At 37.4% G+C, this 144,179-nt stretch overlaps 2 protein-coding genes across 12 annotated transcripts; one reads left to right on the forward strand and one right to left on the reverse strand.

Annotated features, from left to right (window-relative positions):
• Positions 1 to 3,965: 3,965 nt before the first annotated feature.
• Positions 3,966 to 29,623, forward strand: NCAPG (non-SMC condensin I complex subunit G). 2 transcript variants are annotated; one of them, XM_040064461.2, is made up of 21 exons: positions 3,966 to 4,091; positions 5,736 to 5,945; positions 6,824 to 7,052; positions 8,324 to 8,469; positions 9,344 to 9,428; positions 12,613 to 12,805; positions 14,309 to 14,458; positions 16,629 to 16,769; positions 17,747 to 17,870; positions 18,477 to 18,566; positions 18,716 to 18,895; positions 19,289 to 19,399; positions 19,925 to 20,044; positions 21,553 to 21,786; positions 22,113 to 22,294; positions 25,048 to 25,222; positions 25,663 to 25,824; positions 26,653 to 26,824; positions 27,850 to 27,936; positions 28,379 to 28,454; positions 29,280 to 29,621. In XM_040064461.2, the coding sequence occupies exons 2-21, from the start codon at positions 5,790 to 5,792 to the stop codon at positions 29,404 to 29,406; spliced, it is 2,940 nt and encodes a 979-aa protein (XP_039920395.1). In that variant the 5' UTR covers positions 3,966 to 4,091; positions 5,736 to 5,789; the 3' UTR covers positions 29,407 to 29,621. The 2 variants fall into 2 exon arrangements, with proteins under 2 accessions (XP_039920395.1, XP_039920394.1); XM_040064460.2 differs by lacking the exon at positions 3,966 to 4,091 and adding an exon at positions 4,913 to 5,131 and having other exon boundaries at positions 29,280 to 29,623.
• Positions 29,624 to 32,470: 2,847 nt separating this feature from the next.
• LCORL (ligand dependent nuclear receptor corepressor like) lies at positions 32,471 to 115,062 on the reverse strand. 10 transcript variants are annotated; one of them, XM_040064374.2, is made up of 8 exons: positions 114,896 to 115,043; positions 88,873 to 88,938; positions 82,077 to 82,156; positions 81,733 to 81,862; positions 72,385 to 72,639; positions 63,383 to 63,473; positions 49,483 to 54,359; positions 32,471 to 33,568 (listed from the first exon to the last, which is right to left on the reverse strand). In XM_040064374.2, the coding sequence occupies exons 1-8, from the start codon at positions 115,041 to 115,043 to the stop codon at positions 33,555 to 33,557; spliced, it is 5,661 nt and encodes a 1,886-aa protein (XP_039920308.1). In that variant the 3' UTR covers positions 32,471 to 33,554. The 10 variants fall into 10 exon arrangements, with proteins under 10 accessions (XP_039920308.1, XP_039920310.1, XP_039920306.1 ...); XM_040064372.2 differs by having other exon boundaries at positions 32,668 to 33,004; positions 49,487 to 54,359; positions 114,896 to 115,062; XM_040064373.2 differs by having other exon boundaries at positions 32,668 to 33,004.
• Between the last annotated feature and the right edge of the window lie 29,117 nt (positions 115,063 to 144,179).

Consider the following 144,179-nt stretch of genomic DNA (forward strand, 5'->3'; position numbering starts at 1 on the left):
AATGCAACAACAGAACATAAATTCACAGGTGACTCAAGTTCATTAGTTTCACTACTCAAAAAAACCCAACTTAGTTTCAATAACAGAATTTCAGCAGATAATGCCAGAATGTTTCAATGAGCATTTAGCTGTGGTTTGTTTTTTGTTTTTTTTTTTTTTTCTTTTTCCTTTGTAACAGATATAGGAATCATCTATAAATGTGACAAAACAAAGGTGTCACAAAGCATAATCTAAATGTGTACTATACAGGTACAGGTTTTGGGAGAATCACATGGAACACAAGTAGATTACAGAATCTGTCTGAACTTGGGGCAGTAGATAGCAAAATTTAAAATGAAAATCAGAAATCTAACCAGAAAACGCATACACTTCTGCTTGAATTATTATTCCTGCATTAGTTTTTGGTAAATTGTGAGAGAAGGTGGTCATGTTACTAGTTTTTATAAGCCTTTGATTAACTATACACAGGTTTGTAGCTTTGCTGTTCAGATATATTAACTAATTTCCTTTCCAGTTAAAAAAAAAAACCCCAAACCAAAAAAAAAAAAAACACCCAAAAAAAAAAAACAAAAAAAAAAAAAAAAAAAAAAAAAAAAAAAAAAAAAAAAAAAAAAAAAAAAAAAACATGAGCAAAAGTCTAAAAGCCTTCCATTCTGGATACCTCCTACTTATTGAACATGCAGACTATGTAACTTCTGCATTCTCCTGACTAGCTACTAGTTACTATTAAAAGAGCCCTACCCTCAAATTCCAAGACATAAAAAAATATATTGCCATTGCAAATGTTTAATACATAAATTTGCACCTTTATTTAACATATTACAAACAGTTTTCCTAAACCACGATTAATACAGCCCAATTCCTTCACACTTTGTCTGAATACCAGTGCTCAGTGAGATTTTTTTTTTAATATAGAACAGCAATGTTAAACTGATTCCCTGGATTACATTCTACTGTTTTGCAGTCCCATAAAGTTTGCCTTTGAACATGGTAGAAGGACAGTTAGTTATTATTTGTCGTGTTCTGTGAGAACTGATGGTATGGGGCTGTGGGCAAGCTGAGCTAGTGGGTGGCATCGCTGCCCACAGGGGACTGGAGTGGCAGTAGTAATGAGATGATCTTCAAGGTCCCTGACAACCCAGACCTTCCTGTGATTCTGTGTTTCAAATGAAAAAGCTGAAAAGTTACTAAAACTGACTTAAAACTTCTCAAGTTTGCGTGTCAATAAAGGAAGATACACCCCTAAGTGTGACATTCTAATTCAATGCCTAAATCACTACCCTCATTTTTTATCTCCACTTACATTCACTTTGGTCCTAGAGTAGCTTTTTGGGCCCAGAACAGAGAATAAGGGAAAAAAAAAGGAAATAAGAATAAAAATAACAGTCAGAAGACTCATAAAAGTTATGCTGCTCACCTAATTCACTATTCCATTTCCAATAAAACTTGTTTTGAGATTGAGTGCAAGAAAAATGACAAATATAAAGTGTTGCCACTGATACATCTTGGGTAATTACCCACATTATTACATATAAAAATATTATATATAACTACTTTCTATTTAAAATTTCTTCCTACCTCATAAAACAGACAGGATTCCAAAAACAGCAGAAGGGCTACAGATTTCCTCATTGACTGAAAACAGTAACTTCAAAAATGTATATACAATTTTATAGATGACTTACATATATACCAGTTTTGGAAGAATGTGGAGGACATAAGCTCAGATTCTATTGCATAATGATGGCTTGATTATGGATGAAACATTGTTTTAAATATGGAAATTGGAAGCAACCAGACACATCAGATATAAAAGCCCTTGAACACCTATCAGGATAGAATCAACTTCCATTTTTGCTACTTCAATTTTTTGCTACTTCCATTTTTTATTCACTGACCTACATCTTATATTACCACAAAGTAGCTGGCATGCAGTAAGTTTGGCCTGCCCTGTGGCACTGTATTTGCTCACACAACAGGACCAACAAAGGAAAGAGAAAGGAGCTAGAACAGTGAGTCAGAAGTAGATCATGGCAGATAAGGTCACTACTTTAAAGGACAAGGAAAAAAGCTAGAATTAATAGAGTGCATTACTCTCCAGGGCCTGGAGCACTATCCAAGGTTCAGAGTTTCATCATTCTTTTCCAGATAGAATTGTAAAATCCCACTGGCTATCTGGGCTTTCATTACATCCTTGCCCTCCTAGACAGTCATTATATCCATCCCTCAGGAAACAGCTGGTCCTCACTGAGACCCGAGAGTTAACTCAGCAAGGAACTGAAGGCACAGGATGAAGCTGAAATGCATTCCTGGGCCCATAGGCAAAAGCTGTGGCTCCAGGCCCCAGATGAGGCAGGTCAGGGCTCATTAAAACTGATTAGTGCTGTCAAGGCCCTGAAAAATAAGCTGTAAAAACTATGATAGCAAGGCTTCTATCAGTTGAACAAGGTATGTGGTATTGCAGAAACATGGCCAGCCTTTGTGAGCCTCCTTCAGCATGCTATTTACCTACACATGAAATATCAATTGTACTAAGAATTTTCTATTTCTACCTGTAAACACAAAGCCTAGCAGAAATATTTGAAGCAGTCTGGAAGAAATAAATCTCACATCCTAGATTAAATCCATAGTAAGGGACTATAAGGTATTCTCCAGGGAAGGTCTTCTAGTGTAGACCTGAGATGCAGGTGGGCACAACTGGGATGATAAACGTGTGAATCAAAAATCATTCAGTTTGCATTATGATTTCACTTAAAATAAATGTCCTGTGTTTTTAATGCCACAAGAATCACAAAGGTTTATCTGCTCATCTTCCTGTTTGGATCTTCTTGTCCACAGACAGGGGTTCTATTGCAGAAAAAAAATTCTATATGAAGGCAATTATCCAGTAAAAATACATTAAATAGAAAGATTGTTACACATTGTATTTCACCACAAAATTTAACCTTTAAGAAAGTTCAACTCATTGAAGATTTGAATAGCATGCAAGATTCTATATTACTATTGTATTTCTGCATATAGATCAATTTCCTATTCTCTAGGAGCAGGTGATTAGGCCTGATCCATATATTTTAGAAGTTAATGAAAAAAATATAAAACTCACCCTTAAAATTGATGTATCCTTTTTAAACATACATAAATGCATGGTAGAATAATATAATAATGGGGGGAAGCCCTCTGCCATATATTTAAATTATTTTAGAATTTAATTTTGTCTGTAAAAGAAAATACTTTGTCTCCAATTGCTGCCCTCCGTTCTTCACATACGGCTCATATATATATATATATATATATATATATACACATCCCATAATCCTTGACACAATTGTAAGGAGCAAATAATTCTAATTATTTGGTTGATTAAAATCTGCTTCTTAAATAAAACACTAGGAAGATTCAGATTTAGAACAAGACTGACCCCTAGCGTTTTTCTCTCGCTTTTTTTTTTTTTTTTTTTTTTTTTTTTTTTTTTTTTTCTTCCCCCCTTAGGCAAAAATAACCCTTTTTCAAGATAGGTCCTGCTTATCTGTCCTATTGTCATTTGATGGTTTGTCACCGGTCCTTACTCAATAGCTGACATCCCTTGAGGTCCATCAGGCACTTTTTTTTCTTAAAGCCCAAACACACATGGACATCAAACACCTTAGGTTCCTGCTGTCCACGGCTTGTGTTCACTTCTTTGAATGTTGTCTATAATTCTGTAATTGATACATGCTCAGAATGTTTCCCCTCGGCTCATCACCCTGGCCCTTGTTTCTCGTTAACCGTGCCATTAAATGCTCACCGTACGTTCCGTAACAGTAACGCAGCTCTGGGGTTTGAGCTTTGTTATCTTTCCCGTTTTTAATGAGACACTGAGATAATGAGATAATAGGGTTTATTACTTTTCTCAAGTAAAAGGTTTTCTGGGAAAGCATTAGGTTCACAACAAACGCTTGAAAACTTGGGGAAATTTCCACTAATAAGGGATTCAGTCTGGAAGGAGCGCAAATGGGCATTACATCCGCCTTGTCTGCCCCCTCGCAGCGGATACAGAGGAGCGGGAGTTTCAATGAACTTTTATTATTTAGATAGCGGCTGAGCTTTCTCAGGTTGGTGCCGCACTTGCTTCGGTTTCCGAAACCCGTCTGTACTTACTTTTCCCGGTGCTCACGTCCGGGGAGGACTTTGGGAGAGCGGCTCCGGGCGGGTTTGTCCGGCGCATTTAACTGTTTTGGCCAACATAATTCTGGAAGCCTTCGCCAGCGCCGCTTCCCCTCGGCCGCAGCAGGGCTGATACCGGGCGTGGATTTGGGAACAGCTGCAGGGCAATAGCAGCCCCGCACGGCTCCAGACCATCCCTTTCCCTCCCGGCCCGCCCTGAAGGGTTTGGAACACAAATCCCATGAGGAGTAGCTGAGGGAGTCGGGGCTGTAAAGCCTGGAGGAGGTTCTGGGGGACATTATCATTCAGCTACCTGAAAGGAGGTTATTAGCCAGCTGGGGATCGGCATCTGCTCACAGGCAGCATAGTCTTAAAATGCGCTGCCCTAAGGTTGGACATTAGTAAGACTTTCTTCACAGAAAGGATGATTAGGTTAGACAGGGCGAGTCTTCACAGAAAGGGTGAGTGGACTGTCCAGAGAGATGGTAAAATCACCATCCCGGGAAGCGTTCAAGAAATGATTGGACGTGGCCCTGGATGCCACGGTCTAGTTGACATGGCGGTATTCGATCACAACTTGGATTCGAACATCCCAGAGCTCGCTCCCAGCCCGTTTCCTTCTGTGATTGTGTAAAAATGGCGACGCTCCGCGCGCGTTCCCGGCCAACGGCCGCCATCGGCCGCCCCGGCCCGGCCCCGCCTCCAGCGCGCGGGCACGAGCGCGCGCCCTCCCGCCCGGGTCTCTCGCGAGATCGGGAGCGGCTCCCGCGCTCAGTTTGAAGCTGCGCGCGCGGACGCTTCAGCCGTTGCTGGCGCGCGCGCGGGGCTGTGAGGGGTCGGGGCTGTGTGGGGTCGGTCCCGCAGCCGCCCCTCGGCCATGGGAGCCAAGAAGAAACTGTTGCAGGTCCAGGAAGCCTTTCAGCTGGCCCAGAAACCTCACCAGAATCATGCGAAGCTTGTGGTGGCTCTGAAGAGCACTTATGCTCAGGTACGGCCGCCCTCGGACGGCCCGGCGCGGGGGGAGCTGAGGGCCGCAGCGGCTGCTCCGCTGGTCCCCCGGGGGGCAAGGGGCCGCCTCCGCAGCGGTTTCCCAAAAACGAACACCAGTGTGCCTAAGGAGAGCCCGCGACTTAAAAACAAACAAACAAAAAGAACCCCCAACCCTCCGCAAAACACCCCCCCAAATGCCTCAAAACCAGGCCGCTGAACTGTTCTGCACAGTGTCTCCTGCGAACACGGCGGCGAGAGCTGCCCGCGGTGTCGGTGATGCCGCGGGAAGGTGTTTAGATACCCGAGATGTGGGTGTGACACGGGAAGTAGTGGACGGGTTGTTGATTGTCGTCCTGAAATGTGTCAGCCGGGTGGAACCCCGCGCTCGTAATGGGCCAGCTGTGGAGTTACAGCAAAATACTCACTGGGGAGGGCACGACAGCGGGTGTGCCGCGACTGCTGGCTGTAGTCCTTTAAAAAATTAAATTCCGTTGGAGGCTGTCAATTGTAAGCCCACTTACTTTATTTTTCTGTGGTACAGCTTTGAAAGATGAACCGGATAGTTATCTTTTGTTGTGGTTTGATTTTTTTTTTTTTCCCAGTTGGATGATAAAGAAGGCTTTAATGAAAAATTCATTCACTTCCTCAAGTACGCTATGATAATCTACAGGCGGGAACCAGCAGTGGAACAAGTGATCAATTTTGCGGCTAAATTTGTTACTTCATTCTATCAGACTGAGAAAGAAGATAGTAGTGAGGAGAGAGAAGAAGATAATTTACTTCTGAATTATGTATTTAAATTTCTGCTTGAGGTACAGTTAACATTTCTTCTTAAATGTCTAACATAGAAAATGGAGACTTTTTGCAGTGGGGAAAACTAGCTGGTACTTGACAGTACTTACAAATTAGAACTTAAAAAGTGAAAGCAAAACAAAGCTAGTGCTTGACAAGTAACACCATCCCCATTCCCCCAGCACGAAAAGATCCACCACATCCCACACAATAATCCAACAGCTGGATTTCAAAATTTGGGCCTTTGAGAAAAAGTGAATGTTCTATATGGCTGTAAGATATTTCACTGTAGGCTTTGCTATAGGTGTATTTATAAGCGAGAAATTGTGGAAGTGTGGTGGAAATTAATTCATACTCTTCCTTTGATAACAAAAATATTAAAAGATCTTCTATACAACTGTGGTTGCCATATGTATTATTCCTTTCTCCATACTGCAAGTGTTAGATGGAAAGATGAACAGTTCCAATAGCATGAACACACAAATAGAATTACATTTTCCTAAATTATTGATTTGCCATGGAAAATTTACGGATCAGGCCTAAGATAGCTAATCATAATTGTTAATGTCCTTTTTTTCTTCTAATGTTTTATGGAGGGAGAGCAGTAACTTGGCTAATGCACTGCAGGCTGCATGCAGTGGTCAGCTTGCTGCTTCCTTTGTGCAGGCACTGGCGATTTTCTAGAGTCTCTGATCCAGGCAATGGGCTGTAATTGGTTTTCAGTTCTGTGACTTTTTAATCTGAAAAATAAAATTACATTGGAAAAGCTTTTGGAACATAGAAGTGCATATTTCATTTATTCTGTAGAATATTAGCCACGTAGATGTGCATGTTGATAGCCTTATGTTGGAAATGAGAAAAGTGTGATTATAAGAATACCTTTTTTTTTTTCCCTAAGTCTCACGATGCGAACAGCCATGCAGTTAGGTTTCGAACCTGTCAGCTTGTTAATAAGATTTTACGGAATATGCCTGATAATGCTGAGATCGATGATGACTTATTTGATAAAATTAATGAAGCCATGCTGATTAGACTTAAAGATAAATTTCCGAGTGTGAGAATTCAAGCTGTCTTGGCCCTGTCAAGACTTCAAGATCCTAAGGATGAAAACTGCCCTGTTGTTAATAGTAAGTAGTATTGGTCTTTCTCTTTTGTCTAAGACGTTTGTTAATTTACATTATATTAAGCATTTTAAAGCTTGGGGTTTTTTTCAGCCTTGAGTAAATGGATGTTAGAGAGTATTCTTGTAATAATTCGTAAAGTAAAACTCTTTGCTAGAGGAGATGGAATATGCAAGTGTTATGTATGTTCAAGGGGAAGAGACAGCTGTTAGGAGAGATCTGCTAGACCATCATACTGGGCTCAGGCTGCTCTGTGAACAGAATGTAGAAGTGGGCATATGAAAATGTGTTGTAAACTAGAGTGGAGGTGTAAGACATGTTCAGTTCTTGCCCTCTAAGGACCCTTGGGTACTATTATTTGAATTACTACAAAACTCTTAGAAGAGTAGAGATGATAGAGAAAAACTATTGTTGTCTCAAGTTATGATCACTTTTTTAGAACATATCAACATCTCTGCAACACAGGTATCTTGATGATATTTGTGGGTTTCTTTGTGTATTGTATGATTCTTGATTAAGCTTCTTCTTCCTTTGCCTTGAAGTACACAAAGTGTAGGTTTGTACCAGCACAGCTGATATGTAAATTGTGCCCTGATTAATCTCTACATATTGCCTTTTGTGAAGAATTACTTAGTTGGGGTTTTCTGTTGTTGAGGTGGCTTTGAAATTTGATTTTCTGAGTGTTGTTTATAGGTTACTTATTTAGGAGCACATAAATTTCACAGTTAATTATTTTCTCACAGAGCAAGATGAATTCATGTATACTCTGATTAAACTAATTTTATGGTTGCTTTGAATTTTGAATAAGGTTCAAGAATATAATAAAATGTGAGGGATTTACTCTAAGAGTTTTGGTAGGCTTAATGGAGATTGCAATTTTCCATTTATAGGAACATTTGAGGATTTACTTCAAAGATGATGAAGAGGAGGTACAACTAGTGGATAGAAGTCTTAAAGAGCCAATACTTGGAAATTTTTTTTTTACCTAGTAAATGACAAAGTGCTTATTTATGTGTGGGATCTAGAATAGCAATTTTTTGAGTTATTAACTAAAGATCTTACTTATGATTGTGAACATTTTTTCTTTTGACATCATAGTTCAGCATGTAGTTACCATAAAATCTTGGGGTTGTGACCCTGAACTGTTTCCTAAATTTTCAGCTCTGCAGGGACAGGAGAGGGGTTTTGGTAACAGCTGCTGAATGTTTTTTAAAGTATTTTCTGTTTTTCTAGGTTTCAAACTTGTATGAAAGCAGTATTATGACTTTTATTTTCAGTTTACAGCACGTTGCTTGAAAATGATTCAAACTCGGATGTGAGACGTGCTGTGCTATCATGTATCGCTCCATCCAAAAGGACTTTGCCAATAATTGTAGGCCGCACTATGGATGTGAAGGAGGCTGTCAGAAAGCTGGCATATGAGGTAAATTGGACCACTTACCATTAATTTCAAAGGCTGACTTAGGAAAAAGGCTTTAAATCTTTTATTATATTTCACTTAACATTAAGGACAGTTAAATAATTTATTTTCGTTTACCAAAATTTTGAGGGGGAGTGATTTAATACAAATTTTCCAGTTAAAACTGCTGAACTTGACTGGAATTTGCTTGATAGAAATTACTTATATGGTAGAATTTGTCTGTTGAAGATCAGGTAGTAACAGTATAAATTATGCATTCAGTCTGTTGTTTTTAATTTATGCATTTTGTGATGTTATTGAAGCAATTTTGCTTCTCTGTTATTACATAGTGGATGTTAGGACCACAGCAGTAGTAAAAAATTTCATGGTATTGGTGTTGCAGTTTTGAGAACCATTATCAACCATTGCTCATGTTTACATGCAGAGATAAGTAAGTATGCTAACATGTCTGTTTCTTATGCAGTCATCTTAGGCGAGATCTTGAAACAAAATGTTCAATTTTTTTCACACAGAGCTGTCATCTGCTTTTTTTTATCTTAGGTTAGATTTGTTTTTTCAATGGAATCTCTGTGTTAGTAGGCTTTTTAAGGAAGGTACTAACTTCTGTCATTTATTACCCCAGACACTTTAAAGAGAGAGGATAATTTTCATGTCCAGGTATTGCATACAAGCAGAGCTGATGAACTTCTAAGCTATGTGTTACAAGGATCTGCTTGTTAATGTGTTGGTACAATGCTGTTGGTATAGATATTGCAGGTTTATATCGATTTAGGATTTCTGTGGATAGTTTAAACTCAAAGTTGAAACCATAGGTAGGTATTGGGTTTGTTTGCTATCATATATGGAAATGTATTTTAATGTCTTGATTATTTTTAAGGTTTTGGCAGAAAAAGTTCACATGAGAGTTCTGACAATAGCAGAGAGAGTTAAATTGTTGCAACAAGGACTTAATGACAGATCTGGTAAGAGACCATAGGTTTCTTCACATCTTAATACTAATGTTTAAGAGAGAATACTTTCTAATATGTTGGGGTGATGTATGCAGAAGCTGTGATGACAGTAATAAGGAGCTTGAAGGGACTAATGAGGTACCAGGAAGTGTTTAGACACATGAAATCTGCTTGCTGCTTTGTTTTTCCAGGCCCCTTATAGTGAACAAACCAGAAAAGAATTGCACTTTCAAAAAACCTCAAAACCAATGAGCTTTAAAATAGGACCAAAATGCTATTAAAATAAAAAAACCCAATAATGTAGTTGAACACAGAAGTAGGAAAATGTAATTAATTTGGTGCATTTGGAAATGTTTCATTACAGATATTTTTGTAACTAATAAACGTATTTAATAATTTAAATGTGAACATTAATATCAGTTTGAAAATATTTCCTATGCGCTTTCAGAGAGAAATCTTCTCAGCTGGTTATTTTTTTGTTTAGCTGGAATTTTATTTAACGAATCTTTGTCCTTTATGCATTTCACCATCAGGTGAAATTTGTACACATTTGTACTGTGTCACTCTATAGAAAGAGCCATTCAGAATGCACCATAATTGTGTGTGGTGCTGTTGCCAAAAGATTGAAACATCACCTGCGTCTGAGAGAGACAATATTGGCCTGCCTATGTAGAACCCCATTTTGGTTTTTTTATTTCCCCAAATAGCAGCAATACTATGCATGAATTTCATGATAGAAGCTACTAGTTTGGCTGAGTGCTGGTGTGTAGTCCTCCTACTTTGTTTGGAAAGTCTGCACTAAGTTGAATTTTACTCTGAGAATTTCCCTTGCTGCTTGGGAATTGTGAGAATTATGATCTATGTGGGTATTCACTTAGAAAACAAGAATAAAGTACTGTGTTCACTGGGAACCAGAGCTCTTTAAGGTGTGTCATGCATGCATGTGTTTTTATTGATCTACTGTTCTTTTTGGCTAGCTGGGGTTTGTATTCTGTTCTTGACGGGCAAGGAGGCAGCTGAGTCCTTTTTTATGCTGTATAGAACTACAGTAAAAAAGACCACCTCCTTCTGTATAAGAAGCTTTAGTCACTTTGCCCCACCTATCCTGAACTGGTCTGTAGCAGCCATGTTCTGTTTCTGAAGTCCAGCACTGAAAAACCCGTGTTCTGAGTTACTGTTTTGTATTGATAGTCTGGTTTGCTGTTTTATCTAGCTAGTTGCTGCTTGTCTGCTGTCTGCCACCACTCTCCCAGTAATGCTTGGTCTTGAGAGAGGCTCTTCCTAGGGTGAATGCATTTCTCTTCATAATCTTTCCAAACTGGGGAGGAAACTACTTTCCCTAATTTTTCATGTGATTCTTCCATTGTCATGAACAATTACTTGGTGTATTCTCTTTAAGTACAGCCTTTCTATGTGGCCTGCTTTTCAGTGATGTTGATGTGTTCAACATAGAGAAGTGCCTTCTTTTATGATCCAGGACAGACGCTTAGTGTCTGTCTCTTCCTTAGGATGATTTTACACCCCAGTTGTTGAGGACTTTTTTTTTTTTCCTTGACATCTAGAATCACAGGGGAAAATATCTGCCAGGGTATGTAGTTCAACTGATATCATACATTCTTTTCCAGGTATGATAGGTTTGTATTCCAAATTGGCTCTGATACATTGCAAATAGTGCAAATCTTGTAACTCTGAATATATCTATCTTTATTGGATTTGCTTATCGAGGTAACTCCTGAGCTAACAAGCGAGGAACCTGCCTATTCACAAGGTATCTACATTGAAATTTTGGATGTTTTTCCGTATTGGCTTCAGAACAAGGGCTTATAATTAGACAAGGTCTAGAATACATAATCCACATTCTGCTTAGTTCTACTTTTCAGGGTGAGCTCGGCTCTCATTCTACTATATTCTACTAGTTTATGCTTTTCACCTTCTTGGAGAGGTTTCTTATTCTTAGGACCATAATTTAGCTTTTTCAAGGCCTTTTTACAGTTCTTTCTGAGCTCTTAACTATATTTAAGTGCTACATTTAGTATAATGAGTTACATATAAGAGGAAAGATGAATGTTGTCAGTGTGTGTAGACTTTGTTTCCCTTATACTGGATTTTGTTTTCTGAAAGAGCCTAAGAGCATAATTGTTTTTCTCCCTAGTTACTATGTTTTTGCCCTCACCACACTCCTAGCCTTTCAACTTTCCCTGCTTAAGTGTGGGTGAATGCTTTAAGGATGTATACATTCTGAATATTCCCATAAATACTTTTTTCATTGATTAAATAGTACTCTATTGATCCAGGAACTGTTTCTTGTGGCAGTGGTAAGAAGGGAGTTAAAGTATCATATGTAAACTTTATAATCCATTCACATAATTGAAATAGCATGAGAATTCTGTGCGTCAGTTCATATGTAGTATCCTGCCTCCGAAAGTGGCCCATTCCTGAAACTGAACAAGTATATAACAATGCTTACCCAGAATATTTGGGGCTGGAGCATCTCTGTTTCAGGACAGGCTGAGGGACCTGGGCCTGTTCAGCCTCGAGAAAGCTGAGAGGGGAGCTCATCACTGTCTGTCAGTATCTGCAGGGAGGGTGCCAGGAGGATGGAGCCAGGCTCTGCTCGGTGCTGCCAAGCAGTAGAAAAAGAGGCAGCAGGCAGAAACTGATGCACAGAATGTTCTGCCTGAATATGAGGAAGAACTTCTGTACTGTTCAGGTGACCAAACACTGGAACAGGTTGCCCAGAGAGGTGGTGGAGTCTCCCTCACTGGAGATATTCCAGAAATGTCAGGATGCAATCCAGTGCCATGTGCTCTGGGATGGCCCTGCTTGTGCAAGGAAGTTGGACCAGGTGACCCGCTATGCTTCCGCCCAGTCTTACCTATTCCGTGATTCCCATTTTGAATATTTCTTTGTCCTACAGGAGTTCGGTTTGTAGGTTTTCTGGGTTGAGGTGCTGTCCTTAGATGTAAAATTTTTTTGGATAGAGGGGAAAAATTACGTTGTCTCAAAAAAAGGATGTGCCCTAGGTAATTCTTGCTCAACTGGGTTTTTCTTTATTTAAGGTAATGTTAAGTTTAACTGTATAATAACTTTTTTTTTTGCAAAAAGACTTCTATGGAAAAATGTTTTGTGAAAGTATGTTTAAAATTTGATATTTTTTATACTTTGTTTTAAACTGTTTGAATTCCTTTATTATTAGATGCTGTTAAGGAGGTACTGAAGAAGAAGCTTCTTCAAGCCTGGTTACAATTCAGTGAAGGGAGTGTTTTAGAATTGCTTCATGGACTGGATGTAGAAGACTGCCCAGAAGTGGCCATCCCAGTACTAAATGCTATGTTTTCATTATCTCCACTTCATGACATTGTTCAGAACTGTAAAAACCTTGATAGCAGGTATGCAGAGCATTCTTCATTTCCAAAAGATGATTATTTTGTATGAGAATATAAAACTAAATTCCTTTTAACCTCTTCAGATACTGGCACAATTCCAGAGGCTGTAAGAAAGTTATTTCACTATATTGATGCTTTTTAAAGCCAGACAGGCCCATGCCTGTAGCTTTGGAGTGCTATGCATGTAGCATCTACTGATTTCAAAACATCTGCCGTGCTACTAACCAGAATGGAAGGCACTTGATTATGATACTGTGCATTTTCTCCCATAATAGAGAGTAAGGTTTTGCTATTACTTTTAAATGAGTGACAATTTGTCATTTGATTTTATCATCTGAGATTAGACTCCTACCACAGCTCAAAATCATTCCATTCTGATTAGTCTGACTTTGATCCTGAGCAAAATGAAGCTTCAATTCTGAAAAACTGGGCTGAGAATTTTTTAAGTAACAGATTTGTTAGACTAATGACATATTGAAACGTAGGTCAAATTACTCAGTTTGTAATGAAGCTTCAATTAATTTAATTTATGGAAAACACTAAGGTTGTTTTTGCATGAAGTTTCTGAGTACAGCTTGAATGATGGAGTATCAGACTGATAAATGGATAGATTTTTGAAGTCTGTGATTTGTTTTTAAAGTTTATATTTAAAGCAAGACTTGTCAGATTAATGAGAAGCTGTTAAATGATCAGTTTTCATCTATATGTTGTCTTGAGGGTTTTTGGCTGGGTTTTTTTGTTTGTTTTGTATGTGAGCAATCTAAAGCAAAACCAAAATTGTTGATAGTTTACAAGTAAAATGGGATTCAAGGGAGTAAAACGTACTACCGCAGAGATAATGTCTTTTCTGTTTCGAGGTGGAACTAATACACAGCTTAATGCTCTGCTTCTGAAAACAAAGATTAATTGCCATGGTTGGCATGAAAAATACTGTGAATCTAAAAAGGAGTGGGGTGGGGGTGTCGTGATGGATGATCTGCCTATGATGGCAGATGGATGATGAGCTTACAGAGTTGCCGAGAAGTTGTATTAGATTTTGTATTTGACAAACTATAATTGCTACTCCACTATTGTGTCAAGATCTTGTATTAGGAATGGAAGAAACAATTCATGGGAGCTGAAAAGTATTTTCATGCAGTTTTGCATTTCTGCGGATTAATGGTGTTCAGTTTTCCAGACCTGTGCAGTGATAACAGTGTTCCATAAAGTATCTGGGTGGTTGCTCTAGAAGGGTTGGGCAGAATGCTTCTACAAACTGGTGTGAACAGCCTTGAGTTAAAATACGAACATAACATAACATAAGGACAATGTAGTGAATGGCTTGTGGAGCTCTGTGTCCTCGAGAGAGGAAGTTATGTTTCTCAATCTGTAACTACTTCTGTGGGGTGTACCTTGGACAGCATTTTATTTGCATTTTAGGAGTTCTTATTTTCTATATACTTCTGTGCATTTATTATTTTACACTCTTTTATTCCTCTCTCATATTGCTTTGTTTGTTTTGTTTAGAAAGCTGATTCCACTGAAGGATTTGACAGTTGAGAATGTGTTATATTGGAGATGTCTTTGTGAATATCTAAAATCAAAAGGTGAAGAAGGTGAAGTTGTACTAGAACAAGTGTTGCCAGAACCAGCTATATATGCAGATTATTTGTTGAGGTACCTTGCATTTAAAAATCTCTTATCACTAAAGTAGAATTTTTTTTTCTTAAATTAGAGAATTTTTATTTTATTCAAGTGTATTTTATTCAAACCCAATATTGTGGTTTTAGCTTTTATTCACTTTTTAAAAAAGATTTTTGAGAGCTTGCAGGAACCGACACTTCTTTCATTGTTGTCATTTGTGAAAATAAAGTAAATTTTTGCTTCTGTCCCTAAGAGAAGCATTTTTGAATTGAAACTTCCCTTCTCTTTTGCCTGTTCATGGAGGCATGCTTCCTAAAATCTTATGTTTGAAGGCAGAGCTGCAAAATGAGCCAGTTACAGAACAGTTATTTAACTGGAGGGTGCAGGAGGGTGGAAATGAATGTTTTGTTAAGGCAATGTTTTTACCCAAGCAAAGAATGTGGTGGTTGGTTTTGTTTGTTTGTTTGTTTGTTGGTGGTTTGTTTGTTTGTTTGTTTGTTGTTTTTTGGGGGTTTTTTTGTTTGTTTTGTGTTTTTTTGGTGGCGTATTTGTTTGTTTTTGTTGTTGGTTGGGGTGGGTTGTTTGTTTGTTTGTTGTCTTCATGGGATTCTTTAGTCTTAACAGAAATTTTGAACAGGATTTGCTTCTGAGCATGGATAATGCTGGGAAATTTTAAATGAGGTGTTTTACCTGTAAAACAGAGTGAATCTTCCTGACATGATAATAAATCAGATCTGCTGAAAAATGCATTGTATTGATGGATGTTTCCAATTAAAAATATTCATATCCTTTTCTCACTTTACTGGGTGTAGTATACTGATAGTAATTATAGAAGTCATTGCTACTTCTCAATGTGGAATGTTTTAACATGTTTCATAAGCATTTAATAAATGGAGCATCTGTGCTTCCTCAGTTTTGAAATGTATAACCGGTCTGGTGGGTATACATTTATTCATTCATTTTTCATTTAACAATCCATGAAACTTTTATTTTCCAAAAAATCTGTTTTTCAAAAGAACATTTGTTCTCTTCACCTCCAATCTTATTCAGAGTGCTTTCAGTTACATGGCTCTTCAGGCTAAAATTAATCAAGTTTGTTAGTAATTGTTTGAGGTATTGGCTGTTAAACTCTTCATCATTGAGCTGTTGTTTCAGGTCTCAGTCCTCAGGTGTACAGTGTACAGTTGTGCAGGGCACTGTGAGGGTGTTTATTAGGAGGAGCAAGAAGATAAAAGTCATTGGCACTTCAGAACAAAGCAGGATTGTGAGCTGCATTTCGACTGTTACCTGGTGCAGGCGACATTATCGTTAAGCAATCAGAAATACTTAATTTTCATTTCAGATGTTCTTAAATAGTAGTTACTTGCAAAGTGTTTATTTGTCCGAAATTTGAAGAATTTGCTAAAAATAACAAGCTGTTACTGAAAAGTATCTACAAAGCTGGCGTAGAAGAAAGCATCTTTTTCACAGCTGATGTCAATATTTGAATTATATTTTGTGATATTAAAATTTTTATGTGATGTTTCACTTCAGATTTTCTGAACATGCACAACTTTCACTGATAGATAAAATTCTGATTAAAAAACAGTTGAGTCTAGAAAAATTAAGAAATTGAACAAACTGATTATACTTTCTGTGCTATATGACTGAATGTATCTGATAATAGATTATTAGTCTGTGATGACATATTGAATCAGGTTAAGTAGTCACCCTACACTTACATGATTTTCTTGTATTTTGACTTGTAAGCAATATAGCAATTCTGAACTTGTAAAAAATACATTGTACCTAAATATGCAGAAACTGCTAATGTCTATACATTTATTCCAAAAATGTTACCTTTATGCATTTTTACAGAACTGAAATTGCATGGAGTATTGCTTGACATTTTATGTTTCTTTTTGTATTACGTTCACAAAAGGGATTTTTTAAAATGCAGTGCATTATTTTGAAACTGTACATTATTTGGTATAAATAACTTCCTGAAAAATAATCTTTGAAAAGAACACAATCGTTATTTTTAAGGTTTGTACGTAACATAACCACTTGTTTATATAGGACAAGAAAGTGGTGGGATTTTTTTATTGGGGGTGGGGCAGGAATGGATGCTTGGATTTGTTTGGAGTGTATTTATTTACTTATTTACTTATTTATTACTGACTAACAGTGACTCTGTATTTATTTCTGTTCTGTTTGGATTCAGTTATCTTCAAAATATGCCAATTCTTAGTGAAGAACAAAAAGAAGACTTTAATTGTTTTGACAAACTGATGACAAAAGAATTTATAGGCCAGCAACTGATTCTAATCATAGGCTCCATGGATACCATGGAAGAGGGAGGAAGGTAAACTTAAATTTTTATTACTAAATTTAAGACACTCATGCCTGAGGACAGGCATAGAACCTCTGCTTGGAAAAGAGCCTGATCAAACAGACAAAATACAGTTCTAATGCTCACTGGAATAGAACGCAGTCTCCTTAATGGAATTGGTCCCAAAATTTTGCCAAACATTGTCTGCTTACTTTTATGGAAAAGTAAGTTTTAATGCAGATTCAACATTGTTAGGGGAAACAAATTCAGTTGTTTTCATAAAGTATTATTGAGATTATGAAATTACAAAACTCCTTATTTGGAGCATAGTAAGTAAAAAATAAAGAGAGAAAAACAGATTGCTTGACAACAAATGAATTGCAGCAAGTAGCTACAAGTTTTTTTTCTTGTGTTTTTAAGCTATAGTCTGCTAAGGCCTAAAAGGCTACAAGTATCTTAGATGCCAGGCTAAACTGAACTATGTTAACTGAGTCATTCTTATAATTTGAATAGCCTTTTGCTGTGAAGTAAGAAGAGCAAATGAATTTGCAAATTCATACCTTCTCAGGCGTTTTGTGAAAACTTGCAGTTATGATAGTATAAACACAGCAGTAATTTCAAACTTTCAGTGGAATGTGTAAATGTGTGCCAGACTGGCAGGATAGTTTAAGGTGAAATGTTTTTAGTTTTCAGTCAGATAATTTCCATGAAAGCATTCCACATTATTGATACTGACTGTTTCTGCTGGTATGACTTTTCTTTGGACAGTAGGGACGTTTAATTTAAGAATTCAGCATTTTCTAGCCAAGAAAAAACAGGTAAAATCAGTAAAAGACAACCATTGCATAAGTAAGATACATTTGGCAATTAATGTAGCTATGAAGAAAAGTTTTTCTCATACTGTATTATAAAGTCTTTACGCTGTCTCCAAGTTGGTAGGATATTAACTCTTAGGTCTTCCATTTTCTTAAATAAACAAACATTGTTTGTTTGTTTTTTCTCTAATCCAGAAAGCATCTGCTCGTTGTTTTACAAAAGATTCTCATTTTACCTTCAACTTCAGCAGCACTTATACCTCTGCTTGTTGAAAGATTGCTCAGTATTGTTAAGGATGAGGACAGAAGGATTCAAATTGTAAGTAACTGTAAAATCTTGTTTTCTAGTTTCTGTCTTCCCCTTAAATCTAACAGCCTTTATGAAGCATTGTAGAAGAAATATCAGTATTTAAATATTGTCTCCTTCCCCCTTGTTTTTTTTGGGGAGGGGTTGGTTTGTTTATATTTTGGTTTCTAGCATAGCTGCATTTTGTGGTTTTCTAGAGACCTTTATGTTTAGAGGTGTGACTGGTGTTGTAAATGCAGTCCTGAAACGAGGAACAAGCTGCACTTCAGTAGCCTGTTCCACAATACTTTATGGTATCAGATGCAAAGTGTTTTGATGAAAACATTCAAAGTGAGGATGATAGAGATTTCCAGATTTCATATTTCTCTTAGCTCAGATAGGTGCTTGATGTCTTCTTGTTCCTTGCTTACCTAGCTGAAAATGACATTGAAATGTGCTCCTGGTCACATTATATGTTCTCAATTTGAGGGTTATTTACAGGGAAAGAGCTGCTAAGAGAAACTGCACAGATGTGCAATACTTTCTCAGAAGGATAATGTTTTGAATTTGGAAAAGTTAAATGCTTTGTATATATCTGAACTGTAGTTAATGGCACTAATATACTGTTTGTAACAATAGATTGCAGAAATTATATCCGAAGTTCGTGAGCCAATTGTTGCAGTTGACCAGCCTGTTGATGCTGCTGAAATAAGAAAGCGTGAGCTTAAGGTGAGCAGATTTTAGTTAAGAAAAATTATTTTTTTAAGCTTAACCATCTAAAGTTTTGTATGGTAGGTTAATATTGGTTGATGCCAGTAGTGTATTGCTGGCTAATACCACAGAAGTTATGTTAATTTTCTTTTTACTTTGTATTTCAGCTGGCTGAAATAAAAGTGAAACTTTTTGAAGCAAAGCAAGCTTTGGAAGAATGCATTACTCTTCAGGATTTTAATAAAGCATCAGTATTAAAAGATAAAATAACTGAGTTGGAACACACAAAAAATGATCTGATAAAAGCAACAGAACAAGCTGAAATTAAAGAAATGCGTGTGGAGAAGGTCTCTTCCCTTCTTGAATTCTTAAGTGCTGGTTATGTTTTAAAATTTACTCTTTGTTTTAAATGAAAGCGTAGCTCCACCTTGTCTCAAATACATTGATAAATTGTATAGAAGCTGATGGTATGCTCTAGAAAAAACAAATTCCAGTTGAATTGTTCTTTTGTCTTTGAATAACTAAAGAATTCTAAAAGGGTCTAGTTAATATTTTAACTAGCTGAAAACATAAAAAGGAATTTATTTTGACCATAGCTTATAGACTAACACAACAAATGTGTAGTGGACAGAAAGTGTTTATTTGGGTAGGGACAAGTTATGATTAATGGCCTCATCCTTCTTATTGTACCCACCATTTGTTTTGATAAAGTTTTTCTCTCTTCTTTGGCCAACTTGAAGAATGATCCTGAAACACTGCTGAAGTGTCTGATCATGTGCTATGAGGTTCTGAAGATCATGTCACTTTCTAAAGGAATCAGTCCAACCATCAACGAAATAATTCAATCTCTGGTATGTAGGAATACAAAATAACTTGAACTCCTTAGTAAATGCAAAAATATTAAATTATGCCATGGCATTGTTCATACTGTATTTAGTATGTTTTTTCTTTTCTGTGGATTTTTATAATTCTCAAAACTATTTCAAGTACATCCAAGTGGCATCGGTATTTCACAACTTGAAACTGGGTATTGTTTCTCTGCAAGAATGTTAATGTCTTTTATGAAGAAATGTGTAGGCTTGTTGTTGTGTGTTGGTTTTTTCCTTTCCCAGAGTGATCATCTCCATTTTGTTTGAAAAAAGAATTATTAAAAACAAGCACAAACCAAAACATTCACTTAGCTTTTTGCCATTATTTGGTTGCTGATTTCAAACAACATATTCAATCTGCTTCTGTTCATACCTAGATAAACAGATCATTTGGTAGTTGCCATTTTCCAATCCTGTACCACAGTAAATTATTTTTTATTTTAGTAGCCAGAATTTTATTTTCAGTTTATGTATTTTGCCTATAAAGTTTAATATTATTGTTTTCAGATACTTCCAGGTGTAACTAATGTCCACCCAGCTGTGAGAAATATGGCAGTTCTATGTTTGGGTTGCTGTACCCTTCAGAACAAAGAATTTGCCCAACAACAGCTTCCATTGCTGTTACAGGTAAAATATCTGATGAGACATGAAGTGATGTTCTTTGTGACTTAGTAAATAAATCTAGTCTTGTATCTATAACAAGCTATTGTACATAGCAATGTTCTTTGGGAACAAGTAATTCCTGATTTTCTGAAGATCTGGAGAGTGTGGTTTCCTATAGATTTTTCTGATGTCTAAGAAGATTCAGTTTATCTTGGTAGGAGCATGTTTTTCCTTTGTAAGGCCACCTGTTGCCTTAAAATTTTCTAGGAATTCCTTATCTTTAAGGTCTCACTTTCTCTTCCAAATCTCTCATGTATTTGTTACTCAATACAGAAAAGAGAAGCGGTAGGATTCTCTAAGCTTTCCTTGGGAAACCGAATTAAAAATGTGTCTGATGGTTTTCACATTTCTGTTGCATACTGACCTGTGATATTGGGTATCTGATTTAAATTTGGAATAATTAATATGTTTATATTCAGGATTAAGGAAGAGTTGTTAACTAGAGGATAAAGGAATATTCAAACTAACAAACCATAGCATGGCCAAACATTTGTGGATATATGGCGCATGGTAGATGCTGTAATATCCACAATTCCCATCCCTTGGTGGGGTGGTGAATGTTCTGATACCAAGGTAGTCATACCAAATACAACACTTGTTAACCTCGGGTTTTGACCCTGGCTTTGAGGGAAGTGTGGGTGGCCCTTGTACTTTGTAAGAGTGTGTTCAGGAAGACACTGGAGAAATGACATCAGGAGCTGAGCTGATGTGCTTGGCTTAGCCAAGGTAGTAGAGTTGTCAGTCATAGTAGGAGAACTTTGGGTTCCTAAAAAAGTAATATTTACTATTGTTTTGAATTTGCCTTTGAGTATGTCACATTAAAAAAAAAAAGTTTGTTTGGTGTTTGTTTACTTCAGTAACTTGAATTTTTGAGTTAACTAATCTTTCTGCAGGTACTAAACCCCACAATCTCTGTGTAGGCTGTCAGAAGCAGGGTGTTGGGCTAAATAGATGTAGAATCTCTTGGCTAAGCCATGATGCATGGTTTTAATTGCATGTAATTTGAGCTATAATACATATAATAACCTATGTAACTTTGACTTTTATTACTCTCTTTTGTCTTTTTACATACTGTTGATTTTAATTAAGCTGTACTTTTATTTGGCTATATTTCTGTAATGTCTAACACTGGAGCTACCACGGGCGAACAGGCTTTGTTTGTCCAGTGTCTGTTTACAGGCTGAACAGTAAAATTGCATCTCACACATGGATGCTTACTCTATGAGTGAAATTAATTTGTTTTTTATGTAGTGCAAATTATATAGATGACTTGATAAATTATTTCCCAGATGGTATTATAAATGCAGGTTTAAATTTGTATCACACCTTCCTAAAGTTTGAAAATTGGTTCAAATATTATAAAATGTTTCCCAAAATAATCAGTCTTATTAAAGGAAAAATCTTACTATGCTTAATTTCAAGATGGGTGGTCTACTGGAAGTTGTTATATTTATTTTCCTTATTACACCTAGGTTTTACAAATAGATAACATAAAGATAAAGCTCAGTGCTTTAAAGGCAATCTTCGATCAACTAATGCTGTTTGGAATTGAGCCTTTTAAAACCAGAAGAGGCAATGACTCTCAAAGTGAAAGTGCACACATTGGAACTGAAAATGGTGATGACAAAAGTGAAACAATAGAGGAAGAGGAGTCTGCCACAGTTCACAGCCTTCTGAAGCTTCTTTCTGGTTTCCTAGACAGTGAGGTAAGGAATATTTTAACATTTGCCTTAGTTTTGTTTTTAAATTATTTTTGTAGGTGGCTTATCATCCCATTAGGTTGCCTGGGAATATTAGGTGATGCGAATTGAAATTAATGGTCTAATATTAAAATACCTGTCCTAGAAAATGTCTACAAGTTTGTCGCTGGTACAGGCTGATGTTACTCTTGAGCTGCTTTGCATTCTGGGCAGGTGGAAATCTGTGAAGGTAGAGAAGTGATTGGTAAGGTAGCCTATATCCTATTACAGTAAAGTATTAGTGAAAAACATTGTGGTTGGTGTATTGTGTATATGATGAGATTTTTCTTCAGTATTCAGAACTTAGGACAGAAGCTGCAGAAGGCCTTGCCAAACTGATGTTCTCTGGGAGGCTGATCAGTGCCAAGCTCCTTTCTCGTCTTGTTTTGTTGTGGTATAATCCCGTGACTGAAGAGGATACTCGGCTCCGACACTGTCTGGGAGTTTTCTTCCCTTTATTTGCTTATGCAAATAGGTAATGCTCTTTGTAATTCATTATATGGCAATATACATTGATCTAGCAGTTTTAGAAACCTTTCTTTTGGTCTTGCACAGGTAGAAATGGCACAAATTAAAATTGGATTTAGACATCTAATTCAGCCTCCTATGCCTGTTGCTTTTGAAAATACATAATCTCAACCTGTGACCATTCTGAAGAATTTCCATTAATTCCCTGTTATCCCTGTGGCTTTCCATGCTTTTGTTATTGTGGTGGGGGTTTTTTGTTGGTTTGGGTTTTTTTGGGTTGTGGTTTTTTTGTTTGTTGTTGGTTTTGGGTTCTTTTTGTTTGTTTGTTTTTTTCCCCTAAGCCTACAATTGAAACTGTTCTCAAAGATGTTGAATAAAATTAATTTAAAAAGATGTGCTTTACTTATTTATGCTGTTGAGAACTACAGGTAGGCTTTGAAGTGTCGCTAAAAAGTACCTAGCAGGAATGCTTCAAAAGAAAGTAATCAGTGCCCAGCAGTTATCAAAGCAGCAGGCTGCTGGGTTGTGGTTTGGGATTTGTTTTTGTTTTGTTTTTGACCCAAGGAATACTCCAATTTAAATTCACAGCATATTGAAATTTCCTGTTTATTTTGGTGGTGGACAAAAGAGTTGGAGAACTTAGGTAAGCGAGTAAGAGCTTAAATAGCAATTCTCATCTCTTACCTGCTGTTGAAAGCTTACTTTTCAGCAGCTGCTAGTGTTTTTATTGAGTTAGAACAAGCTAAGTATTTATCTGCTTTTTTTATATTTAAGTTTTGATTTAGGTGTATTATGTTACCTTATCTATTTTTCAAAGGAAATTGAATTAAATTTTTGTGGCATATACTTTGCCACATTAAGAGGAGTAGTACAAAGGGGAGTTGTCTTCAAGAGGTAAAAAACCCCTAAGCAATGTATTTTTGCTGTTGTCAGAAAAAAAGCCAAAGAAAAATACCCAGTTTCTTATAGAATGGAGTTTTCCTTACTTAAATTCTTACAAATGTAACACTGATTTCATATGTTTCCAATATCTTTGATAATGAGTAATGAATTTAAGCTTTTAATGTCGATAATTTTTTACTTGTGAATGTCATCTTCTGATGCTGTGAATTTGATTCTTTTTTATGAGTTCTAGTGATTGCCCACCTGAGTAATCCCATGTATTTCCAAGTATTTGCAAATGAGGAAATTTCTTGTGGCTCTTCATAGATGATCTTTTTCTTGTAAAAATAACATGGTGTATGTGTTAAACAAAAATCAGAAAAATCTGTGGAGAAAAATAATCCCACGTCTTAGACTGGCTCATTGATTGAGAATCTCTGTTTAGGTCGGAAATCTCCTGTATTTTCTGTCTGAAAACATTATCTGTGTCCTGGATCACAAATGGTCCATTTTAAGTTGAGTAATTTACTTTCTTCAGTGACAGATACTGCATTATTAGAAGTGGAATATTAAATACCGTGTGCGATTAGAACTTGTCTGCAAAGTTGCCATTCAGTAAAGGAGAATTTGGGTAATAAATGAGATTTGGCAGAGGCTCATACCTAAATTTCATACTGATCTCTCACTGAATTTTAAAATTCCATTTATTTTCTGGGTGCTGCTCTGGTTAATCTTTCAATCGGGTCACAGCAATAAGCAAGTGGCTTACTTTTTTAAATGAAATATTTGAAATCTGAGGAAAAAATGTTGATCCTGACTTTTTAAATTGTTTGTCATGTCAGAAGGGTGATATGAGATGCTAGAATAGGGACAAGGCCCTGTAACCAGTGAATAGTTCTTATTCATGGAACGTCTTCTATAGCGTATTAAGCTCCTAGGAAGCATAAGAGAAGCCTCTGCCTTGTGCCTGTGTGTTATTAGAGGTGGGTTTTTTTCCATTTACAGAGAATAATCTGAATGATACTTCAGTGATGCTTGAGCCAATATAAAGCCTTCAAGCTGCTGAAAGGGAGAATTCTTGATTTGGTTCTTTTGTAGCCAATTGTAGTGCTCAAAAGGGGTTTTTGTCAGCTGGTTTGGCTCTGTAATCCAGCAGCAAATAATCTGCTTTTTTAAAAATTACTTGCTTTCTTAGTTTTCTCCTGTAGTTATTTGGGTTCAAATAGGAAGTTAATATAAATATCAGCAAGAGTAAAGGCTTCACTTCAACTGTACCTTGTACTTTTTTGTACATCTTACTTGTTAAAATGTTTTGACAAGTCTTGGGGAAACACACTTTTCGACAAGCAAGTGAAACATGATTTTTAGGCTTGCTTGGCAGGTGTTATGAACTATTCTGAGAAAACATTCACAAGTATTTCTTCCAAAAATCCTGTTAACCACTGCATACTTTTTTGCAAGGTTTCCTTGCTTTCTTACACAATGCGAAGTAACCCCAAAGAAAAATGCTAACAGAAAGGAGGAATGATCAGAAAACAAGATTAATCTATGAAAATGAATTAGAGAAATGTATTTATGGAAATGTTTTCTCTTGTCCTTCAAGACAGAACATGTTATATATCAGTTGGGTTTTCAGTAGTAAGGAAGAATGTTCACATTCTTCAGAGGAAGGAATTGTTCCTCAAAACATGTTTGAAATACCATATGCTAAAATTCCAAATGGTACCAATAAACAGTTTTGATTTCTTGATTTTGCTGGCTGTTGCTACTAAGTTTGGCTGCTTCCACTTTGCTTTGATTGATGTATCAGGTCAGTGATCTTTCATCAGGGAAAACTCAATTTTTTAATGTTACTAATATTTGACTTCACTGAAACAGGTCGAACCAGGAGTGCTTTGAAGAAGCTTATCTTCCAACTCTGCAAACATTGTTAAATGCTCCTGAAACATCACCTTTGGATAAAGTAGATATCAGTAATGTTTCTGAACTGTTAGTGGACCTCACCAGACCAAGTGGATTGAAATGTCAGTCCAAGAAGTCTCAGGACTATCAGGTACAATGTGTTAAACTGTAGGATAATTGTGCTTGTGTCAGATTAAGAAGTACTCTTCCTTTGCTTACTGCTGCCTGTCTGGGCCTCTCTGGGATTCCCTGTGTCTGCAGTTGGATTAAATGAGAGCCTGTTCAGGTAGTGAAGTTTTTTAGCCTGACACTTTATTCCCCTTTTTCCTCCCCTTTTTTTTCCTCCCTATCCCCAATTCCCGCTCCCTCTAACAATTAAAAAATGCTAGTAGGAACTTAGACATGGCTTAATGCTTATATTGTGGAAGATATTTATAAAAATCAGTTGGTGAATGTACTGAAAATAGTGCATTTCAGGGAAATGTTTGCTGTGTAAAATTAGCCAGCTGTTTAAATCAGATTGTTCCCACTGCTGTCTCTTGTAAATAGTTCCCAGCAAAATTACTGATACCTAATTCCTTTCCTTTGCAGGAGTTAACAGTGCATGATTCTTTAGCCATGAAAATTTGCAATAAAATCCTGGCGAACCCAACTGCACCAGATGTCCGGATTTATGCAAAAGCTTTGAATTCACTAGAACTCAGTAGTTCCTCTACAGAGAATCTTCTGGTGTTGCTCAATGACATCCTAGAGGTAGTATAAAAATAGCATGGTTCTTACTTTTTAAATCATCAGTAGTCTAATATTCTAATATGCTTGAAAATGAAGAGCCTTTTGTTTACTATGACAATATGACTGGAATTTCTCTTCTAAACTGTTTTGAAAATTAATTTTTGAATAATTTACAATAATCTGAGCTGTTATCCCTGCATAAGCCATAGACACTACAACCAGCTCAAAACAGTGTGCCTGACTTGATACATTGCAGTACAGTAAGTTCTTTTGATAACGGTGGTGTACTTATTTTAAGTTAAAATAAAATTCAGTATTAAGTCTTGGCAGTTTTGCAGCTTATTTTTAGTTAATTATTAACAGCTGAAATTTTACACCTAAACTTGTGGTATAATGGGAAGATCATTAGGCAGCATGAAAAGGATGCTTGATTTAAGGTGAAGTGGGAAGGGATTACAAAACTTTTACTTTGGTGCTTTTACTAATATGGAAAAAAATTGAGATTTGGAAGTGTGGCACATGAACACAAAGGTATATAGAAATGTTGGTAAGAATGCTGAATCCCCTATGGGTATATCATCCAGAGGTAGCTGATGATGTGTCCAGTTGCTTTTAATTTTTTTTTCAGGTTTTCTTAAAAAAAAAAAAAAAAAGAAGAAAAAAAAAGGGATTTTAGTGCCTACTATTGAAGGAGAGTGTTTCTCCTTTCAGCTTGACTGGTGACTTTCATGTCACACATTGTATCCTTTGTGCAGTAATTTCAGTAAATCCTATTAGTAGGCCAATATAATAGATAAAAAAATAGTTGTAAATCTAGGTAACATTTAACATTAAATGTCGGTTCTCCAGAAAGTGGAAGATAAACCATGTCAAAGAGCTATTGAGAAGATCCAAATGAAATTGAGCAAGGATCCTAATGTGGGCAAAAACCACTCTGGAAGAACTGAGGAAACAGATCTGTCTGAAAAGACACAGGAAAGAGACATCACATTTTCTGAAAATACTGTTCACAATGAAGAAGGTAATTCAGGAGGGGTGTAGTACAGTAGCAGGTATACAATTCAATGAACTGTTTAGTTGTTAGGAAAATAAGAAGTCATAGGACTTGGGAGACAACCCCAGCTTCTTGAGCTACTTCCCACATCACTTGTGCTCCACACCCTTCTCCGGCTCCATTGCCCTTCTCCAGATTCACTCCAGCACCTCAATGTCTGTCTTGCAGCAAGGGGCCCAGAACTGACCGTGGCATTTGAGGTGTGACCTCATCAGTGCTGAGTACAGGGGAATGGTCACTGCCCTGGTCCTGCTGGCCAGGAAGTCTCTGCTACAAGCCAAGGTGCCACTGCTGGCTCATGCTCAGCTTACAGATATTCAGCTGTTAGAGCTGTCCTCAAATGGAAGATCACTGTTCCCACACTCATGGTCATCTGATTCAGGGAACTGGACAGCCTGATTCCATCAGTAATGTTAAAGAATCAAGCAAATAAAGCACTGAATGGCTCTGCTTTTTCTCTAGTCCTGTTAGTCAGGTGACTGACCATCTTCAGCAAGTGTTAGTCCAGTGTTTTGTTTGGACTTTTCCTGCATTTACCATACTTTCAAAACTCCTTTACTATCTCACAAAACACTGACCAGGTTCAACTGTAGTTGAACTTCGGCCTTTTGTGCCTTCTCCCCACACGTATGACCCACAGCTCTGATTCTTCCTGCAAAGCCTGACCTTGTTGTCAGAGATCTTGTGGTTCCTTTTTCCTCTGGAGCTCCAGGAGATCCCTGTTCAGACAAGCTGATCTTCTTTCCTGCTTGCTCAGCTTCCAACACAGTGGAAGGGGCTAAACAGTTGTCAGGAATAGTTTATTGACCTTTGCTGGGGTGGAGTTACAGCTCCAGTGGAGTGACATTTTAAACTTCCTGTTAGCCTTATTAGCTAGTGTCTGGAGTTCAGTTGTGTGGCTTTTTAATGCAACAGCCAAAATTTAAAATCCTGGTATTTAAGATAATCAGCTTTTAATTTATGACTTCTGCATGTGTTATTCTGTTTAACAGAAAATAATAAAGATGCTCTTAATACTCCAGTTAATGATTTTAAAGATACTGCAAAATTAAGATCTACAAGAAGCAAAACTGGAAAAGGTACAGTAGCTACAATATTAGTTGTTTTTAATAAAATAATTTCATACTAACTTTTTGTGAATGTATAGATGGGAAAACCATTACATACTCTGTTGGAGTTTTTATAATTGTATTTGTTAAAAGATTAAAGTAGTTTGTTCTGTGGAAATTGTTGTGCTGTTAGCCTCTCACAATAACACAGATTTCAAAAAAGAAAACAGGACTGACTACAGGATTGGAGATAACCCAGCCACAGCTGTTGACAGTAACATACAGGTGTTTCTGGGAGAAGTAGAAAATTGTGGGGTTTTAGTTGTTGGGTTTTTTTGACTGTATTCTATCAATGCTGACTGCATATTTCTGTTTCAATGCAATACCAAACACTGAACAAAGATAGATACAAAACTAGTTTAAGAAAATAAATGGTATCAAGATACGAACAAAGACTTTTGCTTATATTTAGGACAGCGGAAAGCAGCAGAAGTGAGGTCTGTGAGCAGAAGAAAAACCAGTGCAAGTGTAAAACGTCGTCTTGAAAGGTAAATCCTTGTCTCTTCACCATCAAAACCATGATGTCTGTTCTAGCAAGGAAATGTAATTCAAATGTTTTTCTTTCCTGAACCTGTATGCTTTGATATCCTTTGTTCCTAAAACACTGATAAATATTTAAGGAAAAAAATTTCCTTGAACTGGTACTTTTGGAACAGTGGCAGGTTCTGCCAAGGAGCCTGTAATATATTGTATACCTTTTGTGTGTTGAGTATACTCTAGCTGAAAAAAAAGGCAGATTTTTGGTTTACATTTTTGCTCTTCTTCCAATTAGTTTTTTCTACCTTTTTAAATCTGTTCTGTGGAAATATCAATTTTTTAAATTTAAATTCTTTTTCCCCCTTCACAATTTTGTTGCTTGTTGTCCAACATGTAGTTGACAAGCATCTAGAAATGACTAAGTGACTATAGACAATGGATTTCATCCCTTATGATCTTGCAGGCTATAAGCATTCAAACAACATTATAGTTGTTTTCAGCTGTGCTCAACTCTTTCTTAAACAAGTAATGCATTTATTGTAGACTTTATTGGGACCAGGGTCAGTCTCTGCCATTTGCCTCTTTGGTGTATATGCTTTGATTCCATCTAATTTTGGGGGAATTTTGCTTATTTTGCAACTGCTTATCAGTTGGTTATCTTTACTGATACTGCTGTATCACTTGGAAAACACCAGTATATTCTCAAAAAAGAAAAAGTTTGTAATTGTTAAGAAGCATTTTTCCTCATAAGACCATGTTTCAAGTTTGTTCCTATAAAAGCTCTTCAGTTTTTTTAGTCTTTTTTTTACCTAACTCTTAAATAATCTATGTTTCAGTTGTGATCAAATTCCAGAACCAGTCCCAGTGTCAAGTTCAAGGCCTCAAAGACGAGCAAAAACTTTGGCACTGGAGAAAACCCGAATGAATCTTTCAAAATTGTTGAATGAGGAAACAGATGAGTGAAAACAAAAGGAGAAAGTGCCTTTGTCAACTGGTAGTTAACATCAGACTTGAAAACAAGATATTTTTCTGGCTAGTCATATTTACTCCTTTTATATGAATAATTTATAATTCTACATTTCTGTATTAGTGTTTTTTAATAGATGCTTGTATTTCATGTATTTCCTGATATGAAGTCCCTCCTTCATGCAATAAAAATGAATTATAATATTACCTGTACAAAACTTGGCTTTTTTTCTTTTACTTAATAGGGAAGAATGCATCTTACATGCAAATAAAAATTGCTGTTGGTAGTAAGTATTCCATAAAGCTCTTTTGATATTTAACAGTAGCAGAGAGTAGCTGCTTATGATGGCAGCAATTTTGAATGTACCTACTTTTATGGCACCTGCTTTCTTCATTTTTATACGGTTTCATAATGGTAAAAACTGGTCAGTAGATGTGTGTATTTACTGTTCCTGTTCATGTAAAATGGAGTTGCTCTTAATTGGGAATTCTGCTTCCTGCAGGTGCGTGTCCACTTTATTGAACAACGTTGAAGTGGTAAAACTGAGTAACTGATTTTACAAACCATACTGGAAGTCTACTGATGCTGACTTTGTTATATAGAATCATTGATGTGCTTTTAGAAAAGCATAAAAATATTTGTGTTACAAAATAATATTTGGTAAGGAAAGGAGCATTTAAATACAAGGGGCAAGAAACTGAACTCCTCTAAGGGGTCAGCGTTGTGTCTTTTTAAAGTAGTATCCAGTTGTTATTTCTTTGTAGCTCAGACATTCCAAAGATGTAGGAATGGTGAGGAGTTTCACGGGACAGCAGGTGAAGCTGTGATCACACAGTAGTCACTGGAGGCTGGGCAGGTTCACCGGGAGCACCGGAGCAGTCATGTCCACGTCACAGTGGGCTCATTTCGGAGCACTTGGAACAAACTCACTCGATTCCTCCACATGCACATCTATTGATGCCAAATGCAGCTTTTGAAGGAACTTGCATTTTAAATTGTAAATATGCTATACATAATCTTTGGTAATTCTCAGAAACAGCTTAGGGACACAAGTGAAATTTAGCATTCCTAAAATATAATCCCCAAGCTATTATATTGTTTCCAAGCTTGCATATAGGAAACAGGGATGTGTTGCTTTTCAGCCTTTGCAGTCTGTTGGAAACTTGTCAAACTGCAGAATGCCATGACACACTTTTCTGCTGGTATTTGTTCTATTCAGAAGCCTCTGTAACTGTGATGAATTAGTTTTGTAATTTTAAGCACAATTTTGAGGTCCTGATCTCCCTCTTTTGGTAACTTTTTTGGTAAATCCCCAAATTGTGTTGCAGTATGAGTTTGTGTACCTGCAGCCACTTCAGCTCAGACATGCTCTCTGCCCCCTTCAATGCTGCCTGAACATAGTGGAAATGGGCAAAGTATATAGTTCAGTTTTCTCAGTTATAAGAGCTTTCTTGGGACTTTAGTGTTGGGGTTTTTTTAAATTTAAGTTCTCTCTCATCCTCCCTCTTGAGTGGTTTGTTCTTTAAGCACTACAGTCTGAACAACTGGTGCAAGTCCACTCATTTTTTCTCAAAAGAAATTTTGAGGCAAAGCAGAAAATAAAAATCTATAAAAGCCTCTGGGCATGCCTTCCTGAAGATTTTAGTTTTGCCTTCTTGCTGTTCTGTTGTGCCTTGCCACATACACAGGTTCTGTCTCTGGCATCTCTTGGGAATGCTGGACTGAAAAGATGGGGTTTCCTCCCAGTCTGTGGATGCCTCTGCTGTGGGTGTGGCTTCACTAGTGTGTGGTAATATAAAATAGACTTTGTCTAACTGGAGGCCCCTGGGGCTGGTGTGGGGCTGGAGTTCTGCTCTGTGGGAGAAGCCAAGGTAGCTGGGCTTGTCAAGCCTTTGAATGTTGGGAGGATCCCCAGTTACCTGCAAGGAGTCCAGTAAAAAAGATAAAATTGGGCTCTTTGTCATGTATGATGAGAGGATAAAAAAAATCAGTGGGTATAAATTGAAACTCAGGCCAGAAGGTGAACAAGGCAGTGGAACAGGATAAAAACTGCTGGAACTGGTTGCCTGGTTCTGTCCTAGGAGTTTTTAAGACAGGACTAGGTGTGAACTACTAACAGCTGGCTGCTTTTGAACAGGGTGTACAAGCATGGACCTTCCTGATGTCCTTTTATGCTGGACTTACCCTGTGATCCTTTCAGGCCAGAACCCTCAGCAGCAACTGGCACTGAACTTCCAGCCCCTCTGGACACATTGCCTGCCCAAGTCCCTTTAAAGGGAAGGGGTTTTCTGTGTAATACAAAATTTGATGTGTTCTTGTAAAATTACCTTTCCAGGAGGTGGCTGCATAATTGCAGCGTGGGACAATTAGATGTGTGCTGTCTCTCAAAGTTCACTATTACTGAGAATTCAATGTCTTTGAAATCAGAAAATCCATATAGCATCTCTTCCCACGGGCACACGATTCCAGGTGCATTGGCTCCAGTGCTTGTAAGATTCCTGTGTCCTGCCTGACTCCTTACTGATCCTTGTGCTTTGGTGGGACTACACAGAAGTCAACTTCACTTCCTCTCCCCTGGGAAGTTTGATTCTCCTTTTGGCTTTCTTGCCCCACAGAATCCACATGCATGTAACAGTTGATATACAACAGTTGATATTTAGAAGATATAAAGATCTTCTAAATAGCTCAAACCATGATGAATGTTTGTTCTTTTAATCACGTTCTGCACTTTTAATCATGTCTAATGCTTCAGTGACTCACCCTCATGGGATCTTGTGACACCAGAATTCGTAACAATCTTTGTGACACTAGAATTCATAACAATCTCTTATTTCAGGTACTGGATTGCACCTGCAAACCAACAAACCCCTGTAAAGAGGAAGTGCATCTTCAGTTTTGTAAGGTAAATCCTTAAAACCTTTGTTTTATAAAATACAGTGTCTTCCAAGGAAGTTTCCTTCTGGAAAATTAATTCTTATCAAGTAAAGGACAGACAACTCATCATGAATTAAGAAACCTCTACTCTAGCTACTGAATGTATGACTCCAGAAAAGAGAAGTATATTATATGCTTTTATTCTAACACTTTTGTTATAACTCTATTAATAATAAAGTTTTGATGAATGAAGTACATGAACCTTGCTAAGATCATTTAAGCATGGAATGTCTACAATGTAGTCAGCTACAACCATTTACTACTTCTTCGAGTAGAGATAAAATTTTGATTTTACATTGAATTTCCAAAGTACACGGAAGAAAATGAAATAGGAAGAGCATTTACATCCATTTTAATTGGTGGCAGGCATAAATTCATAAAACAAATTGGGAAGAAAGACCATTTAGCAGAAACCTCAAAAAGTGCAGATACAGATTTGTTGAATGACAATCTTTCATGAGATTCTCCAGCAGGCTTGGTCTCTCTTTTAGACATTAGGGTCATTAAACACTGTCACACAGAAGTCCTCAAGGTAAGTGAAGATGAAAGCACACTGCAGAAACAAACTGGTGCTTCCATACATTTCAATCCGTTGGTGAAGGAGATCTCCTCAGATAATTTACCTTTGTACTGCTTTGCTTCGAGGTAGTCGTTCTCCACCTGTTACAGATTGGTTTGAATTATTACCATAAATCTTTACATGGTGACCTATGCCACAAATTACATAATATATTAACTTTCGTGCACAAAAATAAAATTGGGAAACCATAGTTAAATTTAAAGAACATAGAAAAATCACAATACTATTAAAGGGGAACATCCGATTCTGATATAAATTTGTACTGCAAGAATTTCATGATGGTCAGATGTGAAACTTCATATTTAGAAAAGAAAAAGTACATCAAACTGAATAATGCTAGTAGTATATAAAGCCAAATCACACAAGATCATTTCAAGATCAATGTAATAAATGCTTATTATTTAGCAGAAAAAGAAATCAGGAACAATGTACAAAATAATAGTGCAAGAACAGCTGCAATCTATTTGTTCTCATCAGTTTTGAGATTTTGGTTAAAAACTTTACAGCTGGCGAGAGATGCTGCTGAAAAACTCAGATTCCACTCAGTGGGCTGATTAAGGCACATCTTTATGGACTTCAAATGTTCATTTTCTGTGTTCATGTCTATTGAATTCTGCGGCTCCGAGACTTTCACTTGTAGCGTGCTGTGAGAAAAGAAGTGGGGGTAGGAGAGGGAAAAAATGAGAAAAAGTTTAGTATACTTTCCTCTTGCTCTGCAAACAAGCTGATAAGAGGCAAGATGAGGTGGTGGCAGGGCCTGTATTCTGTTGGGGATTTTTGTTGTTTGAGTGCACTATGTTCTTGAAACACTGAGATTAGAACCTGACTGTGCTGTGCTGTAAAATAGATTGGGCCTGTCTGTGTGGGGATGGCTGAGGCCCTGTCCATTGGCAGCGCCTGTCCCAGGTCAGTCTCCTGTTCCTGCTATTCCTTTGCAGGAGGTGCAGTAGCAGCTGGCCTTGCTTAAATCACCTCCAGCTGACTACCGTAAAGCCACCGAGCAGGAACTGTGCAAGAGTTTGGGGCTTGTTTTTATTGCTGACAATATTAATTCAGTGCAGCCATGGAAGGACTTGCATGTAGACAGTATTTTGTTTTGAATCCAGGCGAAATAGTAATACAAGAACTCTGTGGTGGTCACTAAGCAGACTACGACATGGATTGTCGGACGTGTGGATTGAACCATCAAACAGCTTGGGTTGGAAGACAACTTTAAAGGTCATCTACCCCAACCCCCCTGCAATGAGCAGGGACAACTTCAACTAGATCAGGCTGCTCAGAGCCCCATCCATCCCAATCCTGAATGTTTCCAGGGATAGAAAATCCAGCATCTGTCTCGACAACCTCCTTCAGTGTTTCACCATCCTCATCATCAAAAATGTCTTTCTTAATATATAAAGCACTTTAAGATACAAAACACACTCAGAAGATAATTTCAATCTTAATTTCAAACCTCTTCATCCCTTTTATTTTGCTGTCTACCTCCTGCAGTGATTTATTCCCCGTGTGCAATACATTGCTTCTTACTATCCTTTTCAAAGTTTTTGAGAACTTCAAGAATGATACAAAGTTGAAAATATTTCTGAGGTACTAAAAATAATGTTCTAAGCACTGTAATTAAGGGTAGGAGGTAATCACCTTGATAAAACCTAGCCAAACACAGTTTCCTATCAAAGGGGTATTTAAGCAGCAAAAATGGCTTTTACTTGCTGCATCTGAGGAAAGCAGGTTCATCACAGAACTCAGGTGCACATTCTGAAGGATTGAATGTGCTGCAGTGTAGCGCTCACATGCATGAACAGAGTAGCTGAGGTCAGTCAGTGTAGGACAATCCCCTAAAACATTGGCTTGTGTTACTCAAATACCAATAACTGACTTTGATTAAAACATTTCCTGTGTCACAGCAAAAGGGAGAGCTTAGGCAACAGCTAAAATGACAATTCACTGTTGTTTGTCACATAAAGAGTTTTAATTCTTTCACATTTTATATAAGCTCTCCTCATCTGTGCGCCTTTTTGACACGGCTGTGAAACAGAAATTTCTCATTTACTAACACTAGATCCCAACCCTCCAAACTGGTGCACTGCATTTCCTTGTGTCATTATTCAGCCTCTATCTTCTGCCTTGTTTTTGCCTTGTCCTCTTTCCCTCTGGTTGCTCTGATCTTTTCCTTCCTGTGGGAAAAGGAAGGCAGGTGTAGATGATGGACAGGACTTCTCTCAGCAAGATTACTTTCATTAGTTTACAACCTCTTCAGAGCTGGATCTTTGCCCTCAGAAAGTCAAAATCTTTGCTTATGACTATGGGTTTAAGTGCATATGGGAGATGATGTTAAGGGTGACTTCTGCAGCTTTTCTCACCCCTACTGTTTTTGTGCTTTTCAGGCATGGCCAGGTAGCAAAACATAACTTTTAACAAATACCCAACACCTAAATGGAGGATAGGGTAGGAATATTTTGGTTTGGTCTTTCTAAGGGTTGGGGTGGCTTTGGGTTTTGGTTTTTTTGGTGGTGGTGGTTGCTATCTGAAAGGAAGATAAATGCCTTGGGAATCAAGAAATTGCAAACTATGAAGTAGCATATACCTGCAAAGTGCTGTAAACCCCAGCATTTCTACTGTTTGTAAAGCAGTAGACAAAGCAGTAGATAAACTGTGTTGATCGCTGGGCAAGTGCCAGACAGAAAAAGCCAAAGGTTCAGGCTCTTTGTATGGCTTGGCACGTTCTTTCTGTAGATCAACCAGGAATTGGACCGAGCTGGTAAGGGGCCATTTTCCAAACTGCACTGCTGGTGCTAACAGTGTATGCTAGGACTTGGTGTGACCATCATTCCTTCTCATTTGCTTGGACTACAAATGAAAATGCTGAGTGCTCTTATAGTACAAAACAGCCCTTTCCAAGGACTCAGCTCTGTCAGGGACTGTTCTACTCAGCATCTTTTAGGTTTGTACAGGTTTCTGTACAAGGTGCAGTAGGCTGGACTGAATTTGCAAAACTAGAACTGGAGTGTGTTGATAATTGTCATGTGGTGATCTATTTACCTCTCAGAGAAGAACTCTATGAAACTCAAGACTTTGATTTTTAAATGAATGCAAAAAAATAGGAACAGAAAAATGTTAATTTTTTTCCCCCAATTCCTTGGTACGGGTAACATCAACACAAAAAGTTTAAGTATTTTAGAATTTTTTTCCTTGATAAAGTGGTAAATAATATGCTTAGAGATACACTTTAATATATTTGTTAACCAGGAAGAATCTAGTCTTTCGTCTTGCTTTTCATTCTTTTACCTGTAGTGATTTTCCAGCTGTCGATGTAACAAGGTTGTTTTTTTTTTTTTTTTTTTTTAAATGGTGTATTTAAATATTTTTAAATCAGAGAATGTAATTAAATGGATAAAGTTAAACAGAAGCAGTTGAATTTTTCCAGTCAAATCCATCAATAGATTCTACTCTAAATTTTATTCCACTCTACTTGCACAAGCTCCACAGTGTTAAGCATTCTAGCTAAGGAAGACGTTGCACAGAGCAACTGTCCTGTCAGGAATTCCGATTACAGCCTGATGGACCCCGAAGCTGTGCAGCCTATTTCAGGAGAGCCTGGAAGAACATCCCCACTTTACAGCCCCCTGCAGCTCTGCACTACCAGCACTCACACCTGAAAGAAGATGGAGCTCCCTTCAATTTCCTACACAACAGCCATATATTGACCTTACATAATGGTCTCTAAAAAGGTTAGAATTTCCAATCCTGATGCCATGTGTTTACCATTCCAGCAATTATAATCTGTTTTGTTTTTATTCTCTTGGGTCTGACTCAGTTAATCAGCTTTTGTGCATGTGATTTGTGGAAGTCAGCTACAGGTGCTTCTGTGACATGGAGCATAAAGTCCATGACATATCCAATAGCTCTATTTTCACTAGGGAATTTGAAGACAGGACAACAGTGCTAAAATTTCAGAGAAAAAGATGAAAACCATCTTCATTTTTTTCACAACTGGTATGAAAAAATAGTGAGATTTCTTGAAAATTCAGTATTTTTTCTTAATCTTTATTACACTACCATTTCTTAGCCCTTTTCTCTAAATATTCTTGAAGTGCTGGTAACGTATTTACTGCTTAATTGAAAAAAAAATTTATTTCACCATGTATAATAACTGATCCATAAAATTGTTGTCCCTTCTTAAAGTAAAGAGCAAAAAAAGGGATATGGAAACGTGACTGTACTTTTTGATCTGAAACAAGAGCAATCTGAAAAAATGCCTTGGGGAGCCAAACTCAGCAGGTGCTCTGCCACACCTCTGTGCAAGGGGCCTGTTCAGTCTCAGAGAGATTTGACTCTTCCCCAGAGGCACGAGGAGCACAGAGGGGTGGCAGGCGTGGCACTGAGGACATGGGCACAGCACGCTGTGCATGGTGACAGGACACACTGCTGGGGCAGTGCAAGCTGGGAACGCCCTCACCTGCTCTGGGCTTTCTTTGGAAGCTGCTGCACGCCAAACCAGTGGGTCTGTGAGGACCAGTCAGTGAGGACTTCAGGATGGTTTTGTGTGTGTTGTAACCCTCAGTTGCCCTATCACCATCACTGAATCACCTCTGAATTTACCATCTTTCAACAGTGCTGCAGAAAGGATGGGTTGCCTGCATTTTTCTAACAAATCACCCTGGTGTTATTCCAGCTCATCTTAGCAGCCAGATCAGAGTAACACTGATGGACTCTCTGGTCTCCTTGGCTAAGCAGAGAACCCTGTGTGTAGTTAAGTTTCCAGACCTCCTGAGGCCTAAAGGGATCATCTCTCCCCAAAAATTTTCCTCCCATCATTAAATAAAAAGGAATAAATACAAAGGTTTGAATTCCTACTTCTACTGAAGTAAGAAATAAGTGGCCTCCCCATGCTCCTAAGTGCTAAAGAAAACCTTGTTCTTTTCCACACTTCCTGTTAAAACTGCCTGAATACAACTATCTTTTTGGGTTTTTTTGTTTTGTTTTGTTTAATTCACATTTCTTTCTTTAGTTTTACACAAATCATCATTATACTACTAGAAATACTGACTTTTAATAGCAGGATAGGAGAGCAAGACCAGAAAAGTTGAGGCTGCCAAGCAGAAAAGGAAAATAATGTTCTTTGAACTGCTTATTTTCTCTGCAGTTTGGAGCCACATTCTTCTGGAAAAACAGGATATTTGAAACCTGTTGTTGTATGAAAATGATAAAGTTTAAAAAATCTGGCTAGCTCAAGTCCATATATTTGCTGAGTTAACCTGTCACAATATGTTGAAAAAAAAAGTAGGGAAAATAAAAAGTTGGAACGGGCAAAAATGTCTCATTTGTTAGGTCAGTCCTCAACATTTCCCATCAGAGATTGTCATCAGCACTGTGTGCTCGTGTGCTGAAAAGAGCTACGAATGATCACTCTAGGGCTATGTTTCTCAAAGTCTTCTGCAACACCTACAGGTAAAAACATCTCCTTCCCCACTATGTGGGAGCAAGGTCAAACTGGCCCTTCCCCTCCTGTCTGACAGAAGTTCTGCAACCTGCACTTGTTAAACACTACCAGCAGTGACTGCAGACTGGTAGCTTGGAAAGCAGAAGAGCATCTGTGACACACAGCACTGACTGGAGGCTTTTACAGAAAGGTTTCAAAAACAATGAAACAGTAAAACTTAAGCAGAATTAAAAAGAAAAAAAAAGTTCTCTGTACAAATTCCACTCAAACAATTTCTCAAAAAAGGAATTAGTGGAGAACACAAGGTTAAAATCTACAATTACTACAGTAGCCTCAGTATGATTTCCAACAGAGACTGATTTGTTAATGTAATATATATCAAAAAGACAGTACACCAAGCATGCACAGTCTGACTGATTGTCTCTAAAATTTAAACTCATTTTTTCCACAATGCCAAAACCCAGCAGCAAAGAAATCTACAAAGAAAATTTTTAATGTCTCATTTCCATTTGCCAACCGGACTCTCATTGTAATACGAAATGACAGATTTCAACGGTGTGGATGGAATCTCATTTAGGAATCAGAGAGAGAAAGAAATGCCTTGGAAATCAGTCAAAGCAAGATGGGGAGAAAGGTTCAGGGTTCATTCTTAAAAGTTAGATATAAGAGTTGGGTTTAACACAGCTGGAGTGCTAAGACAAATAAAACAGTACAGAATACCAAGAGAGGAGGTGAACTGAAAAGAGACAAAAAGACAGGGTGAGAAGTCAGAACCATAATCCCAGACTGAAATTATGGTGGAAAGTTTATTCTGCTCTTCAGACTAACTCTGAGTTGTTTTCTTGGTTTGAGGGAAAAAAAAAAAAAAGGAAATATGAGTGAAATACATAGAAATTATCTGAGAAAGACAGCTAGAAGACACAACTGGTAGCTTTTTTCTGAATCTATATATTGAGATACCCAAACAATGTTCAAGCTTTAAGTTTAACTTGCACAGAGACAAAATTATGTAGCAGCACTAATCATTAGTACTTCATGTTCAAAGGCCACAGCACAGCAGTAACAATGAACAGCAGGTGGTTACGTACACAGGTAAACATTCGGCAAGTGGAATGGAGTGCAACAGTTTCAGAGTGCAGTTAGTAAAATAACATAACTTTCTCCCCAAACCCAGTCAGCCCCAGAAAATTACACACAACAGATCATAGGCAATATAAAAGGTCTAAATTACAATTTCATTGAAGAATTTGAGAACTAAAACTCTTTTTTTAAAAAAATAAATTAATCAGGCTTGCACAGCCATGGAAGTACAGGGCTCCATTCTAATGGCTCCCCAATATACAGGGCAGACTGGAATGTATGTTGACAAGTTTAAATAGCAACAACATTCCTCACCCCTTTGTAAGTTTTCATTATTTAAAGCAGCCTGACTGAGAAAATTATGTAGAACAGTGATCTTTTTGACAAGAATCACCATGTTTTATAGTATTACAGACTCTTTAGCAGTCCACAGAAGGCACAGGGTTCTTCAAGAACAAGGAAGTAGAATATTAATGTAAGCTGTCACTGAAGTGGGCATGAAGCAGCCATAAAATTTTAGAGCGTAATTTACTAGTGATGATAGTACATAACCTGTTAAAGAAAAAAAAAAGTCCTATGATCTCAAATTGTTCATAATATACTGTCTCAAAAGATCTTGGGAACAAAAAGCAGCTAAGACTGTAACAGGTGAAAGGCAGCATCATTAATTTGACAATGAACATAAATTAATTCCTGGCTTCTAGGCACCACCATGAAACAAGCCTTCCTCTGATCATCAGTTCCCTGAAAGAAAACTAATTCCTAGTTACTACTAGAAGTTAGCAGCATGCAAACAAATAAAACCCCTAAACACCTGTTGTGTGAGCACTGGTATCTGACTTACAAACATACTATAACACAAAAAAAACCTTTGCTATTTTTTCCTACCTAATCATAACAAGAGTGGTTTTAAACAAGGCACAATAAGGTGAAGGTTGGAGGTTCAGAACAATGTGTGCTGCTGGTTCGGGCTGTTCTGGGGAAGCACAATGCCTCCATCTCCATGCTGTGATGAATGCAGCTATGGAAGTCCTGTCATCTGAGCTCCAATCTTTAATCCATAATAGTCTTTTGACATTATAAATGCAATTATGTTACAGAGAGAGATCATCACAGAAATACGATGAGACAGTCCCTGGGTGGTTTAAAACCCACCAGGCTTCTGAATTAAGGAAGGTCAAACAGCAATTTGCAAATAAGTGATTTCCTTTTCTGAGCTTTCTACTACTTAAATGTAATTTAAAACCAGCTGTAAGTAGTAAACTGATAAATAGGAAATGTCAGCAACAAATATGGTACACAAGAGAATTCATTCAAACACACATCTCAGGAACTTTAAACTAGAAAGACAGGTAACAATCACCAAATTTTAAGAATTGATACCTCAAATATAGCTCTTAAATATTCACTTGCATTGTAAATAAATGTCTTAAATTTTAAAAATAAACTGTTGCTATTGAATGTTTTGAAAACTATGCTAAGTGCCACAATGAAAAACACTGAAGCCTAACTTTAAGTCATTTCCCCCCCCCCCCTTAAAATTTACCCTTATTCAAAATTAAAGACTTTACACATAGGAAAGAGAGCATAATTCAAGTGAGAATAAGAATTTATTTTTAAAGAAAAGTATTTTAAGTCATTATTACAGCTTCTAGACAAGATTTTTTAAGCTAGGTTTCCATTTCACATACAGGGAAATAATCCACTGTTTGGACCAACATTTCAATAGTCTGAAATAAGACAGCTTTGAGGACAGGCCTATGTCAGTAAAATATCAAGTATAATATCTGTATTTCTGAAATCCACAACTTAGATAACAGGAACCTGTGACAAGATCCATCTGAAGACTGACATCCCTGAACATCCTAATTTTCATGTATGCATGTATTTTAATATGAAATGTGAAAGTCTCATCATTCTGATACCTAGCAGAATTTAGAGATATTCCACTCTGAGATACAAAATGAAAACAAAGAGTAATAATACCTACATAAGACCTGCTCGGAAAAACTTGATTGTAGTTGCATTACTCACTGATAGCTTGACAAATGATATAAAACATTCCAAACCAAGCAGAAACTCAGACTTACACTTTTAAAAGTATTTTAAGTCCTAACTTAATTTTAAGGCCATTTCTACTGGTAAGAATGAAGTAAGAAAAGTAGGTCTAAAGTTGATCTTAAGTGAAGAGCGAGCTGTGGTCAACTTAAGATACCTGCCCCCCTTACAGATCAACCATCATAAAAGACAGAAGCAGATTCCTCTTATGGATGCCCAGAAGTGGGGGCAAAAAGGAGGATGTGGCAGTAAGTGGAAGATGGAGAGTAGGTGAGTGGCACAGCCACTGAAAGGAAGTGTGAAACTCCTGCCTAAATTTAATTTAGTAATTAGTGGTAAGGAATCAGTAAAGCTGAAAGCAGACATAAGTCAGGTGAGTTTCTGCTGTTGAAAAGACAAATCAAAAGGTAAAATCCAGTCAGATAGATGAAATCAAAGAAAAGGATATAGAAAAGGGCGCATTGCTTCCATAAATCATGAAGCTTCTTACTAAAAGTTTACATCCTCTTGACACAGCAAAAGATACCATTATTTGTACTCCAGAGACACTGAAGAATAATCTAAACAGCCTTTACTGATGTCTGGAACAGGAGAGGAATCGGCATCAGAAAATGGTTCCCTTTTAGTCATTAAAAAAATGTAAGAAACAAAACTTGCTTGACCTGTCCCACAAGAACAGAATGTGCAATTTGCCATGAATATGGCAGCAGAAACTGGAACCTCTCTAGAGTTACAAAGCATCCAGAGCTGTTGGCCCAAAAGCATGACGATAGGAAGATGAAATCTGTTTAAATATTTTGACCTTGGAAAAGACTTATCTTTACACTGTAGGAAAAAAATTACATTACCTGGTCTTCGATACAAAAAAAAAAAAAAAAAAAAAAAAAAAAAAAAAAAAAAAAAAGAGGATTAAAAATCTGGTATGGATTTTTACAAAATACTTTCCATAGCTGGGTTTGAAGAAATCTGTGACAAAAGCTGACATTTTGCTCATGGTATTAAAAATCCCTTGGGAGGTGTATGGACCAGCCAAAGTACACAATAAGAAACATACAGTAAAAAATCAAAATGGGAATAAAACTGGACTGCACTCATCTTGTGCAGAATATCCTTTGGCACTCACAAACATACAGATTGGGATAAAAAGGAAATCTGACGCATGATCTGAGAATCAGAGTTTGGTACTAAAGGAGAGCAAAGTATGAAGACAGGATGCAGAGAAACATGGATAGCCACAGTGTAATGGCCTGGCTGGTCTGAACTGTGGCTCAGACGAGGGTCTGAATAAACAAAAAGAGTAACAGCAACGCTGTGAAATGAACAACAGCTCAGCAGGACCCCGGTGCTGCACAGGGCAGGACAGGCACTTCTGGGGCAAAGGCACAGACAGCTCACGGAGCACAGATGAAGCACAGGTCAATGCTGCACTGGTGCAACACTACAAATAAGGGGCATGAGACACAAAAAGCAGCAGGACAGCCAACACAGGAAGAGACAGCTGATGGCAAAGGTGCAATTTTCACTACAGTCGCAGAGCTGATGTGCAATGCCTTGACATCCCAGTTGGGCTCATCACCCTCCTTGAAAAAGTGTGCACACCTTTCTACAAAAAGGTACAAATTGCAGGGAAAACACAGATCTTCTGATTTATTAAATGACTAATTAACAAAAACGGCTCATGAAAAATCACACACTGAGAATATAAAGTGAGCATTTAGATGAGAAAACAAGTCAGTCTGCTGAAAGCTAGCAATCCAACAACGGGAAAAAAGAAATAACTGATGGAGGAGATATGAAAACTGGTTTTCATAGATGGTTTTAAGACAATACCTGATGCATTGAAAGGAGACGATGGAGAGAGATGTGTCTCAAGAACAGCATTATTTCAACCAATCAAAACAGCATTATTTCAACCTAACCTGGTTAGAACTGTGGCGTATTACTCACTTACAATAAATTCAATCTTTTATTTGACTAGCAATGAAATAAGATTTACTTTTCCAGCTTTTTATAAAGCACTATTAAAAAAAAAAAAAAAAAAAACCAAAAAAAACCAACACACCTGTTAGCAACAAAGTAAAACATTTCAAATAACTTCCCAACTGGCATCTCAATTGAGATTCTATTTGTAGTTGTTCAAAGAAGTGATTTTCACTTAAAATCATACCTTAGAAAGGTTCACAGGTAGCACATATCCCTATACAAATACATTCAGGTACAGGTCTATGGATCACACATTTCTCTATAATTGTATTTGGTGAAACCCATAATTCTGATTTCCAAACATTTTCCTCTGATTTCTTTCAAAATACCTGATAAAACCTTTAAAAAACTATGAAGTAAAGATGGGTAATGAGGACTCCAGAAACTCTTTATCCAGATCACACACCCAAACCCACCATCATACTTGACATGACATTGAACACAGGAAGCATGACACTGCCACCTAGTGCAAACCCGCCAAGCTGTGATGCCACGGTGGGGTGTGCATGGTAATACGGGCAAAACGCTGCTCTTAAAATATTAGGCTTCTCATATACAGCAATTTCCTTTCAGATACATCCACTTAATTAGTTCTTGATCACTGTAAAAGCATCTGTCTTAATTAGAACTTGAAGGCTGTCAACAGCTTTCAGAAACACACAGGGCTCTCAGTGATACCCAAGATTCAAGGACGTTTTAGAGAGTCTTTTCAATGTTGACCACAGGAAACATTGGAGAGAAAAAGGCTTTTGATAAGGAATACTATCCTTAAATATGGCTAGAATACTATTTGTATTAAATTAATATCCAGTTACCAAGTAACAAAAACATTTCTATTAGTCTCAAAGGTTGTTTAAACAATATCTTCAAGGCACAGCAGTGCAATAATAGCAAAATTAAAGGACACTGCAAGCAAAAGGATGAACAGTGAATGAACATGGCATTATACTTGGCTTGAAAATCTGAAAAATATTTCAAACCATCAAGGGTCAGACTGAAACTATCCTTTGATGAGTGGAAGATGAACTAGGAAAGGAAAACCTACCCAACAATACATGCAAACAGCAACCCAGTCATCTTACACCATTTTGAATTTCGCCCCTTGATTCTGGAACCAGAACCTGCACTTTTTGAATGTAATTAACTGAAGATTTATTTATAAATAAAGTATAAAACACTTTACAAAGATGTGGTGAAAGTAAAAAAGCAGCACTAGTTTTAGCATATAGACAGTAGAGAAATTCAAACTAAGACACAGTACACAGGACTCCTATGATTTAAAGCATCTCTCTTGATCTATTTTTAACACCAAAATGTGGAACTGTCTCAGCAAAATTAACGTGCTCCGGTCATGGTCAGACTACATAAATACTTAATTTGCTGGTCACATCTTCACAGGCTCTGCTGCTTGACTTCCCTCCTTTTCTATCTAACAGCAACAGAAGCTCTGCTTTAAGGCCATAAACTCTCAACAGGAGAGGGTTTTAAAAAGGATATGTACTTGTCAGATTTTCAAAAGCTCTGGGCAGGCCTTGGAAAACTGCTATTTTCTCTTCTACAAAAAGGCTTACAAAGAAAGACAGAAGATTGTCTATTTAGTATTACTAGTTCCCTAAAGAAAGCTGAAAAATCTAACCATTTCCTCAGGACTGAGAACAAACAGGAAAACATGACTATGAGTGTCTTGGGTTTTGCAGAGGTAAAATTAAAAACAGACAGCAAAACAACACTGAATAAAATTATGAAAAAAAGCTTAGGCGTATATAAATCCTACACAAAAGCTTAATGATCATGGCACTAAACTACAGAAAACTACATATACTAGCAAGTAAAGAAATTTGAAGACTTCAGAGCCAAGTTCTTTCAAAAATTCAAAGAAGCAAGAGGAAAAATCCTTAGCTCAGAACCCTCAAAAGAAGATGAGTAACAGCATACTCTAGAGCAATATGCAAATAACTGCAGTTTAAAACTAAACAGCACCCAAAACCAGCACACCGCACACTAGATCACGTGATGTGAGAAAAACAAAAGGAAAGACGAGTATGTAATTTGGCAAGTAGAATTCCAGAGTGTAAAACAAAATGAAGCATTAGACTGTGGCATGGGAAATGCTGTTGCTGCACCACGGGGAATGAGGCAGAGACCATTAAGTTTATTAAATGAGTAAGGATTTATTACACATGTATAGTCAACTATATATCAAGTGTACCTTTCTGCTTTTACACTTCTGCATTAAAAATGGCCCACTTACTGAGAACAGTCATTCATTTCATATTCTTCTAATATTTCTATTAATGCTCTTATTTCAGTTTATGCCTGCCTGTGAAAAGGTAACTTCTTGTCTGGCAACTACAGGTATGAAAATTTCTATCTGCTTACTCTGCATCACAGATGAAACTTATTTTAGAGCCAAGTAACACTGATGAAAAGTCTTTGTGAAACGAGCCTTCTTAAAATTAACAGATTTATTGACTGTCACACTTTGTCTCCTCTGCATTTTTCCTAACCTAATATTTTAAATTTGTCGCCCATTAGGGGTGCAGAATCTGATTCTTCACGAAAGCTGAACGACTTGCTAAAACCAATCCTGTTTGTCAGTAGGCCATTCACAGTAATAGGGCAGTGATTCCCATTTGTAGCTTTATTATTACTGGATTGCACTACCATGAGACAAATAAGCAGCAATACTGGAATACTAAAGCCATACTAACACAGATGCGTTAAAAAAAAAAAAAATCACAACACTTTCCCTTCCAATTTTTAGCAAACTTATAGTAATGGAAATTAAGTTTAAGAAAATGTTTTTCTGTAATATTAATAAAGATGTTATTTTATGTGCAAAATGAATAGACCAATTAGACTCACAACACCAAAGTTTTCATAGTTACACTTCTTCACTCTTGCAGCCAACTTTGAAATTACCACAAAAATTAGAGAATTCTCTTTTCAAGTACTGCACTAACTTGATTTCATTAAGGTAGAATTTAAAAAACACATTCAAACACAATAAAAAATTAAAATTATAAAGTCATACTCTCTGCTGACAAATCCAACAGATCTGTTCTAAACCTCCAGACTACTTGAAGAAAAGCCAGAATGCAAGGACAAAATTAAAAAGTTCAGTTAGATGAAAATAGCCTAACTTTAAGTGATAGAAACTGATTTTTGAAAGCTTTTGTATACAAATTCCCATCCTGATACAAAGGGCAAGTGCACCAGTCTGTGATTTCAGCTCTGCCTGCTTCTGGAGAAGGTTCACAGTCTCCTTTCCATCTGTATGAAGACGACACCCCCTGAAGCAGATTTTTAAAATATTCAGTACCTTGTAAGATTGTAAAATGGAATATTTTACATGTCCCAGTTTTATCATTGGATTAACAGTTTTTTGTATTTTAGCTTGGCTTTCTTGAAACCTTCTGCCCAAGTCCAAAGCATGTGAACTTCTCTCGTGAAAACAAATGCTTTCCTCAAAACATGCTTACGTAATTTTCTTTGCACAATGGAGAATAATAGTGTTTCAGTGTTGCTAAAGAAATTAAAATTGCCAGAAGATGAATTTAGAGTGAAAGGGAACTGGCCCTCAACACATCAAATGCATTGTGGAAGCAATAGTTCAGAAGCAGCAACATCAAATCGACCCATGTATCTACCAGCCACCTTATCTTGAATAGAACAGGCAATGAGAAAAAACAATTAAGTCTTTTCTGTTGCTGCAATGAGTGCATGGCTAATTCTGGTTGCTGGACACTACCTTGAGCTGTGAGAGTTCAATTGTTTATTCCTGCTTGCACATGCTATTGAAAATCAAGTGTACATAAAAATTTGGTAAGAACATTCTGCCCACCCACCACAATGTTTCACAATAAAACAGCATCACAACATCCCCCTCTTTGAAGAACATTTGGTAAGACCCCAACATTCACAAAAGTTGAAGAAAAACTTCAAATACTGACCATAAATGTGTCTATAGCAACATTTCAAGCATGACAAGAACAATGATATAGTTCATGATACCACATAAACAAAAATACAATCCAAAGAACATATGAACAAAACATGATGTTTTCATGTGCATTAAACTTCCAGATGCAGGAATTATGTTTGAAGTCACATGCATGCACAGCTAGAAGTCATGTTGCTTCTTTTTAGGGAGTAGCTATATTAGACTAAAAATGTTTGTATGATTTCCTTGGCTGGTGCAGAGAGTACACAATATTGAATCAACACAGCAAAACAAGACATCTTTCCAAATATCAGACAATCCTCTGATAGTGCAACAGTACCCCTAAGAAAGATCTGGGGTTACAAGGGTGGAGACAATTCCAGAATCATCATTCTTTGTCTTTTAACATTTCCTTTATCAATGAACTTCCTATCACAGCCTTTCTAAAGACAATGACTGATATGAGAAATCATGAGTAAAAGGGAAAATAACAAAAAACTGTAAATGAAGTAATGTAAAATATCAAAATAGTTATCAGATTTCCTGAAGATCCAAAACTAAAGGATGAAAGTTATCAGGTAGATAAAATTGAGTCCCAATTAAAACTAACATGAGACCATATCACAGTAATAGGTCTTGCATTACCATAGAAACAAAACATTTACAGATAAATATAACTGGAATGTAACATTTTCTCAAAAGAGTTATGAGAGAGCTCTTTCTTCATTTGCAAGATAAAAATGGATATGTGCCCTAACCTTTCCTTTTCTAGTTCTTTATTTATTTTTTACAGCAATTTTGTGTCAAAGTTTGAACTTCTTAAAAACAAGTTATTTATGTTGAGCTTGGCCCCAGATCAATGAAATAAAATACAAAAGGGTAGTCTATAGATAAAAAAAGCTGTACTTTGGAAAAAGCAGAGTAACACTGAATGAGCTTAATATGAAGAATTCTATATATCACATGAAGTACAAAAGAAATACAGCATACATGAGTCATTATATTGTTTATATTACAACTTAAATTAACCTTTCCATTTATTATCAGAGATCCTTTTCTACAAGATAGAATACAAAGGAGGACCTAAGATTTTGTTCTGATATTTTGAATAAAGTTTTTTTTTATTTGGGCAGTATATCAGATTAACTAATACAATATCGTTTCTACAAAGGCAGTCATTTAAATCACATTGCAGGAGTTGTGTTTTACTTGGTGAGGATTTCACACCTTAGTAATTTCGTTGAAATGAGTTGAGACTTCTGTTTAAGGAGATCTCTTCACCCAACAGAAGAAATAATTACACAAATGTGCCATCTTTCTAAGCAATATGATGGCCTTCTGAGATCACAGTTCTATTACAATGTATTTATAAATACCTATCTTTAAAAAATGATTTAATTTCACACTAGCCTAAAAAGATTCCAAGCCAAAGTATTTAGCATAGTAACGGTATATTGTACTTGTCAAAAATAATTTTGCATTTTAAATTGTTGTGTAAGGATTCAATGTGCAAAACCCTTAGAGTCAGCAGATTTCATCTGGCATGGAAAGGATACTAAAATGGGTCTCTGACTGAATAATTTTTAGAAGTACAAAAAGCCATCTTTAACTGTAAAATTACAAAACTATTAGAGATTTGTAACAGAAATAATTCAATGAGAATTTTTTAAAACCAGCTGTATGTTAATGCACTGAATTTATGCTTCATTTTATAGCTTACCCCTCCTCACACTATAAGAAACTACACAATGGAATGCAATTCTGTTCCTTTTGAAGTCAATAGCCTGTTGTGACTGACTTCAGAAAGTCAGAACTTGACTTCTTGTCTGTCTGAACTATATTGGTTAGCTTATCAGAGCTGAAAGAATGGTGCAAAACATTTTACACATTTTAAAATTGCGCTTTCTGAATTATTCTGATGTTATGCAATGTTTAATAAATGACTTTTCTGAAATTAAAATGAGTAACATGCAATAAAAAAAGTGCTTAGTTGTTTGACTTCTCTCATTCTTTAGGATTTCAATTTTAAGATGAAGCGGGGAACAGGAACTTACCTACTTGGTACTTTGGGTAATAAGGTGCCATTTGTCCACTACTGCATGATTGTCTCTTATGCCTTTTTCTTAAATTTGTATCAGTGGTCTCCCATTGTGGACTTTTTCTTTTGTTTATTCTAGTAAGACCTTCAGAACTACTAGCAGGATTATCATCCTGGTTTACACCCCTACTTAATTTTCTGCCATGAAACTGGCCATCCAGCTTTTCAGTCACTTTAGAAGAATTAGATCCTTTAGATGTTTCCACTTCATTTTCTTGTTTCTTTAATGTATTTTGTTTAGTAGAATGGGATCTTAAAAGAGGATGTCTTTTTTCTTCCATATAGGCCTGAGTGCTTCTACTGTCAACAGCTTCAGGAGAAAAAATGACATTATTTAACTTAAATGAATTGTGCTGCTCAATATGGTTGATTTTTCTCAGAAATATCCTACAGTCTTTAAAGGTTTTGGCCTTCCAAGTATTTTGAAACAGTTTATCTTGGCTTTGCTCTTTTCTAACATTTTGCTGGCAACGAATTTTTCCATTTGCCTCTGAATGTGACTTAAGTATATTTGTTAAACCAGGATGTGGGTTAAAGTCAGAAGATCCCATCATCTGTTGAACAAATGCACCTCTGGCTTCATTTTCAGTTGGCAAGAGGCTATTCTGAGACTCTACCAAAGTCTGAGTGGGCTGGTTTTCTACTTTATTTTTCTCCTGGAGCTTGGGTGTTTCATCACTGGTTTCCTCACTTGTACTTTTAAACAACTGGCTTTGGCAAAATAACTGCAGGTTTTTCTTTTTTGATTTCCAGCCTCCTGGAGGCTGATTATAGAGCTTTTTTGTCTGTCCCCACCTATCATGCTGCAACTTCTTAAATTCATTTCTTCTTAATCTGGCTAAAGTGAAATTACTTTTCATGCTCAAAACTGGAGACCTCACCATGTTATGTAATATTTGCAATTTCCCTGCTGGTTTTGAAGGGGAGGATAGTGCAAACTTTTTAAAGTGCTTTCTGAAAGGGCAAGTACTAGGATCAGATTGTTTAGTTTCCACCTTTATATCTCTAGTACTAACTACTTCTAAGGGATTGCGAGCATTTGCCTTTCTCACGAGAGAGAGAGACTGTGTTTCTGTAGTTTGCATAAACCAGGTGCAGAGTTCATTCATATTACACTTTTTCTGGAAAAGCATTTTTATAGGTGATGTTTCAAGTTCTACAAGGCAGGAATCTAAAGGGTCTGACATTTCAGTATTACAGTCTTGCTCAATGGGATCCCTTTTTTCACATACACATTTGTCCAACTCACTTCCCCCCACTCTCAACCAGGTATTAGTCATCTGTTCAAATCTATTGTTTAGTTCTTCCAACAAGGTGTCACTTGAAGTGGAAGTAGGCCACCACCTGAGAGAGGGATTTGATGAAAAAATGGGATCCAATGATACTTCATTAATGGGCCCGAATTCACCATCCTTAAGATCCTTTATAGCATGTCCTGAACTTCTCAGCTCTGAGGTATCTTTGGATGCTGTGCTCTGATTTGATTTTGCAAGTTTTTCCTTTCGTTCTTTAGCTTTTTTCAAATGGAGTTTGTAAGATTTATGTAGTAAGGCACTTCTACAAGTAAATGCACTAGAAGATGCTAATGAATGCAAAAAATGCAGTGAAGGTTTTCTGTCTCTAGCAGAGTGTCTCGAAGGAATTTCACGTTTTCTTGACACTGTTGTAGTAACATCGTGTGATCCATCCTCTCTAGAATCTTTCTGCATGCTCTTTGCTTGACCCATATTATTGCACAGTGGGTTTTTTCTTTCCTGTGGTATGTTTTTTTCTAACACATTCTGCTGTAGTAAAGGAGGCAAACCATTGCTGATGCTCACTTTTCTTTCCTGAGGTGAAAGTCTACTAACAGTCACTGATATGCCAGAAATTTTTACTTTTGCTGGTCTGCCAGGTTTTCGAACGGTGGTTAATGGTTTTTTCATCTGCCGTATGACATTGCTGCAAGGATGTGGTGATGCCAGATTACTCTTGATAGGCCTGACATAGTCATAACCAGAGACTTCATTTTCAGTGGAAGGATTCTGGAAGGCTTTTACCATTTCAGTCAAAGCATTTCCAGCTTCTGCATTGTGTCTTGTTCTGCTGGGATCATTGGCAAAATTAGAATCAATGTGTTGTGTGGGCAGAATGCTCATGAGATTTAGATTACCTTCAGAAACATGTCTCTTAGTTCTTCTTGACCTTCCAAAAACAACTGTCACGGTAATATTTTTGTTGCTGCTAACTTCTTCCACTGCTGCTGCATCAGACTTGACACTTTTACCACCACAGCTAAGTTCAGGCCTAGGTTTTGTGCTTCCACTCACGTCTACTTTTGGTTTAGGAGGCCGTCCAATAGGTCTCTTAACCTGCTTAACTACTTGAGGACCTATTTTCTTTGGTCTACCAGGTTTTCTTTTGAAAACTGATTCACTGCTACTGCTTGATTTCTCCACAACTTCATCATTTTTTCTTGAGTCATTTATGTTAATTTGACCAACTGGACAAGAGCTTGTAACTGCTTCCGCATAAACATAGCTTGACCCCTCCTTAGTATCATTTTCACTGCAATCACAACCCTTGACACAGACTGCATGAGAAAGGTCACCTGTGGCCTGTTTATCTAACAAAGTGTTTGTGTGCCCCTGAAACAAAGAAAGATCTGTGCTTCCCTTAGAAGATGCAGCTGCAGATGTCAAAGTGTATTTGATGCCTTCATGACTGTTAACTTCTGAGACAAACATAAGCTTAATAGGACTAGAGTAGTTTAAGGGAGATGAGATCTCCCCGGCTTCAGATGATACATGCAAGTCCCCATCACTGGACGTTGAACTGCTAGAATTAAAGGTCAGAGATTTCAAAAGGTCGTCATTAATTTCTTGATCTATAACAGTTTCTTGCGTGTTTGATGCAACACAAATTGCTTTGATTTTACTGCTGCTTGGCACATGTGAATGTGGAAGGAAACTCTGTCCTGTGCATCCCATTTCATTCAGAGTGAAAGGTAAGCCCCTTCTAGGAGCTGGGTTTATAACCTGTTCATAAGCATTATCTTTTAATTTTTGGCTTATTTTGTAACTATCCAACAATGAGTTGCTAGTCTTTCTGGCTAAGTTTATTGTGTCTTCTAAACGCTCCACAACAACTTGCAGATTTGTGTCTCTCACAATTTTGCTTATATTTATGTCACTGCATCTTTCAGCATGAACATTTTTATTTATTTTCATTTTTTCCAAACTTTTCAAAGACTTTTTTGTACTGGATGACTTTCTAAACATGATATTGTTTGTTACATACACAGAGTACCACCCAGGAGGCACAATGTTACGTTTAGTTCTACCCAAGATCTCATTACTCTCACCCTTCAGAGGAATCTGACCAGTCTCTTTTAAGGTTGTGCAATCTCCTTGTGTATTTGGGAGTTTTGCCTGGCTAGCTGCAATAGCGCTGTTTTCTGAAAGAACTAAAAAACTGGAGCTGGTCTGAAAATTAGTAAGAGGTAGTTTGAAAGACTCTGTTTGGTGTACTGGAAAGCACATTGGTTTGGTTTGGCAATTCACACATGGATTACTTTCAAGATCTTGCAAAGTCTCATCTTCTATCACAGTAAAACTATGTCTTTTATTTGGATGTATTTTACCAATTTTTTTTGTAGATTTCTTTGCATTTTTCTCAGAAATTGACTTTTTTCTTACAATAGTTTCATCGAGGCTTGCAAGTTCCCTCTTGATTTGCAAAGACTGTCGCCGAATGACTGGTGAATCAGGAGAATTATACGTTGCAAACAGAGTTTCCTGACGTTTGCGAAATCTTGTCTGGATGATTTTATTTTCCACTTGTTTATCATGTTGGTGAAGTAATTCCATAAAGCTGTAATCACTTGCCTTAGCATTATGCAAAAGAGAAGTTATGAAGTCTCCTAATTTGACATCATTTTCTGGTGCCCTGTCACTGCTAGAAAGTTTTACAAGATTTGTTGCTAGATCTGTAGTGTCTATTGATTTCAACTTCTCATTAATGCGGTCCATTAAATCTTGAAAAATGGCAGAATGTTCACCTTTCTCAGCATTCATATAACCATCACTGCTTTCTTGGTCTGCTGATACCAGTGTTCCATCTGAACAATCAATCTCTTTTCCTTTGCATGTTTTACCCTCATACTCAAATTCTCCCTTGCTTCCTTCAGCTGGCAAGAGGGATGGAGGCTGGTTGATGGATATTTCAAGCTTGCTATTGTCTAAAGTTGGAAAATCCATAACCATTCCTTCTGACAATTCAAACTCTTTACTGTGCACAGGTGAGAGCGGAGGCGGCGATGGGCTGCGGGATCTGTTTGAATTTTTAATGCTGTTTAAGAGGTCACAGTCCTTAGCTGAATATGTACATGCTGCTGCTTTCACAGAATGCCTGTTACAATTTTGCAATTGGTCAGCAAAATACTTAGGAGAACTACAAGCTTTGTTCACCATTGTCTTAATACATCCAATTGCTACAGCTTGGCATGACAAAGAATGGAAATCTTTAATACAAACAGACAGAGGTGGTAAACAAGTGTTTGGCCTTTGATTTTGTAAACAGCACCTTTTTGTCAGCATGTGTCCATTGCAACTGCAAAATGGAATGTGAACATCCTCTTCAGTAAGGGAAGTGGGAGTTTCAGAGTGGACAAAATGTGTTTGCTTGCAATTGCAAACTATAGGAACATTTTCATCCTGTATTAGGAATTTTAACATAGCCAAAGTCTGTTGCCAGTGATATGAACAAAAAGACTCCAAAACTTTGTTTAATGTTGATTTTCCTTTTTCCAAATTAGCTGTTTCCTCTGAATTTGCATCAGCTGTTGAGCTTGAACTGAAAATGAAAACAAATCAAAACAAAATATAAATTACAGCAAAACACCACATCTAATGTTTGTTATAACGGTTAAAGGCAAGCCTAAAAACCTGACATTTACAAAATAGTTATGTTCTATTTGCAGTATTCAATTATACTTGCAAGTGTCAGTCACTAGCAATGATGTGCATCTTATCAGTGATAGCACTAATCTACCATTAAGAAAAATTATCATGAAGACATTAGAGGCAAAAAGAATAATTTGAAATACAGCTTCTTGAACCTAACTGTAATTACAACGTTAACTTTCTGATATTTCAAACTAACTTAACTATTACTGAAAGAAAATGTCACCAAGAACCCAGCAGGCCTCGTATTACCCCAATTTCACTAACTAGAGCACAGAGAAGGTAATTGACTAAGGTTCAAGACTGTGGCAGAGGAAAGAACGGATCCATCTCTCCTGAATCCCACTCTTAGATATTTAAATACTCAAGTGTATTGAGTGCTATTCAGGATACATTTAAAGGTATTTCTAAAGACATTTTTATTTTTATATTTATTTTTGAAGAACATTTAACAAGCTAACAGAAAGTGGAAAAAAATAGCCTAGTGCTCTTTGCAGGTAAGATATTTCCTTTCAGTTAAAAAAAAAAAAAAAATTGCAGTGGTGCATCACAAGCTCTTCATTGCAATATATTAAACACACATGTGTGCACACAGAGATTCCTTAAACACAAAGAGGTAATCACTACTGGAATAAGTAACTTCCAAGATAAAAGTTAATATCCTTTAAACAGGGTAGGCCTATATCTAAAGATTGCTGAGCAGTTGTTCTCCAATGTATTAACTAAAAAAAAAAAAAAAAAACAAACCCCAAAAAACTTATAAAATACTACTTTAACTATTTAATCAATTTCTTATAAATTATTAAAACTAATGTCACTACTTACCTAATCAATCATTTTTACTGAAAAGCTGAAAATTTTCCATGGTAGAAATTAATACAGGCATTTCTTCAATTAAATGCAAAATCCTTATGCTGAATAGCAACTACCAACAGATAGTTAACACCTAGTTCAAATGTTCTATTGAAACCAATTGCATGAGCAGAAAATGTTGGAAGAATTCTGTTTTAGAAAAGTATGTACAGTTTAAACATATCACCAAACTCTGAACATGACACTAACTTTTTTTCCCTACTATTATCCCCTGTAATTTTTTTTGTATTTAAGCCTATACTTCAAATTTTTTTCATTTTGATTTGTTTTACAACTGTACTAATCAATGAACAAACATCTTTAAAATTTAATGTGCTGTATTTAAATATAGTTGCCTATAGTTTTCCTTCTCCTGTAACATTCAGTATGAAATGGTATACTCAAAATCAGGCACCTAGATGATACTAACTTATAAAGGCATCAGATAATTGTGATGGTATTAGCTGAAGTTGCGATTATATTTAATCTGAAACAATTAAGTCTTAAAAAGAAAAAGAAACCTCTTTGCACTTTGCACTTGCAATCTAAAGTAAAACCCATGATTCAAAGGAATGTCAGTGTCAGGATTTGATTCTTTTTGAAATGCCATTACTGAGAAAAGCCTGACTGTTCCTCCAACGAATTCAAGAAGGTATCAAGATCACTACACTTGTAAAAAGAAAGCTTATTCTAATAATACAATTCCGGACAAAAGGTAATTGCCCTCCCCACCACCATGACTTTATTATTTTGAAAGGATTAAAAAAACCCAAAAACAACCAAAAAACCCCATGCCACTAGGCCTTCATCTTCCATATTCTGTTTGTAAATTATAGTGAATTTGTTAAGTGCTAATTTGCTAAAAAGATAGCTTTAGCAAAATCTTTTTTCAGACTCAATTTCTAAAGAGGTACCTAGACTTGCAAGGTGTGTCTATAGTTTCACTGGAGAACTTTAACTATAGAGGGCCTGTATCCATAACTGCTATTTAAAGTCTGTTCACTGGCGGAAGAAGCTTCTGGAGCCCTACAACCTTCTCAAAGTGAGCAACCAAATCATCCACAGGCCTCAAAACTGTTTGGAATTTGCTATGTGGAGATCAACTTGTTGTATAAAGCAATATTCTGATTATCACAGACATAATGGACATTCTTCTAAAACAATTTCTTTCCTGATTATCCACCCTTGTGTGACATCTATAATCTGCTTCCCCGTAACATGAGTTAGTTTCTAAAGCTGACAGACAACTTTCATCTATTCTACTGCAATAGTCCCACAGTCCAAATGATCTTCCCAGTTTGTAAAAACACATTGAGCTCTTACTCAGTCACCATTTGGGAACAGAGCTTACTACACAAACAAATTCAAGCATTAAAGCAACATATTTTTCTTGAAGTGTCTCCCTGATGAGATGTCAATATATTTAAACACTAATTTTTAGGAGCTTTTCAATAAAACTATGGAATAATATTTCAGTTTCCTGTTATTACCTTCCTGTATCTCTAGAAATTTGTGTTGTCATACTGTAGTTTAGACTATCCTCAGGATAAAAGGCTTAAGCAAAAATTTCATATAAGGAAAACCTACCACTTTGACAAACTGCATACTTCCTCCAAACCAAACACAAAAAGATGGCTGGAGAGAGAGGGCAGGAAACTGAGGGGTTAAGAGGTGAGAGGATCAATATGCACTGCTATCCTGGTACCCTTTGTATTGCTCAAGACAAAGGTCAAGCATGGAATGATATTTCCCTTCTGGCAGATAGGGGCAGTTAATAACATGGAGTGGGGATTGACTAGAGTCCAAAAATGGCACAAAGGCAGCAATAAGATACGCTTAATTACCAGATTTTCAGTGTATTAATTTACATATAAGGAAGTAAAACTTTGCCTCCTCCACAAAACTACCGGAGAAGAGCTCTACCACAGGACTCCCAAAAGAGGTCCTTCCCCTGTCGTCTCAGCCAGAGAGAAGATAGATCACTCCAGCAAGATCTTTACAGACCAGGAACAGAAACAAAACTGGAACAGAACATAGTTTCAAGTACTCATACAAACAGCATGGAACTACTATAGAAATATTAATCTGTCTTACGGAAATGTTTGTTTCCTGACTTTATTAAGTAAACAAATACCTCAAAAAAGCTATATATTATTTATGATTTTTAGCTGCTAACTAAAGGAGGTGTTAGAAAATTATTTTTCTGATTTTCATCTCATTAGTAATTCATCAGTTCTGAGAAAAGAAACCATCCTTCCTTAAAGCTACTATTTCTGATAAAAATTTCACAGCACATTAGTCATTATGAGCTTAATTTGTACAGTTCTTGGTCTTAGTCACTGCTAATCAACTTGTGCCTCAGGAATGAGTCAAATAAGTCAGTGTACAGGTTTTTGTTTCTTTCTTTTTTTTTTACTGAATGAGCAAATCAATCACACATCAGTGTTGTAAATTTATGTGCAAAAGCATTGAAGTGCTTTACTACAAATTACAACGTAGAAACACGTTAACTAAACAATTAAATTCATACAATCAGATTTAGGAATATAACAACACAAAGAAGAAACAGAATTACAGTACATTTACAACACAAGACAAATACATGGAATTCATTAGAAAATATTGTAATAAATAATTCATGAATTATAGTGCAATTGATTTATGCATAAATATAACTAATTGCCTAAAAATCAGTTGTTAACAAAAATCTGTCAAAAATCAAGGCAGCCACAGAGTTTTACTAAATTACTGCGACAATGGAAATACTGCAATTAAAAAACAAATACAAGTATTTGTACTGTAAACAACTAAAAAAATCAGTCTCACTAAAGTTAATATACAATTTAATATAAAATTGTCATTAGCTACCAGAAATGGTTTAAACAACTTTACTGAGCAGTAGTTCTAAAAACAGAGGCACTGTTTTTTAATATAAAATACTTGAGAAACATTCAAATAAGTAGAAAGCATGTAGGGCTTGCTTTCGCCTTCATTTAAAATTCTGCTGAAACAGGAATTCTCAGAAATTGTCAATTACTAAGTAGTGACTGGTAACTGAGTTTATAAAACAGTTCAAAATGTAGAATTTAAATGACATTAATGAAATACATAGGGGGTTGGGGGAAGAGAATTTACACATTTCCCTGCCTTTCCTTAGTTGTGTAATTAAACGTTAGCCTAATAATTAAAAACAAATAATTCTGTTCTTTAAACACTTACAGGTTGAGTATCATCTATAAACTATCAAAAAATATTTTAATTACTATTTCTGACCAAAAAATAAATACAAGTACTAAAATGTTGAAAATTAATTATAATATTACATACAAAATTACTGAGTAGTGTTAAGTCAATAGTAAAATGATCCCTGATTTTATGAATCCTGTTAAATTTTTGGTCAGGTCATCTTTTAAGTGATATAAAAAGAGTACTGTCACTTGCCTTCAGTATAAAGTTCTGACTCAAATTTCTAACAATGTCCGAGGAATAGAAAACATCAGTATGGTACAAATTAGGCAATATATTGAAGCCCCAGATTTTTGCAAGTAAAACTGTATAAAGACAGATGTTGAAACTTTTAAGGTTTTTTCAGCTGAAGTTTTCAGTGGGGATATATTAATAAATTAATCCTTCTGGCCCTCACAAAATATGGCTTAATTCTTTTAAAATGAAAGATGACCCTGACATCTGCTGTTCTGTGAACTCCTTATCAGGTACATTTCTGCTTAAAATCATAGAATCACAGATTAAGCTGAGTTGGAAGGGACCCACCAGGATCACTGGGTCCAACTCCTGACCCTGCACAAGACACCCCAAGAATCATCATGTGCCTGAGAGATTTATTCTGTAATATGCAAGTAAACCTTAATGACTGAAGAAGATTCAGTACAGATCTGAGAGACTAAAGAACTGAGATACTGGTTGTGCAGTTTCAAAGGATTATTCTGTTTTAAAGTGGAAGTTGTCATTTTTTTTGTAGTGTTAATAGATATGGGCTAGATTTTGCCACCAGTATTGTGGTATGGTCTCCACTGAAATTAATGGCAAGTTTATCTATAAGCTAAACTACCTTATGTGGCCCATATGTATCTAATGTTCAATTCGATTTCTGTAATTAACCCATACACATGCAAATTTAAGTGGCAAAAAAAAAAGTATGCATGTGTACCGTGTGTATAAAAGTTTGAGAGTCTTTTTTTATGCCAAATTAGATACATACAGAAAAAATTACATGTTGAGAGGAAAAGGGCATTGATGTTCAGTAGTGAACGTATGAAGCAAGCCCCCATTCATATGCAGACATATACTTCTGATATTACATAAAAAATTAAGTGTGATAAAAAGTCCAATGTGAATACTTTGAAATTCATGTAAAAACTGCAATATGAAGATAATTGGTCTCCCTTAAATTCTATTAAAAATTACATATTTAAAATGAACTGCCTAACTTCTAACTACCAAATTTATAAAGAATTTATATTATTGAAAGTTCAAAACAGCTTCACTGCTTCATATTTGTATTTCTATCAAGACCCTGAACTGCAAATTTGGTTATTAGCAAGATGATAATGTAACTTGGTGTTCATTTTGAAAAACGGAAAATGTTTTGAAATGTCACAGCAGCAAATACATTACAGTTACAGTGAGGTTTTTCGATAGGAGTGTGACACAATCCTTAAATAAGTTTTAAGTAGTCATAACATCAACTAACCAGCACGTTTAAACAAAAAAACAAACAAATCCAAACCATTCTCAAGCTCATTCTGTGCACATTATGAACATGCTCTAAGTTGCATTCCAACTTTCATTTTAAACCTTACAAGTTACCTTAATTGTCAAACTAAAAAGGAAAATTATGTTAAGCTTTAAATTATTTTATGTTCTTAGTATTTCATCTTATTTCATATTTAATTATTCTATAACTACAGTAATTTCTCAGATTTTGTAAGTGTACACTTTGTAAACACAGATTTCTTTCTAAAACAACAACAAAATTTTCTTAAAATGATAAAAAAATGCAGTTTATGCCTGCTAAACACACATTTTTGTAATGAAATGTTTTTCTTACTTGTATTGGGTATTTAAATAACGAACTTTCTTTCTTTCACAGAATGTACTATATCCTACTAATACTTCACAAATCCACTCCCTTGTGAGGAACTATCTTTTTTTTTTAATCCCTTGCTGTGTATAATCTGAGTTACTTACAATTTATTGCAAGTATTCTGTGAACTACATACGTCTGCTAACCCTTGGTTGTGTATTTCCCATATAAGATGGATAATTGAATGGGTAAAGTGGTTCTTCACCAATTAAAAATTATGCTTCACATGACAAATACTTGTTTTCCCGAAACATCTTTATGCTAGTGACTACTAAATAAAACCTGAATCTTTTCACCTATTTATACAAGGATTATATTAAATACACACTATCAGAATTATGTGAGGAACTCTATAATTCTGTCCACAGTGAAAACCCTGAATAAAACTATATTTCAAAAGGCATGTATGTGGTTTTTGAACTGTATAATTTCATGTCTTCTGTCAGAGTGAGCATATGTATTTCTCACATAGTGTGTGTATACAGACATACATACACACACACAAAACAATTTGCTAACAATTATTCTACACAGGCTTGCTACTATTTTTGCAGCTGCCAGTCCCTGAATCTGTCATATTAAATAAGCCAGTATCTGGTAATCGGAGTTTCTTCTTCGGTGGAGTCTTCAATGTTCCAGATCTTTCTTTTACTTTATATTCTAAAGTGCTGTGAGGTACCCCATAAATTCCTTGTGCTTTGGAAACACTCATTTTCCCACTCATTACCATTGCAATTGCTTCTTCCATTATTTCATGGTCATACTGCCGATAGCGGCCACGTTTTTTCCTTGGTTGCTTATTATCTTTACGATCCAAACTATCTTCTGTATTTTCTGAGGTTCCATCTACTGTCCCATTCTTAGCATTAAGACACAAAGGAGAGAGGTCCCCATGCAGAAAGTAGGAGTCAACACTTGAGTGAGTTACAGGTCCAGAACATTCAATTTTGTTCTGTTTAGGGAGGATATTTTTCAATTTTTGAAGAGCTGATCCTTCTAAGACTGAGGAGGTTTTAGAAACGTGGTACATAACATCCAGAAGACCAGCAGTATCAGACTGTGGTTTGGACACAGAACTTATTCTTAGCTGAGGAATTTTTAATTGTACAGTAGGACTTGAAGTTTCATATTGTAGATTTTCATTTTTTTCTTTAAACTGAGTGACCATTCTCTGTAGAGTTAACTGGTGGAGGTAACTGGAAGCTGTTGGGAATTTTAATTCTGAGGTTTCAAGTAGACTGAGTTTACCTTTTTCTGTGCGCTCTGCTTGAGCTCTTGCCCACAAGGCTACTTTTTGTAGGACTGCACAAGTTTCTTTACTGTCTTTAAATGAATAACTATCATTGAAATCTCGAGTTTTATTTTTAAAAGGTGCAGGCTTTCCTGCTGGTAAGGCTTCTAAGTGGAGAAGTAAAGTTTTTTGAGGTATGCCATAAAGTATGCCTGCTTTATTTATGTCCAGTGCTCCAGACTGAATGTCTTTCAAAGCTTTTGAGAGCAAACCATCTGCAAACTCAGCACTTCTTTCCACATAGTCCTCTCTGTTTCTGTGTAGTCTCCTGGATGGATGGAATGAAACGATGGTAAACTGATGTATGAGAGACTCTCACACAGCTATGGAAGGGAAGGGTCCACTCCTTTATTATACTCCTTGCTTCGGTAACATCACTGCTTCTGATACTTTTTAGCCTTTGAGATGTGGTAGTTAAATGATTATCCTAGCAAAATGTTACAGTTCTGGTAGGACAGTGTGTCAAAAATCATACTGTGGCTTCTACAGCAGCCCTTCCAAGAACTTTATATCCTAGCTCAGTATTTGGTAATAGTCTCATGTGCTTGCTATATTCCCTTGTTCACATGCTTGCAGAGCAACACTGTTATAATTTTAATTATACAATTAACGTTCCGTTAAATACCCAAATCCTGAAGGAGTTTTTGTTAGTAGAAACGTGACGTTACCGCTAAACAAGTAATAAAAGAGTCAACCCCCTCATAGAAAATTTGCAGCAGTAAGTACATAACTACACACAAACATCCCAGACTTCCACAAAACTACGCTTTCTACAACAAGAAGATAAAGTGCTGTAGTTAACAATCAAGTCCATTTTTCGCAAAATAAGACACACTTCTAAAAACTTCTACTCACTATTTACAGCTCACTAATTACAAAGCCATTCATTTTCAAACTTGGTCATATCAGTAAATTAATAAAATGCATTTTTACATCATTCAACAGATGCTGCTACTGTAATCCTATTTGTAATAAGTTATTTGTAAGACGTACAGGTGACAAAAAGGGTCCTGCTATGGCTAGCGGATGGAAGGATGCCAAGATCGTAAAATCCAACAAATTGACTAATTTTGTGGTAGCCTTCAGCAGATGCAATAACGTTTTCCTTGCTGAATAAAGAAATTTAACCATTTGCCACCACACACCATAGTCAGAACCATGATGCAAGTATAAGTATGATGATTAAGAGCTCTCTCTCACATGCTTGCTCTCTCTATTAAGGAATATTATAGATAATAGTCATTTAACTTGTTCATGTTAGTTGAAGAAGATTTTACATCTAATTATTAACATGGTCATTTTTGTCCAAAATTGAAGCTCCCTAAATAAATTCTAAAATAATTATTTGCATTTTCTTCTACCAGTCTCTTACTTTTAATGTGTTATGTAATCAATTTTAATGTAATTTTTAGTAACATGAACTAAAGTTTGGTGATTGTTCTGATAACTTTTCTTTAAACAGAAAAAAAAGGAAAAAGACAAATGAAACATATGATATATACATAGACACACACTTATGAGTGACAAAAATTCTTTTGAAAGCAAAATAGGAACCACATGTGTGTGCCAGTATATACAGGTATGTTATGAACATAAACCCTGGCCAGAAAAAAGAAACTTGGATTGTCTTTTTGATAAGCCAAAGAAAGTCCTAGACATTGCTTACCCAGACACTGAGTTTTCAGAACACAATGGATCATATTTTGGTTCTTCCAACCGTGCGCTTTTCTTTGTAGAGAGATCTAGCACTCCATCCCCTGCAAAGAATGAGTAGTGATGGTAACAGTGGTTTTAAGGAAGATCTCGGAGATTTTGTCAGCAAATGTATTTTCCCCTATGGCACAATTTTCAGCAGATACTTTGTCTCATAAAATTTCTGATGCCTTATTTCATTAACAGTATCAGCCATCAGCAAATGATTTTGTATATTTGATTTGTAACCAAACCTTTTTAAAATTGTTAAAAAAAAAAAGGAAAAAAAAATAGGTAAACCCATTCAGAAATAATAAAATTTTAAAGAACCCATATTAACCAAACATGACTGCTTTCCTAAAAATCACGTGTCTAATGCTGCACTTTTTATTTTCAAGGCACCTGAAACAATGCACATGATGTAACAATTATTATTCATATTTACATACTGTAAACAAACACACAATTCTGATGCTGAAGTAAGACTTGACATAACTAAATCCTAGGCTTACAGGATAATTCAAGCTAATAGGGATCTCAGGAGGCCTCCAGACCAACCTCCTGCTGAGAGCAGGGTCAGCAATGACACCAGACCAGGTTACTGGATGAGCAGGTACCAGTAACTGGGTATCTTCCCAGTAACTTCCCCATAACTGGGAAAAGAGCTTGAGCCCAATACAGGTTCCGATGCTTTAACTATACATATTCCTCCTGCTGCCTTCCACATACATGCAATAATATTATAGATTAGAAAAATGAAAGACCTAAAGTGGGGTGGGAGTCCATTCTGTCAAGTCACTGGTAAATGCTAAATTCAAGATTTATACTTGGCTGTTAAAGTCTAAGAAGTATGGAAATAAAAAAACATACTTTAAAAAAATCAATATTTAAAAACATTAACAGCTGAAATACTAATTTTATTTTTTTCTTTAAAAAAATCAATTACATTTAAATTATAATTAAATCCCCTAAATATATTTAATTTCATACCTTTCTTCCTTGGTTCTCTGTTTCAAACTTGAGCTGTTTTGTGTGCCTGAGCTCTGCGAATTCAATTTTGAGTTTCAACATGTAGCTCAACATTCAATTCTATAATCACTTATACTACCCCTTACTGCATTTACAATGTCATTTTCATGTTACTGCCTATTATTTCTAAAACATCAATCAATTGCACATATTCTCCCACAGCCTCAGATGCAGACAATATAGCATTGGTTGAAGGATCCAAATGCCAACAGTCAAATAAGAAGTCAAGAAAATTGTTTGGGTAGCTTTCCTTTATACCAATAATGCAAAGAAATAGAGTTCTGTGTAATAATAAAATCCAGATTTTTGGTTTTGGACTGCTTTTTGACTATTCTTCCACAACTATTTTATAGTATTTGAAGGAGGTCAAAGAGAGAAAAAGTAACATCATAACTCAGCATTAGGGGATGAATATATATATAAAATATGCCAACTTGGCAAGGGTGCTCCTTTTCACCCAAACACGTTCCTTTCAAAATCTTTCTTAAAAAAGTTAGAGGAAGGACTAATGCTAATCAGCCTTCCTGATGTATTGATATTACAGAAGAAAAAGCAGTTAAGAACACTACAGAAAAATTCTACAGGGACTTTTTGGCCTACCCAGGAATACCCAAGCTCAGCCCCAAGTCCCTGAGTCCTGTGCAATGGACAGATCTCATCTGTTGTGTTCTGTCAGTCACACAAAGGTTTATCTCCCTTTCTTAAGTGCTTTCATGTTCCCTTCTGCAACAGTTTCTCCATCTTCAGTTCATACTCACAGACATCACAAAAAAATTTAGAAGACATCACTGGAAAAAAAACTACTTCAAAGCTGAAAACTTGTCAAGCAATAAAATGCTAATTATCTCTTCACCAATTTATAAAAAAAAAAACAAACCCAGAAAACCTGCAAAGCTAGCTGGATTTTTAGTAAAAGAAAAAGCCCCAACAAATACACAAGATCCAAAGGCTGTTGTAAGATTCCATAATTAAAATAATTTTCACTCCCAATCTTTCAGAACTGGGAGTAGTGACCACAGCAGTGAAAATTCACAGTAGTGAAAATTCAGCCTCCTTAAACAAAAAAAACTAGATACATTTTCAGCCTCTATAGGATATGCAGAATTGAAGTAATCTGAGGTTCAAGACATTTGGTTCTTCCAACACAGCAAATGCAAATTCATTAAGTACATGACACCTCCCTGAAGACAATGCTTTATGGGAAGATGATACTCAGTAAAAAGAATCATACAAGAAATTTGATATATGCAAAATACCAGACAGAGTCACTGGACTACAGATTTTTTTTTTTTAGTAATTTCATTTGAATAAAAACAAATTAAAAAACCAAAACAGAAACCACAAAAAAACCCCACCCCAAAAAACCAACCAAACAAAAACCCCCCCAAAAACAAAAAGCAAAACAAAACAAAAAAAAAAAACAACAAAAACAAACAAACAAACAAAAATCAAAAAAATCAACCAATCAAAAAATCCAAACCACAAAACACAACACTCCATCAAAACCAACAAGAAACAACCCCCACAAAACCCCACTTCAGCCTGGTAGGAAAATGAGAGTATTTGCTGTAAAGCTCTAAGACAGTGAAATCCTACCTAATGGAATGAATTTATGTACATATCCACAGTCAAGAATGTTCACTTTGGAACATTAGGTACAGGACCAAAAAATTTGCAGAGAGGTAGCCTATACAGGTGGACTATGAATCTTGGAAGCTTGTTACTTGCAAGGTAGGAATAGTCTTCTCTCAACTGAGCCAGAGCTTTCTATTATTTCTTACAAATCAACCAGAACAGCAAGAGTTCTGGACAGCAAATGAATTGTATCAGGAAAAGAAAAACACTCTTGTAAGGTGGTTTTAATAAAAGACATGAAATTACTTCCACTCTTTAGGTGAAGCCATGATTACTAAGAAGTGAATCTCCATTAAAAAAAATATGTTACACTGGATAATATCGAAAAATATATTAGATGTTTTCCACGTTTGCTACTCATGATCTTCTAATGTAGCTATTTCTATGTAAATTTAATTATTCTTATCTTCAAAGAAATGGCTCAACCTCTGGCCTTTGATTCTCAGCACAAGATCATCAGGTGCACCAACACCAAGATGAAACTAAGTATGCTCAAAGTTCATTTTCAAAAGAATCTGGACCACAGTCACTTAGAACTCCTCCAGACTAGTGATGTTAGGGAAGCAGGGAAGCAACAGAAACCAGGTCAGGCTTGAGTCCCTATAACTGGTATTTCTACATTGATTTCTGAACTGAGTTTTTTCCTGGGTTTCAGGAAATCTCTCATTAGCTATTATGAACTGTCTTATTAGATCAGATAACCTACTCTTCTCAGTTCTCAGCCTCCAGGCAGGGGGAGCACTCCACTCCTAGTGTGGAAGAGCACATCAGCCTGGCTACTACCTGCAGCTCTTTACTCCCTTACTCTCCTAGTTGGTGCTATCATTGGCTTAGGAATCTCAGAGATTTATCTCTGCTTACTACAGCTCTAGTTTCTGGCCTTGGTTCTGTTAGCTGTGAAGTCCAAGGCCCTTTGTGAACCCAGTGACCCATGACCTACTTTCACAACAGTTCGATGTTTAAGAACTGTTGAGCAAAACCTGCCCATTACCTGTTTCTTTCTCTAAGAATTTCAGAGACCCCTACCTAGTTTTAATATAGTCAGATTTAGTAAATAACACTCCCTTTACCTTATCCATCCATGGGATAAGGGGTTTTGTAGCAACCAAACAACAGTCTTGTCTTCAGTACTTTTCCTGATGCTGCCTTGCTTTCTGCTGGCTATCTTCTGTGCTTTGGAACACAAAAAAAGAGTTTTCAAGAAACTGTCAGCAGGAACACCAAAGCCTTTTATTAATTCTTAACTACCACTTTGAGTAGCCCCTTTTGACTTGAAATGCTATTTTCTAACATGAAAAAATGCCAGATGAAAAGTCTGTGGCCATACACTGGGTGATCATGGCACAATCCCGGCAGTAAGTGTGAGGACAGGCCAGGGGCTGCCCTGTGCCGGACACCAATGGCTGGCTCCCAGACCTACGGCAGGCCACAGCTGAGTCCAGCAGCCACTTGGGCAAAAACTCTGGAAAACTGCATTAAAGAAAGGGGGTAAAGTTCCAGATGGACACAAAAAACGGGAACAAAAAGAATGAGAAAATGGCAGAGGTAAGTCCAGCAGCAGAGAGAAACCATTAGGTACACACTGTGGACAGCCCACGCCCAATTCCCTTGCACTGCAGTGGTGGTAGTAATCACAAGGAAACCTGGAGTGAACCTGTGAAAGGAGGGAGGAAAGGCAGTGTTTTAATAACTTTTTGTTTCCACTGCCTGAATTAATAATGAAATACATTAGTAAGCAATAATTAGAATTATTTTTCCCAAGCAAAGTCTGTTTAGCTCATGATGGCAAGTGGTAGTAAGCAATGAACATGTCCTCATCTCAACTCATAAGCTCTCCTCTCTGCTCTTCCCATTTTCTCCCTTGTGCCATTGTGAGAGAAGTAAGCAAGCTACTCATCTGACAAGGAGCTTGGCTGTTAGCCACCACAACAGCCAGGGAAGAAAAACACCTACTGCCCTCAAAAATGCAGCTTTTCAGGGTGACTTTCTCATACAAAAGTATTAAAGTGTTTCTTGAATACATTTATAGCTCATACAATTTATCTTGGGAACACTGCATGTATATCTTCAAAATGTACAGTATTTTCACCAATACATATAGCAAAAACAGGATCTTAAGAAAAATAAGTTTATTTTCAGTAATGTTTGGAATTCTTTCAATACACTGCCAGCTATCTTTTGATGTCTTCCAGTCTACAATGACTCAATAAAACACTGAACAATTTTCAATGAAAATTATGAAAATTTTCTTGCATACTTTGGCTATGTTTACACACTATCAGTGTGTGGTTCCAGCTATCTTGGTTCCAAAAGATCCAGGAACAAGAATAAGCTTGTGCAGCTAAACCTGCAGATTATATATTTGTGCTGCTTCTAATTCTGACTCTTAGTCACTTTGCCTAGAAGCTTGAGAACTATCAACCCTCCTGTATCTACCAAGTGAAAGAAGCCTCTGCATCAAACTTTGCTGCTGCTAGGAACATTCCTGAAAGAGCTCACCCCCAAGGAAATAAGTTGCTGCAAGATATTGCAACACTGTTCCTTACTCACCATTTCATTCTGCAAGGATGCTGCTTCTTCATTGGCTTAGTTTAGAGGAAAGCAATATTGCAAAAGCACACAGTAAAACACCCCGCTTTTGTCAGATGCAGTGCATGGAGAACAGATTTTGTTTCACTATACAAAGTATTAATTTTTAAGGCCTGAACAGTCTTAAAGAGTTACATGGATTAGAAAAAGGAGCAAGATACAGGTATTCTTGGAGACAGTTGCTGCTAATTGACTGACAGTGAAATGTGCCTGATTATCAGCAAGGTACACAGGAATTAAAGCACCCTGCTAAATTACCACACTTCTACCTGCAGAAGAAAGTAGAGCATGCTCTGAGACTCCACTACCAGTCAGGTGTCAGCTGGACATACCTGGATGCCATTGCCTGAAGTCATACTCTGTACTAAATGCTGCAGTTCCAGAGGTGCAATGGGTTTACCTCAGCCTGTAGCTAGACCCCAACATAGCCCCTCTACCACTCCTTGTCATCAATAGGGGGCAGGAAGAAATAAGATGAAGATTATAAAGATAAATACAGGGAAATCACTTGCCAATTACCATCACAGGCAAAACAGACTGGGGGAAAATCAATATAATGCAATTTAAAACAGATTTGGATAATGAGAAAAAGGTAAAAATTACAGCACTTCCCCATGTCTACCTTCTCCCAGGCTCTCAACTTCACTCCCAGCCCCTCTATTTTCCCCCATTTCTAGCTGGCATAAGCAAGATTGAGAATGGGGGCTAAAGTCAGTAAAATTCTTTACAGCTCCTTCTCAACAGGCCACAGATCCTTCAGGAAACACTCATGTTCCAATGTGGAGTCTTTCCATAGGCTGCAATGTGAATGAGCATGTGCTCCACAAGCTGCAGTTGTCCTCTCCATGTGCTCCATGAAAATACCTACTCTGGTGCCTGGAGCACCTCCCTTTCCCTTACCTCGTTCGCAGTGCTGTTTCCCACCCCCCTGCCTGTCCAGCATTTTTGCACTTTCTTAAACATGCTTTCACAGCAGCACCACGAGCCCAACTCCTGTGCTTCACTTCAGCCTGGTGCGGGTCTGTGGCAGAGCTGGCTGAGCCTTGCACAGGGAAGCCACACCAATTTCTCACAGATGCCACTCTACAGCCCTCCCCAACTACTAAAACCTTGCCATGTAAGCCCAAAAATCAGGGCTGTCAGGTCTGGAAGCGTCAGATCTGAGGATTTTTTGGCTTCAGAGATGGCTTCCAGATACTGGAGCAAAGTAAGAAGCTTTCTGTAATGGAGAATTTCAGCAGCAGAATCTCGTTTCAGTGCCGTGCTAGCACTTAGCTTGGATCTGCTCACCGCTTCCAGTAACCCGGAAAATAAAGTCTACTCCTGTCTCTCAAGCCCAAGAACCATTGTCATAGTAAAGGAGCAAGATTATTTACTTAACTAGTTAGATCTTTAATTTCAAAGATAACTGTTGTAAATACAAAGTAGCTGCTTAATAAAAAAGTGAGCCTAAAGAATTTATACTTCGATCATTATCTGCTTAACAGGGTTTGAATTAAAGATCTCAACCTTGAGGATCCATCAAAGCAGTGCACAAATTTGAACTTCCTCCTCTGTCACTGCCACTTCATTTGGAAATTGTAACAGGAATTACAAATAGCAAATACTAAAGAGAACTGCATGACAGTCAAAAAACATTACTAAGAACAGAACCATGGTACAGATTTTACAAGTGTCCAGACCAAAGAAGTATACTATGTTAGAGAATTATACATTTCAAAAAATAATCCAATTAAAAAACCTTCGTAATTCCCTACCATAAGCATATGACACTGTTATAACAAAGCTGTCTCTGGGAAAAACACAGAACTGAGAGATAGGTGCAGTAATAATACACAGTCCCTGACAAATGCTAATTGAAATAACTTTTTCATGAATCTTTGCACTTAGAACACAATGGAAATAAAATGACCAGGCTGACATTTTTCATCTTGAACTTATTTGCCTGTGTTGCCATCACTACCGTGAAAAGCTAAAATAGCTCAAAATTAACACATTCATGGAAAACAGAAAGCACAATACAATTTCCCTGGTAGGTAAGATGTTCAAGACAACTTTCTCCAACTACAGCCCTATTCCACTATTATTTCTCATTTCAGCATCTCTAAATTTCACAGCAAGATGTTATCTTTAACAGCTAAAAAGCACTCCAGCATACATGGCAGTCTAAGTCCTGAGACTCTGCAGTGTCTTACATAGTTTAATGTGTAACCTGTACATTGTGTGTGCTGGGCAACTATTTTAGATTTAGGTGTTTCACTGAAGGTCCACAATTCTAAACTTCGTTCTTTAACCTTACTGTAAGAAAAATCCAATGGCATAAAAAGATTATTTTAATAATTCAATTTCTTTACATTTTAGACTTTTCTTAGACAAAAGATCAATGGATTTTCAGAAAAGGGTGGCAGTATAATTTTTTCTTCCTGTCCCTGCCCACATTCTGCCTTCCCTTTCATTCCTCAAAGATTTATCTGGGCTCAGCAATGACCAGAACCTGCCTTTGGGGACTTTGCTCCTCCATGAACATTTAAGATTAGTTATTTATAGTTAGCTGTTGAAGTAAGCAATACACTATGGTGCTGATATCAGGAAAGTATTTTTTATTGCTCTTGCAAAAGAAATGTGCTTAAACCCGGCCAATTATAAACCTCTAAAATCTGTAGTTCATCCATAGAAAAATTACATCCAAGCACAGCAGGTATTTCCTCAGGATTTAAAACACTAAGTATTTACTAAACCCTGCCATGAACTGGTCTGACCATACAGAACAAAAGCAAGAATTCCAATATTTCTTGATGTTCTTTCTGTTAAAGGGAAAGGATGCCTGAAATTTAACCTAGAATAGGTCTATTTATCATGAGGAATCCATCTCCAATTAAAGACTGCATCATTAAGTACACAAATACCAAATCTGCTCACGTGTATTAAAATAAACAGACAAAAACCCCAAAAAACTTAGTTCTGGCTTCTTTCAACTTTTTAGTACAGTACATGACATACAGGTCAACTTTCCCCTTTGGTCTGCAGTATTACAGGATTAACACAGATCCATGTATCTGTAAAAGACAAAAGCTGCTTTTGCCACTGCTTTCAGTTGCACATGACAGTCACAACCCTTCCTGAAAACTGCTGCTAATCCAAATCTAGTTCAAAGTTCAAAACACTCTTGTGATTATACTGTTATCAGTTTTGGATAGCAATATTCCTTGCGGCAAAGAAATTATTTCCTTTTTGTAAATGATAGTGAGACAGACTTTATTTTTCTAGCTCTACTCTCAGTTAAGAAAGCTGCACTGATCTGTAATGATTAAGGTATGAAGTATGGAAATTTTCTCCCAGATTAATCTTCTTTTACCATCATTCTAACCAGCCTTTATTTAAAGACTCAAAATGTTCAAGAGCTGACAGAGACTGAGTGACATTTGCTCTCTGAAATCCCAGCATCTTTTTTCTCAGGCTTTAGGACAGCCATTTCTCCAGCAAAATTTTGAACCACTGTTATCTGTTGACAGCACAGATGAGAGAAGAGATTCATTATACCAAAGCTGAGAAATTCCAATGCCACTTATTTAATACAGGTACTCAAATCAGAATACTTATCTGTTAACACACAACATAAAAAATGTTTCTGTTTTACATGGACATTTGTTTTTTAAGGGACTTAAGACACCATAAAAGAAATAAATGACAGCAAAATAGAGATTATTAGATACAGAAATTTACCTTGCTGAGTATTCTGTTCTTGAGTTCGATTCACAGTGAGGTCTAGAGGGCTATCCTGTTCTTCCTGAAGGGAGTTTTCCGTTTGGTTCATTTGGATACTTTTACACATCAGACTTGGTTCAAATGATGAACCATTTCTGTTCTCTTGAATTTTGCTACTTTTTGAAATGTACTCAATCGCAAACTGACGGATCATTTTTTTCATTAATTCCTGAGCAACTAGGGGAATGTTAGGATCACAGTTCTGAGGAAGATCTAGAAATAAAAAACACAGGCAACAGATATACTGAGAACCAAACTTAATTACTTTTCTTATAATAAATACTTCCTGTAAGCGCACAAATGTGTTAAATAAATACATGTGTAAAGAACATATAAATTCAGATGTCTATCAAGTTTGTTTAACAAGCATTCCTAACTGGAAGTCACTTGGAAGAACATTTAGCACAGATCATTAATTTTTACCTTACTCCTCTATCATAGCATGCAAGTAAAGAGTATGTGGGGTTAGGTTACTTAGAGGACTCAGAGTCTGAATTGTTGGCAAATAAGTTGAATTTTCATTTGCAGACTGTTCATTTTCAGTTTTGAAAATAAAGAATTTTGAAACAAATCATTAAAGTAAAATAAGATATGGATTAATACAGAAAGAAGTTACTTTCAAAGACGAACCATAACAAATATAACTTTAAAGTACAGTTCTAAAGATTAGTCCCCTTCATAACATGGAACAGTTGGGACTTCAGAGGAACTGATCTTAAAAAGAAAAAAGAACAAAGACGTGCGTTCCACTCCGAGATTATAATCCCCATTGTAGGTTCTGGATTGAAATGTCAAAACTGGTATGATGCTACCTGAAATGTCCCATACAATTTGTAGTAATACAAGCAATTGAATACAAAGAAAGTTTTAAACATTTATTGTAAAATCTTACAGGATTTTCAGGACATTTTCAAAGCGCTAGCAATAAAAGCACTTGGAAGAAAAGCTTTATTTCCTATTTTAAAATGAGTATATCCTCTTCATTTTTTGTGTATGTAACATTTCATACTTCATTGGAAAAAAGTATCTCATTTTAGAAACAAACAAACAAAAAGGATCAAACGTGGTATATATGACTATTTTAATGTTATCTATCAGAAAAATGTTAAACCTCTTATTAAAAATCATAACTGATACTGCAACTGTGAATCACCAAAAAGAATGCCAATAGAAACAACAGGGAAAACAAATGTAAGTGTAGCTGAGCATAAGTAATGTAATTAAGAAACTCAGAGTAAGCTGTGCTACTGAACTGATGACTGCAACACACTGTTTCACAAGACAAGTACAATTGACCATACTCAGAGATGTGTTTTCCCTTAAACTGGCAGTAATACTACTTACTTCACTATCCCACTCTTCTTTCTTTCCTTCAATTCTACACCCCTCCCCACACAAATATCCTTTTCAATATTTTAACCACTGCCAATCCTTGAGTTCATAGGTAATGAGTGAAACAGATTTCAATCAAGAAGGGAGAGGGATTTAAAGCAAGTGTGAAAGAAATGAAGAAGAATTGGCTTTTATCAACCCTTTAATCAACCCTGATTGCCGGGAGGAAATACCAAAGGACATGGTTCTGTAGTTACTGGGATAATAAAGTTAATCTGAAACAGATAAGGCAGATGATAAACTAAGGGTTTTTTTCACGGAAATGAAGAAACTGAAAGCACTGAGTTGGGTAGATATTTGCATGGAAACATTTCCAAATAGGAAGTTTGGAGGATTGCACAGCATATTTGCTCCAGCATTTTATGCCTATGAAGCTTTATCCATCCACTGTCAAGAGAGTGACTGCCAGTACTGATCAAGGAAATGCTGCTCAGGTTTAGGATGAATGCATGGAAGATCATTTGCTTGTTTGTTTCAGGTTTATTTCAAACATGCTCCATTTTGAGAATTAATTTTCACCAACAGAGCACTGCAAGGAATTACAAACCTGCACCTATGAGGATCTGCTGTCTATAGCACACGAGAAGGCAGCTGACGCACTGCTCAGATGCTTCTTGTCAAGACCTTTTGGTCAGCCTCTCTGTAATGCTTGGTGAGGTATGGTGAAGCTCCAGCATTTTCAAGACATCTTGGCTTCAAGAGAACTTACCCAAGGCATGACAAAACAAATCTACTCATGGTTAAAGCTCTAACTTCCAACAATCTTTCAACCAGATCTCTACCAAAATACCTAAAATTGATAGGTGTTTCTTGAAGAGAGGTATCAGATAAAATTCTAAATGATGAGGATACCTACAAAGAGAAAGATCTCTCCCCACCATGTAACCTCCAGGCATAGCAATATAAACACAGCATATCTATTTCCTGATTCCTAAATAATGAACTCAATAAATGTTCAGCTGGAATTTTACCATCCCAAAGACACACGTAGAAGTAAAGAAAAAAACTCAACAACAGATACTGCAGCAGTAAGGCAATAGGTGTAAAGTACTGATGCATATACAAAATACAAGAAAAGAACATGGAAAGTTAAGAGATGAAATGAAATAACTGAATTATCTAGGAACAAAAGTGTTTGCATGACAGAGAAATGGTAGTTACAGACAATGAAATCTACTGATCAACAGCTTAGCTTAAAAACCCCAAAATTTGACTGCCTGTAATCAGAAACTCATACAAAATTAATTATACAAAACATTATCAAGACTGAGTAGGGTCTGGAATGACCTTCTTATACAGAGCAATTTGTTTGTTGCATGCACACAACAAAAACTTCTTTGACAACTTCTGGATAATAGTTGATCATCAGTGCAAATGGGAGAATCATTTTACATCCTGGTGTGACATGTACCTTTAAGAGTACAGGGGACCTACAATTAGCAGGAAAACACAACAGCCTGGAACAGATTTCTCCTTATTAATCACCATCCCATGCATCAATTACTAGAAAACTGGAAGACAAAACTAATTCAGAACTGTCAAGTTTTTATTGCCTTTCTGTTCCACTTCAGACTCTCCACACTGGTAATAGCCAAGCATATATTGCTTTTAAACACTTGCAGAAGTCAGCTTTTTCCTTAGAAGCAAAGCCATCTTTTACCTAGTTAGAATAATAAAGGATTTGGTTTTTGTTCTTATAATAATTTCTTTAGTATTAATTTGTTTTTTGTAATGATTTCCAAATACTCCCTATGAAGAATAAATGCAGCAGAATGTCTCATATATTCAACTGCTACAGCTATTGGCAGTTTACAGATTTTAAGTTAATTTACCGTAAAAAGGTAATATGATGAGGGGGTGATATGTGCATATCTAAGAGCATATACTCTAAAAGATGTGCTCCCGGGTTGCATCTGAAGTGCTCTTGCTGCTAAATGCACATTCATTCAACAGGGTTAGACTCAGGCAGTCTAAACTTATCTGCTGTAAATGCAAATAGTCTTGCTATCACACTGACTGTTCTGTAATGTAAATCATTAACTGGTAAATCATGGTGGAAGTACGGTGGGAGGTCTCTAGTAAAACTGCTTATTCAAAATAGTCATTTTTGAGGTCAAAGCAAGTTCCTCTGGATTCTACCTAGTTAGGTAAGGAATACTTTCATGAATGGAAGAATCTACAACCTCTGGCTGGCATGTTTTACTGCTTGCTTGTCCACGTTTTTCCACATTAAAAAGAACCTATCATTTCAACTTGTCTACAAGTTGCTATGCCCCACTGTAAAGGCTTTGACTCTGTCTTAAAATCATAGAATATCCTGAGATGAAAGGGACCCACAAGGATCATGAAAGTCCAGCTCCTGGCCCTGCACAGGCCAGCTCCAAGGGTCACACGTATGCCTGAGATTATTGTCCAAATGCTTTTTGAACTCCACCAGGCTTGGTGCTGTGACCACTTCCCTGGGGAGCCTGTTCCAGTGCCCAACCACCCTCTGGGTGAAGAATGTTTTCCTAATATCCAAACTAAACTTCCCCTGGCACAGCTTTGGGATTGAAGTTGACCTCAGGTCTTGCCATTGGTCACTAGGGAGAAGAGATCAGTGCCTACTCCTCCACTTTTCCTCAAGAGAAAGTTGGACCTGCAATGAGGTCTCCCTTCAGTCTCCTCCAGGCTGAAAAGGCAAGTGACTTCAGCCACTCTCTATGGCTTCCCTTAAAATCCTTCACCTTGTTGCTGTCCTTTGGACACTCTCTGATGTTTGATGTCTTTCTTATACTGTGGCACCCAGAACCGCCCCCAGCACTGGAGGTGAGGCTGCCCCAGCTCAGAGCAGAGCAGGACAATCCCCTCCCTCGCCTGGCTGGTGATGCTGTGCCTGATGCCCCCCAGGACAGGGTTGGCTCTCCTGGCTGCCAGGGCACTGCTGGCCCATCTTCAACTTTCCACTGACCAGGACCCCCAGGTCCCTTTCTGTAGTGCTGCTCTCCAGTATCTCATTGCCCAGTCTGTTCCACCCAACATGGGGAAGAACTTCATCCATCCTGTGATTCACAGTGGTAATTTTCCACTACACATGAGAAATTTGTAATTAGTCATATAAAATTTTTAAACACAATGAAACATATTTTGGGCAAGAAAGGTATTAGAACTCTGTATTTAATATCACTATCAAATATTTCTTAATTGTTATCAGCAGATGGCACCAGATATACTTGGTATGACCTGAAAAAGTTTTTTTTTTTTTTTTTCTAAAACATTTTATTAGGGGTTGTGACTATAGCTAAAACTTGCAAAGTTTTAAATTTACATGCCGACATCTGTTTAAACTCCCATTTTTAACAGTTGTTATAAAATACAAGGCAGCTATATTTAGTCTATTGATCATGTATGTACATATATCCTACTTCAAACCCAGCAGAACAGTCTCTAAAGGTTTAGAATAAAAGTTAGCCCTAATGTTCCTCTAATTTCTCTCAGATCACTGCAGACCTGATGTTATTAGGATGAAAGAAGACTGAAATTGTATGATGCAATCTGTTATTTTCTGCTTGTGATTGTCAAGGTAACAGTTTGAATTCAAGTAATAATTACATAATTCATGCAATTATGACTAATTGCAATGATTTATTTTAATTCAGAGCGCACGTTTAGGATTAATACTTCCTCAGTTTATGTGCTGCACGAGCTTGTAACTATTCAAATCTGTACTATTAACTATTGTGCACATTAACATTATGTGCGATCACTAGACTGCAATGTCTATGGTGACAGATTTGACTGGTTGGCAGGACAATGAACAACGACTTAAAAGCTCCCAAAATAGTGTTCCACAACAGTATTCCCATTATCAAAAACCAGTACTTTTTCATTTAAAAAGTCAACCTAATGACTTAATTTGTCTTCTGACACAATGCCAAAAGGCAGTGAAAAGCAGTAGGGAATCACAATCCCCCTTGTACCTGCAATCCAGTTGTGTGAGAAGCAGGACTAAGAACACGATTGATTCTCAGTGTGCTTCATAAATTCACTCCATCTCTCTTCACAAAAAGGCCACATTTTCTTTTAACAACTCCACCTCAAGAGCTACCAAACTGTTCCAGTGATGTTCTTAGTTCTACTTGTAAAATCGTTCAGGTCTCTGTCAAGTCATCAGCACGTTAAAACAGCAACACAACTATTTATTCTGAGCATGTATCATGATTAGTTAACTTGACCAATCAACAAATAGAAGAAGTAAGTTCACTCTTCTGCTCTCATAAACATTCCACTTTTCTTCTTCTATTCAGGTTGCAATTTTCACTACTCCATATTCAGTCATATTTCTATGAATCCTTGTAAATGTAATTGAAATAATCAAGAAATGCAGGGTCAGTGAAGAGAATAACACTGGCAGATACACAAAAAGTATGCTTTATCTCCTTAAGAAAGCAGTGAAACCCCACTAAACATTCCTTCCTGATGAAGTTTAAGAGGGACAGCGAAGCTGTCACAGAAGTTTACTGCGCAAAATTTGTCAGAGCTCTCAGTGATTACAGAAAACCTTCCACATTTTGAAAGGACAAATTAGATTTCTAAAGATTATTAATCAAAAGAAACTGCAGGTTTTGGATAAAGTAGTGTGTGCAACTCAAAACTACCCCACAGAAAGTAACACTTTTTTTAGTCTGAGATAATGTGTGCACGATCACACTGTCATAGGCTTGCTAAATTAAATATACATTGTCCAAGAAGCATGACCAGCTTGTGACAGCTATGCAACTGAAAGAAAACTACAAAAAGAACAGGAGAACTCAAAGTTAAATTCAGGTATATGGTATGGTGTAAGAAAGCCGTATTTATGACTGGAAATATTTTTGAACCTAACAGGGATACCTAGAAACAGTTAAGAGCTTTAAAAAGCTTACAGTAAAATTACTTTGGGATGGGAAACATGGCATTGAAGATACTTGACAGAGCAGCACAGATAATCTGGAAAGATTCAAGTAATCTCAAACATTCTCCCTACAGTTCTGTGCCTAAATTCCTTAACTTCTACAAGAGCTTCTCACGTCTCAGTCATCTCTTGGTGGATCATTTATCCTGAAGATAGAACCTGATTCACAACTGCTTTTCTTTGGTTTTGTTTAAGGAGGTCACATTAGTATTGCATGGAAAAGTGAACTTCTAAGAGCACGCAATGTGTATTAGTAGAAATACAGAAAATTAATAGTCCATGAACAAAATGTCTGATCAAGCTTTTAAACAACTGTGATTCTGCAATATAACTATGTTCACGTCACATTCTATAATACTCACAGTAAAGAAAGACTTAATATGTATTTTTTTAAGCGCACTGTTTTCCCCTTAACAGAACAGTTGAACTTCAGCATTATGTAAGTGGAAAAGCACCATGGTCTACTCTGCTTACACCACCGAAAGGGTAAAGAGATGTCATACTTGGGAAGAAAGCACTTGGGTTTCAGACACATTGTTTAATGGCAACAATCAGTGTTTGATGACAAGAAGGATTTTGGATTTGCTGATGTGTCTGCTGAGCACAGGACTTTCCCACAGTCAACTGACTACAAAACTGGTCTTTCACTAATACAAAGTGAAGTTGGGTTCCTAATGGGAAGACTTTAGTTGTTAACAGCATTTCAAGTGTTTACCCATTTTGCCAGGAGTTCTATCAACTTTTGTCCCAGATTCTACAGACAAACTGTCATACATTCATGTCTGAAGGCTGTCTGCTCCAGACAACAACATGGCTGCATGTTTTGAGATCCGAGGAAGTTTCCTGGGGGAAAAAAAAAAAACAAACGCAAACCAAATCCCCCTCAAACTAGTCTGCAAATTAAAAAAGGCCGATATTAATTTCTTCAAAATAAAAGATGAATGGGACCAAAAAATGAACTCTCTAATTTGCTCACTAGTCTTAGAAGTTGCTCTTAGAGGCCTAAATTAGCTACAATAGCAAGAGAGTAGATCATCTTGAGGAGTTTACAATCTGAAAGAAGTGTTACTCCATTTTGAAGACAGCCAGCTAAGAATTCTACAATTTTCTAACAATGAAAGAACGTCTGGTTTGGGACCAGGTATAAGAACTATTCCTTAGCTAAACAATTACTGGAAAGTTTTTTGATTCCTTTTTTTTCCTCAGTTGATACTTGAACTCAAAAACAAAATTCAGAAAGCAGACTTGGGATTTTCTTAGTAAAACTCTTCATCTTCCTCCTAAAATCCAAACCAGTTATTTGAATACCTCATAACTTGGATTCACATGCCCTTTACTATTTTTTTCCTTTCTACTTCCCATAATTTGAACAACTATAAAGACTTTGCTAAAGCCTGAACTGAGGCAATATTCTTAGTAAATTCTTATCCAAGAATACAGAAGTACTTCAGAGAATCACAAAAAATCCTGGTTGTTTTTCAATAGACAAAACCTCTTTAGTTTACCATTACTGATCTGGCAGATCAAACCTAAAGAAGGTGCTAAAAGCCAAATGTTCTTTGTGAAAAACTTCAGTTAAAAGTCATTCACTCCACTAAGGTAAGGTCATACCTAGTTTCACTTCTCCCATGATAGAAGTTCCTCTCAAGGAGTATCAAAAGAGACCATTCTGCAGCAGGAGCATAAAGCAGGCGAACACTGAAAAGCACTGTACACATCAAGACCAAGAAGAGATGGGACAAAGTAAAAATTTGAAGGAATTAAAATATCTGCCTAGGGAGTTGCCACATAATTGGGCCTGTGATGAGAATATAATAAGACTTTAAGAAGTAACGATGTGCCGACTTCATTGGACGTTTTATTTCAAATGGAAAATAACTGGTTTGAAAGAAAGCCAAGAGTCCAAAGGACGGACTCAAAATGCTGTTACACTTCATTTCAAGTTTTTTAAAATGCAAAAAAGAAAAATGTAGACTGAGTAGACACAAAGTCTGTACAGAAAAAGATTCTACATACTCTAGGTTCATGGGCATAATAATCTCTCCTGGTACAGCAATGTAAAAGGGAGAAAACTAACCTTGTTTTTTTATCCCACCTATGTGAAGAAGAGACAGTATCTAACTCTGCTAAAAGCAAGAGAGAGCTGTCACCCTAGCAAAAAAAAAAAAAAAAAAAAAAAAGAGGCAAGAATAGCAGTCACTCAGCAATTCTAACATCCATATCCACATACTAAATCCAAGAAAAATCTATGAAAATTGTAGTTACTGCATTCACAATAACTTTGTTCGCATTTCTTCATTCACATGAATTTAAGGAAGAAAATGAGTATTTCTGCTTCTGTTGGCAGTGAGCAACTGAGTAACTTTCATGAACTAAGCTGACTTATCATTCACTCATGTACTGCTCTATCTTGATAAGTGTCAAAAAAAAAGAAGTCAAAGATTAATGACCTACTAAATACTATATTTTGAAAAGAACTTTTAACCGCCAGCTTGGATGCATTTGAAGGAGCAGCCTTCATGCAAGACGATCCCAAATTCTATTTTGCAATCTGCAAAGCACATTCTCTCACCTAAAATGCTTTACCCACTGAAAACCAGAAGTGAGAATATAGGAATAGAAAATGTTTAAATACTTAGAATTACAGAGAATGACACCTGAGGTTGGCATGAAAACAAAGTAGCAGCTCATGGTAAAAAGAAAAATCCAATACAATTTATGAACAGTGATTCAAAAGAATAATACACATAATGTAAGAGGACGAAGAGAAATGGCAGGTAGGAAAGGCAGTACTTCATTTGGTGATTCAAGTACAAAAAAGATTAAGGAAAACCAAAGAAATATAAAAGAGAAACAGGAGAAACATCTATTTCAGTATATAAATTAAAAAAAATGCTTAGGAAACAAAATTATCCCTGAATAATTTGATTCTTCTAGCTTTTTTGTCATATTTCATAATAAAAAAGACATGCTTTTATTACCTTTCTTTCGAAAGAGTGCATTTAGATAGTTTTCTGCTTGGCATTCAATCTTATCAGTGTTGGACTGGCCCTGAGATGACAGTTCCTCTGTAGGCGTTGACTGTGAAGAACCGAAACCTGATGCACGATCCTAGAAAACATATAAAGATCATAACATCTTCCAGAAGTTAGTCTGCTGGTAGTAAAATACACAATTAAATTACTGAGCTATTGAATGGAATAGAACCACTAAAATCAAACTACCTTGAGTCAAAATGCAGAATTAACCTATTTGTAAAATTCAATTCTCTGACTCTTACTTTCATATCAAAAAATGATTGTTGGGGAATAATGCTCATACTTACACTGGCTGTTTCTTTGTGTAAATTACAAAAGGAACATTTCTCATCCATAGACCAGTCAGTCAGCTCTTCTGGTTCACAGTCTTAAAGGAAGGAAAGAAATCGAGATGTTTTAAACAAGCAAAAATTGATATTGAGAACAAAATACACTTCCTAAAATTCTATTTAATAAATCCCATCACTAATATGATACGTATTTATTGGTACGATGCATTCAGTCATATTCAATTCTTCAGATATTTTCCAATTCTTGTACAGCTGGCTTGTACAGCTCAACTTACAAATAACAGAGAGTGCCTTCCTTAAAAGAAAAGGTAAACTAGTGCAATTCATTTGATTATTTGTCATAATCAGTGGAGACATCTGAATGCTACAAAGAAAGCTCAGAATTGCAAACATCATTCTTTTTAACTGAAGTGTGCAAACTTGTAGAATTAGCATAAGGACTCTTCACCATGTAATCTACATGCATTATCCTTATATGACTTTAAATAAATATAGGTAAATCCAAGCCTTATATTCACTTGTAGCACTTGATTTATCTAGAAAAGTATCTTATATATGTTTTATCAGAAAATGTACTTTGGTCTAGAGGCAATGCAGGACTTAAATTTACATTGCCTATAGCAAGTCCAGTCTTCTACTGAATGGAGAAACAATCTACCTTCTTTAAACAAGTTACTAAGCTCCATTTCAAAAATTAAAGTTTTCAGCCAATACCCTTCTCTTCATGAACAACAGTTACTTTAAAACTTTTCCCAAACCAACTGTGCAAATAGTTAAAATTAAGCTTTGAATTTCTTGCTTAAAATTGCACATGGCAACTTATTCCAGTTCACTTTTGTGGCAATTTTATTCTTGTACCCATGAAAAATAGCTAGGTATTTAGCACCTTGATGCATTTAGAGAAGACTTTCATTATCCCCTTTACACTTCATTTTGTGGCTAATCTAGTCCACCTGGTTTTTCTCATGAGCTTCAACTCCATCTCTCCTGCTCATGTCTCATTTGAACATCTGTTTCCTGAACACGGGGACCAAGATCGCAAGATGATGTCTTACCTTTACACCAGACTTCCTTACACTGCAGGCAGCAGCTTTCCTACAGTATCCTAGTTATGCAACAGCCTTTGTAACAGCTGTAGTGTTTTGGCAGGTGAATCCCAACATGACTAACTACAACACCCAGGTCTCCTCCATCCTGTTCATTTCCACTTCATGTGCTTACAATCTAAACAACTTTTTCACTCCCATTATTAATTCCCAGGTATGTTTCCTCCTCTTCTACATACCACTAAATTACAGTGAGTTCTGTTTAGGGAGGTTCTTGAGATTACCTGCTTCCAATAGCACACGATGGTAGCCTGATCTTTGCTGGCTGCCAACCCCCCCAGTCCACTGATGCTCTCACTGCCTCTCTTCCATCGGGCAGCGATGAGGAAGAAAGGTGGTAGGGGAGAAAAGCAGGGGGAGAAACTTGTGGGTCAAGATAAAGACAGGGAGACCACTTACCAAGTACTGTCACAGGGAAGTCAGACTCAACTTGGGGAGAATCAATTTCATTTATAGCAAATAAAAACAGATTTGCATAAAAAGAAAGGGAAAGCACTAAACCACTTTACCACCCCTTCTTCCCAGGCTTCAGCTTCACTCCGTTCCTGACTCTTCTACCTCCTCCCCCACTCCAAACACTGCAAGGAGGATGGGAAACGGGCTGCTCTCAGTTCAAAGCAGTTCCTCTCTGCCACTTCCTTCTCTTTTTTCCCCTGGTTCCAGCCTGCTGTCTTTCCCATGGGCTACAGGCCTTCACAAACTGCTCCAGGGTTCTTCGCCCTACTGCAGCTCTTCATGAACTGCTCTAATAAGCATCTTTTCCACGGGGTGCAGTCCTTCAGGGAGAGACCACTCCACAGACCCACAGCTCCTGAAAACCTGCTCCTACATGGGCTCCTCTCTACAGGCTGCAATTCCTGACAGAGGCCTGCTCCAGCATGGGATCTCCATGGGCTGTAGCTTCCTTTGGGGCATCCCCACCTGCTCCAGTGGGTCCTCCATGGGCTGCAGTGTGGATATCTGTTCCAACACGGTCCTCCATGGGCTGCAGGTTCTATGTGCTTCGCCATGGTCTTCTCCAGGGGCTGCACGGGAATCTCTGCTCCAGTGACTGGAGCACCTCTCCTTCCTTCTCCGACCTGGCTGTCTGCAGGGCTGTTTCCCACTGCCCACTGTCCTCTACCCTCCTCCCACAACTGCTGAGCTTTTACTTCTTCTCAGAGATATTATTAGAAAGGCAAAATCAGAATTAAAAATAAAGGCTCTTCAGCTGAGCACAAATATAATGTAAGTAACTCCGTAATATTACATAAATCTAGTTTGCTCAGCTCTAAAATACTAATTTAGAACAGAATTATGTATTATTGTATTATATGCTTTCAGGGATGCAAACCAGCAATTTTTACAGGTTGGACAGCTGATGATTAAAAACAGACATGGTATTTTTCTTGGCTGGACAGTAACAAGAGATAATGAGTCATTTTTGCTGAATTAATCTACCTGTCCCAGCCCATTAGAGCTATTCCTTTTGGATGTCCACAGCATAAAAACAACACTATTCTTTCATAACAAGTTCGTTTTTTCCCTGCAACCATGAAAATTCTATTTATGAACCTCAGGATTCTACACCTAACTCTAGGACAGGTGTTACACTTTCAGAGAAGTTCTTCTGCCTTGGAATCCTGAATTTCCACTGGTAAAAGTCAAACTAGAGAGCAATCTTTGTGTATTTCCAAAAAAGCAAACCTTGAGAAACATCAGCTCTACATAACACTAAACCCTTTATTCAAAATAGTATAAATCATGTACCAGACATATTAAGTCTGTCAGTGAGCTAAGCAAAACTGCCATCAGAAGTATACAAGATATAACAAATGCCAGACAGCCAACAGTCTCAGGTCACCACCACAGGAACCATCCTGAGATCAGTATTAAGTTTTTAACTACGGATAGGCAGCCATACGCTCAGAAAAATCAGAGGCACAGACAGCACTTTAAGCCTTTCAACAAACTTTCCTCAGCTGCGATGAATTTAGCATGAGGATCATCTTCCCTCCCCATTTTATCTTGTTTGGGGTCAGATGATGAAAGATTTGCAGACATCCTATGCTTGCCAGCCCATGAGAAAAAGTTGCTAAGACTGTGCAAACAGGATTTTAATACTAAACTAAGTACAGATTATTACTTGAAACCAAAACCCTTTAGCACAAAGCTGTTAAACTTACTTCCATTTATTAAGAATAAAATGGTGAACTTCAACAAAAAAGTATTTTTATTATTTCTTAAGAGGCTCACATCATTGTTTCCCCAAACCACTTTTCCCAAGAAGTAATGTCAAATTAAGTAAACTAATTCAGGCATCTGTAGTACTGAACAGATTCCATGTTTACATATTAAAATATGAAATAGTTGTCTAGTAAATCTAAATACAAAATAGCTTAAAATTCAACTCTTACTTACCAGTATTTTTTGAGTATAACATCCCAAAAGATTTTCCAGCTATTTGTGACAATTTTTAACATATCACCCCCTTTCCTTTTATACAGCACTACTGCTTCCTAATAAGTACATTAAAACAGCTGAAATATTTATCAAGTCCTTCATATTTTTAATTTCATAGAAACTCCAATTCTATTAATTTGTGCTTCTAATGTAATTTTTCACTACTATAAATACTCCAAAACAATATAAGGAAAAATAAAAACTTTCATCCTTTACAAAGATGATTTCCTCTTGGCAGAGAAAGAGCATTGAGAGCTGCTTTTCTCCATGAAGACACAGTTATTCCTCAGTGCTTAAGAGAATAGAACCTCAGCATGTAATCGCCCCAAAAAGAAAGTACATACACAACACCTCATTAGAGGAAAAGCTTTTTAACAGTTTAGTTAACTATCCATAAGTAGAATGTAAAGAGTAACAATTTATATGTGAATCTACTTAGCTGAAAATGGGTCTAAAGAAAGGACTAGAAAGCCCTAAAGATTCAATGACATAAGAAGCCTCAGTTCAGAGCTTGAACCAAGGTCAGATGCCAAGATATAGAACTTGACCCCTCTGCAACCAAAAGCTGCAGAATCCAAGCAGTCAGGAAAAAAAACTGCTGCTGAATAATGGGGACAAGAACCACTTTAGCAAGTCCAAAGTAAATCCTACATATACAAGAATTTCAAGACACAAAAAAGGGTTTAAAAGGTATTTTCTTGGAAAAGAATCAGTCTAGTAAAACTGAAGAGTACCTTTTACCATTTAAATTTGTAATTACAATTTATTTTTCACTCAAGTAACTTTAGGATAATACAAGACAATATTTTAATCTACAGATCAAATACTATTTCAAGACACAACTAAGGAGGAAATAATCATATTACATTTTATGCATATTACTGATTTTTTTCAGGTCACAATAGATAAAGCCAACAACATAAGAGTAAAAAAATGCTATTGTATCTAAGCTGCACATATTTCAGCCAGTTCTCACATATTTCTGCACAAGAAAGCCACACAATTTCTTGAGGCATGTTTGAGGAAACACTTGCTGCAAATGAGCCATAATATTACATGCTGACTGTCAACTGTCCCCCCTAGTTTAGTGGTTATACTGAGGAAAATGAACAGCCTAAAATATGTAGTAATTCAGGCACATTGCACAGAGTCTAAAAACATGAGTTCCAATTCTACCAGCCATATCTTTTAACTAAGGCAAATTATTAACTTTGTATCTTAGTTTCATTATCTGTAAAGTGAAAAGTGGCACTTAGGATAGTGAAAAGATTTGCAGAAATTTTACCTGACAGTTCTGTATTAATCTTTACAACAAAATTCAGATTTCAAATCAGAAATAGCCCTGCATACAATACTAATGATAAAGCTGACCTCTGCTGTGCCAGTATAAACAATTTCACATGGCATTATTGAAGTTACAGATACCGTATCTATAAAAATGAACCAAAACCAGAGTAAGGTAAGGTGGGCATCCCAACCTACCATGACATCTCTCTTCTGCCATTGGCTCCAGCACTAAAATAAATTTTATAGTTGCATCAGACTGGAATTAGGCTTTAATTGTTGAAGAACTCTTGCACATTACTGACAAAAACTTGCAGAAATTAAAAAAAAATAGCTCTGAAACATTGCATTTTAGATAAACATGAATTTAATTTGCAAGACAAAGTCATAAGGTCATCAAATAGCAAAGATATGCAAGCAATGGAAATATCAGATTTTAAATAGGTAAGACATCTTCAACAGCATGAGACAAGTAAGTTAAAAGCTAAAACTTTACTCCTAAGGCAGCTCAAATACCTGCACACATGAACTCTAAAGGAGCAATATAAACTTTACTGTATAGTGTAGCATGCTCCTTCAACTATAGCTTAGACTTTGGCCGGTACCTCATTAACTCAGTACTTTCTGCCTTCCTACCCAAAAGGAAAAAAAAAAAAAAGTAAACCCTTTGATACAAAGTAAAGCTTTAACTACTAATCAGTGCAAAGCCCAATACATACAACATATTGGAATGACAACAGGCAAAAAAAAAAAAAGAAAAAGGAAAAAAAAAAAGATACTGCGCACTTTTAACAAAATCCTGTTTCCTTTTCAAATGTTTCCTTGCTTATCACAGCAGATGAGAATACTAGTCATGAAAGCAAGCTTCAATACAACTATACATATTTCTTAAATGTTTTTATGTCTTATTAGTGGTAGGCCTAGCTTGAGACAGGAAAAAATATTCTGAAAGCATCACCAAAGCAGTATTCCAAGTTCCGGCCCTTCCCCATGAAAATATATATACATATGATACAGGCCAAGGAACTTGCATATTATGAAGGGGACAAAACCACAGCCAAGTTAAAGCAATTGCTCCAAAAGTATTCTAAGCAAAGACATACAGTACATGCCACTCTGCCTCATGTACAAGCACTAAATAAGTGCTTTACAAATTACACTATCAGACAATGACTGGCAGAGAAATGAGATGGAACATTTTTAAGGTTTGATAACAAAAAGAACATTTTTTAAAGTCATAAAATTATCTTGGCAATATTTCAACACTCCAAAGCCATTTTTTGCTGTAAGTCCCCAAGTTGTCAAAGACAGATAAATCATTCCATACTTAACTAAGGACTTACGTGTTATTGACAGCTATTCCAGCAAAACCAAACCCAACTGGATTAATACTAGGTCTTTTAAGAGTAATGGATAAGGTGTGTGTATATATATATTTACACATATATATATATACACACACACACACTTTAACTTTATATATATATAGTATTATAAAAAATAAAAGTTTGGTGTGTATATAATAAAGACATAAAAAAGTATGAATATATAAAAGGAATAAACTTTCTTGACCACTACAAACTAGCATCCACTACCTTCCTTTTACTAATTAATGTCAATAGGAAGATGAGCAGCTTGTCTGCCCTTTCTAAAAGATGCTCAAAACCAAAGTAGGAGATGCACTATTCCAGAAGACTAAGTGCTTCTCGTGAGAGCTTTGCGGAAAAGCTTAGCCAATCCAAATTCCCTGTATGGGAACAAAACCTAGGTATCATTCTACCTAGTGTTTTGCTTATGCACAGTATTGACAACAAAATGAATAAATGAACAAAATGAATAAATTGGAAAGAAAAGCATTGGACGAGTTCCTTTTTCAAAGTCAAGATGTATACTTGAAACTACCTTTAGCTAAAAGAAAAAGCAGTAAGTTAGGTCATTGCACTAAAAGCTGGCTCATTTACCTTCAAATAAACTGAGGTCTCTTCGTAGCCTTGGTCCATAAAGCCCTTCTAAAATACTTTCAAAACCTGGAGACAAAAGAAACATTTAAAACAGTAAATCAAAAGTTTCTTAAAGGAAATCAAATTCCAGAGAACTGGCAACAAGTATCCTCAAATCCGAAGAGCAATTCCAAAAACTGTTGCATTTATCAAACAAATATTTACTCCTTCCACTATAGTACTACTCAACAGCATTAGAAGATAAAAATAAGACAAGGCAACTGCCATCTGCCCACAATCAGCCTATTAAGCCATGCCCCAACAGCCTCATTAGACTTAAAATAACTACCAGAGAATCCTAAAGGTGGGAGGATTAGCCTCATAGCCCTAAGCAAGTGAAGGAGTTTCTCTCTTAGCCATAAGAATCAGTCTCAGAAAGAAGAAAATATGAAAAGAAAAAAAAAAAAAGTCAAGATTCGGAACTTCTCATAATCTCTTGAAATGACATAATCTGAGTAGGCTAACATTACAACAAATAGGAAAAAAGCAAGCTTCTTTTGCTTCTGATACCGTGACGTTGCTCTCTAGTCCTCTGTATCCGTACAAAAATGTTCTAAAATTGAAGATTAGATAAATCCAATTATTTTACAGATTTACCAGCTAGTATGTTTAGGTATTTAATTTATTTAATAAAATTTAATACATCAATAAGGGTGATGAGACATAGAGCAAATCAAATGATTGATAAATATATAGATAAATAAATAAATAAATAAATCCCAAACCCACCAAAAAAATGCATGATAACTGATGAAATATGGTGACAATTTACAGCATCAATATAACAATTTTGTTCAATGTAGAAACAGTTTCCAAGTGCCCCCCTTTCTCCTTCCAAATAATAAGCTTATTTGAAAATAAGAGGATAATTCAAAGCAGCATTTGAAGGTTCTCATGCTTTATACTAAAGGTCTGTCCATAGCTATTTTGCTAGACCAGAACTTTGCATGACTGTTTTATCATCACACCACATAAAAATACCAAAATCTTCAGGAAACAACTGCTACAAAGAACATTCAGAATCACAAAATAGGCTCATCATATGATGTCCTTTAAGACAACACAACATCCTGTTCTCTCACCAAAAGCTGTATTTACTTTTTGGTTTAGAATTTATGTACATTAGTATAAGAAGAATAAATATGTACCATATTTGAAGCAGACAATGGAACCTATCTTAACATGTAGGAGCTGTTCAGTTTGACAAGTCAGATTTTGTTAAAATTTGCATTGCAAAGTAATTTTAATATATGGACTATACTGTGGATCAACCATAATCTCTATAAATCTGCTATGTGAGCTATAAATGGATTTATATCTTGAACTATATGGATTTCATTTTCCACTTTTCTTTGTAATAAATATAGTACCATGAGACAACACAGATTAAATGACAAAACCACTGTCCTCTAACAAACATATATACCCACATCTTTTAAACAGCCTACAAGACCTAGATAGCAAAAAACCCAAAGCCCAGGCACACACTAATCAACCATAAGGCATCATCCAGCCACACTCTTGGATTCAATGCAACAAAAATACACATCATATTAGCATTGCACAAATTTCCTGTTCTGGCTTCAAAGGGTTACAGACAGAAAAGGCAAGAGAGGTGAAGCCTGAAGTTAAGGTAGCAATCCTTCAAACACAACAGAGTGGAAATGCAAAACACACCATGTGTATGGCCATTAATGTTACAGACTGTAAGCCATTTTAGATCAGCAGCTAGTTATGTTCTGCCAAGTTATTGTCCCTGGGAAAAGAAATGAATGAAGCAGATCTTGGAGACAACTGCTTATTTCAAAAGAACAAACAGCAACTCCTATTTTTCAGGACTTCGTCAATCAAACAACAGGAAGCTTGTTTACCATTCCAGTTGGCACCCAAAACCTCCCTGGTCTTTGGACACCTACCACCCTTCCCACCCTGTGGAGGGTGGTACTTATTTCTGCCTTTACTTTTGTCCTTATCCATCTGCCCTACTACCTGCTCCTGCCTATGCAAAGCACAGCACAGAAACCCCAGCTCGGTAAGCAGCAGTTTGTCAAGGAGAAATGCAACCCTCAAACAGACCTCCATACAGCTTGTATTGAAGATGGCAATTAGCACACTGTGGGAGTTGTGAGGTTTTTTGTGCGTTTTTTCTGGGGTGGTTGGTGTGGGGTGGTTTTTTTGTTTGTTTGTTTGTTTGTTTTTTCTCCTTTTTCACTTTTTTTACCCTGAGGAAAGAATATACCAGCCTGCTGCTTTGCTAACTCACCAAACTTAATTCCACCCTACCCATCCAACGGGCTGCTTCTCTTCCTGAAGTATTACAGAACTTCTCCAAGGAGCCACAACAGACTTACCCTGCCACATCATTTGCTTCCTCACCTTTCAATACTGGAGGCTTTCTTTTAAAAGAACACATGTATAACCTAAGAACATCAAGAGAATTTTTTTTCAGAACTTAGGCTAAAATTTTCCCAGAAAGCACCTGTGTTACTTCCATGCTCCATAAACTACTACTGCCTTTCTGCAGAATTGATACAATTTTAGTTTAACGTAAATGTGAAGATATATCTTAGTACGAATGCTGGCACTGTTTCCTAAAAGGTAACCATCTGGACACAAGCAGTTCAATAAATCTTTGTTTTCCTCTTGAGTCAGTATGCTTAAGCAAACAGTAGCAGCAGCTTTGGAACGCTCCAGAACCTGAAGTGCCTACAGAAACCAGTCAGAAATACAAATTGCTTATATTTTTTATGATTCACTAATGGAAAATATTTGCCTCAAAATAGTTTTACAGAATTTGCTGTCTCATGGTGGTTGATTGCCTCTGATTCCAAACTGCCTTTCAAAACTGTTACTCGAGATCTGACACTTTCTAGCTCCAAACTGAAAAGCAACACTTGGCTCTAGTAACTTGCTATACCTCCATTTGTCAAACTCCTCCTTTGTCTAATAAATTTATTATATCTTCATGTGGAAAGAATCATATTTCTTTATTATCTGACACCCTCTAAAATCTAAGATAGGTTCCTCCAACAGTCTTCGTAAGTAGAAATTTGTGACAGAGCTAGTCTCTTAACCCAGTTACAAGTTTCCCGTTGTTGGAGTTCAGGGCATTCCTTTGGTTGCCCTGGAGGGTCAGAGACCTGGGCAGGGGGGTCTGGGACCCCAGCCCAGAGCTCAGAGAGACACTGGCTTTGATTTCAGTACATGGGAAAGGCTTCTTGCACTGCAAGAGGGTTTACAGGCCACAAAAGTGTGAAAAATAGTAGTTTAGTACATCACAGGGTGAAAAAACAGTGAGTTTGGGATTTTTGGCATTGAAGTGAATGGGGCAAAATGGAGAATTTGGGGCGTTGTCTCTTTCTTCTTCCTTCTTGTTCCCTCACTCCATTTCTGCAGTGACGTTGGCACAAGGTAGTTAGTGAGGATTGGGTCAGAGTAAAGATTACCTTTTTAGTATTAGTGATAGACATTGGTAAGAAATAGTAAATAGAGAATACGTAGCAATTAGTATAAAAGAAAAGGACAGCCCTGAGACAGGAGTCGTCGTCAGATGTCCGAGCCGTGGCAAACATCTTGCTGGACACTGAGAAAATTGTAAGATAAGGAACAATAAACACGAAGCATGCAACCTTGAAGACTCCGTCTCTTTCATCCATTTGGCTCAGAGCTTTGTAGAGGGCAAGAAAGACTCTAAAACCACTTGAATGCTGGGGAATTTAAACTCCAGCAAAGGAGCCCCCGACATCCAGTTTGCATTTTTGAATAAAGCAGTGAACAGGGTGGGTTTTTTTCCCCTGTATTAACTCTCCCTACCATTGTTCCCCCCACCAACAATACTGCTTTGCTCACTCGGGGCTGGGATGGGACAGGAACTCTCACGAGGACGGAGCCTGAAGCTGTGACCCCCGGCAACAGGAAGGGGGCTCCCATTTTCCATCGGTAGCTATTTGGCTACGGAAAAGGAAAACAGCCCAGGAACAAGTTCTATCAGGTTTGGCATATAAGCCACGGGTCACAGCCAAGGCCACCAAAAGGAAGCAATAGGTGACAGTAACTGCAGACTGCCATGGGGCTTCTGCCCAGCAGCTAGACTGGCTGTCTTAGAAGTTCAGCTGTTGCCACCGGACCAAACCCACAGTGTTACAGAGAAACTGTTATGGCTCATCTGGCTGTTGAAAATAGCCAGTTACCCATCTACTTGGCCACCATGATACTGCCGAAAGTGATCCTCAGCAGACCAGAGCTAACTACGGGAGCACAGGTGTCAGTGTAATAAATAACAGAGCCCAGGTGTTGATCCAGGGTGAAGGCTTTCCTAGGGCAAACAAACATCCTGTGCCGATCAACATCTACATGGCTGCAGGCAGGACTTCAGCTCTCATGACATTAGGCTCCTTTGAGAAACAAGAGTGCTCGAGAAAGAAGGGGTCTATTTGATAATGCAAATCCCCATTGCCAACGGGCTTGCCTCATAATGAGGTCTTCAAAGGAGGTTTCTCAGGAAAGTGGAGACTGAAGCCTATAAAGGAAGAGAAAGGCAGAAAGGGCAAATGCACTCAAGGAAGTCTTTACAGTGCCCCTGAACAAGTGGCAGAAGCAGGGACACACCTTAAGCAGCTGCATATGAACACACTCAGCACAGGAAGCAAGCACCAGTATAAACCAGAGCATGTAATGATCTTACTGGTGAGGCAGTTCACACAGCTGCACAACAGCAGTGGATGGATACTGGCTTGTACAAAAGGGGAAGTGAGAAAGCCAAGGACAGTACATGCCCAGATTCTAACTTCTAAATTTTAACAAATGGAGCCGTAATTTGGAATGGGCTACAGGACAGTTAAAAATCTACAAGTCAGGATTCAACCAGGTGAACATCATGGCGAACATCTGTTACAGACTATAAAGACTGCCAATCAAGGTTAGATAGATGAAGTCTTAAAAAACAAAAATACCCCCCCAAAACCACCACCATTAAAAAAAACCCCAAAAACAAACAAAAACAAAAAAACAGACTGCATAATCACCTCACCAAGACATGCTGGAAATTCAACATGCCAGGGCACAAGCAACCCAGGGGATGCTGTGGTGTCCAGAGGACAAACTTGCCTGAGGTGGTGGACAAGCTCAGTAGGGGAAGGCACTATCTAGCTGCTACTTATCATTAAATAAGAGATAATCAGTGATGTGACAGTTAACAATGGTCTTGGCCACAGCAGCCAAGAGATGGAATGCAGGATCCCAAGGGAAGTGAGGAACTTGAATAGCTGAGTAATTTTCTGTGGGCTTAGCAGTCACTGATTTACATCCCTCCCTCAAGACAGGGGGAGTGCAGTAGAACTACAATTGGGATCCTGTACTGTCTTGTCTAAACCGGAGAAGTCTCATAAGGGCCAAGGGTCTATGGCAAGGTTTTTATTGAGTTATCCTACTAACTACTTTTTAAAGTAAAAGAAATCACAAGGTGAAGAACAATTACCACTATTAAGCTACTCAAAAACCCAATAGTTTGTGAATTAATTCCAGTATGTTAAGTGTCTCCACAAGTTTACTCAGTTTCAAAACATGATTATTAAGTCCAGAGGCAATCTTTAGACTGCCTTCACTACTTTTTATTTAAAATCTTAAAGAGAAGCTACCTTTCAGCTGCTCATGAAGCTTAAATCATAAAGTTTTCTGTAATATTTTATCACTGTAAACTACTTAGTGTCTGAAACATCCTAAAGCATAGCTACACATTAGAGAGTGCCACACATGAACAGTGCAGGCTGTAAAATTCCTTGTCGTGAATAAAACGGAGGAATAATTATATGTATGTATTCCATGGAAACTTCCAACACTGTGCACCTTATACACACTTAGAGGTATTCAAGTAATATACAGGGACTCTTCTTCATGACCAGATAGTCCTTGTTCATCCTATTCCTCAGCAGCAGCTGCATGGCTGTGAATTACAAAAGCCTTCTCCATTCAGAAATTCAGAAGCAGCCACGTAGTCAGTCCCTGTCACCATGGAAGCAATGGATAGTCTATGCTGCACTAAGCCCAGAGAAAATCACAAGGTGAACATTTACATGTGAAATTTTAATGCAAGTTGGTCTAGGTTAATTTTGGACAGAAATAGTAAATGAACAGTTACACAATACAAATTGAGGTCAGGCAGGTTTAGCTATACATTGGCTACTATTTTTCCAAAAGCTTTATCTCCATAATGTTCCTAAGAGGAAACCAGGTACTTTAGTTTCGCAGTTGAATTCAACACCTATCCCCTCCTTCCCTCCCCACATCCTCTAAGTGAATGGAGACTGAAAGTATGTTTTCAAAAATTTTGAATGATACAGACTCTGTGTTAGAGGAATAGCCTAAAAAAGACTAAATATCACATAGTAAATGGGAGCTGACATTTGACTACCACTTTCAAATGAACCACTTGGTGGGTCTGAAGATAGGAGTAGTATTACTCTGTAGCTGGGAAAGGGAACCGCAATATACGCACAGGTTGTATCAAAGTTTTTGATAGGTTTTGTGCACTCTACATCACATTAATTTCTTGATTCCCCTTAGCTTGTATATGGCCATATTAACCCCTGTTCTTTAGAAATGAAAGTCCATTTCAGATATAAAAACAGATATATTTCATTCCCTCTTTGCCTTTTTCTTTCTTTACTAGTCTTTTTTCTCTTCCCCTTTCCATGCTTCTGTTTAAGAAGTAATCCAATTCTAGGGCTTTAGCTACAAGGCTTTTTTTTTTTTTTTTTAAGCCTATGTCCTATATTTAGGACATTTTACTAAAATATAACCATTTTTCATTTTTAGTTAAAAAAAAAACCAACACTTTTTTCATTTGTTCTTTTACTCAGGGCTAGAACACAACAACACTAAATCTCAAGAGATGCCTTGCAAAACTTGTACAAACTATAATAATGACATCAACGACCTCACAGCAAGCCACCTAAAAAACCTTTTGCTTATACTTGCTCTCCCCTCCTCTGATCTGCTGCAGTTTTTCCAGTTTAGGAAAGTATAAGCCTTTTATCAGTTCATCTGCTCAAAGATAAAAGTTCAAATACTCCTAAATAAATTCATTTCTGGTTTAATATTTTTCTAAGCTACAGAGACTGTTTTATTCGTACCTCTGAATGAATACCAGAAACAGTAGATGAATGCTCCTTACAGGGACAGAAAAAAAAAGAAAAAAAGAAAGAGGCAGATGCTTATCAAGATTGCTCATCTGATTCATAGGTACTGCTCTACTTTTTATCTAATGTGAAAATTTACCCTCCAGACTAAGGTTACCCTCCACTCTAAGTTGCTCTATGTGTTAAGGAATTTGGAAGAATCTGAGCACATGCAAATTAAGTTCTGCTTCCTACCTTCTTTTCCAGCACATCATCCCCTTGGCACAGGGTAAGACTGCTGCACACTGCTTTGAAGGACAGGGCATGCACGTGTATCTTAACTACAATGAAATGAGACTTTTATCTTTAAGCACTATGGCCTCTGGAGGCATTGTAGGAAAAAAAAGAACCTTGAGGCTCTGGAAAACACAATTTTGTTAACCCACCTATGAAAGTTAACAGCAGTGTATGTTGAAATCTTCACAACTTCTGTGTGCCTAAAAGCTTACTTCCATCACCCTTCACTTTGTAGCTTACTACACCAAGAATCTGAATTATGGTGGTTCAAGTTGTTTTACTGTAGTCCAAACCATTTGTTATTTAGCCTCTTATGGAAAATCTGGCCTCACCCCTACTCCTATTTAAGATCTCATTAAGTAACATGCATCAGTGAAGAAGACTCATGTATCATCCTTATTTTTTGAATTTTATATTCTCAGCTGAGAAAACAAAAGTTGAAGAAAAAAAAAAAAGCATTTTAAGCAGAGTGGAGTTTAGCCCATTAATGTTGCTTTTTAAATCAAAATGAACGTGAAAGGAGTTTCAGAACTGCTGATTTCAACTCTTAAAAGGTTGCAAAATTTAATAAATGGTCTTTAAAATGTAATTAGGAAAATCCAAAGAACAAGATTACATTTAATGAGATTGAGCACTGTATTGTCAGACATAGCATTAAAATTAAACTACCCTTCTTTTATTTTTTTTGTGTGGTAACAGCTACTGTTACTTTATCCATTTGTTAAACAGACGTGACAACAACTCGAGTTCAATTTCTGTTTTTGCATTTGCCTCTAAACACTTACCTAGTTGACATATGAATTCTGCTCTCATTCTGAAGTCATAGAACCTAAATTTTGAGTTGGTATTTCTTGATCTATGAGGACTATTTCAAAATTTGTATGAGGAGTCTCAGAATCTAAAATTGCATTGAAAAGAAATTACGGACTGAAAGACAGATCTGGCACACTGGTTTATGCCCCAGCCAGCAAGCCAATCTCCTCCATTACCTGCCCTCTTCACTCCAGACACACTTGAATTTCAGTAGCAGTAGCTTCCTACCAAGGTATAACACACAAACACTGAGTTCTGAGCAAAAACTCACTGATATAACTGACATTACCATGAGAAAAATGAATTTGATTTCCCCCCCACTATCCTTGTAACTTTGCCCTGCTTCACGCATCTGAAAAGTGACTCCTTTTGAATATAGCATGTAATTCAAAATAGTACTGTATCTAAATAAAAAAAACTTCAATTCTCCTTCTCCTCATTCTGTACATTCTCATGACTGCATTATTTAGCTTGGCCCAGTACAGGAGTATATCTGGAGGAAGTTTTGTGGTTTGCCTTACAAAGACAGCTACCTTGGATTAAAACAATCATACCACAGACAGAATTCAGCATCATCGGTTTTGTCAAGTATTAGAACTGCCTTTGTTTTTTTTTTTCAAAATGTACCCCAGGCAAACAAAGTTGCAGTTTCCCTGAAAGAAAACCTTTCACTTTTCTTCAAATTCTCTCTCAATAGTGCTTCAATATTTACTGATAAATATTATTTATCATTAATACAGGTGCAAGAGTAGGAAGCAGCATTTTATTCTGGCTTCCTTTAAAAAATCTGCCCTTCTTACAAGTTATCTCTTTCATAGGAAAGGGACTTGGAGCTCATCTTCAGTCATCTTTTAGCTTCTAATCATGTTAACTTACAGCATTCTGAAGTACACACCTATATTTTCCAGGTGTAGCTTGCACTCTGTTGACCACCATTATCTGCCACTACAGAAAGGAACTGGTTTAGCTGAAAAATGGTTATGTGCTCCAAACTTCTGCACCTTGTTTCCAACTGACAGGAAAATAAAATTAATTACATCAGAACCTCAAACCCCTTAAGAGTATGTTTATTACTCAGACATCACCAGGTTCCTTTGATATATCAGATCACTCTCAATTATTTAAAAAAATATTTTATGAGCTTTCTGTAGCCCTAATTCAAAATTTTGAAAAAACATAAAATAATTACATACATTTTTTTATTATACATAGTTACTTTTATCCCACCATTAGGATATAAGCAGAAATTCCCTTACAACTTGTTACAGGAGAACACTCTGTAGAGAAGAGAGTTATTTTAATATTTTATAGGAGCAGAGCAGTGTGTTTAACTGGGAAACTTAAATTAAGCATTAACATCTGTGTCTGTTCCTTTTGCCTCTCCCTTCCTTCCACAGGTCAGCAGCTGTCGGCCCACTGTCCTCCCCTAACCATGGAAGGATTAATAATTCTAGTCTTGCTTATATATTGACATAAATCTCATAGTCACAGGGTTTTTGTTGTTGACGGTGGCTTGTTTTAGTTTGGTTCTACTTACATATTTGATTTTAAATCTACTACTGCAACAATCTGGAAAGGATTGACTACAGTATAAAACAGCTGAAACACTGATATTTAAAAAAAAAAAAAAAAAAAAAAAAGCAAGCAACCCCCCCCAAAATACAAACACACAAACCAGTAATCAAACACTCAATCACTTTTTTCCCATTTATACAAATGGCAAGAAAAAAACCAAAAAAGTAACTTGCTAGACAGAATACTCAGGACACAGAATATGACAACAGAAGCAAAAATTATTATATCTTTATTCAAACATTTTATTTTTCCTGTTTTGTAATGTCACTACAAAATATTTGTTCTTAAAATACATTATTAGATAAAGTGTTGGCCAGATTATAAGGTAAAAAGCAATCCATTTTTCTTTCAGAAAACATCTTGAGACTTAAATTAGGACAGATTTTGCATAGGAATAGAGGAGGGAAGGGGCTTCTCTTGAATATATTGTGTAGCTTGAATCCATTTCTTGCTTACAGCATTAAAATTCTCTTATAATAGAAAGTTCTAAACATTTAACTTAAAACACTCATTTTCTTTACCATATTGATTCAGTTCCCTGAGCAAACAGGAACCAACATACCAGAGATTCCAAAATGAAAGGGAGGAAATCCTCTATTTAGACTCCAATACAAATTCCAAACCATAGCTAAAATGATGCTTTTCCTTCTCTGCAAATTTTGACTCCAAGAGTCAAGACACTAACACAGCTGAGGACACTGCTGCTGCCAGCAAGACACGGTCACCAAAACTTGAAATGAGACTACAGAATTGTGTCAGTTCTAACTGCTTATTTTTCATTCAGGTTAAAAATCCCTGGTTTCAACTCTCTATGCTGTGCTTTATTGTGGGGGTGAAGACAGTGATGAAATATAGTTTCAGAAAAATACTATGTACATCAAAATAACTAGCTCTAACATGAAGCAGCTACAAGCATTAAGCTGAACACAAAGAGGGAGACTGACATTGGCTATACCTCAGAGGCAGAACAAAAAGAGGAAATGTGCCTCCCCCCTAATTGTTCACAATTTTAAAGAAAAGGGTGGCAGCCAATAGGGGTGGGAGGGGGAAGTTTTTGTAGGTTAAATAAAGACTGCAATTAGCATCAATTCTGAGTTCAGGTATTTATAAATTACAGCAAGGAAAATTAGGTTCAATAAAAAGAGAAGCAGCTCCATTCTCCAAAGTATTCTTCTATGCCAATGTGTCCTTCCAGACTTGTAAACAGGAGAGCCCAACATGACACCTTTTACTGTACCTTCACACATTGCCAAAATTAAAAGTAGATTTAATTTCTAATGCAGCAGCCGGATATTCTGAGAGACTTGTGTTATTTATAATTTAAAAGGCATAAGGATGACATTCAGAAGTGACTGCTGCTTTGTGGATAGGGAGAGAGAAAAATGCTTCCAAGTGGCAGCCACTATAACTTCATCTCTGTTCACTCTAAAAACTCTCTTTGAACATTAATCTAATCCCAGCTGCTGCACTGGGACATTTAAATATGCAATTGGTGTGAATATTGGTGTTCTTCAGACTGAAGCTAATTCTGCCTTTCTTTTTCCAAGACTCTACATCAGAGCTAGATAAACTGAGAAACCAACTGTTACTCAGAACAGTGCTGGCAATAATTTGAACAGTTCATAGCTTGTATCCTTAGAGAAGGAAATTCAGAGGGAGGAAGACACTGCAAAAGATTATTACATCCAGCTTGAAAAATGCTCACAACTTCCTCATTTGGTATCAATTGAAGTTTTACAACATGAGGAAAATAATGCCCAGGAGGAAGACATAGGAACAACTGTCACTTTCAGAAAACCATGTGCCTAAAGCATGTGACTGTTTCTTAATTATAAGTTTAAGATTTATGAGAGGATTAAAAAGTTTAACCATTTTACCTAAAAAGTTTAGAATTGTTAGACCAACTCTTTTCTTGTACATGTAGGTCTAGTCAGATGTTCACTAAACCACAGAAAAGTCAAGTCCACAGTGAGTCTGTAACAATGAATAGGTCACAACATTGTTTTACAGTAGTAAAACTGTAAAAACATTGTGCAGCATCACACAGCATCTGGGAGAGAGTCTAGGACTCAACTAACAAATAAATGGGTCTTGCAGACTTCCTGGATTATCAGAATCAAAGAGCATTGGGCTTTCCACTAAGAAAAACTATTAGAAAAAGAGTTATCAGAAAACACCAGTTTACTAGGGGAAAAAAAAAAAAAAATCCAAAATCAAAACATTCCTAGCCTTTGATAAACTGAGGCTTAGGATTCTATATTACATCGTGTGTCTATTGCAAGCTAATGAAGTTGCAAGCCTTCAGAGCATTCCATGAAACTGATACCTGACACTAAGTTTTACAAGAAAGAGGAATTTCAGAAGACAATCAGTTTCAAGGGATTTTTCAGGTTTCTTTTCAGTTATAATTTCTGTGTCACTCAAACAACCTGTCTCTTCCCCACAAACAGCTTTGAAATTATAACTGGAGAGAAGTCATTCATATTTCCCCGCAGATTCATCTTCCTAGTACTCAGTAACTATTTGTTATTGAGAAACTATCAGTTTTTATTATTTAGAAAGTTTGAAATTGACTGAAATTCAGCAAATAGACTGCACTGAAATCAACTGATACTTCTCTTACCTTTTCAAGCTCCAAAAGGAATGGCTTCTTGTATCAAGCTACCAAACTATAACATAGTGAGTGAACTATCAGCTCTATAAATCTGTGTCTAATTCTTCAAATATTTGTTTTCAAACATATCATTAACACAAATCTGAAACCAAATAATTTTAAAAAAATTTTAGTAATCCTAGAAGTACCTCAGTGCTAGCATGAAATGAGCGGAACATACCTTTTCAATAGCAGTGGATTTCTTAGATTTATCTTAAGTTCTCTTTTCTGCATTTTATAATACCTATGCCATGTATTCTCACCTTTGATTTACAGCTGATTTTTACATATACCTAGTTTAAAAAAAATAAACCAGCAACCCCACCCCCCCCCCGCACCAAGTCCCTGTAAAAGCCATTATTTCCTTAATCAAGGCAGAATCTGGCTTTGCAATTTAGACAAAATTTAGAGCCAGCAACATGTTAACAATAAAATCTACTTATATCTACTTAAAAACTTCACTTAAAATAAAAAATTTTAAGTATGCCTACTTTCTCTAAAAAACATTTTCTGGTGCTCAAGGCTAAAATTGCAAGTACCTCAGATGCTCCTATTAGATTGAAAGAACTCAGTTAAAGTGTGATTTCAAATACTTAAACATGTCCAGTGAATAAAAGAAAAGATGACATTGCTCAAGGCATGTTGGCAGTGTATTCCAGCTTACAGGTCATATGACAACCAACCTGCATCATTTAAGTCAACATCTGTTGAACTTGCAGAATACACTGAAATGAATAGACAAAAGTTTTCAACTGTTTAACTCTTGATTAAGAAGGCTGAATCCTTTCATTTCCCCCTGGAGATCAGAAAGCAGAAATACAGAAAGAATGACTTAAACCACAAATTTTAGCTTCACACTGGGCATCTTCATCAGATAAAATGTGTAACATATAAGAAGAGAACAGGAAAAAGACTCTGGGATTTGCTTTTAATATTTGACACAATTAAAAAGATTAAGCAGGTGTGATTGGTGTTTGGTTTTTATTTTTTGGTTTGGCTTTTTTTTCTTTAAGCAATTAGCATGAATCTGTAAAAACTTTTGATGAACTTCCACCCAATCATTAAATGGCTCAAGATAAAGCAGAAAATTGTAAGCTTCGAAGTGTAGGGCTTTAATTCACCTGTAGTGGAACAGAATTCAGGTAGCACTCAAATTCAACCATATACTAGATATGAGAATTTACTGGGAGATTTTTGTAACAGTTTTGCGTTGAATTTCTGATTAGACTCTATAAATAAATTCACATTAGTAACAACTTTCCAACCTGAGTTGGGGAGCAGGGAGAGCACCACAAAGGAAAACCAGATACATTTTTTAAGTACCTAGTGGTTAGATTCTGAATACTTGAACCATGCTGGGAAAAGACAAGAGATCTTACACAAGGCAGATGGGTTTAAACAGTAGCTATCCTGTCTTACAAACGCTCTGTTCCTTCTGTACTGCAGCACTGGCTCTTCCTCAGCAAAAGCAAACATTCATTATTTCCACAGACAGTAATTCTCACTTCTAAATTTGTTAGTCTGCTTTAAAAACAAAGAGACAGATCTTCACTTTATACTATGCAAAAGAAGAAAAAAGTGAATATCCCTAATTTATTCCTTAAAACAAACAACTCAGCAAAAATTCTGCACAAAGATCAAGCAGCTGAAAAAAGAAAAAGAATTTGAATCAGTTGTTTTGGGGTTCATTTCTTTTTCTCCATAGGAACCATAAATTACAAGATAAATAGAAACGCAGAATCTTTAGCAGAGTTCATTATTCCACTCAGTTTAGTGAGCTTCTTTGACCCAAGACAGCCATAACCCATTGTTCCCACAAGTCTCAAGCAAGACAAACCCAGAAAATTCAGTTCTTTGAGCTGATCTGTAAGTAGAGTACTTTTCCCTCTTAATGAAACAACATGGAAAGATAACTGCAACCACTTAAAGAAGCCAAGTGAACTGCAATGTCAAGAACACATGAATAGGTTTTCTTAAATGAAAGGTGTGATTACAGTCTGCATTTCCAGCAAGAGGGAAACTTCTGAAGGAATCAGATCAATCTCAGCACCAGCATTCTGGAAAACTTAGTATAAAGTTACTCATCTGGTATCAAATTCCTTAAATCAGTCTCATAGGTCAAGATCGCTCATATCTCTCACACAAAGAGCAAAAAACCATTTATTACTAATCAGAAATGTTGAGAATGAAAGAGGAGAAAATGCCTGACTGCCACTTGAGATGCTGAAGAGTATCCAGTTTGTAACTACCCTGAATGCCACCCCATCAGGTCAGTTAAGGGCAGGTGAAGCGCAGCATCACACACAGCAAAGGAGAATGAACAGCTCCACAAAAACACCATCCAAATCACTACCAAGAAACTACTCTCAAGACAACAGTACAAGAGGCTGTTTTGGCTCTTTGTAGTTTATGCTGGTGGCTGAAGGAAGCAAAAAAGGCAATTTGATTCTCCAGGCTGAAAAGATGCCACGATCTCCTCAGACAATTACTTCAAGTCGCATCAAGCAGCAGCTGACAAACTACTACTCTATGTGAAACCTCATGTAAATGGCCTTAAAAAGCCAGGTGTGGGCAGCAAACCCCTTCCTGAACCACAGCACAAGTATTCTTGAAGTCACCAATTAAGAGACACATGCAGCAAGTAGCATCACAGACTTCAATAACCTTAATTCATCATGTGTGTTTCCTCAGGTCACACTACAGTGTATTTCTCTCACAGCTTTTTACTCTGCAGTGTAACTGCAGAAAGCATTGACAACCTAAATAAGAAATCCATGATACAATAAATTTTCATTTCACTCTTTGAAGGTTTGTGGGACAAGGAGTGCTTGCCAGAGGTGACAACAGTAATTTAGACATGACCAATTTATAAACACTTGCTCAAAAACTGTTATTTTAAGATTTACTAAGCAGTTTATCTCTAATAAGAATTTTCTAGTGAAACTCTTATGTTTTGAGGAGAAGCTATAGCTTCAAGAAAAAGCTCTGTTCTGTGCAAGTGACACAACAAGGTACGAAGGACCCAGGGCTCATCTACCATTGCTCCCGAGGGCTGTGCACAAAGTTGATCTAGGGTCAGTGCTGAAGTGCAGTTTTTCACATCAGCATTAATCTCAGAGCCCTTTGGACACTTCCGATGTTTCAAGATAAGAACAGACACCACAAGTCCCAAATGGACCATTTCTTATTAAATCCTATCTCACTAGGGTAGAATCCATTTGTTCAGGAGTCAGTAGACTTTGACAAGGATGCAGACGGGAAATAAAAGTACTTTCCAATATATCCTGTCTGATGGTCTTGTTGAAGAAATTCTTTCTGAGAAGGTGTAACATCTGGCATTTCAAAAGGAAGGCCAATATGAGTTTAAGGGAGGGTTTGCTGTTGCTGTTTCAAAAGCAGTAAGGGATTAAAGCAAACTGCAGAGAGGCACCCAAGGAAAATGAGAAAGGCCAAAAATCAAGAGCCACCTTAAATCTCTGAGGTCTTTAGACAGCTGTGAGGGCTTGGTGACATGGAAGAGGAGTGCACGCCTTTGGACACCATTTGAACAGACTGGCATGAAACGCTTATGGCATATACATCAGTTAGAGTGAGGACAGATGTGTTGTCATGGTTTAACCAATTTAAATCTCAACTGGAATCTCAAGACAAAACTTCATCAAGCCTGCGGGGAACTGTGCACATAAAACAGGCACAGAACTGACAAAAAAATGAGGAAGACAAGAAAAAGTAATGCTCAAGGAGATGGTTTAGCCTCAAGAAGACAATTTCTTTAAGAATAAGTTTTACTTTACTAAATATATTTAACCAACCATTAAAAGAAGCATTAAAGTACACTGGAAGTTCTCACTCGTTGCATCAGCAGAGTATGATGTAGGCCTCAAAGACAAACAAAAAACATTTAATTTCACATCTAATTAAGTGACGTGCAGGAACATACCTGTAACGAAGTAATAAGAGATGCACAGTTGAAATTACTTTCACCAAAGGATTTAATTTCCTGATAGATCACAGGACAACTATAACTGAAAAAGATTTAGGCGTCAACAGAAAGAGGTGTGGCAGGGCTTTAATCAGGAGAGCTCTGAGACTCTAAATATCACAGGAAGATCTCTGATCTCGAAAGCCACAACAGAGTGGAACACACAACAGGTGGCAAAATTCCCAAGTAAAAAGGGATCATAGAAGAGCTTGGCTTGGAAGGGACCTTTAAGCTTCTATAGTTCCAGCCCCCTGTTCTGGGCAGGGACACCTTTCAAAATGGCAGAAGTGAGTTTATAAACCTTATTTTCCCAGCAGCCATTGTACTGTATCACTTTCAAGTTTGTTTTTAGCTAAATACTACTCATGAAAGTTGAAGGATGGAGAGAAGGACAGAGATAGTCCAGGAAGAATAAGAAAACTGAAGGAGCACATCCCAGAATCACAGGTAACTCCACAATCACTGCATTATGTAGCTGATAGCACAGGAAACTTTTGAAACTGTCACAGCTAGCATTCAATCCCATACACTGAACAGTCTAAGCCAAGAGTAAAACTCAGATTCTATTTTTCTTCCCCATCAACAGTGGCTAACACCAGAATGACCTACATCTGAACTAAGGTCACAAAACAGTAGCCATTTGACAATCATCCCCCATTTTCAGATTAGAGGGCTTAATAGCTACACTTAAGTGAAGTCAGATCTTTGCACTTAGCTGGGCCTCGCTGCGGCATGCTCTGTTCAGTGAGCCAAACTGCCAGCTGCCATCACAGGCAGGGATCCTTTAAAGCAGTCTTCTATAATCTACGTTAGATATGGCAGCAATACTAATTCATTGTTAATCAAAATATGTCCAGCAGTTTTACACTGGTAGCATTTTAAACTGGCATTGCTAAATCGTGTAGTGCTTTTAGAATGGAAAATAAAACTTTTAAATAAGATATACATAGCTTTTTGACAATAGCTATGAAAAGGTGGAGCATATTCAACCCTAGATTAATTACTACCCTCTGACTTAATAGTGGATCAGAGTAGAAATGCACTAAAGCTAGTTTATAAACCTAATATTCCATAAAATTCCATGAAAGTGGAATTGTGACAGCGAGAACTATTATTCACACGTAAGATGAACCGATCTTTAATTAGGATGATTTGAAGAAGTTGGAAAATGTGGAAGGAGGAAGATAAATACTTAAAATCTGAAATTTAAGCATTTTTAAAATAAACTAGCAACATTTTACAGGAAAACACACTAAAAACGAGTAATTTTTTCCCACTGAACAGCACTTTGAACATGAGTAATCAGTCCCCAGGTGCCACAAAAACTAGCATGTCTAACTGGATATCAGGACTCTACTAGGTTATAGAGAAATTGAAAGCAAGGAACATAGTTAAAGAGGTCACAAATTCAGTGAGCTTTCATTTACCAACAAACTTAAAAAAAAAAAAATTAAAAACAGGGAAAAAAATTACATCTAGTGACATTTACCCAAATCATACTCCCGCAATACAAGACATGTTGCTGTGGAGATACAAGCCCGGATGGATGTGGAGAACCAAACACAGAGCAGTAACTGAGATGCTAGAATAATTTTGCCAAGAACAGGATGTTTATCTAAGAAGGGGTTAATCCAGCCTCTCAAGATACTACACAGGAACCTGAACTGTGCCAGAAGTGGAAACAAACAAAAAAACCCCCAAAACCCTAACACGTGGCTCTTTGATCTGCAGAGTGACATGCTGCTGACCATGTCCCATAAAAAGGAATTCAGCCTGCACAGCTCAATGCATTTCTGCATATCTAGAGTTCTCTGCTCTTTGCAACACATCTTCTGTGCCCTTACATGCTCAAACAGATGAGCCACTACCATCCATCCTCTCTACTCTCTCCTCACTTCTTCCTGGCTTCTTTATGCCTCTACTGAATGGAAGGATAAAGTGGTAGATTAGCAGTGGAAAAAGAAGAGATGTAGCACATACCAGCTTTATACCCCCAAACGAGGTTGTGTTTGATTTTGGTTTTGTGCTCTGTCTTTTTTTTCCTAATGTACGGTAACCAAATTTCGAATGTCATCTAACTTCTCAGAAGTTTGACACTATACATGTGAACTACACCAATTCAGTTCTGTTCCAACCTCTATTAATGTTCCAACTTATCTTATCAAAGTTCCCACCAAGCACATTGAAGAGAGCAAAGTTCAAGAATAACATAAGAGACAGTCGTTCTAACTGGGATGAAGAATTTTCAGTTAGTGAAGTCTATAAAGCTCTGCCTGACCTCTACACTTTACATAAACACACTGAACTCTAAAGGTTAGAGCAACACTTTGTTTGAAGCCCTGATACTTGAGTCATATTCAAGAAAAAGGGATCCATTGTAACTCTCTACTCAAAACACCCATATAATGTAACTGAAAAATAGAAAAGGCAAGAGTGGAAAAGGGAAAGAGGTACTAATTTTTCCCATTTTAGCTGTAGGCAGCACAAGCCCTAGCTATTTGACAGTAGCTGGAATACAGCTCCTCAACAGCATACACTGATCTGATAAACTGATCAGCATAACATACCTATTACTACTTCCCTTACATAGCAAGGCAGTTCAGGACACCCAAATAACAGAAAACCAACCCAGAGCAACAACAACAAAAAAACTTACTGCAGACCTCCCAGACTAACGTAAAACAGAAGGGCAATTCACTGTTACACCAGACAAGTTCTACTACAAAGGGAGAACAAGTGGAAAAATCTAATTGTTACTGGTACTGTATTCTCTCTCATCAAGTCTTGTTGGTTCGGACACTCTCCAGCCAACTTACACACCTCAAACACTCAAAAATGTTGCTGAAATAAGCAGTTGCTAAAAATCAGGAGCCTTGTTCTCTCCAGTAAAGCTACTTACACTTGACTCAGGGGAAAAAACAGGTCCATTGTAAACCTGATTGGAAAACTGATCCAAGTTAAACTAGATCTGACCTTTTCTTTCTTCTTCCTCTTGCCACGTTTCCCCTCCTGTCTTCTAGGTTAGTGTTAAACCAGATTAGTTTTACAGCCTAGTTTGTTGAACTGTTTAATAAATGAATGCTCATATCAGTCAACATAAATCTTGAAGGTAGGTACAGTGAGTTCAGAAAGAAAAGCAATAATACAGTGTTATGCATCAACAAAAAAACCACACACACACAAAAAAAACCAAAAAAACCAACCAAACAAAAAAAGCAAACAAACCCAAAAAAACTAATCCCAAACCCTGAAAGTTACCAACCTCAAGCATTAGAGTATACAGTTACTAAATGCCAAATCGAGGGAAGAACTGGGAGGGAGCTGCAGTGACTTTATTTGCACTCCATGGTTTTGGTTCACACAAGTTCCAGCTTAAGAAATTCTCAGTGCCTATAATGTAGAAAGACTATCAGAGTTCAAATTTCTTAGCTCTCTATCAGCACATAAAAAGTAAACAGCTACCATATAAGAACATACAATAAGAAAGTTCAAGCTATGCCTAGAAACACTGACAAAGATTACAGTAGTTCCTGGAACACTTAAAAATTGAACTGCTTCCACATACCAGTATCTAGACATAGGGAGCACCAAAAACAATCACAGGTTTTATCAACACTGTTGAAGATATGTGTATCTGCTTGCATGCCCAGCCACACATTTCTGTTCCATGTGCAAAGAACTCAAATCAAGCACTGCATGCATGCCACACAATCCATGGATTAGTCTATGTAGCAGGTAGATTTTGATCTTCCATAAAAATTATGCTCCACAGATCCTTACAATTGCAGGTTCTCAAGGGATCAGTGAACTAGTACTGCATCTACAGCTAAATACACAGAACGTCCTTCCTCTGCCTTTTCAACTAAATCTCTGGGTGTCATTAATCTAACTTTCCTTATACTCTTTTCACCACATAGAAATTTCTCTTAAGAGTTTATCATAAGATAGCCCTTCAAAAACATAGGACAGCAGTGGCCACTTACTTCTTTCTGAGAGAAAAGCTAATGAGGTGAAATGGATTGTGAGAGGATATGGAAAAGAAGCTGATTTAACACTACATATTTGAAACAAAGGTAGTCCGACATAAAACAAACCCCATGTGTTTTCTCCTACTTCAGTCTAAAGACAGTTAATGAAATACATACAGCACAGCAACTTCCAATGACCTACATACATACACACTGATCACTTTTTCCCCTTTTATTAACCTGTTTTGTTCAGGGGAAATTGGGATGGTACATTTAAGACTGTGTTCCATTCCTGTCAGCTAAACCAATCCAACGGTTCCTTTCTTCCATCACCCATGCTGCAAATGCCCATTCCTATCCTTGTGCTATCAGCAGGAGTCATCAGGGGGTATTTTTGGGTTTTTTGCTGCAAAACCTCAACTCTGCAACAGCCAGTTGACCAGTGAGTTAAAGCAGATCAGATAGGGGTCCAATGAGTGCTGATGCAAGCATCCAAGAGGCACGAACATGCAGTCAGAATCGCAATTACTCCATTCTAGTAACAGTTCCATGGGACTTGACAATGCAAATCAGCACTTTATTGCATTCCTAAACTGTGGTGCACAGTAAGTGTTCAATGCACACCTGTCTCTTTATTACTAGTTTGAGCTACTCCCTTACATGATACCATCTTCCCTCATTGCATCAAAAACTGCCTGTGAACCTGTGCTGTGATTGAGATCTAGATTTAATTCTTCTTGTTCTTTCAACATTTGCAGTAACACTGAGATTATTTCCTTGATCTGCTTCTCGCTGGAATCACACCAAAGGTTTCACACAGCACCTCAAAGCACAACAGATCCACAGGAACATCTTACACCAAGTATTACTGCCCATCATACTGGATGATAGCACTGTGGCCATAGCAGGCTTGTTGGCTGTTTAAAGATGCTAGAGTGCCAAGGAAGTAAAAGAGTTCAAAGCAGATATCATACTGAAGTCACTACTGCATGCAGTCTGCTAGTGGCCTGACAGGTGACAAAGCACTGAGCCACTGCAACAATCATTAGTAGAAACAAGAACATCACAGATGTGTAGTAAAATAACTGGCTCTCCCACTACTACAATGGCAACCATAGAAAACCACCTAGTCATAGCAGTATTAGAAAAAAAAGTGACACGAACTGGCTGCACAGTACTTAGAGCCACATGGAAAGAGAGAACACTGCTGCATATTGTAAGAATAAAGATATGAGGTATTTAACGCAGGAGTGTTGCAAGCATGGAGATACCACCAAATGAAGCAGCTATAAATACTTTGTTTGGGGGCAATTCCTCTTCTGTGGAAGTGCACTTTTGAGACAGCTTGTTCAAAAATAGTAAGCAGGAGCAGAAGTTCAAATACTAAAAAAAAAATTTTTAAAATTGAAAGTCTAGACCTATCAAAACAGAATTAGATGCACTAATGTATCTTAGTTTTGAAGGAAAAAGTCTGAAAAAAATTAACAAGAGCAAAGGAGTATTTGTATGCTAGATTTCACAACCATACAAAAATGGATTTTCACTTTGATCAAATTTCAGTTTTCATAGGAAAGCAATACTAAGGCTATTTCCTGTCAAATGTGTGCCCTTGAGCTGCAGCAGAGGAACAGTAGAACTTCTACCCTTCCCCCAACTAGCAATGTATTTTTTTTAAAATAAGTTCAACAGTATTTTAAGCTTTCACTGAAAACGAAAAAAAATATAGACACTATTACATTTTCACCACACACTGCAGGGTCCTAGCAAGATTCCAATATCAATGGCTGGAATTACCAGGCACTTTCCATTAAAAAGCCTCACTGCTCCAAACCTCACCCACAGGCTACTGTGATAATACAGCAAAAAGCCTAACCCTGTGCTCGAAGCTTCCTTGCATCTGATCAGCCATTATTTGGTCTCTCCTCTATGCCTATTCATGAAAGTAATGGGAACCCAAAAGTACTTGCCAACACTCTACCTAGGAAGTTCAAATGAAATTGGGCTATGGGATCAATTACTGCTTGAAAAAACCTGCATAAACCCTATTTTCTTAAGGCTGACTACAATGCTAGACTTACAGCTCCATACTGCCAAAGCCTCTCAATCCAATGGAATAGAATTTATCAGTTCACATTACAAGTTTTAATCAAAAGCACCAGAGAACGCTTTTAAATCTCTCTGATATTCACTTCTATAAATTACCTTGCAATTTAAACCACCACAGAAATCAGTTACTGGCCAAGTCAGGTACTTCAATTCTCAGCTTTCTGGCCCTTTTCGATAAATACACAATTTAGAATTAGGGCATTTTGCATTAGTTATGTCCTTTTTGCATTAGTTATGTCACAAGGACTGCACCTAGGACAAAACATGCACTGCTGGTAAGTAAGTATAAGCAGTACTTGTTAGCACATACTATACAGCTGTAAGGACACCGACAGAATTGAGATCTCCAGGTGCTTTTTAAGAGCATCTAGTTTTGAACTCTGATCGAGTCATGCAAGAGTTAGGAACACCCAATAAGCACAAGTCTAAGCATCTTAGGAATGTCAGTGCTCAACATAACGCACACAAAGATTTCCAGCGGAACAGACATTTAGTACAGAACACCTATTTCAAATTTCTGTTAATATATTCCATTCATTTACCATGTGGAGTCTTTCATACCTTCAAGTATGTTTAGATACCAAATAAACAGATTTTCAGTAATGTCAGTGAAATTCTATCATTGTTTTTCTTTTCAAATTCTTGAAGTGTTTGAACATTTTGACATGAGACTTTAAATCATATTCTGCAGGTCACAAATTAATGTATTAGGCTGGCAAACCCCAAGCTTTTACAGATATGCATGGGCTTTAGAGTTAAGTCTGCAAGCAGGCTTTGACCAACAAACAATTCAGCAACTTCAAGCAGAAATCCCTAACCATCACTTGCCCTCCACTGAATGTTATTTCAGTCTCACTCTTGTAAATATGAACAGTGCTCACTGTGAGCCTCAACCACTGTCTTGGAGGTGTTATCTCTGGCTCAGTTTACCACTTCCATAAAGAAAGTAGATGAGGAACACTTGAGAGATAAATTATTTCAAAGGGCTCAATTAATTATACTACAGAAATGCCGCTATTGAATTTAATATCAATACAGTAAATGACACAAGACAGCAAAATAAAATTGTTCATCCAAAAAGGTCAAGAACTGGGGGACTACTGCCTTACCATATTTTTTTTCTCACTTTACTACAAACATGATTCTTGAGAACAGTGTCAAATCCATCATACTCACCACTCCTTCCTCCACCACGCTGCCATTTCAGCCATCAACCCAGCCATCGTTCAGACATTCCAGTTAACACTAGCTTTGTTAGACTCTTCAAGTCCTCAGGAATACTTTGGCAAGTGAGAACAATGCACCATTTTTACTTTAGAAGTTATTTTTAGCAATTGTAGGAGGTTATTTTACAGAATTTAATGCAACAGAATTTCAAAAGAGTAAAGGGGAAAAAAAAACCACACACGAGAAACCCCCAGTCCAAACCTGTTAAGCATACTCTACCTCCATTATCCTGACTACTCACTTTCCTTGCCACTTTGTTTACACTCTCCCTCTGATAAGGGCTGCTCAACAGGCCTGCCAGGTAACAGTTCTTAACCGAGATAGCTCCTGACTAACTATTAAGCCAAAACCCATGTCCTTTCTCCTCAGCAGTTGCTAATAATTTCAGGGCTCCTTTCTATTAACCGAATTTCACATCATGAATATACAAAGAAATCATACTCTTAACTTTTATTCCAAATAAAACAAAGCTGAATGCGAAGCACCGCCATAGTGCAATCAGTGTAAAACGTAAGCAATTACATGACAGTTTTGCACTCTGCAATTCTCAGTGAAAGGCTGACCCAAAAAAGCAACTCCAAAGAAGTTCCCTAAACTCAGATCTGCCCAGCAGATCAACTCACTGTATTTCTTTATGCTCCTCAGTGTGGGTTGTGCTGTGCAACTGTTTCTCAAACACACCTGACAGCGTACAATTATCACCCCAAGGTTTCTTCAGTCATCCATTGCCTGAGGAGATTTCTGGGATTTTGGTTTAAATTTTTAAATGAAATGCCATGAAATAACAGGCAACCACAGTAAATGCCACTTGTGAGAGATATCCATCCTCAGATTTAACACCTTATCACAGCATCTATGCCAACAAACTGGCTCTCCTATATATTCTAATTAAACCGTGTTTTCTCTATTAGAAGTGTAATATAGTGTAGCAGTGTTTTGAAAACACTATTTTCTAAGCAATACTATAACTTGGAAGAATAAAAAGCCACCGGACGCATACACAGGCATGTTAACATATACCCAGGTGTTACAACAGGCGTTTACAAGCGCTATTGGGGCAACACAGTAAGATCAAGAAGTTTGTTCGTATCAAGCAGTTCTCAGGTTACTGAAAAATGTAAAAAAAATCCACGAACTCGGATAGCGCTAATCGCCTGTAAATACAGGTACACCAGTCTGCTAGGTATTCACTTCTTACGTTGCTCTTGTCTCAAGCGCCCGCAGAAACACGGCATGAAGCGCTGCTCACCCTCCCAACCACACTAGACGTGTTTCCCCGCTCAGCCATCGGGGAGGATCGGCACTGACTCTAACACTGTACTTGAAGATCAAGGATTCTATTTCCCCAAGAAAGAAAACGTCTGTTGAAACAATAGAGATAAGCAGCTCCTGGCCTCAGCGTTCACACCCCACCTCCCCAAAACAAATAAACAAACGTACAAAAACCCGAAGCGCCCGCCGCCCCGAGGCGGCACACGTGCCGACTGCCAGCGCTCACAGGGACAGGGGTCGGGAGGGGAGGCTGCATTTGCCCGGGCGGACGCAGCGGGAGCAGCCCCGGTCCCGGGGCTCCTCCAGGCGGGAACGCCGCCGGTTCCCGCGCGCCCCCGCCAGCCGGACACGCGCGGGGAGTCACGTGACCCGGGAAACCTCCCGGCACGAGAGCCACCGGGGCAGCCCCGGGAGCGGGAGGGGAGGGGGGGGGGAGAAGAGCTGCCGTCGCCATGACAACTTCCAGGGGGAGGGAAAACTTCAAATCCCAACCGTCAGTGCAGGAGCGGCTCCCTCTTAAAGGCGCACGCACACACAGACACATACACAGAGGCGGGCTCCCTTCCCCCCTCCGCCCCCCAGGCAGTGGCGAGGATGAGAGGAGGGGGGCAGCCACCGGCGCTCACCGCGCCAACGACGAGGAGCCGAGACAAAAGGACCCGAGCCGAGAAAGGGTCTCGGTCGGCGGTAACGGGAGGGACCCACCGGCCCCAGGCAAAGCCGTAACACCCACCCTCTGCTGCCCCGAGGCGGCTTAGGACCTTCGCTCTCCCCTACAGAACCCGTCTCTGCTCCCGCCCTCCAAGAAAGCCGCTGGAGCCGCTCCTCCATCCCCGTTGCCCCCCCTCCACCCACCCCACAGACCTGTGCTCGGAGAGCCTCGCCCGCCCCGCTGCCCGTTCCCCTCTCGCCGCCCCGTCCCTCGCCCTCGGTCCCCCCCGCTGCAGTCGGGACACGCCGCCGCCCCCTTTCTTACCCACACAGTGCATGAGCCGGTGCCGCCACGAGTCGAGTTCTCGGCGGACTCCCCTGCGCTCCGCCGTGCAGCGGGGGCTCCGGCACTGGGAGGCGGCGGCAGGAGGAGCGGGAGCCGCGGCGGCCATTCCTTCTGTTCCCTTTTCCATCTGCCTCTGACCTCACGCCCGCTCATTTACATACGAGCGCGCGCTCCCCCGGCTCCTCTCCCTCCCCCCCACCCCCCTTTGCCTCGTCGAGCGCGCGCCCGCGCTCCCCCTTCCCCCCCCGCTTCAGCATCCGGCGCGGAGAGCGCGCGCGCCGCCTGGCGGGCTGACTGACGCGCGGCCCCGCTCCCCGCGGTTGCCCTGCCCTTCCCCGCCCCGCCGTCCGCCGGGCCCGGGCCCGGGCGCCGGTTCTCCCTTACAGACCGCGGGCCGGGCCGAAAACCGGACCGAGAACCGACAACCAACCCTTCCCTGCCCGCCACTGCCCAGCTGCCCATCGATTTCCGCCGGCCTACAGCTCCCGCAGGGCAGCGCGCCACCTGCACTGGCCCCGCCAGGGCAGGCAGCAGCAAGGCACGCCGGGAGCTGTAGTTCGTGAGGGAGGGGAGCGGCACCGCCCCCCGGGTTTCGCCCCGGGTGGGCAGCACAACCGGCCCTGCCAGCGGTCCCAGCGCCCGGCGCCTCACAGTGCCGGGCTCAGAGCACCTCAGAAACCGGCGTGGGTCTCGCCTTCATCCCACGGTCTGTCCTGGTCGCTGCTTGGAGCGAGGCTCCTGGCTCAGGTGCCCCGCCGCCTCTTCCAGCCCCTCACCCACACCTGCCCCGGGACTGCCTCCAGCTCGCTCCCCCTCCGTCGCTGCCACCACCGCACGGACGCGGCTGTCACACAGCGCTGTGCCTTCCGAGCCAGCTCGCCGGGTTCACTCCGCAGGGAGATTTTCAAAGTTTTCTGAACTGCTGCCCAGTTCACCAGTCTGTTTTCAACGGCTTTGCTTTCAGTCCAGTCTTGATGGGGTCGTTGGACATGTTAGAGACGGACAGGGAGGTTTGCTGGAGACCGGTGTCACACAGCGTTGTCGCCCACCACACATTTGGAAAAGACTAGCGTGAAAACTAGGAGCCAAATCAGTTCAGTTCAGTATCTGGAAGCACGCCTGAGAAGGCTTACTATCAACCTACAAACTGAAGTCAGATTAAGGTAACTGCAAGAAAGTTAACACACAAACGTCAGATTGGATTACTTGGAGCATTTGACAACCGCTTGGACGGGCGGCTGTGCTGCTCTGCAGTCACCCTTGCGTTGTGCCTCCAGCACAAGACACATATCCCACCAGTCTAATGTGACAATTGCTATCCATGTCTTGCAAGAGAGCAATTAGCAATCTTTAATTCCCTAGACAGAAGAATCAAGCTCTGCAGTTTTCTCAGATCCTGGTGTGTCTTTGAGTGCCTTCTCCTCCCTTATGCTCTCCTTCTCATACCAGTCTTTGTAAGCAGCACTTCAGCAAGAAATTACATTTTCTGTGCTTATTTGGAGGTTGTAATAGAAAACAAGATTTAATAAGGCCATAGAAAAGACAAGGCACCATTGCTTCTCCCCTTACTCCCCTATAAGGGTTGAAGCTGCAAGGCTGGAAAGAACCCAATCATTCTATACCAATTTTCTTGTTCTAGAGTATGAGCAGAGTTAACAGCAGCAATACTGTGTCAAAACTGCAGAAGAGCTTCAAGTTTGAACAAAGAAGGGGAAGTTATTCCCCATTCATTCATCCCTCTGTGTATCTGTAGACTGTCAGAAGCAAGGCTTATGTAGGAGTGAAGCCCTTACCACTTTTTGGTGGAGCCTGGTGGAGCCTTTCAGGAGAATGGCAAAACTGGAAGTGCTGGTGTAAAGGCAGCCTTTTGCTTCCTCTTAACTTTTCGTCATGGCTACCTGCAATAAATAAGCAGCAACTTATCAGTCTCCTTCTTCCACTCAGATCTGTTGAAAGTACCTTGGATCTCATACTGGCCTTCCAAAAGGCCAGGAAAGTCTTCGGTCTTACCTCAAAGACATGGCAAAACCCAAGGTAACTCAGAGAAGATAAAACCCACACAAATTAAAATGGAACCTTATTTGGATAATGCATCGGTTTCAAACTAATAGCACCCCTCCTGTAATTTTTTTTTTTTTTCCCCCATAAGACTGGTTAAAAACAAATCTGTAATGAATTAGCTTCGACTGCAAACCTTACCTGATGGGTATTTCCTTCTGAACTTCATAAAGATGTTCTTTTTTTTATGGATGAAGGACACATTCAAGGATTGCTTGTAGAGGTCCCTGAAGTTCAGTTCTGATTCCACTGGAACAAACAAAACTTTGGAAACAGATGCCAAATCACATAATTTTTTGTAAAGAAATGTCTTAAAAATAAACTTTGTCACTTCTGTAAAACAGCTAATTAAGCTTAATGAATTCAACACAGAATAATATTAAATGAGTGGTGTTTAACTGAAACCCTAAGCTTAAGTGATGTGAATCAGTTTCATACGGACAAAAATGTCCCACATCTGAAGAGTTTTATTTTGAGGTTTCTATGATAAAATAAAGAGTAGGGAAGGAACTACACCCCCCCCCCCCCCCCCCCCCCCTCATTTTGTGAAATTAACATATTTTTTGTTGCAGTTTCAATGTTTCTCCTGTTTGAGAGGCATGAAAGGAAAAAACAGAACTAAAAACCTTGGTAGACAAATTTCAGAGAGAAGGATGAGAAAAGGAGAAAAAGCATTTCCAACTCAATTTTTATAGTTGCCTAGGTTTTGAACTCTTAGTCCTTCTGAAAAGACTGCCTAGAAATCAGATATGCTGTAGAGACTAGTTTTGCACTGCTCCTTCCCTTGGAGATTTTATTTTTTTTTCCCAAACAAAACTGAACCAGGTAAGCCAAGGATCCTGCTTCGTCAAACCTTCAGGGATATTACTTCTACAGTTATGGTACTGGTTTTTCTGCTCTACGAAAACGACTTTCCAGCCAAGAGATTACTTCTTATGTGGATTTGTACTTGATTTTATAGAAATATTTCCAGTTTTCTGAACAAGGATTGAATCAAAACTCCAAGGCTGATTGAGGGCAGAAGCTGAAGCAGTGAGGGATAGTTTCAATTTGGTTAATTTTAGCTGCCTGTTCTAGCTAATTTTCGTGGGATCAGAGTGCCAGGTACTTAGAAATGGCTCTGGAGACAAAGTCCAGTACAATATTTTTGAAGCTACAAGAATTATTACTGCTGTTCATCCTATATGTTTCATCTCATATTAATTTGGGGGTAAAGAGAAATTAAAACACGCAGAGATGCTTATAGTTTGATACCATAACCCCATCAAAATCTGACATTTTGAATTAATTTTTGAATTAAGTTTTTGAACACGTTGAGGAGATTTAACTATCTTATTGAGACATTGCAAAATTGTTCATCACCAGAACCTCTTTATAATTAGTCCCCAAAGGTGAAATTCACTCCTGTACAGACAGCTTTGCATGGGTCTTTGTCACATAAGCGCTGCTTTATGGAAACTGGGAGCAATGATGAAGTGTAATTAAAACAGTCTAACTTGAACAGTCAAAACCTTGTAGCAAGCCTTTTGCAGATGCAATCTGTGGTGAGCTACTCTCTCACATGAATGCAATTTGTAAACCTTGAAATTGTCAGTGTCTTGGTAAAATAGAAAGGGTTAAATGATGAATTTTGTGATAGCTTTATGAATGAATATTGCACATAATCATTGATGCTTGAAAGATACACTGCAACAGAAAATAGAAGGGTGGAAATAATGACACTAGAGGATATTTCACCATAAACACTAACACGATCATTCTTTTTCCTTCAGCGGAGGCAGCTGGACCAGCAGCTGTAGAGCAGTACAGCAAGAATGCTGTGAGAGAGGGGCCAGCCCATCATCTATCACTTCCGTGTCTGTGGTGGCAAGCAGCACAGCCCAGGAAAAAAGATTAGCACTAATCTTTTGGTTTAGACTTTGAATTTTCATGACAACCTCAATCAGTGTGAAGATACAAAAAAATACGTTCATAATCCAGATGTCACTGATATTTGGGTTAGGGGCCCTGTGAGCCTTGAAAGTTAAACTCCAAACATTTCTTTGCATTATCATCAGTTCTAAATGAAAATGAAAGGAAATGAAGGGAAAATGAAAGAACAAGCTCCAACAGGAGCAATTGGAAAAGTTTTCATTTCACACACAAGTGGAAGAATGAGCTTTTTAACAAAGCAGAAAAATCAGGCAACTTCAGGTCTCCTCATTGACTTTTGGATCACCAGGAAGAAGTACGATTTGTAAGCATTCCAGGTTTGCATCTTTTATATCTCTATGCTCATATAAAATTCAAAATAGTTTACAAATGATGATGGGTAGAGAGACTATAATTTAATATGAAGTATCTTACAGATGAAGAAAGAAATTATCATTTTACACCTGAAACTTCAGAGTATGTAGAATATTGTGAGTTGGAAGGGATCCATATGGATCATTGTGTCCAACTCCTGGTCTTGCACAGGAAAACCCCCAAAATCACATCACGCATATCAGGTATATCTCAGGATGTATATTTAGTATTCAATGACTGAGTATTTCAGTGGAACACGCAATTAAAAATACCATCTCCTAATTACAGGGTCTGCTTTTGTAATTCTCATTGGCATTAGCTGATTCTACTGCCTGTATTTCTGATCTTGTTATTGACCTAATTCTAAGTACATGAAACATGATTATTTCAGGCAGATGACCATTTTTTACAAACATCTTTGTGCTTTGTATAGGAAGGTAAAATATGGGAATATAATTCTTGTGTTCTAGCAGTAGTGCTCTTCAATCTGTGAGCATCTAACTAGGTGAAATAAAGTTTGGATCTCAGAGGATGTGCTCTTCTCACATCATCTAATTAGTGTAGTGAAAGGCACTAAGCTTTTCAGGAACACCAATATTCTTCATGTCCTGTCTACTTATATTAACTAGTTTAGTTAAACAGAGATGTCACTTCCATTAAACTAGCCTTGTTTGTAGCAAGCAAGCATTAAAATGAAACTCTACAGTAAATGTTTATAAAATAGATGCACTTGGTTTTATGTGGGTAACAAAAACATGTATAGAGCTCTCCATTTTATCTACCATTTTAGAATATACAGTGAAACCTTTTCGTAGGTTATTTTCAGGTCTTTGTTTATCGTTACTGTTTGGAGACTAACGATCTGGTGATACTGGGGCCAAAGGGCCATGATCTCATTACATGCATGTTCTGATACACAAGAGGACTCATGTGTAGAGGCTGCATTGTATTAGATAAACTCTTAGAGCTAGAAAAACAATCACACAACTTTTATAGTGAGCTGAGAACACTTGATCATAGCAAAATCATGTTACTTTATAGAATCCTTCCTCAATGCAGAGCTATGTTTCAGTAAATTTGAAGAAAATGGGGCTTTAAACAACAGAGGCTTGTAAGGTGAAATAAAATATTAATATGCAACTATATGAAAGACTCCATGGTGTTATAAAAAACAAGTAGAAGAGAAACTTTTGTTCTGCACTAATTTAAAACATTTGTTATTCTCAAAGTGTTCTTATGAGGATAATATATCTTGTTTCAGTACGAGTCTGGCAGAAAAAGGTGTGTTAGTGAAAGCAGTCAGCTTGAAATGCCAGAAAATAACAAATTACTCTACTGTAGATTAGACTGCTGTTTTAACATGTCATTATTTGACTATTAAAATTAAACTTGGAGGGAAGGTAAAATCCAATATATACTCCAAAGTGATGTCTCTATAGCACTATCTATCAAATATGGCTGGTTTTCCTTCCATTTAAACCGTTATCCTATGTTCCACACAGCCGAGTAATGTCAGTCACTCTCTCTAAAGTATCCCATGTGGCCAAGTAATTTAAGCATGCCATCACCAGAGCAACTCTGCAGCTGAAAATATACTGCTATTAAATCCAGAGAGAATAGATCACTAATTGCAGCTTAATATTAGAGATGGACATGAAATACTGAGCCAGCCATCAGAGAATGCACTGGTAATCCAAACTTGTGTTATAATTGAAAAGACAAAGAACTGTTTTTGTCTTCATGAATGACTTTTACAATTAGAGTAGCTAAGAACTTCCTAAAGCTATGTAAGACAAGATTTGCTACTTCTGTTGCAGACTAGAGCTTAATTATTTTTTAGGCTAAGAAATAAATTTTTTCCCTAAAACCTACCCTTCCTTGTATGGAATGTCACACTGGGTAGGTTTCCCTGTATGAAAGTTGAACCAACAGAGCATGTAACAGGATACAGCACGTGTGGAGCATCGCAGGAGGTGATCCCTTCTCCCTGAAAGATTGCAATATAAATGAAGGATTGTGTAAGCAACACCCAGTTCTCAAGCTGGCTGCTCCACGAGAGCCATTGCCCAGGAAGCAGAGCATAGGTATCACCTTTTAGGTCTTTACCATCTCCCCAGGAGGGTGAGTCAGTGACAAGGAAGGTGTATGCATGTAGCAGGTTTTTAGGTTTACTGCAGAAATTCATGTTTTGGAGTCCTTCGCACTTCTTTCCAGCTGCAATTTCCAGAATAGGCTGCAATTTTATAACCAACCTCACCAGCATTCACCACAAGTGGTAGTCACTTGGGTGAGGCAGTTTATTTCCTGTAACATCACTTGCAGAATTATTGCCTCTTGAAGTAGAACTATTCATGGACTGATTTAGAACAACTATTTTTATTCCATCTTTGGGCTTCATCTTATCAATTGTATGTATAACCTTTCTTTTAGCTGAATTGCATGTGGTTTAGGTTATGTTCTGAATCCCCCACTGATCTTCACTTTCCCTCTTTTCCTACCAATTCTGTATCTTCATTTTCAAGCTAATCTTCTTGAACTGAAAAAAAAAGTAAAAGAAAAAGAAGAGAAGGAATACTGTGTATGAAATTCACTATCCTTTTAGCAAAACAGGGGGAGTAACATGATTTCTCAAACTCAAAATAAGTCGAAAAGAAAAGGACCTGGTTATTACTGAAATGCAACTCTTTCAGTAGCTAGATCAGTCTTGTGGTGCTTAGTTTGCTATGACCTTAGATTTCTTCTCATAACTGCATTCTTAAAATGATTTTTGTCTGCTGGTTCTCAATAAGTACCTTTTCATGTTGTAATAATTGGTAATGCTGCAAATGTACTGAAAATAAGATTTCTGTTTTGTAAAGGCAATTAATTCAACATAACCAATATGTTCTCCTATTTTCCCTTTCTTCATACTGAGATTTTAAAATCAAAAATGGATTTTTTTTTGTTAACATTATTTCTCAAGTAGGGTTTTTTTTTTAAATTTATTATTTTCTGAAATTTATAATTTTCACATTAATTTTAAAGACTGTTTTTGTGTTGGGCTAATTCAAGCAAAGTAACAGAATAAGTATAGATTCATATTAGTATTCCTTTTTAGGACTATGTTAAGTAATCCCCTCAGCTAGTAAAAAAATGAAGTTACAGTAGGCTGAATATGACAAACTGAACAGCTCCTCATTGGATTCCTGCTGAGAAAAGTAGACAGCAGAGATGATCTACTGCAGATCATCATGAGGAAAAGTGTAATATTTCTGTTGTCCTTTGCCATGATTTGATCATCCTTGGAAGAGCCTTCTTCATTTCAAGTATTCATGGATTGAGATGCAAAGAGAAGGAGTCCTTTCCTTCTCTATCTTAGGCAAGGCAACTTCCCCATAAAATCCAAACATTTTGAGGGTTTCTTCGTTTTCCTCCTCTTGTTTAAAATGTGTTTAATTTCCCACCATTTGCTATGAAGGATGTTTTCACAGCTAGATATCTATATTCCATGGCAATACCTCCCCACAGTGCAGAACAAGTTGGCTGAGAAGCTGGTGTGCAGCACTTCAAAGCAATGCTGGGATCCCTCTCTTTCAAGTTTGGGCCCAGTGCCACAGTGATTCAGATTTGTTCCTTCTCCATCCATTCTCTAGAGTCTCTTACATTCCATTTTGCATTTTTTTCTTGCCTTTCTGCTTACGGTTGAATCAAGGTAAGTTTTCAACCTTTTCTGCACTCTAGTGTTTACAGTTTCTTTCCAAGGAAAGCCAAGAGGCCCCTGTCTTCTGGTTCTAGAGTCTTGGGCTTAAAGAAACAACAGAATTTGTATTGCTAGTGCCAGGGCTGAAAATGGTTTGTACTTTAAGGTAGAAACTCTATCTCAATTGTAGTGCTTTACTGTTAAAATTTAAAATTAATCACTTAAATATTACAGAAATATTTTTACCAGGCTGTGCCATCACTTCATCAGATTTGGCTCACAAGGTTTCTCGGTGAGTACTTTTCATACCCTTGTAATAAGCCTTTCCTATTTAGATTATTTCTCATGTTCTTTGCCTTTTATGCATTTTCACAATCATCTTTTTCTCAGCATTTATCAGTCAGGTGTTGCTGTCTTTAATGTAGATTCCAGTGAGATACTCCATCAGACTGGAGAGTCAAAGCAAGTGCTCAGAATGTCTTAAGCCAACAGCATTTGTTGCTTTTAATTTAAGTGGGCTCTGGTCTTTCATTGTTCCATCTACAGGTATATGAAACTGGAAGAGATTTAACAGAAAACTCATTGTAGAAATAGCAAAAGCTTTTAAAATCCGAAACAATTTTGGTCTCAAATTCTGTGCCCAATGAAAGGATAACAGTAACAAGTTTCCTACCTCTGTGCAGTTACAAAATGTTTCTTAAATTTAACCAACTCTGCTGATTCTCATCTTGCTGTTTCTTATCTCTGCAGAACTAAATACAATCACAGCATTCTGAGGTTTGGGGCTTTTTTCCTAGGACAACACTCTCCGGTTATTTTCAACTTCACAAAGCATTTGATTAGAACAGCCATACTTTCTCTTGTTAAAGATATCTAAGAGGACTGTGATTAATGTTTAAAGAGCTCCATGTGTACCCAATTATGAAACCAATTAATTTAGTCAAAGACTAGATTAACTGCCATCTGTGGCCTGATTGTTTCTTAAATTTGAGTACTTCTGATCAAAGTTGTCATAAACAGTCTTACACAGCATGTGACAAATCAATGTAATCCAAGGATGTCTCGATATGAAGAGAGTTCATCATTAGGTGTTCAATATTATCACATAAATTGTCTCACCATTCTTTACAGCATATATTATTTGGGATACATTTTATTTGTTTCACTAGAAGTGAAACCTTGGAGCTTGCTAATAAAATAATGCTTCTGTTACTTATGTAATAGATAATACAAGAACCACGTTGAGAATGAGATGATAAACACACACACAATAGAGGACAAAAGGCAAGGGGAAGGCATGAAAAAAAAGCAATCTGGAGAAACAAATTAAGCAGACACTTGAACTCAGATTGGCCCTCATGATAAGGCCTTGCATGGATGTACAGCTGGTCACCAAACAGGCTAGGAACCTATACAGCTATTTGATTTAGCTTTTCTCTTTTACATTTCTCAGTGTAAAAGTGACCCTTCATACAGTATATGATGTTCAGCTGTTCTATCCAACATGGGAATTGGCTATACCATCCACAGCTGGAATTCACTCTGGGAAGCACACCTGTGCTCTGACTAAAGCAGAGAAAATGAGGTAGTAGGTTTATCTAAAGATAGAAACTTAAACAGCGGTAGAGATTGTAGACATGGGAAAATGGTCACCCTTTTCGTCATCTGGAAAGATATTTCCTCTTAGTTACAGAGGCATTCAGCCAAGCAATAGCATGCCATGGAGCAGAGAAATGAATGTAAAACAAATCCTTCTGAACCAGTATGCTTTCTTAAAATGCCAGTTTGCAACATTGAAAAGAACAAAAACACTTTAAAGGTGAAGAAACAGTTCAATTGCATGCAGAATCCAGATCACCTGCCACAGATTTTTCCCTTTCAGAAACAAAGCCACATGTATAAATATATATATACACACACACATAAATATACCTATGTATGCATACAAAACCCAGTAGCAATTCCTTGTCATGGAAGCAAATCTCAGAGTGAAAATTAAAGTCAAAAGAAGGGAACGATGAAACATATTCTTACACATTTTTCTTCCTTCAAATTCCTTTTTATAAATATGACAAAAATGAGATATGAACCAGTGCAACAAAAGTATGCAAAGAAAGGGTCATTATGACTGTTTTTGCTACTGCCCATTGAGAAGAAATACAGCTCCTTTGTATAAGTAATAGGCAAGAATAGCTAGAGAAAGAGGTTGTAAGGAAATTCTCTTGGTACAAGGTATACAAACCTCTATACTCCATAAGCTTCTTGAAGTTTCATTTTAGAGAGCTTTCTTTTAGTTTTGGTATAGCTTGCTTAAGAAATGATGACTTAGGAATCTTCTTTCCTCAAAATATTAGGTGAACTGGTAGTCCTCTTGCATCTTTCACTGAGGAGGAGGGGGGATCCTGGAGTTTATGGAATGATTGTTTGAAGATCTGCTTTCTTGCCTCTAACATAACAAATGCTCCTATCTCCAGCACATACTGTGGGCATTTAGACAGTATCAGCAGATTTATTATTAAAAAAAACTCCAACAAACAACAAAACAATGAAGCAAACCCAAAACAGAATAATAATAATAATAATAAAGCCTGTAATATGCTATCTTCAAAAGAATCAGAGCAAAGGAAAATATATTCAAAAATTACCCAGTACAAGAGCTGAGAAATGCAAAACACAAGCTCATCACTCCCAAAATTAGGGCTTGTGGTGGTTTCACCCCAGCCAGCAACCAGTGTCTAAAACATGTCTGCATTATCAACCCTGTGTTCAGAAAAAATCCAAAACCTAGCCCCATACCAGCCACTGGGAAAAAATTATCCCAGATGAAACCAACACAGCTATTATCAAAATCTGTTTCCTTTCCTTTCTTCTAAAAGAGATGCATTTCAGATTAGAAAATAGAACACGGAGGCTATTTTTATCTAACCTGATTACCCAAGCTTAGATCTATAACCAGGCCTATTATGATAGACAACTGAACATTTTGTACATGGCTTACTCTGTGTTATGTTTTATTTAAAAAAATTTATGACTGGGTACACAAAGAACAGCTACCTCTCTCCACTGTTCTGGATGTTGCACTCTGCTCAGGTGAAGTCCATAGGTAGAAGGGGGAAATTCCTCTGGGACCAGTTAACCATATTCACCTGGGAGAAGGTGTCAGTGGGAAATAATAGGATTATTGGAATAAGTGATTTCTTTACTACTTGATGAGAAAAACTCATTCCTTTTTAGGATGGTGAGAAAGAGACTGAGGAAGAGGACACAAAATTTCTACAGGAAACAAATTTGTAAAAGAGTTAGGGTTAAGTTGAAGTAGCATTAATACTCAAATAGTCAAGCCTTAGAGGGAATAGAAAGATTTTTTTGTTGCTGTTGAAGCATTTGCGTAGACTATTTAGTTTGGGGAATTTCAGAGTAAGAAAAATTAACTTCAATGAAAGTTGTAGCGTCTAGAGGCTTAGCAGGTAGGGGAAAGATTTGTTCTCAGACTATTTTTTGAATGTCTTAGTATTTCTGGATTTGCACTTGTTGCAGACATAGTTTGTTCTACTTTTTAGGGATTATAAATCTGTCATATCTTTGAGTGACTTTATCTTTAAGAAAATGGAAAGCTGAGCTAATGTCAAGTTTCTGGCTGATTTTTTTTTTTTTTTTAATATAACTTAATTTTTATGTAACTTATATAACTTAAATCCTTGGTCCTGCCAGAATGTTTATGTGGATAAGTGTTTGCTCTTCCAGTAATTCTATCCTACTTTATTGCAGGTAAAAAATAAATATCTTTGTGTTCTTATTTCATTATTTCATTAGCTCTATATCTACAAGATAATTGTTTAATTTGTCATCCTTTAACAATTTTTGTCACTTTTTCCAAGGTGAATATTTAGTAAAGCTTTGTTTAAGCTCTGCAAGACTGAGGCTATGTATGGTATCTTTTTTTCTGGAGAAAAGTGTGATAACAAACTTGAAATATAGTAGGCACAGGGATAGCTCCCTACCCCTGAAATGAAATGCAATGAGTACTTAACAACCTGAACAATAACTTTTAGAGAGCAAAGATCAAACTATGGATTAATAGGTGCTTTTGCTGATGCTGTAATTGTTGTAACTTCATCTGTCTCAGTTCTGGTGTGAGCAGAACAAACATTTATGGAAACCTGTGAGTTTTTCAGAACAGCTAAAAATGTTGTTTCCACTTTTTATGACATTTTGGAGAATGTTTAGTAAACACATGTGCAGAAGTGTTTTTGTATGAATTCAGCAAACATAAAACGTTCCATGCTGAATGATAATTTTCAGAAATAAATATCCAGTTGTTTACAATGAGCAACAGGATTACACTAATGCTTTAATAATATCAACTGTATACATCTACAGTTCTTTAAAAATTAACATTTTAATTAAACTGCACTGAAATTATGTCCTTGTAAATATTTACTCAGAAAGCTTCTCACTGGGGTGAGGGACAGGAAACATATAAACTGAACAATTATGGCTGGAATTACTGCAAACCTAACAACCATATCTGTTTAGCAATAGAGGTAAGAAATGGTACAAATTGTTATAATATGAAGGAAAACAAAAAGCAAAAGGGAAATGAAATGTTTTTATACAAATAGGTTATTGCTTAGAAACATATCAATCTCAAATTACAAAAATCAAACATTTCTAAATAAAGTTCAAGCTGGTGTGACAGCATTGAAAAAAGCTAACAAAATTAGCATGAATAGAATTTACTCAGCTTAATTTCACTTCCTTTAACCTGAATACTTTCTTTCCATGCTTCTGTGCAGAATTATAAAATGGAGTCTACGTAAAGATATAGTTATCAGTTATACCAGTGTATGGCTCTAATTCAGGAAAGCACTTAAGTAGGTGATTAACTTCAAGCATCCACTTACCCACTTTCCTAATTATGAACTTAAGTGCATACCAAAAGTTCTTTCCTGCACTGGTTCCATGCTATGCCTGCTGACCACAGGGAGCACAGCTCTGTCTGAGCCAGTCCAAAAGGGGCTCAGGGGCTGGAAATGGTCTATAAGCACAGCTGCCTGGCACTTGGGGTGAGTTCACTGACTGGCTTCCAGTGCTCAAGCTGTCTTGGTAAAGCCTAAAGTGTTTGCAGCTTGCAGCATGTATGCTTCCTTCTGTTGATCTCCTCTATTTTTCCAATACACTGCTATTCCTTTTGGAGGGAGAATACTATTAGACATCAAAATCAGAGGAATTGGATAGTAGCTCAAATAAAGGGCTTATGAAGCCTAAAGTATGATCCCAGAAGACCTTACTCAGTAGCTGTTTTATTCTAGATGCACTTGACTTCCTTTGCCTCTTTTTCTCTTTTAACGTATAGTGTTTCTTTCAGTATATATGTGTGTAGACACTTGTTTTTGTGCATATCCTGCTTGGAGTTTTCCTATGTTCTGCCTTAGTCTGGCAGCAATCTGAGAACCATTTCCCCACCAAATCCTCTAAGCAGCTTCATCTGGGAGGTATTCTCAGAGCATACCTAATACTTACTACAGGATTAGGCCCCTGACAAAATGCATTTGTAATGTTTTCTAAATCAGTGCTAGGGATCACTTTCTCTAATGGCAGCTACAACAACCTGCAGAATATTATTGAGTATTCATGTCTTTAACAGAAATGTCTCGATCAATAAGTTAAAGTTGGGCTCTCCCTTTCTGATCCAGTTTATGATAAATTCCTGTCTGAATGATGTCACAGTGTCAGTAGTATAGAGAGAGGGCACATTCTCCCCCAAAACACCCAGTGATTCATGGTTACAGATATTTTTTGAGGGAGAGAGGTTTAAATCCCTGCAGATGGAACCAAGAGTGGAGTCTGGATCACCTTGTTGAGTTTTTTATTTAAGAGGTGAAGATGCATTGTCAAGAAGGATTTGTCAGAAATAACCTGGAAGCTTAAGTCTCAAGGATGGCTTATCGCTAGATATTTTGAGAAACCCATAGAGTTACAAGGTGAACATTGGCAAGGGAGCACTTGATGTTCCACTAAATTATTATATACCTCATAAGAAGAGAGAAACTTCCTGCCATCTGTTTCATTCATCACAGTTTTTATAACTTCTCTTAAGAATCTTGGGTTTAAAAGATTTGTACATTTAAACATCAAAACTCCTATAGCATTTTTCTGGACAGAAGAACTATGTTTGTATCACCAAGATACAAAACCTGTAGAGTTTTGAACTGGTGATTGTGTCTTATGTTCTTGTTATTTATAATTTTTTGAGGGGTTTTTTTGGGTTTGGGGTAATCTGTCCCCTGGCCTAGATGTCCAGCCAGAAGTGAACACTATTACACATGCTTCTGGTATATACCTTCTACCTTGGTTTTACCTGACAGGAATTTTGGACTCTAAACCAGCTCCATGATGTGGAGCATTGCAGGTGGCAATGAGCAAGAAACATGCTTGAGAACAGTAATCTTTGAACAAAAATGCTAATGTAATATAATATTCCTTCATTAAAGATGATGATCCAATTTATTAATAGCAATACCTTGCTCATGATGTTGAAACTTGAGCATTATTTTACTTATATTTGATATATATGGAAGAACTATGGAGAGTATATACATGACAGTAACTCCATTCTATCACAGAACAAGTAATGAATTCAATGACTAGAGCAATAAGGGTTTTTTTTGTCAAATGTATGCTTATTTTCTAAGTGAGAAGATCTTTTAGCATCTTTCAGCCTATAAACACAAAAATATTTAGTAGATATTCCTGTAATTAAAAATCCCATAAAACTTTTAGAAAATCTTTTCAAACTCTTCCATCTGGTATTTAACAGTACTTTTGCTCCTCTTGCCAGGCTGCTTTTGATGCAGCCCAGGATGCCCTTGGCTTTCTGGGCTGTGAGTGTTGGGTCATGTTGAGTTTCTCATCAGCCAACACCCCCAAGTCATCCGTCTCACACTGCTCTCAATCATTTCTCCTGCCAGCCTGTATTTGTTTTGGGGATTGCCTTTACCCAGGTAAGGGACCTGGGTCTCAGGACCTTGGTCTCATTGAATTTCATGGTCTTATAACATATTAAAAAGTGGTTCAATAATGGACTAAAATCAGACCAGTGGTGATTTGCTCCTGGCAATAAATGCAAACAGAGGTTTTGTGGGCTTTATTTTAACCGTGTTATTTTTCGTCTCTAATTTCTCGGTTCCATATCTTTGCAAGTTTCACATAAGTTAACAGGATATTTGCTCAGATATCCTGTTGGTGCAAACCCTATGGCTTTTAAACCCCACATCTGCTGTTTGGAATTGTAATTAACTCATTGAAATTGTTTTAAAGACATATAAAAAGTGAAGATATGATTTGAACAGAAAAGGATTCAAGTCTGCATAGAAGCCTGATGTGTGGAAAGTGTGTCAGCATTAAATGCCAGCTGGGTAATTGGAGATTTTGATCATATAATTGTGATTGTTTCAGTGAATTTTATCTTAGTAAGTACACTCGGGCACGCTCAAGTCAATATGAATCATCAGAAAGATATAAAGTAAGTACTCACATAAGTAAAGCGATAACTCAGAAGAGACAGGTAATTGTACACATAAAAGTAACATCCTTGCTGCAAATTTGTCCCCTGGTTGTACCTCCATTATCTCTCTCTCCAGGTTCTCACTGAAGTTACAACGGACATTAATTTTGCACACACTGCGCTCAATAATACTGCCATCTTCATCACTTATATCAGATAATTGACTTGATTTAGAAGTTTTTTTTCTTGTGTTCTGCCTAAGAAACAGAAGGAACTTCACTTCCTATATTCTTGCTGTCAAACTGATGCTAACATAGTATAGTGCTGTTGCTTCCTCACTTTGAGTTTCTGTTCTGGTTCTCTGCTGATTGCTGTCTTTCCACACATCTTGCAAGGACCTTGGTCACTCAGCAGCCCAATATATTTTTAGTAAAAACATATATAATTACATTTACAACTTGTGAAGTGTTACTTCAGTGTTACAGAAATGCATTTCTTTTAAAACCATACCAGGAAAATACTGGCAGTCTTTTGAAATTTAAATGATTAATCTCATACACTAGCTAAATTTGCAGTTAAGATAAAAAGAAATAATTATTTTGTCCTTAAAATGTGAGACTATGAATTGAGGATTTCATTTGAGTTTTGAGGGTATCAGTGGTAAGTATAAATGAAACATTAGGTATATATTAAAACATTGTCTCATGCAATTTGTGTCTTTAGAGCTGTTCTCTCACATGTATAAGTTAAGTGGCAGGTTGTGCCTGATTTTCCAGTGTGACTATAGTGCAGTTTAACGCAGTGCTGTGCAGAAGGCAGTGTGTGAGAGGTTAGGGACTGGTGCAAGCTGGAGATTACCAGTGCACAGTACTCCCCTCCCTCAGTCCCCTGACTTCCCTTTCTATCCCTGATGAGATTACACATTTTTGCAGCAGCATTGGTAGAGACACAGGGGCTGGACTGGAGGGCTGTGTCGAGCTGATTTTTTTGGCTCTGTGGTTCCCATAATGCTGTCCTAGCACATACCAGGAAGCTTCTAAACTATTTGCAAAACAGGGATGAAAAAACCAAGACAGGGTAATGGCTGTTTGTTATGTAAATTTATTTTATTATTAAGGATTCTTGCCCAGTGTTAGGAACTAATTCACAACATTTTATTTTACATATGCCATTCTCATTATTTAACCCATTAAATAATTAATGTTTGTAGAAATTAAGTCTAATCTGAAAGTCAAAGCATTTTATGTTCTGTCATGAACTATCATTTTGAGAAAAGTAAAATAACTTTTAAAGATGTACAGTATTTCACAGCTGTTGTGAAAGAAGAATCAGAAAAAATGATTCATTTTATTTTTTAAAATATTTGCATGATATTATGCTGTGAACATTCATCAAAAAATAAGCTTTGTAGATAGGATTTCCTATGTAATATTCTTTGATGGCTACATTTAAAAAACAGAAAGCAAAATACAAATTAATGCAATATTGTGAGCTCCACAGTTGCTCATTATATGCTAATAATGTTTTAAAATTTTAAAGATGAAAACTGACATAAGATATAAGCTGTTAAGCACTTTAATTTTATCTGCATTTTTTGTGTCAAAAGGAATTTTAATATTAAAGGACAACTGTAGACTCCTAATGACTTGAATACAGTTTGACTGTTTTCATGAAGTGCTCTGTGGGATGTCAGAATATTTAATTCAGGATGTTAAAAACATCCCAAAATGTCACAATAATTATATCACAGCAGGCAATTAAAACACTGGAAAATGCCAACTGACTAAGTGTGTTCTCTGTTATTTAGGAACCTAATGAGTGAGTGACACATAAGGCAGAAAATACAAATTATAGCTGCAAAATCCAATATACATTATAATTGATTTTAATATAAATGTGTATTAAAATAAAGCAACCTGTGTTAACAAAAACAAAGAAATATTTATTTAAAGCTGCTATTTCAGCTCTAAGCTCTATAATTCCCCAGGCATTAGAAACTGTTTTTGTTTCCCCTTCATTATTTAGTTAATTATATATTAGTTATATATTTGTGTTATGACACTGTAATATGGGCTTGTTCATGAAGCCCTTACTAACTACAGTGGCTCCATTCATTGCACTGCAATAGTCTCTGCCAAATTCTCCATGTGTCTTCAAATTAGTCTGAGGGCAGCTCGGGGAGATCTGTCTGCTTGTGGGGTGGAAAATACAACTCCCTTCACAGCAGGTCAGAGAAACTGTAAAATCTGTATGGACTTGGGGAAGTTACAGCACAAGGAAGGATGCTGATTCCCAGAGAGAAAGGAATAGAGGCTCGGAGGCCTTCTAGCACAGTTCCTGTCTTTGAAGGCAATGGGTTAATTGAAGCGGCAATTCAATAAGAGAGATGCTTTTGATTTAATTTGTACAGGGATTTAATCCATAATTATTAAACCAACATCCTATGTTAGCAGACACTATGGAAATAAACTCATCCTATTCAACTTACGGGAAAGAAGTACTGTAAGAAGCAGAACTATTCAAAAACAAAGAAAAAGGAGAGATTTAATAAAGATGACAATAGGCAATTATTCTCATTAGTTAATGATGCTCAAATAACTATTATTACGGCAACTGAATTGTTTAAATAACAGAAAAATACATTAAGTGCCAGGCAGAAAAAGAAACTGTGAGAGCTAACTGAGTAGGCAACATATATCTTTGCTCCCTTTTTAGGGTTTCCCCAACAGCAGTCAGAAGAGTTTTAGTTGTTTATTCTTGCCCCTTCCCTTGTTCAGACCTGAACATTCATTGAATTGCAAGGTGAATTAGATCTGGCAATTATCTGCTTAAAAACTAAACTCCTAACTGTAATTTTCATGGACATGAGACCTAGGTTTGTTGCATCATGTGTTTTCCTGAGTCCTAGTGCTAGCACCAGAGAGGGGACAGGAGCAGGAAAAGGGGAAGACAAGGTCAACCCCCTCAGCAGTAGGGTGTATTTATACTCAGTTAAACTAGTTGGGGGATCATGACATAAAGTATTGTGTTATACTCATAAATGACTGCAAATGTTCAGACAGAATGAATTATTGCTACATTGACTACTCTGTTCAGTTCCTTCCAGTTCCTTGGCACAAAATATTCCTCAGATTTCTGTAACAGAGCTGAGTACTCTGAATGCCTCAAAGGCATCTAGGAAAAAGAAGAACAGTTACTCTGGTGGGTTTTGTTGTTGTTGGTTTTTTGGGGGTTGTTTGTTTGTTTGTTTTAAGGTCCCATTGCTTGTATTTAAAACTGAAGTATTTTGCACTTCTTTGGTTGTTTTTAACATGTACAGAGTTTTAGCTCTGGTTGTGGATGGTCCATTTGTCTCTGAGTTTCCTCTCTGTATCTGGCATCATGCAGTGGTCAGTAATTACTCAGCCCTTACAATGCTAGCATTTTGTGTTATTTTGAGGTGTATTATCTTGCTTCTAGCTCTATATTCATGTTATTCTTTGGTCAGTTTGCTGAAGCTGATATCTGGCTTATTACACAGCCTTTGTGCACTACGTATTGCTGGTAGACCTTAAAAAGAAAGAATTTTGAGTCAGCTATTTAGCTGTGCTACCATTTCTGGGGAAAAAGAACTGCAAAAGCCCTACTCTTCTCTGCAGTTTTGAGTCGGACTGAAGAGAAGACATTGAAATCTTTCCTCATTTGGTTGCTGTTGAATAGCTGTGCGTACCATACTCACCTGAAGGGTGACTCCTAATCTCAGAGAAGTCCAACCTAGTGCCATGAGAGAGACCCTGGTGTCCTGGGGATCTAATGAGGAATAAAAAATTATGTTCTTCCATGTCTTGACACACTTTCAATCCACTTTGCAACAATGCCAGCTGCTCCTTTCAAACAGGTTTTGTTTTTTTGTTTTTTTTCTCATTTGCTATGACAGGATGAACCTTGCAGAGTAGCTATAAACAAGAGAATTAGAGAAAACAATTTAACAAGTAGAAATTACCAAATTGTGATTTCCTTGAAAATCCAGACAAAGATTATACTCATTTCTACGCAGCTCTTTTCAGTCACAAAGACATTAGAAAATATATTTATAGCTGACCTTTGAAGATTCATAATTCCTTTCAGTAGAGAATTGTAGAATTTTGTAATAAATATTCCATTACATTCTTAGAAAAAGTATGTCATTTTAAACTATAAAACAAGTTCTAAAACACTTTTTAGAAGACCATTGAAGCAGTATCACAGTATATGAAAATTTTCTCTTGTTTAAAGAGATCCTCTGACAACATTTTTAGTCCATATGAGGTAGAAGATAAAATATTATAAATAAATAAATGTCTATCAGATATTTCTGAGCTTGAACTATGTACTTTTACATGAAAAATTTCTTCTTGTTACCCTGAGGGAAGTAATTTTTTCCATTTCTTACAAAAGTACGTCTTCAAAGGTTTGAAACAAGTATGGAAGCAGAAAACTACAAAATAATCACTGTTTCTGAATAACAGCAAAACCAAAATCCTCTTTGGTTTAAAAAACACTAAGAAAGAGTCTTTTTTCAAAGGTGAACTTTCTTTCTTTTATGTGTGTTTCATATTCTTCCCTAGCTGAACCTGCTTTTGTAAAAGCACCACATTGCAGGCTGCTACTCTGCAAATACATATGAACAACTGTGCTCACAGTAAGTAACCCCCTTTTAGTATGAGTGGTTACTCAACATAGACAAAATTAAAGTTTTGCAGTATTATATCAATATCCCACATGCATTTACCTCACAGTCTGGGTTAAAAAAAAACCAAAAAACCAAAAAACCAAAAAAAAAAAAAAAAAAAAAAAAAAAAAAAAAAAAAAAAAACCCCAAAAAAAAAACAAAAAAAACCCCCCCCAAAAAAAACCCAAAAAAAAAAAAAAAAAAAAGCCCACAAATATTACATTAGATTTACTAGATGCCTTGGTAAGTTTCACTGTCTTAATGATTGGTACATTGCTATCTTTTTAGGTATATTAATCTTCTACGATATAAAAAATTATTTTAAAAAGACTTAAAATTTTTTAGTAAATTTATAGTAAAGTGTTCACTTTCTGGTAATTATTATAACATTACCAAAAGTATTTCCTGATATTTTACTATATTTTTTGACAAAATATCTATCACAGAGAAAATGCATGAACAATGGCTCCAGCTCTTGAAAGAAATGCACTTCATTAGCAGCCCTGAAACTGAAAGATGCAATGAAATCCCCTGCCCCTTTCCTGTTCTCTGTGTGGCCAGAACACTGCCGAACACAGCATCTGTATTTTAAAGTTACTGATTAAATACAAAAATTGCATGTGTGGCTTTGTAGTTTTCTGAAGAATTATTATTTTCAAGTTTGTGGTTGTGAAATTATGAAGCCTAACCTATTTAATCTAGCTGAAGGTGTAGCAGAACATACAGCCTTAACCATGGAGCTGCACAGCCTCTGTATTTCTACCTTCTTTTTCATCATCTGGAATTGGCTGGAAATTCATCATCATAGTATTTTCCAAATGAAAAAAAATAAAATCTTTCATTGAAATCAGTAACTTTTTCTTCTACAGATTTATTTACATTTTTGAGGTGATTTTGTTTGCTTGGTTTTGGTTTTGTTTTTCTAGGGAGTTTTAAGAGGAATATGACAAATGAGAGAATGGCATTTTGAAAAACATTTTTCATTTCCAATATTAATGGCTTTCTGAAAGGGAAATTCGAAGGCAAGAACAAGCAAGTAAAAATTAAATTCTGTGAAATTATATAAAAAATGAGGATACAGATGCTGCTATTCTGTGGTGGTGAGGAGCACACAGCTCTACTAGAAAATGGCGTAAGAGGGTAAAGCTTGGGACCGTTGGTTGAAACTTGCCATGTATGTTTCTGTGGTCATAACTGAAAACCGCAAAATCCAGTTAGCTCTTTAATGCTGAAAAACAACCAACATAGTCTTTAAAATAGGATTACAGCAGTGTATACACAACATGGAACTGGGAAAACATCTGCGTGTTCTTTGAGAGACTTGACACTCCTGCCACTTTTATATCTCTTTCAGTCCAGACACAGTTTTTGATGATGAATGAACTGTTCATCTCAAAAAGGCAACTAATCTTATAGGTAATGTGTTTACTAGAAGCAGGCATGTAAAGGCATGATAGTTGCCTTTAGGCACTGTGTACATGGATCAACGCAACTGGTGGCCTGTTTTACAGTTGGGCTAAGGTCAGAAGATGCAGATCCTCAGAATCAAGGCCTTGTTACTGGTGTCAGGTATCTCTCTTTGAACCTTCCTAATATCTGAAATTTACCTACTCAATCTCTTTCATGCAGCCTTTACCCCCAGTTTATTAACGTTTAATTAGGAGTGTGCAAATAATGACTACTTCATTTTGGGAGCTAGCCTAAAAAATTTGAGGGGGAAAAAGGTCACAGGGATGGTACCAGTGGAAATAAACTTTCATCCTAACAGTGTCTTAATTCTCTCTCTCTCTCTCATCTCACAGAACATGCTGATGTGCTATTACTCCCATCCTCTCCCCCTCTTTTTCTTCTAACTCATAAATCACTTCCATGTTTGGCTGGGCACGTAGCAGCCCATGCAGAGGCTGGCTTAGTTCTTGTATACACTGCCTGTAAAACAGGAAACTGGAGTTACACTGCCTTGCTTTAAATAGGGACATGCAATTTAGTCTGCCTTCTTGGAACAGCTCTCGCTTAGCAGATGCATTTGTAGAAATTTGTATCTTTAAATTTGTATTTTAATGTAATCATGGGATGAAAAGCTATCAGAAGACCTAGAGTACAGATGTCAATTGACTACTGTTACCAAAACCATATTTACGTAGAAAATCAGAGTAAAATTAATATGGGAGGACTCAGGTTAGAAATTGGGACATATGAAAAATTTCTTAGGGGAAGAAGTGCAAAATTCAATTAGCTTGAAAAACATTCTTTTATGTTGTTCAGGTCAAGTGAAGTAGTTGAATTGAAACAAAATGTATAATTTCTGGGTTTATAAGATGGTTTCACATGTATCATTTTTTCTGTTTCAAAACAAAAGCATAGTTCTTAAATAAAAATAACAATAATTCTTGTAACAGATGTCTGAAGTACTTGATTTCCCTGCTAATTTCTGATGTTTGGGGTTTTTTTTTCAACATATTTACTATTTATTCAGTTTTCTTGTTCAATTTCTTGTAGCATTTAGATTTGAAGTGTAAGTGATATAATAATTTCAGTCATGACATTATGCTGGCATGGACCTATATGAACACTTTTTGGGATTTATGAGACATACTATATTTGTGATAATAACATAATTTGACTTCATCCTAATAAGAATAATTGTCTGCTTATTTTGGGAGTAGGTCTCTGAAATCTTCCAGTTTCTTGCTTGTAATGATTTGTCTTGATCTGTCCTCTTAACCCCACCTGCCTCTTCTGTTCTTCCGCTGCTCATCTGTCTGTTGGCAGAGACAGAGATATGAAAGGCAAGAAGATCGAATTAGCCATGACCATGGAAAGTAGGTCAGGAAGCAGGGATAGATTTCTAGTGTTTTTTGATCTGAAAGTTATCCAACTATACAAACCTTTTAATATTAGTTTTTGGGCTAATTCATTTTATAGTCAAAAAATCAGCCCCCTTGTTTAATTACTGATACTTTCACATTTTGATTTTTCCTTTGACTTGGAGAAATAATTAAAGCTGTAGATAACCAGGGAAAAATACATATAGCTGGGATTTCCCCTCCTGTGCACCAGTGACGTTGTTCCCAATGATTGTTGTGAGTTCTTTACCTGTTAAACCAAATCCCTCTCTGTCTTTTCTCCTTAAGTGATTTTAAATATAAAAGAGTAATGATTCTTTTCTGTTCCTGAACTCCTATTACAATAGATGATTATACAAAATTGGAAAGCACTCATTTAATGTGGAAAGGTGAAGATATTAATCTAGCCTTGAGTGGTTTCAATAACCCTTTTCTTTCTTAATGTGCTCTCCTTTTGCACTGAAAGACTTCAGCCAGCTTCGATAGCCCCATGCTTATGCATGATCTTCCAGCAGGGAATTAGCAGGGTTGCTTAGGAAAACAGCGCAAATAAATAACTCTCACAGTTGGAAGATGAGTAGCACATAGGGAATAATCATTAGAAAAAATCTAACATCAAGTTAATAACTGCTAGAAGCAAAGACATTTTAATCCATAACTTCTGGTTATTTGAAAGGACTGGTATCCCAAACTTTCCAGCAAATCTGTTTAGGCATGGGCATCTAAAACTTTAATCAAGCACTGAAATAAATTCCATGTTAGAAGAAGTAGCTCAGGTTTTCTGTGCTGAATTACCAGTTCAGGCTTGATTTTTTTCCACTGTCACAAGCAATATTTCCTTGGCACTGCAAACTGTAAAACGGGTAAATTGCTGTCATTAAGTAATTGTACTCCCTTGGTGACCAAGGCAGCCAGTTTCTAACCTGCTCCACTCCTGTGCCCACTCCCAGCTCTGTGTGACCTGCCCTGCCAGGTTCAGTGATGGGAGATTTGTCTGCTAGAATTTGAAACAAAACCTTCACTTGCTTTGCTCAGGATAAATAAACAATCATTTATCTGCCCTGGATTCAAAAGGAGAGTGCACACACATGGCAATTTCTGCCTCTTTCAAGCTGCCTTTTGAGACAGGGGATGCTTGTGAGATGTTTTAAAGTGACAGAGCAGCAAAAAAGTGAAAAGGATCTTGGGCTGCTCCTGGCAGGATTGTGCTCCATCCCTGAGCCTGTGTCCTCACTACCCAGGGAAGCAAGGCACAAGAGATCTCTGCCAGGCACCTGCTTGGACAGTCAGGTTGTTTGAAGAATTTTGGGTCCTTTCTTTTACAGTGATTGAAAAGTTCCATTATGTATTTATTTCTTTATTTATTTTTAATTTTTGGAAGATATTAAATGACTCTCCCTTGAAGCAGTTTATTTTTGAAGAGTATTTATTAGAGTGTATTTAGAGAGGTTGGGCATATACTTGGTTTGGGGGAGTCACTGTAAGTGCTCTAAATCACACCAAATCTTTCCCAAATGCTGGGGGGGAAAAAAAAAAATCAAGATGCAAAAATAGCAGTGTAGGAGTAACTGCAGTCTTTAATCCACCTGTTTTTGTGTAACGTACAGAAATATTCCTCACATTTACACGAGCTTTGAGAAAAAGCCATAGTCTCTTGTAGGGAGGGTTTTGTTGCGCTGGCTCTGACTGAGTGCCCTTTGCTTGTGGCACTCAACTCTGCAGCCATTATTAATATTTACAGAAGGCGGCACCTACAACGTTCAGACTTTATAGGAGGCAAAGTCTTTGTCTCAAATTTATGAGCCACCTCAGAGGAATTCACCAGTACCACACATAACCTAATAGTGTAACTAAGAAATCCTGTTTCAACTTTTCCCAGCTTTGTTAATTTGTAGAACTAGGTAGCACTTTTGTCTTTTTAGTTTGTGAAATGATAGTATTTTATCAATGTAATAAACAACAGAATATATATATTGGAATTAGCACAGTGGGTCAAACCCACAACAAGTGGGTTTGCCAGGGTTTGCCAACAGCCAGTGACAGGCAGGATAGACTGAAGAACACAGTTCCAGGAACTCCAACATGCAGCTGCAGTAATTTTTTTTCCCCACACACATTAAATGCCATGCTAACTTTTTATGCACAGGAAGTGGCTTGACTGAAAAGTTTAGCTTTTTGCCTTGATCTTTCAGTTAAATGCCTTGGAGTATCTCTAATTGTTATACATCAGAAACGCTATCCCTCAATATCTAATAATTTTTTTGATTTTGTTAAGTTGTACCTGCTATTGTAATAAGTTCCATAGAAATGTCTGACAGTATTCTGTCAGTTTTGGTTTTGTCATTTTTCTGATCAAGAAATCCCCTTTTAATTTTGTGACTTTTATTTCCTCTTGGGGTAGAGGTAATGGGGAGAAAAAGAAAAAAAACCACTTAGCCTGTAAGTCTGAAGTGCTTTGTGAAAGAGTGAAACCGTAGTTCATTATTACAGAGGAAGATAGTACGTGACAGTTAGAGATCTGCTTGCCTGCTCTGACCCAAGAAATCCCTACAAATTCTGCTGCACAGTTTGGCTGCTTATGTTCTGCCTTACTAGATCATCCTGTGCTCTCTGTTGTGAAATGCAAGCCTTCAAAATAGATTAAAAAGATTATCTCTAAAAATGCTTGTTTTGATTATATGAGTGATGACTCTCTAGCTGGGAGGTTTATTGCAAATACTTTAAAAGTTTTGGGAGAGACTGGAATCCTTGTAGTCTGAAATAATAATCTGCAAGTTTCCAGTCATGCTCTTTTACAAGACAGTATGTTTAGAACAGCTTAACAGTGAATCTTTCCATACATTTATATATGTATATGAAGCTGTGAAAAGCCTCACACAGATACAGAATAGTGAATAAACTAGGTGAATGACAAACAGCCTCCAAATTTGAAAATGTGATAAAGTATATTTTTCCAACAGATAGCATAAAAATTTGTACCTGTGGATGTGGATGGGAAAGGGTGAGAAAGGAGTGGAATAAAGATTTTATTGTCACTTCTAAGAAAGAGTTGCGCAACTTCTTGGTGAGGAATGCACTCTTCCCAGAATCATGGTTATATAAACCTTTTATTATTACTTGTCCTCTACCTGCTTGATGGTCTTTTCATGACACTCTTTAGTTGCATGAAATAGAAAAAGGTGGATGCAAAACAGGATGATGTAACTGTTATACAAGTTAATAGTTATACACTAGTTATACGAGCTCTAGATTAACAGTTTTGTATTGCTGGACCCAGATTTGGCTTTCAAGAAAAGTCAATCTCAGATCATCCTACAATGTATTCTTCAGAAGAGCAACTGACAAGTTGTCAGTTTAGCTGAAGAATTAAGAAAACTCAAACCAACTTTGGCGAATACTTTTCAAAGGAATTTGAATGGACAAGGACGTCCCCATATGCTTTGTACTACAGAGCTAGTCTTTGGAAAGTGAGTTTGGAGCTTCCAAAAAATCAAAAAATACTTGGTTGATTTCAAGTTGGGCTCCTGAAGATAAAATACAATCAACCAGCTTTTGAACTCGATTTTTTTTCCTGAATTTTCTTTTTGTTTTCTAAACTTCTAGGTTTTGCCTTTTTTGCTCTGCCTATTGCCTTTTAGACATGATGAAAAAGCTGTGCGTTCTAAGAGGTGTCAAAGCTGTTATTTTGCACTAGCGGATTCCACATCACTGAGGAAAAGGATTAATCAGTATTCCAAATATGTATCAACACTTTGACTTTGAATTGCCATACATTTAAGTTGTTGATTGTTAGTTTATAGGAAGTATAGATTATAAGGTATCAGATGTTTATACCAGATTTCCAAATACTCTTTCCTGCTCTGGACACAGTTTTGGACAAAAAACACTATGCTTCAGAGGGGCATAAGGACATTTAAGAGAAGCATGAAAGCATGAACTTGGAATGACTATAAATGTTGGGGAGGATGAAGCCAGAAAGCCCTATAAATATGATTGCTTAGATTCTGAGAATGTGAAACCTGTAAGTGAGATAGAATTGAAAGTAAGTTTTGATGTTTGAGATGTCCTAGCTACTGGATGTCTGGGAAAACAGTTATGTGACCAGCTGAAGGTCACCTGCAGCCAGACCCAGAGGTCAAATGGGATGTTCTGTCTCACCCCCAATGTATGGTTCATCCCACACCTGTAACCCTCCCCCGAAGTATCAGGTATCTGTGACCCCATTGGCCCAAGCCCTGTTCCAGCCCACCTTGAAGCCCCCTGATAAGGGGGCTGCGAGAGTGGGTTGGCTCCTTTTTGCCCTTTGCTCTTTGCCTGGCACCCTTCCCCGAGGACTTTCCTCTCTTGGAATTTCCTCTCCCTACCTCTCCCTTCCCCCACCTCCCTAGGCCTTGCCACGAGCTGCAGCCTGGCAGCCCAGAGCAAGGCCTCATATCCCTTACAATAGACCTCATCTTCTAAAACCCAACTTCAGAGATCTCTCTTCTACATTTCATCCACACCATCCCAGAGTCCACAGCAGAGTAGCAATTACTACATATAAAAGTTTTTTTGGTTCAGTGTTTACAGAGTAACAAAAATTCTCTGAGAGGTCATTGACTATTCAAGATGTTAAAAAGTCTTACCACAGACAACTGGAAGCCAAAAAGTGAGATGTTTCTTATGGAATGTAGTAGTGACAACGTTTCTTCTATGCTCTTTTTCTATGAACAAAACAACAGCTAGACTTTTCCACCTGGCCCAAACATTTTAGAAATAAAGCATAGAATTGGCACTGAGGTAGGCCTGCAAGGTTATGCAGGCTGGGTCTGAAAAGATGTGATTTGGCAACATCTGGTCAGGGTAAGGGTTTCAGTGGAAATGCTCCGCATAAGAAACATATAAGCTGGTGATCTGGGTTACTGAACTAGGGACTCTAACCTTTTGTGAGTTTGTAACACTTCTGGTGTCAGACTAAGGTTATGAAAGGGATGATTTCTTTCTTGCAGTGAACACTGAGATGAGGTGCCCTTAAGTATTATGTTAGGGCTCTGTTGTGGTTTAGCATATTGGTTCACAGATGTTTTCTTCTGTTACTGCCACTCTCTGGGACTCATTGGAGTGTCGTTCTGCTGAACTTATCATACAGTGTGTTCAGTTTCCAGTGACCATGGAAAAAGTTACCTTTTCATGCGCAGAGTAGTCTGTACTTATGTGCTCGTTTTTGTGCCTGGCCTAAAAGTGTTTGCATGCACAAAAGTTATGAGCAAAAGTCTTATCCCAAACATTGGAAGGCATGTTTCCCTTAACCGGCTTCCAGAACACCCCATTTTCTTGTAGAAGTAGGTAAGAAGAAAGCCATAACTCTAATTCTATTTGAGAAGATGTAATCTGTAAGGATCAAATATAGGCAGGCTAGGAATTTAAGCAATGACTTCTGTGTTTTCACAATGTGCTGATTAACACGAAGTAACATCTTCTGTGAGAAGTTGGCTGTACCTTATTCTTCTTAAGAACCTTTACATGTATACAGAGTAGGTATCTAAATCTAAAATGTAGATGTGCCATCTAAAGTCTAAATATACATTAAGTAACTACAAATAGAAATTAAACATCTACATAAAGCAGTACACTACTTTTGAACATAAAAATGAGTGCCGTTAGCAGCGAGAATTTGCATGGAATCTTTTACGTCTAGAAACACTTTTGTTGCTCTCAGAAACTGGCAATATATCATGGTAGAGCACAGAATCAGCCTGCAATTAGTCCTGTATGACAGGTGTAGAAACAAATTTTTACATGAAAGAGAAGGGGCTTTTTCTTGATACCGTAACCTGATTTTTTTTTTTTTTTTCAGAAGTGAAATGCTTGCAAATTTGTCTTTTGACTTTTTTTCAAGTAGTCTTGAACAGGGTTCTTCAACTGAGAGGGAAATCTGCTAGCCAGAGAAGTAGTACCTCTTAATTTCTTTGGGAACTAGTGGCCATTTGCAATGTGCAGGTTTGGGCACTCTATTGATTGTGAAAACCATGAAAAATAAAAGCTCCAACCCCCCCCAACATGCAATATAGAACATTAAGGTTTTTCTTATAGAAATTCCATGTGTTTGGTGAAGGGTGGGTGAGTACGCTGACCTGCAAGGTGCTACAGGGCTCATGGGCTCTTCCAGAGGGTACTTCTCACTGTTCCAGTGTCTGCCTTGAATCCTAACTTTCACA

Source organism: Hirundo rustica, chromosome 5 (assembly GCF_015227805.2).
Source record: "Hirundo rustica isolate bHirRus1 chromosome 5, bHirRus1.pri.v3, whole genome shotgun sequence".
Lineage (NCBI taxonomy): Eukaryota > Metazoa > Chordata > Aves > Passeriformes > Hirundinidae > Hirundo > Hirundo rustica.

Bases quoted from the DNA above. Each gene is read 5' to 3' on its own strand.
- NCAPG (XM_040064460.2), top strand. From the start codon at position 5,021: ATGGGAGCCAAGAAGAAACTGTTGCAGGTCCAGGAAGCCTTTCAGCTG. The intron at 17,871-18,476 runs GTAAGTAACTGT...TTGTAACAATAG, and splicing joins AGGACAGAAGGATTCAAATT to ATTGCAGAAATTATATCCGA. The intron at 28,455-29,279 runs GTAAATCCTTGT...TCTATGTTTCAG, and splicing joins GTAAAACGTCGTCTTGAAAG to TTGTGATCAAATTCCAGAAC.
- LCORL (XM_040064372.2), bottom strand. From the start codon at position 115,043: ATGGAAAAGGGAACAGAAGGAATGGCCGCCGCGGCTCCCGCTCCTCCT. The intron at 88,939-114,895 runs GTAAGAAAGGGG...TTTTGTCTCCAG, and splicing joins CCGGCTCATGCACTGTGTGG to GTTTTGAAAGTATTTTAGAA. The intron at 54,360-63,382 runs GTAAGCAATGTC...TTTCATTTTCAG, and splicing joins TCTGAAAACTCAGTGTCTGG to TTCAAGCTCAACAGCTGATG.